Source organism: Haliotis rufescens, unplaced genomic scaffold (assembly GCF_023055435.1).
Source record: "Haliotis rufescens isolate VD_foot unplaced genomic scaffold, xgHalRufe1.0.p SCAF_88, whole genome shotgun sequence".
Lineage (NCBI taxonomy): Eukaryota > Metazoa > Mollusca > Gastropoda > Lepetellida > Haliotidae > Haliotis > Haliotis rufescens.
The window spans coordinates 467,105-611,283 of NW_025964381.1; the positions used below are offsets into that span (position 1 = coordinate 467,105).

The following is a 144,179-nucleotide window of genomic DNA, read 5'->3' on the forward strand; positions in this document are numbered from 1 at the left end:
TCGCCCTTGCGTGATGCACGAGGAATACGTTCTCTGTCGCCGTTGCACGTGCACCAAGCTCCGTCGCGAGCTGATACTTACATTGCATGGTACACGGCTCTTCATGTCATGGGGCCCTCGACGAGTATTTTATCAAACCCTTGCACATTGTAAATATACATGCTGACGGGGATAATAGGAATTATCGAGCCCAGAGCAAGGATATATATATGTTTACCTGAAGGTTGATCTAATTACTGTGAATATGAACATTGCTATAGGCAACCTGTTCTAACACAACATTATATACATATGCATATTATTTTAGGGCTGTTAAGCACCATACATATATTTTATAGTTATTTCACACCATTCTTTCATATGTCGCGGTAGCTGAGATCGACAAGCACATGTCCACAAATCAAACGATGGGGGGTTCGAACCCCGCTGGCGACACATGTTTTCTTACAAAATCTGAAATCATTCACTTGTCGAAATATTTAAAAAATAGTTCCGTCAATTCCAAGTGCAAATTAATTGTAATGTTGATTCAAGATAATGTATACTTGACATTAATTGTAATAAAAAAGTTGTTCATCCATATATCTTAACCTACTTCTCAAACAAGTCGGGGGCACGGGTGGCCCAGTTGTCTAAGGCGCCGCGATTCGCTGTGCAGTGTTGCGTCCCTTTGGCACGCCAGAAACCTATGATTTTGGGTCCGAATCCCGGTTCGCCCCAATTATGTTTCTAGGTTTGTCAGCACCATACCCGTGCTCGTGGGTTTTACTGAAGTGGTAAACGTCTGAAACCTCCATGTTTGTTGTTTTTTGTCACTGTATATTTATGCATAAATCTAAACATAAAAGAGTTGAGGTGGTTCCGTTGAGATGGGGAAATAACATGGGCGCCCCGACGTCAAAGAAAACGTTAGCGAGTAACGTCTGTTCTTGTACCCCCCCCCAAAAAAAAAAAACAACAACCCAAAACAACCCCAACCTGCTACTACCAGCCCAACCCCTCACCCCCCCCCCCCCCCCCACACACACACCTAAAAAAAACCCAAACAACAAAACAAAAACAACCTGCTTCTCCAGTTCCAACCCTCACCCTACTCCAGCACCAACCTGCTTCTCCAGCCCCCAAACCTCACGCCACCCCAAACCCCAACCTGCTTCTCCAGCCCCCAACCCTCACGCCACCCCTAACCCCAACCTGCTTCTTCAGCCCCCACCCCTCGCCCCACGCTACCCCAAAACCCAACCTGCTTCTCTATCCCCCACCCCTCGCCACACGCTACCCCAAAACCTAACCTGCTTCTCTATCCCTCACCCCTCGCCCCACGCTACCCCAAAACCCAACCTGCTTTTCTTTCCCCCACCCCTCGCCCCACGCCACCCCAAAACCAAACCTGCTTCTCTACCCCCCACCCCTCGCCACACGCTACCCCCAAAACCCAACCTGCTTCTCTATCCCCCACCCCTGGCCCCACGCTACCCCCAAACCCAACCTGCTTCTCTATCCCCCACCCCTCGAACCACGCCAGCCCAAAACCCAACCTGCTTCTCTATCCCCCACCCCTCGCCACACGCTACCCCAAAACCCAACCTGCTTCTCTATCTCCAACCCCTCGCCACACGCTACCCCAAAACCCAACCTGCTTCTCTATCCCCCACCCCTCGCCCCACGCTACCCCAAAACCCAACCTGCTTCTCTATCCCCCAGCCCTCGCCCCACGCTACCCCAAAACCCAACCTGCTTCTCTATCCCCCACCCCTCGCCCCACGCTACCCCAAAACCCAACCTGCTTCTCTATCCCCAACCCCTCGCCCCACGCTACCCCAAAACCCAACCTGCTTCTCTATCCCCCCACCCCTCGCCCTACGCTACCCAAAAAACCAACCTGCTTCTCAAACCCCCACCCCTCGCCCTACGCTACCCAAAAAACCAACCTGCTTCTCAAACCCCCACCCCTCGCCCCACGCTACCCCAAAACCCAACCTGCTTCTCCAACCCCCAGCCCTCGCCCCATGCTACCCCAAAACCCAACCTGCTTCTCTAGCCCCCACCCCTCGCCCTACGCTACCCCAAAACCCAACCTGCTTCTCTATCCCCAACCCCTCGCCCCACGCTACCCCAAAACCCAACCTGCTTCTCTATCCCCCAACCCTCGCCACACGCTACACCCAAAACCCAACCTGCTTCCCTATCCCCCACCCCTCGCCACACGCTACCCCAAAACCCAACCTGCTTCTCTATCACCCTTCCCTCGCCCCACGCTTCCCCAAAACCCAACCTGCTTCTCTATCCCCCACCCCTCGCCACACGCTACCCCAAAACCCAACCTGCTTCTCTATCCCCCAACCCTCGCCACACGCTACACCCAAAACCCAACCTGCTTCCCTATCCCCCACCCCTCGCCACACGCTACCCCAAAACCCAACCTGCTTCTCTATCACCCTTCCCTCGCCCCACGCTTCCCCAAAACCCAACCTGCTTCTCTATCCCCCACCCCTCGCCACACGCTACACCCAAAACCCAACCTGCTTCTCTATCCCCCACCCCTCGCCCCACGCTACCCAAAACCAAACCTGCTTCTCTACCCCCCACCCCTCGCCCCACGCTACCCCAAAACCCAACCTGCTTCTCTATCCCCCACCCCTCGCCCCACGCTAACCCAAAAACCAACCTGCTTCTCAAACCCCCACCCCTCGCCCCACGCTACCCCAAAACCCAACCTGCTTCTCCAACCCCCACCCCTCGCCCCACGCTACCCCAAAACCCAACCTGCTTCTCTAGCCCCCACCCCACGCCCCACGCTACCCCAAAACCCAACCTGCTTCTCCAGCCCCCACCCCTCGCCACACGCTACCCCAAAACCCAACCTGCTTCTCTAGCCCCCACCCCTCGCCCCACGCTACCCCAAAACCCAACCTGCTTCTCTAGCCCCCACCCCTCGCCCCACGCTACCCCAAAAACCAACCTGCTTCTCCAACCCCCACCCCTCGCCCCACGCTACCCCAAAACCCAACCTGCTTCTCTATCCCCCACCCCTCGCCACACGCTACCCCAAAACCCAACCTGCTTCTCTATCCCTCACCCCTCGCCCCACGCTACCCCAAAACCCAACCTGCTTTTCTTTCCCCCACCCCTCGCCCCACGCCACCCCAAAACCCAACCTGCTTCTCTACCCCCCACCCCTCGCCACACGCTACCCCAAAACCCAACCTGCTTCTCTATCCCCTACCCCTGGCCCCACGCTACCCCAAAACCCAACCTGCTTCTCTATCCCCCACCCCTCGAACCACGCCACCCCAAAACCCAACCTGCTTCTCTATCCCCCACCCCTCGCCACACGCTACCCCAAAACCCAACCTGCTTCTCTATCCCCAACCCCTCGCCACACGCTACCCCAAAACCCAACCTGCTTCTCTATCCCCCACCCCTCGCCCCACGCTACCCCAAAACCCAACCTGCTTCTCTATCCCCAACCCCTCGCCACACGCTACCCCAAAACCCAACCTGCTTCTCTATCCCCAACCCCTCGCCCCACGCTACCCCAAAACCCAACCTGCTTCTCTATCCCCCACCCCTCGCCCTACGCTACCCAAAAAACCAACCTGCTTCTCAAACCCCCACCCCTCGCCCCACGCTACCCCAAAACCCAACCTGCTTCTCCAACCCCCAGCCCTCGCCCCACGCTACCCCAAAACCCAACCTGCTTCTCTAGCCCCCACCCCTCGCCCTACGCTACCCCAAAACCCAACCTGCTTCTCTATCCCCCACCCCTCGTCACACGCTACCCCAAAACCCAACCTGCTTCTCTATCCCCCACCCCTCGCCACACGCTACACCCAAAACCCAACCTGCTTCCCTATCCCCCACCCCTCGCCACACGCTACCCCAAAACCCAACCTGCTTCTCTATCACCCTTCCCTCTCCCCACGCTTCCCCAAAACCCAACCTGCTTCTCTATCCCCCACCCCTCGCCCCACGCTACCCCAAAACCCAACCTGCTTCTCTATCCCCCACCCCTCGCCCCACGCTACCCAAAAACAAACCTGCTTCTCTACCCCCCACCCCTCGCCCCACGCTACCCCAAAACCCAACCTGCTTCTCTATCCCCCACCCCTCGCCCCACGCTAACCCAAAAACCAACCTGCTTCTCAAACCCCCACCCCTCGCCCCACGCTACCCCAAAACCCAACCTGCTTCTCCAACCCCCACCCCTCGCCCCACGCTACCCCAAAACCCAACCTGCTTCTCTAGCCCCCACCCCACGCCCCACGCTACCCCAAAACCCAACCTGCTTCTCTACCCCCCACCCCTCGCCACACGCTACCCCAAAACCCAACCTGCTTCTCTATCCCCAACCCCTCGCCCCACGCTACCCCAAAACCCAACCTGCTTCTCTAGCCCCCACCCCTCGCCCCACGCTACCCCAAAAACCAACCTGCTTCTCCAACCCCCACCCCTCGCCCCACGCTACCCCAAAACCCAACCTGCTTCTCTAGCCCCCACCCCTCGCCCCACGCTACCCCAAAACCGAACCTGCTTCTCCAACCCCCACCCCTCGCCCCACGCTACCCCAAAAACCAACCTGCTTCTCCAACCCCCACCCCTCGCCCCATGCTACCCCAAAACCCAACCTGCTTCTCTAGCCCCCACCCCTCGCCCCACGCTACCCCAAAACCCAACCTGCTTCTCTATCCCCCACCCCTCGCCCTACGCTACCCAAAAAACCAACCTGCTTCTCAAACCCCCACCCCACGCCCCACGCTACCCCAAAACCCAACCTGCTTCTCTAGCCCCCACCCCTCGCCCTACGCTACCCCAAAACCCAACCTGCTTCTCTATCCCCCACCCCTCGCCACACGCTACCCCAAAACCCAACCTGCTTCTCTATCCCCCACCCCTCGCCACACGCTACACCCAAAACCCAACCTGCTTCCCTATCCCCCACCCCTCGCCACACGCTACCCCAAAACCCAACCTGCTTCTCTATCACCCTTCCCTCGCCCCACGCTTCCCCAAAACCCAACCTGCTTCTCTATCCCCCACCCCTCGCCCCACGCTACCCCAAAACCCAACCTGCTTCTCTATCCCCCACCCCTCGCCCCACGCTACCCAAAAACAAACCTGCTTCTCTACCCCCCACCCCTCGCCCCACGCTACCCCAAAACCCAACCTGCTTCTCTATCCCCCACCCCTCGCCCCACGCTAACCCAAAAACCAACCTGCTTCTCAAACCCCCACCCCTCGCCCCACGCTACCCCAAAACCCAACCTGCTTCTCCAACCCCCACCCCTCGCCCCACGCTACCCCAAAACCCAACCTGCTTCTCTAGCCCCCACCCCACGCCCCACGCTACCCCAAAACCCAACCTGCTTCTCTACCCCCACCCCTCGCCACACGCTACCCCAAAACCCAACCTGCTTCTCTATCCCCAACCCCTCGCCCCACGCTACCCCAAAACCCAACCTGCTTCTCTAGCCCCCACCCCTCGCCCCACGCTACCCCAAAAACCAACCTGCTTCTCCAACCCCCACCCCTCGCCCCACGCTACCCCAAAACCCAACCTGCTTCTCTAGCCCCCACCCCTCGCCCCACGCTACCCCAAAACCGAACCTGCTTCTCCAACCCCCACCCTACCCCACCCGTCACCCCACGACACCCCAACACCAACCTGCTCTTCCCAGCCCCCACCCGTCACTACCACCCCACCCCAACACGAACCAGCTTTCCAGCCTCCACCCCCCACCCCACCCTCACACCAACCAGCTTTCCACCCCCCTGGCAGTTGTCCTCCTGTCCTCTGAGTCAGAGGGGCCATTGAAGAGATGCTACGAGGCCGGATGACAATATTCAACTTTAACACTGAAACAATGACCCGAGTCTCCGTTCAGAATAAAACAATCGTTTGGACTCCGGGCACTTGAAGCAATTGAGGCGGATGCAGGTGTCCCCCTAAGCACGTGGACAGGAAAGTGGTGGCAGGACCTTGGAAGGGGGACATGCAGTCAACAGCTGACTTGCTCGGGAGGGTTGAAGGGAGAGGGGGAAGGGGATGGGGATGAGCGGGGAGGGGGAAGGCAAATCAGATATCAGATATTATTAGCCGGGCGTGTTTAAAGAATAATATATGTTATTTACTATTTGGAAACAGACGACTATACTTGTCCTAAAAGGCGACTAACGGGATCGGGTGGTCTGGCTCGAAGACTTGGTTAAAGCATGCCATGATGTCAATCACTGGATTGTCTGGTCCAGACTGGATTATTTACAGACCGCCGTCATGTACATGTAGCTGGAATATTGCTGAGTGCGGCGTTAAACAACAAACAAACAAGCAAACAAACAATATTACAAAACACGCGAGGGTAATAATCTATTTGTCATAAAATGTCAATCTTAGAATAAACTAAGTTTCATATGTATTGCTATTCACTATACAGGAAATTTAGAAACTGTGTAGGAATACAAAGCCTGCGTGAATCGCCCTATATATAAAATAGTGCCAAATGATCTGCAACCATGTTTGTTTATGTAAATCAGGAAACCTCGCATCATGAAGACAACGTGAAGCAGCAGCATTTGAGCAAGTTGTTCATTCGTGACCAACTCGTGTTATTCCGGGACAAGCCGAATAGCGACTCGTGCCCCTCTCCATTCGTGACCAACTCGTGTTATTCCGGGACAAGCCGAATAGCGACTCGTGCCCCTCTCGTGGCCATTTTTGCGACCGGGTTCCTTCCTAGCGCAAACGGGCATACCTAAAACAATTGTCAACTCGTTGTGTAATGGTTCACACATATTTCCCCGTATATTATAAATATTTTAGATACAATTTAAAGCAGATCTGGACATGCGGACTTATACAGTATGTTTGAACACATTTAACTGTGGCTTGGGTATATTTTAAGATGCAAGACATATGTAAAATCAAATATTATTTCTGAGGGATTCTTTGACAAAGAACTTGAAATCATACGCGCATTCTGATTGGTTTGTCGTATTTTCGCAAATAACATTCATCGATAGGGGGACGAGTCTTCTTGCAGGTTACGGAAAGGGGCGAGTGGTGACGAATGCAAGTTGTTATCACGTCGATGTGTGGAGCTTACTAAAAGTAGTTCCTGCTAACTGACCTCATTTGCATATTTATTGGATCGTGATAGCAAGTTGATCGGATTAAGTCCGAGATCATATACCGGTATATGGTCTCTGGCTTAATGTATCACATCGCTAACACAATGCATTATATGCATTATCAACTTATAAAAAATCCCAAAGTGAGTTTTCTATCATTGAAGTGAAGCATTGGCGAGCACAGGGCAAAAGACAATTCGAGATGCAACGAGGGGAAGGTCAAGGTCATTTTGGGAGGGTCGTTTGTACGTGCAGCACATTCGGAGGAGCTCTCAGTACTTCGTTCTTTGTCCAGCATGTGTTCCGGGCGTTCAATGCCGCGCAGGAAGTAGGCCCTCGTTTCGCAGAACGTCTTGGGGACTATTGTCCTATACCTCCCATTGTTTAACATTGACAGTATACACGGCGTCACGGTGGTGGTGTTTGTTTGTTGTTTAACGCCGCACTCAGCAATATTTCAGCTACATGAAGGTGGTCTGTAAAAAATCAAGTCTGGACCAAACAATCCCGTGATTAATATCGTGAGCATCGATTCACGCAATTGGGATACGATGACATGCATCAACCAAGTCAGCGAGCCTGACCACCCGACCCGATTCCGAATGTTGCTGAGTGCGGCGTTAAAGAACAAAATAACCAAACACACAACCAAACACTGTCTGGTATGGACTACTTTTTTTTAGAATGACCCATATATATATCGTATATATATATATAATAATAAGCTCTAATAAGCGCCCACGGCGATATTTGATAATATATATTATAATATATATAAGTGAACAATCCCAATTAGCACCCCTTCCGATTGATCAATGTATACGTACACAAGACTTATATATTCGTGTATAATACGCACGCGTGTGTTATATGCACCCTTAATTATGGTCAATAAAATTCTGGAAAAATATATCTGTCGTATTTATATATGTCGAAATTTATCTTTCAACTCTGTTTTTTCCATCAAAATAATATTCTAATAAGCGCCCCCTGTTTCTAATTTTGAGAGCGCTATGGCTCAGCTCAGTTTGGACAAGTGGTTGATGTACAAGAGCTAATATTTGGTAGTTAACAACAGTATTCCTCCTCGATTTTGACTTGTCTTTGACAAACAAACTCGTGGCCATGTGTATACCTGATTTGTAGCACAATTGAAGTATTGTGAACTGGTTCGTAATAATAGCCCTCAGATGCTACTATGAGTGAGTTGGGTTTAACACCGCTTTTAACAGTATTCCAGTTATATCAGGTCTTAGACATTTACCACTTTGGTGAAAACCAACGAGCACGGGTATGGTGCTGACAAACCTAGAAACATAATCGGGGCAAACCTGGATTCACGCACGCGTGTGTTATATGCACCCTTAATTATGGTCAATAAAATTCTGGAAAAATATATCTGTCGTATTTATATATGTCGAAATTTATCTTTCTACATATGTTTTTTCCATCAAAATAATATTCTAATAAGCGCCCCCTGTTTCTAATTTTGAGAGCGCCATGGGCGCTTATTACGTCGAATACGGTATATATATACGATATATATATGGGTCATTCTAAAAAAAAGTGAGATTTTTAGTCCGAGTTGAATAATAATTAAAATATTTATTTTAGATATGTTTAAGCACTAGTGTTTTTCGTAGAACATACCATGGTGTCTGAAAGTTAAGTTTCAGTAATTCTTATTATGTATTTTATTTTAATTAAATCTGCTTAATTGCGGTTAAATTGAGCTGAAGGGTGTGCCCGTAACCCTAAGTTTGCACATCAACATTGTTTAATATTGCTAAAACTTAAAAATATTATGTAAAAAATGTTTATATATTGTACATTACCTTTCTAACTCATGGAATAAAATTACCTTTTAAAGATACACACTTTTATTTATATTGGTTTTTGGTAAGAAACACTTGTACATAAAAAAGTGTCTGTCCTGTAACCAGGATGTATCAAAACAGAAAAATAAATAATCCTTCAAGATTCTCATAATTCAAAATAACAGAAATACAGCCTACTTCCTGTGCTATCATGGCAGCAGTGTCCTTCAAGTGAGAGAAGACCTTGGATAATTCTGCTTGACAGGGAAGTTTATTCCTATCATGAATACCCTTTTCTTATGTCTGTGCTGTTACTGCTTATTTTTGCCAAAACAAATATTTTTTTCTAAAACCATTTTTTCAGAATATTAGAAAATATGAACTGTTCACAATGTCATGTGGTCTCAACATTTCAAGGGAGGTCTCATTAAAAAAACCTGTAATTAATGTCAATTTGTCTATGCTGTTACTGTCTGTGCTGTTACCTTCAAACATGTAACAGGACAGACACTGGTGGTAACAGCACAGACTTATCATCATCTTAAACTGTCTTTCCTTGTTTAACCAATCAATAATATAATTACCATAATAACTCAAATAATTCCTTTTGAAATAACACAGACATTCAAGAGGCTATAGTTGTACAAATCTTCCAAGCTGAATAAAAAAAAGTTGCTCAAGACTTAAAAGTAACAGCAGAGACAAATATTGGTAACAGCACAGACATTTGGTCAGCTTTATCTAACTATTCTTGTCCAATCACTCAATATTCAAATTGAGACATATGTTTCCAAATTTATCACAGTTTAGAAGAAAACATATACATAAAAAATAGCCTACTTTGTTGAAGATGAAAAAGTAACAGCACAGACATTCCGTGGTAACAGCACAGGCACATCATCACCTTAAACTGTCTGTCCTAGTATAACCAATCAATAATATAATTACCATATTAACACAAATAATTCCTTTGAAATAACACAGGCATTCAAGAGGCTATGGTTGTACAAATCTTCCAAGCTAAATAAAAAAAAGTTGGTTAAGATTTGAAAGTAACAGCACAGACATTTGGTCATCTTTCTCTAACTTTTCTTATCCAATCACTAACTATTCTAATTTTATGAAATATTAAGAGATATGTTTTCAAATTTATCACAGTTTAGAAGAAAACATATATACATAAAAAATAGACTACTTTGTTAAAGGTAGTTATCTGATGAAAAAACAACAGAAGGGTGAGGCTGAGAAAAGTGTGGAGAGGACAGGTGGTGTGGTGGAGAAGGGTGGGGTCGAGAAAAGTGAGAGTGACATTTTACTATCCGTTCCAGATGATACAGAAGAGTGTCTTGGAAAATGTGTGGTTGTGTTATATGATGGTTTTCCATATCCTGGATACATAGATGTTTCTACCTATGATACATATGTGCAATGCATGCACAAGCCTAGCAAAACAATGGGATAAAAAATGATTCTTCTGGCCAAGACTCCTGCTGGACAATTGCTGGTACAAGCACGAGGACATTATTACCACCATTCCTGAACGAAAGAAGATTGAACGCACTGCTTCTCACTTCAGTGTTGAATTTTTTTACTGGGAAGCTATTACAGATAAGATAAAACAAGAAACAATAAACAACCTGTGGTTTCTGGGTGAATGAAAGGCATCATTTAATTCTGGCACTAATCAAATAATCATAGATACAAGTGAATTGTACTTTTAAGGAAATTATAATTCACCCATTCAGACCGTTTATTTCAGTATTTGCGAATAGAATTGCAAAAGAATACAGCTTCAACAGGAAATATTCTGACAAGTTTTTTTCTCCAGATTATGTTGATTTTTGACATGGATAAAGTTGGTTATTATGTTGTTGCTTCATGACAAAAACTGTCATATGACTATTTAGTGTAAGTTTAAATCAATTTAAATTCTTTGTAATTCTAGGGATTAACCCAAAATGCAAAAGTTGTTGTCTTTGGCGTTACTTCCGTCTGTGCTGTTACCTACCAGTATCCTACATTCAGATTACATAGAAGAACATTCAGTTTATAACATCCATATGATCAGATACTGTTAATTAAGCAAAACATTTTCTTATTTGTCAGAGTTCAAAACTTTGAACTTCTGAACAGGATAGTTGACTGCAAACATAAGTTTGTCCGTCCTGTTACTTTCAATTGTCCGTCCCGTTACCGACCGGTTTCTATAGTTCAGATTACATACAAGAATATTCAGTTAATTACACCTTATATGTTCAGGTGTAATCAATTGCACATACTTTTTTTGTATTTGTCAGATATTTCAAAATCTTGAACTCCTGAACGTTATAGTTATCTGCAATCAAAGCCGATTGTCCGTCCTGTTACTTTCAATTGTCCATCCTGTTACTACGTTGTCTGTCCTGTTACCAGCACTTAAAATAGAAATATACTGATTATTTATTTTTATTTTTCAGAAGAACATATTTGAATTCAAACATATATCATCTAATGAAGTATATGTGTCAAATAAATGATGCAATAATCAGGGTATGTTTGTCATATTGGATTTGAATGAATTCGAATGTTTTCATTTGACTCAAATGCTGGACAAATCTGTCCATAAAATAATGTATCCAATCTCTTTTTAATTGTACTCATTGAAATATTAAAGAATACATTTAAAAACAAGAACTGACATGATTTGTGTTGAACTTTGAAAAATATTGTTACAGAAAATATAATTGTTAATATGGTAACAGGATAGACATATTTTTCCTATTCAGTGTTAATTAATTATCATAATTAGGACATCATTGATTATTAAGGTGTCATTTTGCTTAACATTGTTATTCACACTTTGTGTACTAAGTCAATGAAAAAGGTATTTTACAAAAGACAATTTTGATGTTTTTGCTAAGTTGAAATTCTGGCCCAGTCGTCTAGGGCGCCGCGATTCGCTGTGCAGAGTTGCGTCCCTCGGGCACTCCAGAAACCTATGATTGTGGGTTCGAATCCCAATTCGCCCCGATTATGTTTCTAGGTTTGTCAGCACCATACCCGTCCTCGAGGGAAGTGGTAAAGGTCTAAGACCTGCATCACTTGGGGCTTTCCTCCCACATTAAGCTGACACGCCGTGATATAACTGGAATACTGTTGAAAGCGGCGTTAAACCCAACCCACTCACTCACATATAGTATTATTATCATTATCATTATAACAACTACCGTAAATGCCAATCAGTCCAGTCTGCAGAATGACTGCTGTAAGTCAGGCTCAGTGTTCTGCTCTGGAATGAGGTCGGAAATGTGTGCGGAAGAAAATGTGTGCGCAGTCACCAATGTGCGGGTGCGGCATGTCGGCATCCTGACCGCTGCGTCAACTCTGTGTGATGTAGTCGTTGTCACATCCGGGCTTGTGAGTTTGATCAGTGTATGCGTGCACGTAGATGTAAGTCTACCAACAGTAACAACCACGGACCAGGTGGTCAGCTGACTTGTTGATAACGCGTCATCGTATGCGTGCTCACAATATCCATCACTGGATTGTCTGGTTCTGAGTCGAGTATGCACAGGCCGCCGTCAACGTGAGTTGTGTATCACAAAATATCCTTAAACATGTTAAGGAGCTAAACGTGAAATTCATGGCAGGTAGTTTAAATAAGGGGCGCATTCTATGGGTCTTTTTAGCGTTTAATGGCGATATAGAAGGGGTAACTGAAAAAGGTATATAGTAGTTGTCAGATATACTTTCATCATCCGTTTCCTGGATGATGGAGATGACGTGAGGTACACAACAACACAACATGGACACAACAACACAACATCACAACATGGACACAACAACACAACATCACAACATGGACACAACACGTGTAAAACCTCAGCGGGATACGAACCTGCAACCTCTTGGTGTGTAGTACTTCCACCTGTGCTCATTCGGCAACACTCGCCCCTTTCCGTACCTGCGAGTTGGTCACAAGTTCCCCTGTGCTACGGAGACTGCTGTTGTCGCAAATGTAAACTTTAAACATGTTTAAACTTATAAAAGAATTAAACAACATTTTTTTCAACTTCATATGGAATGGAAAGAACGATAAAAAAAAAGTGAGTGAGTGAGTGAGTTGGGTTTAACGCCGCTTTTAACACTATTCCAGTTATATCAAGGCGTGTCAGCTTAATGTGGGAGGAAAGCCCGAAGTGACGCAGGTCTCAGACGTTTACCACTTCGGTGAAACCCAAGAGCACGGGTATGGTGCTGACAAACCTAGAAACATAATCGGGGCGAACCGGGATTCGAACCCACAATCATAGGTTTCTGGCGTGCCCAAGGGACGCAACTCTGCACAGCGAATCGCGGCGCCTTAGACGACTGGGCCACCAGTGCCCCCGATAAAAAAAAGAAGGGTATACCTAGTTCGAAAATATGAAGATGGTGGCCTTAGGATGGTTGATATTACAATGTTTATTTAGTCACTTAAGGTATCGTGTATCAAACGATATATTTCCAAACCAAAAAGCTGGCCTCATTCAGGCTTTCCCTCACAAGACATTTTCCGTTTTGGCGCTAATATTCAAAAACACTTCGATATCACAAACCCATTTTTGAAAGACACATTAGACGCTTGGAACAAATATATAAAAACGCACCAAATACATGAAAACCATATATATGTTAATGAAATTTTAATGCAACCATTGTGGTACAATCATAAGTGTAAATTTCCGGATTTGATTCTTAGAAATTGGTATACAAGGGGTATTTTCCATGTAAAGGATTTATGTGACTCGAACGGCTTTATTCCATCCCCTGAGCTGAAAATAATGTATGGTATAAAAGGTACCTTATTAGGCTATAACCGTTTGCTCTTAAACATCCCTAAGCCATGGAAAGATCTCATGCTTGATGCAAAGAAATCTAAACACAATGCAACTAAACATGCCTTCTCCATGGCTTGATTTACTGAAGACAAGCAAAGGTTCTAGGATATTTTATGATAACTTTCATCATCTAACTTTCCCGAAATTTGTGAGATGTGGCAACAAAGATTTCACAATCAAATTAATTGGAAATGTGTATTTTTACAATATAGAAAATCGACAATAGATACAGACCTATTAGAATTCCAATTCAAATTCCTACCCAAAATATATACACCAAAAAGGAATTGTTAACGATGAACTTGGTGTGGAATGTGTCGATTCGTCAACGGTAGTACAACACGTAGTCACCAAGCATGCAGATTAGCTGCATGAAGACGATTTCTAATCGTCCGAGTGCCGTACGTTGTACAAACAACTTTAGAGCTACGACTGTCGTAAGTCTATGTTAAGGAGTTACGATCACCTTAGGGCTAAGATCGCTTTCTACAACGGCACTTGGTCAGTAAGCTGAGATCCGTTGACTTAGCACAAGTGAATCCCGGTTCACCCCGATTATGTTTCTAGGTTTGTCAGCACCATACCCGTGCTCTTGGGTTTCACCGAAGTGGTAAACGTCTGAGACCTGTATCACTTCGGGATTTCCTCCCACATTTAGCTAACACGCCTTGATATAACTGGAATACTGTTAAAAGCGGCGCTAAATCCAACTCACTCACTCATGATTCCCTCCTGTATTTGGAGAGTATTAATGGAAGGTTTAGAAATAGCTCTTTGGGAAAATGTGGACAGCTCTTAGAATTTATAAGTTTTTATTTTATATTTTTGCAGATGATAAGGCATTATTGTCGGAGCTATACAAATTAGTTATACTCATTGGCTCTATATTGTTCTCATTTGGGTTTAAATGTAAATAAATATAAAATTATGTTTTGGTATTATGGTGAGAATAATTTGGAAATTGTACACCAGTGTAATTATTAGATATAATGGTTCTTTTATTCTGACGGGGGAAAAAACCATTTGCAGGTAAAGGGTTGAAGTGTATGTTCGTCTTAAAACACATTTGTAGCGTTATTCTATTGTTGTTGTTTGTCAACTATGCATAATCTTGAACTGAAATTTGAATTAATTTCCACTTGCAATGGACGGAATTATTTTTTACATTTATTGACAAGTGAATAATTTCATTTTTTTTCTCGAAAACATCTGTCAAACCCGCACCGTTTGATTGAAGAACGTGTACTTGTCAACCTCAGCTACGGCGGCACATGTAGGTCTGGTATTAAATTAACCATTTTCATAATTTTACATAATGCTAAAAAGCTCAAAATAATATATGTATATATATTTTGTGTTAGAGCAGGTTATAATACCTACAGCAATATTCATATCTATAGCAATTGGATAAACCTTTGGCGAGAAAAAACAAATCAGGTAATAACTATATATCCTTGTTCGGGGCTCTATATTTCCTATTATTCCCGTCAGCATGTATTAACAATGTGCATGCCATTGCTAGATACTAGTTTAGGACCCAACGGAATTATGAGGAGCCGCGTACCATGCATTGTTAATGTCAGCTCGCGACGGAGCTTGGCGCACGTGCATCAGCGGCAGAGAACGCATTCCTCGTGCATCACGCAAGGGCGACTCACGCAGTATAAATACAGTCTACAAAGAGTTCTGGTTTATTTTTCAAATATTTTCCACAACAGAATATTTTGTCAAAGTAGAAGCTATGTACGGGGAACTTGGTAGATATCCATTACATATATGCTCGAGTCATGTTCGAGCCATAGAATACTGGTTTAAAGTTTTAAGAAGAATTAATTGTATTTTACAAACTATTTTTTAGTTGTAAGTACGGAATTCAAATGTAAATAATGTAACTTGGACAAATAAGGTTAAAAATAGTTTGTACAAATATTGATTTGTCTACTTGTGGGATCAGCCTGATAGCATTGATACAGCATTATGTATATTATATTATTCAAACAAAGGCATATAGAAAACTACATTCAAAGATGACATTTATAGTTACAAAATAATGGTAAACTATTTCTGTATAAAAATATAATGGAACATTTTCATTTTGAATTATTCATAACAAATATGTACGTAATGTAATTACAAAATATAGAATCTGTCCACAAATTAAATGTTGGAAGAGTGAGTGAGTGAGTATGGTTTTACGCCGCTTTTAGCAATATTCCAGCAATATCACGGCGGGGGACACCAGAAATTGGCTTCACACATTGTACCCATGTCGGGAATCGAACCCGGGTCTTCGGCGTGACGAGCGAACGCTTTAACCACTAGGCTACCCGACCGCCCCAAATGTTGGAAGAGGACGATGCAGCAATACACTTAGAGAATTAAAAAATGTGACTATGGCCTATAAAAAATTGTTTATCCACGGCGCAGTTCCACATGGGTGCCGCACTCAGTAATGATTGTATTATTTATACAACATGACGCCGAGCTGACCATTTCCTCCCCTGAAAGTCGGCGTCATGCAGGTAAACAACAAGTTCCATACTTTTGGTTTGATGCGACCGGGGATCGAACCACCGACCTTCCTTTCTTGACTCTATCCACTACACCACGGGGCTGTCGGATAGCCCAGTGGTTAAAGCGTTCGCTCGTCACACCGAAGACCCGGGTTCGATTCCCGACATGGGTACAATGTGTGAAGCCCATTTCTGGTGTCCCCCGCCGTGATATTGCTGGAATATTGCTAAATGCGGCGTAAAGCCATACTCACTCACTCACTCACTCACTCACTACACCACGGAGTCAGTTTGAAATGAAGGAACCTGTTCCTAAATAGTTTAGGAAAGATAAACGAATCATGCGAAGTTTAAAAGCAGTATGAGGATTTTAAATATCAAGTTTAAACGTGTCCTGTGCGTGGTATTAAAGAAAAGCGAGGTCACCATGGATTGGGAAGGATTCTAGCCAGTGTGACGAGTCTTGAGTACAAATAGTTGGTACTTTTCCCCTCGGGCTGAACCCACTCGGTGTGGCCCCTGCCCTGGTTTCAGGCCAATAGAGGCTCACTACCCTTCAACTGTTGTAAACATTACATTACACTTGAGAGGATCTTTCCTTTCATTGTGGTAGATTAACAACTCTTCATGATCCCTCCTCTCCGCCATTGATAGAGTCGTGTAAACATAGATATCCGAGGAGTTAAAGTGTCACTCCACACATCGCCACATGGCTCTCAGCAACAGGAATATAACACTTGTGTCAAATATAACACTTATCTCCAAGACCTACAAACTACGTCCCTACTCCAAAGAAGTTAAAGAAGTTAAAGAAGATGGCATATATCTATCATCCCAAACTGGCTCCCACAGGAAATATCGCTTCGGTAAGATCAAGCGATATCTAGGGCGCGTTGCAAGCCACGAATCGGTCAGAGAAAGCAAATTAATCGCTCATCCTGGTGTCTGCAACAGTTCGAAGCGCTTGCCCACTCTTCCAAAATGGCGGCGCAAATAACGCTTGGTTGCCTTGACGTAATGAAGAACGTAATAGAAGAGGCTCGATGACGAGCTGATGGAATTTATGACTACTTTGAAGATGTAGAGCAGGCTGAGGATGATGGGTCTTCGCTGCCTTTGCTGATTTCCTTGTTGATCCACTCAAGAATTTCTTGTTCCGCTGTCAAAGTAAGACGCCATTTTGGTTTGAGAACGAAGCGACCTCAGCCAGCGATTGTTTCGCTTGCAAGCGGCTGAAAGTTTGCGCACTGTTGTAAGGCGAATCGCTGTACATCGCTTGCAAGCGATTGGCGCTTTGCAACGCACCCCGATACTGTAGATATCGCTGCAATGAAATTGCATCACAATGCTTTGCAGACCATTGTGACGTCATTGTTACAATGACGTCACAATTAAATGACATCACTAATGGCTCTGCTACTGGAGATGTTAGCAGTACGTTTTACACTTAAGACACTGCTTATTACTTTCTACAAACTGAAAAAGTTGAAAGAATGATGTTGGATGATAAATAAAATCTCACCCTCGTGTCTTTTGATATCAAATATATCAACACTCGGTGATAAAAGTGGAAAAAAATCCTCGGCATGCCTCGGAGTTTTCCCACTTTTATCAACTCGTGTTGATATATTTGATATCAAAAGACAATCGATGAGATTCTCTATATATCATCCAAAACTGGCCCCCGCCGGAGATATCGCTTGAGTGTGATCAAGCGATATCTACATATAGAATACGAAACTCGCTCCCGTGTAATACCAACTTTATGAAACGAGTGAATACCACAACTTTTCACGAGTTTCATAAAATTGGTTTTACACGGGAGCGAGTTAAGTATTTTATTTATTACTTGCCATTTATAACGTTTTTTTAATTATACTGTTGAGTATGAATAGGCTGACACCTACATGATCCACGACATAGTCCAATGAGTTTAACAGAATAATACTTGAAACACGTCAAAAGTTGAAACGTATGAATTTAATACCATACAACAGTCCACCTTTAGAATTCACAAAATTATCATAGGGCTAAGACTATCGCAACTCACATATTTTAACAGACTAACGACTGTCATTGCGCTGTATATGTACAATACGATCGCCTTGTGGAACGGGCCTTGCACCTCAAAGTTTACAATCACGTCACAATACCCGATGACGTAAATTGTGGAATTTTGTTGCAAGATCCATCGGCGAAACAATGCCATGTGACGTCAGCCTAGCAACAAGGTTGCTGGGGTCATCGAGTGTGCATAAGCTCCTCTCAGTGATCTATCAACTCCACACGCAATGTCGTTGAATAAGCCAAGGGATGTTGAGAGTTTTCAATATTTGTTCGTGAAACGTGTTCCGAGAGTACGCGCTTTGGTATTACAGTCCGTTTGATTCCATCTGAGACCAATGAATTGCTCACTATTTCAATATCTAATAATTGCAACAAAACCAAAATGTGCACAGCGACATGAATTGGACAGACCAACTCTGATGGTTTGTCTCATAATTTTGGACACCCGGATAAAAAAAATGTTTAACAAACGATCATCATATTGTTGACATTTTTCGCCATCCCATACCAGGGAGGACCAGTCGCTCATAGAACAGCCAGGTGGGTGAGTTTCATGTGCGAAAGTGACGTAAGGCTTGCTGAGCAAACCATAGATGCGTGATTGCTATAATGAAACAATAACATCACTCGACGCGAAGTCAATTATTTACAACGTCTTCAATTTCTTTTTAAAAGAAAGTGAAAGAGGTAGACCACAATATGCTTTGAAAAAGTGTCGTTTACGAACTGCACGTGCAGTTGGGATAACAGAAGGGAAGTTAAAAACTATGTTAAAAGACGCTCACCCCTATCTATTTTCACGTCATGTCTTCCAGTTTTGAATGAATATTGATTTTATATAGATGATATATATCCTTTACAGAATACAATTATACATTACATACGTGTGTGTGGGGGGGGGGGGTAGCCTAGTGGCCTTCGCTCGTCACGGCAAAGACCTGTGTTCGATTCACGACATGGATACAATGTGTGAAGCCCATTTCTGGTGTCCCCCACCGTGATATTGCTGGAATAGTGCGGCGTAAAACCATACTCACTCACTCACTCACTCACTGTGCTCATTTAATCAGTCTGTATGTCCTGCAAATTGACCCCATTTTTATGCCATTTCTGAGTAATTCAAATCTGCCGTTCAGCGATTCCATACTGTGAGAACGGCGGTCCGTGAAATCGCTGAGTCTGGACCAGACAATCTAGTGATTAACATTACGTTTACAAAGTAGACACAATTTATGGATAACAACTTCTTATACCTCTTAATACTGTAATTTAGAGAATTAAAGAAGTTGTTTTCCATAAATTGTGTCTGCTTTGTCATCCGTCAACTTCTAAGTCATGCCTATCAAACAAAACATTATGTTTGTTGTTTATCGCGGCACTCAGCAATATTCCAGCTAAATGCCTTTGGCCTGTCAATAATCGAGTCCTTGACAGAATGAGTCACGATGCCCGTCATTGGGGCATAACGACCCAGAACACGAACTTGAGGAGACGTATAAAAGAACAAAGTCATTTGAATGAGACAGATGTGGTGATAATGATCAAGACTATCCACTTCATTGGCATCCGACGTACTGAATTACAGGCACCAAGCACCCCTGACTAAAGTTTGTCAGCTCCCCTCATAGCTTTATATTCACTTCACAGAGATTGGGGGTCAGAATAGGTCCTGCGAAAATCCATGGTATGGTTCAAGTTACCATTCAAATTGTGCAAAACAGACACCAAAATTCGACATCATCATCTTTACTTAAGAAAATGAGAATATTTTGCTCATAATAACTTATATAATCTAAATGAAATATATCCTCTTTCAAAACTAAAAGATATGTTGAAGTAAAACTCAATTCATTCACAGGACTGAGTATGGTTTTACGCCACTTTTAGCAATATTCCAGCAATATCAGGGCGGGGGACACTAGAAATGGGCTTCACACATTGAACCCATGTCGGGAATCGAAACCCGGGTCTTCGGCGTGACGAGCGAACACTTTAACCACTAGGCTACCCGACCACCCTCGTTCACAGGAACTAGTTATGGGGACAAAAAGAGGCACCAGTATATACCCTTAAATATGTATTCAACGAATGATATCATTTACTTTTAAACATTGAATTGGCATTATGATGTGCTCAAAGCCCTTTAGAGCATTATCTGTTTGACAGGATCACTATGGTTACTGCCTTTCAGCGTCCCTTCTTTCAACGTGCAGGATAATCAAGATCACAAAATAGTAAAATCAGCACAGAGAACATGATAGAAACTATCTAAATGAAGCATACTTGTCAAAAATGTAATTTGACTGTGATACTATCAAAACAAGATTGTTGAGTAAGGATGAGAATTTATGGATGAACGACTTCTTTATTACAAATAAGAGTTCCGTTCTAACATCGTTATCAAGCAAGTGATGTTATGCATTTAACAACATGGTAAATTATCGGTATAACCAGTCGTATGTACGGAGTTTGGAGTGGTGTAGTTTACGCATATATGCATCTAATGTTGGTAGTTGGTATATTCTGACATTTTCCTACTAAAACTATTAAATGTTCTCATGCCCATGCCGCGTGCATGTGTTTGCTTCTTTTCTGGAGTAATCCTTTCAAAACAGTGGGTGTTATTCAAATCTGCTGTTCACTCTTTAGTGAGTCAATGAAATGGGGACCTGATGCTCATGCTGTCAGTCACTAGTTCTACAGAAGCGTGTAGTTTGATAGTAAGGTGTGTCACTAACAGAAAGCACTGGGAAACAGAAACCAAATGAAATTTAAAAATTGTTTTTCATTTTTTGTGCATGCATCAAAGTATATCAGTCACAAACTGTACAAAAATAAACCAAAGCCTGACGATATGTGCATCAACATACATTTATTAGACACATGCATCACTTAGTAAACATAACATCTTCTAAAACATAACAGCTGAGAAAGCACTACATGTCTGTAACCATAGGTCCGGCAAACTAAAAAGTCTCATAAAAAAAACCCCAATCAAACCTGAGAAGATATGATATTCCATCGTGCAATGCGTGGAGGTGACATTTCTGTTACCATGGTTACAAGTGCCAGCAACCAGATGCTAGATAGGGTGCAGGGCCAGTATAAATGTGCCCGCTTCAGTTGGAGTAGCTTGACCTGCTCAGAGGCTGATATTCAGCCATAAGTCTGCAGAAAATGTCATTAAATAGTCCAAAATTGGAATAAATGATTTCCCAATTCATGTTTAAATATATAACTAATAACTAATTGTAGAGCTTGTAGAGGTGACTTGTATTTCACTGATACCAGGGCCAACAAAGAGGAAGAGGTCGTAATGCTTAGTTTTGTATTATTGCATTGAATGTGATCTCAATATTCAATGTTAAAAAAACTCTGAATTTAACAAAATAAGAACTCTAAAATAATCCCTATTAAGAACAATATAACAACTTTTTTCCAAATTTGCCAGTCAGGGGGCACTTAGTTTAGAATCCTGGACAAATCCCTGAACGTATCCCACTTCAAGATGGACCACGGGTTTGAATCCCGGACAAATTCCTGAACGTATCTCACTTCGAAACTGCCACCCACAGGCCATATCAGAACTGCCACCCACAGACCATATCAGAATCACCACCCACAGGCCATATCATGTAGATCTTGAAACAATATCCTAACTTCTACTATGATCCATTGTTTGTGTTGAATGTGATACAAGACATGCTCAAAGCAGCAGACCAAATCTGTAAACAAGCATTGTTAGTTGGAAAAAGTATGAAACTGTCTTTGTATTTATTTACCAGCAGAGTACAAGTCACCCTCGTCACACGTCTGCCTCATTACAAGTCTCCCTCGTTACATGTCCCCCTTGTCACACGTCTTCTTCGTTATAACACTGGTCATAATCAAACTAACCTGAATTGGGAAATATTTAATTCCTATTTGGGAAATTTAACTTATACTGGACTAAAAAATGTTAGGGATCATGAAATATTCTGTACACAAACTATCCCCATTCCAAATTGCATAACTGCCCAAATGCAATTCTTTTCATAAATTCATATAAAAAGGACCCCACAGAGGAAGTTCTATTTCTAGTTGAGACCATCATCGATTGTCCAGCTCCATCATAGCTTTTTCACTCTAAAAAAAAGCTGTCTAATTAAATTGAGCAGGATAAATTCTGTGTTAAGTAGAGAAAGGAGTGATAGAAATGGCTATATTTGTTAAGGAAGCGGATGGCTAATGGGTGTGGGATATATGTCATAATATAACCGAGATATAACACACTGTATGGTGGAGGAGGACTGGAGACAAGAGTCAGTGCTGTATCCGGTCTTGTCCCTCACTGTACTGAGATTGTTTGTCGAGATCAAGAACTTAATATGTTTCTGTAGCATAAATATCACATACAAAAAGAAGACATATGTATGCATGTGTAATACACTTTTCATAAATGATACGGAAAAGGGTAAATCTGTATCAAATAGTCATTCTTAAAATAATCGAGGGCCAGTGTATGAACACAGCGGCAGAGTCAGTAACCCTCTCCGTTTATCTCATAGCGCCACCGGACAAGCACAGGACCATACACACCTTGATGTCCCATCTTTACCAATCTCATTAAAATCTGATCTTAGTTCTCGCTATCGCTAAACAAAGCTTTGTTTAGTGGCAGCGAGAACTTCGGGAGTGAGTGAGTATTGTTTTACGCCGCTTTTAGCAATATTCCAGCAATATCACGGCGGTGACACCAGTAATGGGCTTCACACTGACGAGCGAACGCTTTAACCACTAGGTGACCCGACCGCCCCAGCGAGAACTTAGATCTGATTTTAATGAGATTGCATCTTAACTGGGATGCTAGATGCTAGTTTGAGCAGGTAGGCATAGCACTCATATATGAAGCTAAATAAAAGATTTTTCTGCTGGTGACCTTATTTGCATTTTTATCAGATCGTGATACAAGATTATCTATTGCGTAGTGTGGCATAAATCAACAAACAAACAAACAAATAAACAAAACTTGTAAAGAATCAAAATAAGCGCCACCCCCCATGATATTCCGTCCCTCTGACGGTCTCCCCATGACTGTCAATGCTGGTCACTGGATTGTCAGATCTAAAAGTCTGGACTGAAACGATTCATCCACGCACCATGATACAAAACGTGGGGATACGGTACACCAAAGCCTCTATCATAAATCGTATCAGCCCAAACCACATAAAACACTGCTCCATCGAAGTCTATACAAAAAAGTAATATTATCTCATATTATATTACCTTATGTTTGTCGGAACCAAGCTGTCACACGGCTTCTAGCAAGTGTGTAGGACACACTGGTATTACATATTATTGCTTACATGCATATTACTTTGTGTGAGGTACCTAATTTACCATAGTAAGTGCCCCTTTGCCACCTCCAGACCAACATGTGAGTGAGTGAGTGAGTTGGGTTTAACGCCGCTTTTAACAGTATTCCAGTCATATCGCGGCGTGTCAGCTTAATGTGGGAGGAAAGCCCCAAGTGATGCAGGTTTTAGACGTTTACCACTTCGGTGAAACCCACGAGCACGGGTATGGTGCTGACAAGCCTAGAAACATAATCGGGGTGAACCGGGATTCGAACCCACAATCATAGTTTCTGGCGTGCCCAAGGGACGCAACTCTGCACAGCGAATAGCGGCGCCTCAGACGACTGGGCCACCCGTGCCCCCCAGACCAACGTGTACCGTAAGTACTCTTTATAAGCACCCCACACTAAGTTAGAAACATTACAAGTACTGTTAAATCTGCATCTTATTGTGTAAATTACTGATCTGATCACAGACAACACAGCTGTGTAGAATGGCTCATAATGTCAGACTTATTTACATCAAACAACACAGAAGGAGTACCGGGTATATATTAGTATCTATATAAATGTTTTTGTTTTAGTTTCATCAGCGTTTGAACTACGTCTGATCTCTACCGCCTGATCTCTACCGCCTGTTCTCTACCGCCTGATCTCTGACAAGAAACTTAACTTGTGTATGGTTTTAATAAGCCCCTTCTTTACCAAGTTTCTAAGCCTCCAAAGCGCTTATTACGGCGAGTATGGTATGTGTAATAATCGAGATGTAGTTATACGCGGAGTACCCAATACATCTGGATTTCTTTTTCTGTGTCTACATGAGACAACGATATCACTCATGATTATCAGCAGAACAAACAAAATTATTCAACAAACATCTTTTGAAGACTGTCAGACATTTAATTTGATATTCACATTCGTAACTGTCTTTACAAGATCTGAAACCTACTATATCATACAAGAACCTTTGTATCATGATATAACACCAGCGTAGTTTGATAACATACTTTGTATCATGATATAACACCAGCGTAGGTTGATAACATACTTTGTATCATGATATAACACCAGCGTAGTTTGATAACATACTTTGTATCATGACGGGGAGTAAAATAAATCTTTGAGTGGGAGAATAAATCCCTTATACCCCATCACGAAGGCTGCACATGGATTTCTGAGTGGGAGACTATGTCACTTAAACCTCGCTATGAAGCAAAAAGCCACACGTTCTTCACGAGTCATGGAAGACGTGACACAGCACATGTTGACCTCTACTTGCAGCTGTGTTCTATCAATTTTAAATTTGTTTTAAATCTTTTCAATGGCAGATTGAAACATGTCGGTAAGATGAATTGGTTAGCAGAATCACTGGGAGTGCATGTGATGGTGTGGTCCCACGTTCGGTGCAAGGTTTAAGAAGGTCCAGATCTTGGCATAAAACCTAACATGGGATTCATAAAACCACATACACCCCGAGTGGTAATGCTACCACTATATTGTATCATGATATATCAGCAGTGTCATGACTCTAATGCTATAAGTCAAGATGTAAGGGTCCCTAGATGCCAATTCCACAGAAGGCCCCCAAGCCTCCTTAATTGGACCACTGTCATTCATAATTAGTAACCAATATCATATCCAACTTATGGAGCATTGTAACAATTATTTCTTTGGATAAAAATATATGAAAAATTCTTCTTCTGACAGAAATATTGTGAGGTATGACAGCACATAATGAGCATCTTTGTTAAAACCCTAGTTGTTCTGTAGTGACTTCTGTCAAACAATGCTAATAATCAAAATAAATACTGGGACTTTGTTCTACAATTGTTGGTGTCTCGCTCTACAATCTGTTCGTGTCTGTGTTTCACGTGGATCAAACTCCTGCGTATGCTCGAAACAATAGCATGCCATCTGAGGTAACATTGACAATGACTTCTTCCTCTGCGGAGAAGAAGAATACTGATCCCCGCTGGAGGGGTACGGGAGAAGACAGTGTTGCGTTGGTTGCCTCCCCTGATCCTTCAATCACAATGCATATACTGGCACTCTTGAGTGGGGCCAGCCGCACCTTCCTTACACCAGCCGGTACCTACACAGAAACAAGGACAGGGGTGAGTGAGTGAGTGAGTGAGTGAGTGATCCTTCAATCACAATGCATATACTGGCACTCTTGAGTGGGGCTGGCTGTACCTTCCTTACACCAGCTGGTACCTACACAGAAACAAGGACAGGGGTGAGTGAGTGATCCTTCAATCACAATGCATATACTGGCACTCTTGAGTGGGGCCAGCCGCACCTTCCTTACACCAGCCGGTACCTACACAGAAACAAGGACAGGGGTGAGTGAGTGAGTGAGTGAGTGAGTGATCCTTCAATCACAATGCATATACTGGCACTCTTGAGTGGGGCTGGCTGTACCTTCCTTACACCAGCTGGTACCTACACAGAAACAAGGACAGGGGTGAGTGAGTGATCCTTCAATCACAATGCATATACTGGCACTCTTGAGTGGGGCCAGCCGCACCTTCCTTACACCAGCTGGTACCTACACAGAAACAAGGACAGGGGTGAGTGAGTGATCCTTCAATCACTATGCATATACTGGCACTCTTGAGTGGGGCCAGCCACACCTTCCTTACACCAGCTGGTACCTACACAGAAACAAGGACAGGGGTGAGTGGGTGAGTGAGTGAGTGATCCTTCAATCACAATGCATATACTGGCACTCTTGAGTGGGGCCAGCCGCACCTTCCTTACATCAGCTGGTACCTACACAGAAACAAGGACAGGGGTGTGTGAGTGAGTGAGTGAGTGAGTGAGTGAGTGAGTGATCCTTCAATCACAATGGATATACTGGCACTCTTGAGTGGGGCCAGCCGCACCTTCCTTACACCAGCTGGTACCTACACAGAAACAAGGACAGGGGTGTGTGAGTGAGTGAGTGAGTGAGTGAGTGAGTGAGTGAGTGAGTGAGTGATCCTTCAATCACAATGGATATACTGGCACTCTTGAGTGGGGCCAGCCGCACCTTCCTTACACCAGCTGGTACCTACACAGAAACAAGGACAGGGGTGAGTGAGTGAGTGAGTGAGTGAGTGAGTGGGTGGGTTGGGGAGTGAGTGAGTGAGTGAGTGAGTGAGTGAGTGAGTGAGTGAGTGAGTGAGTGGGTGGGTGGGTGGGTGAGTGAGTGAGTGAGTGAGTGAGTGAGTGATCCTTCAATCACAATGGATATACTGGCACTCTTGAGTGGGGCCAGCCGCACCTTCCTTACACCAGCTGGTACCTACACAGAAACAAGGACAGGGGTGTGTGAGTGAGTGAGTGAGTGGGTGAGTGAGTGAGTGATCCTTCAATCACAATGGATATACTGGCACTCTTGAGTGGGGCCAGCCGCACCTTCCTTAAACCAGCTGGTACCTACACAGAAACAAGGACAGGGGTGAGTGAGTGAGTGAGTGAGTGATTCTTCAATCACTATGCATGTACTGGCACTCTTGAATGGGGCCAGCTGCACCTTCCTTACACTAGCTGGTACCTACACAGAAACAGGGACAGGGGTGAGTCAGTGAGTGAGTGAGTGAGTTGGTGTGTGAGTGGGTGGGTGAGTGGTGAGTGGGTTAGTGAGTGGTGAGTGGGTGGGTGAGTTGGTGAGTGAGTGATGGGTGAGTGAGTGAGTGAGTGAGTTGGAGGGTGGGTGAGTCAGTGAGTGAGTGAGTTGGTGTGTGAGTGGTGAGTGGGTGAGTGAGTGGTGAGTGGGTGGGTGAGTTGGTGAGTGAGTGGTGGGTGAGTGAGTGAGTGAGTGAGTGAGTTGGAGGGTGGGTGGGTGAGTGAGTGAGTGAGTGGATGGGTGAGTGAGTGAGTGAGTGGGTGGGTGGGTGAGTGAGTTGGTGGGTGGGTTGGTGAGTGAGTGAGTGGGTGAGTGGGTGAGTGAATGAGTGAGTGAGTGAGTGAGTGAGTGAGTGAGTGGGTTGGGGAGTGAGTGAGTGAGTGAGTGAGTGAGTGAGTGGGTTAGGGAGTGAGTGAGTGAGTGAGTGAGTGAGTGAGTGAGTGAGATAGAGAGACGGAAAGTATAGGTAGGTGAGAGAGCGACTGAGTGAGGGTGGGCTTATATTCTATTTTGACATCCAATATATTCTGACCCTCCCCAAATATGTGTAGTATGTCTTATGGTTTTAAAAAGTCCCCACGGCAAATACAGTAGCTCTTACAACTAGGAAAGGGGCTGTATTCTGCCCAAGCATCCCCGGGGAGAAAATGGTGATATTTCTTTGATGTATCAGTGCTCCACAATGTTACCTTTACAACACACACTCAAGTTCACAAGTGATAAAACATTTTAAGGGTTGTCAACAAATAGTTATTTATCACATATATATTTTACCATTACGTTCCCAAATATTGAGCAAATGAATAGTTTTCTTCAAAATTACTCACCTCAAATCTTGTAACAGCAAAGTCTGTGACAAACGGCCTGAAGACAGTAACAGCTACGTCTCCCCCTCGGTCCTCAATGCCCTTGAACTTGGTCTTAGATGCCGCCTGCCCAGTGTAGTTTAACATCTCACAAAGTGTGTGCACGTCCACGAACTTGACTGTCAGGCCGGCTCGCACAACGTTGTCGGAGCATGCCATGCACTCCATGCAATCTGGAACAGAGACAATGTCAAATCTGATTATTCTTATTCCTTTCATTTATCTAGACCTTGGAGAGGCCAGTGTTCAGTCTCAAATTTCAGTAAAATTCTCAAATTTAAAGGTAAATGTCGCCATTTATGTTTTTTTGGGGTTGTCATACAGACGGACTCGTTGTTGTCATAGTGACGGACTCAGTATTGTCATAGTGACTGATTTGGTGTTGTCATAGTGATGGACTCGGTGTTGTCATAGGGACAAACTTGGTGTTGTCATAGTGATGAACTCAGTGTTGTCATAGGGACAGACTTAGTGTTGTCATAGTGATGGACTCAGCGTTGTCATAGTGAGGCATTGTAGGGGTGACTTGTATTGGTCACTGATCAGGGACCAATATAGGGGAAGGGGCTTTAATGCTTAGATATACACTTTGCATTGAGTCCCATATTAAAATAGGAACCCCAAAGTAGAACAACCGTGTGCGAAATATGCATCAGTCGGAAAGCGCACGTTAAATCTCCAAAGTAAGTAAGTAAGTAGTAGAACAAAGTAACTGTTGTCCCCCAAGTTGACTGTCACACATTTACTTTGGAATCCTATATCAATCTGTGTGTTATAAACTGGCCTCACCTTTCTACTAGGTGGGGTCCTCCATGAACAGTTATCCCTGTATGTCATGATCAACCCTGTCATGATCAACCCTGTCATGCCAAAGTACTATATACTATACAAAGTAGTAAACTGTACAAAGTACTAAACAATACAAAGTAGTAAACTGTACAAATTACTAAACTATACAAAGTAGTAAACTGTACAAATTACTAAACTATATAAAGTAGTAAACTGTACAAATTACTAAACTATACAAAGTAGTAAACTGTACAAATTACTAAACTATACAAAGTAGTAAACTGTACAAAGTACTATATACTATACAAAGTAGTAAACTGTACAAAGTACTAAACTATACAAAGTAGTAAACTGTACAAATTACTAAACTATACAAAGTAGTAAACTGTACAAATTACTAAACTATACAAAGTAGTAAACTGTACAAATTACTAAACTATACAAAGTAGTAAACTGTACAAATTACTAAACTATACAAAGTAGTAAACTGTACAAATTACTAAACTATACAAAGTAGTAAACTGTACAAAGTACTATATACTATACAAAGTAGTAAACTGTACAAAGTACTAAACTATACAAAGTAGTAAACTGTACAAATTACTAAACAATACCAATTATTAAAATGTACAAATTACTAAACTGTACAAGTTACTATTCTGATAATGAAAATCACCAACATAATCCACCCTTAACGAGTGAAACACCTGTTCACTTTACCTGCCATGGGAGGGACCATACCAGCAGTGGTTAAACACAGTTGTTGTAAGGCTGAACGTGAAGGACGTATCACTATCGCTACGGAAACAGTGAACAAACTATGGCACTTTACATAAACTTGCGTGTCACCCCAGGCTGTTGAGCTGGACTCGTAAGTCTACAGTGAAGCAGAGAAGGTACATCTTCCCTAGGCAAGGCAGTTAACTGACTATAAAAGTCCAGTTTCCACCCTTATCGAACTAGGCTGGAATTATGGAGTTATATTTTAGCTGGACTAACGAATCTTTACATAGTCCAACCAAAATCGCTTAACCAAATCAACATCTGGTTTGTAAACTGCCATACAGATTTCGGTTGATTGGAGGATTTGCAAAGCATGTATACCGCAAACTCGGCGTCAACAGATATTTTCCAAATTGTTTCATGTTTTTAATCAAGGTGCTCACATGATTTGATGCAATTTGTGAAGTAAGACCGGTATTATCACAATATAGATTTTGATTATCGATCAGATCGTCTTGACTGGGTGCCACCATTTTGTTTGAAGCAAATGCAAGTAATATGTGAGGTGGAATCTGATTGGTCAAGGAGGGACATAAAAGGACATAACTTGTCATAGCCACTGGTGGCACTACGTTTAGGTCCACAAATTCCAGCCTAGTTTGGCAAGGGTGGAAACTGGACTTTTACGGTCAGTTAACTTCCTTGCCTCAGGAAGATGGGAAGGTATGACAATCACTGTGATTACTTTGTGACATGGGGGCTGGCACTTAATGATTGAATGAATCACTGACAGACATATTATTGTTGGCACAATCTGTAAGAGAATATGAAATGGGCTAGCAATTGAGGCAATCTAGGCACATCTAAGCATTCTCAGAGGGCTATATTCAATACAAGCGCTATGTCAAATGTGCCCCAATGGGATTTTTTGTTATCCCAAAGCTGGCTTAGACATACGCTTTAATGAAAAAAGTCATAACTAACCAACAACGGTAATACCTAGTGTTACATTACTGAATGAGAAGCATAGATTATCTAAGAATTTCGAAAAATTCCAAAATTACGACTGACTTACTATTTCCCAGATGAATTGAAGTATGTTTGTTAAATCAGACTGGTTCGAGATTGCAGACTAACGGCAAAGAAACCAACTTCCCCGTTATCTTGTCATTGTTACAATAACCGGACAGTTGAAAAGAATTAAAATTCCAGATGACATGCAAAATAATTCAGCTGAGGTAAGAGTATCCAGCATTTGACAGCCATCACTTGTTTGTCAACATAACGGTCAGTCAGTCGTCCAACTCTCTGCATGGTTGTAGCCATTTGTCACAGTGGGGAGCTGTTAGCCTCCCTACATAAACAAGCATACAAACTCCTATAGCCGCCATGACCACAACACGAGATGTGCAGTAAAGCCGTGTGCATGTAAAGGGAAGAGACTGTGGTCTACATTGGATCGCATTGTTTTTAAGTACATATTAGGATTTATAAAAAAAAAATTAAAAATGGAAATAAAAACGAAACGTGCGGCAGACCTTATGATGATGCGGCGGTGCCTGAGAACCAAGACTATTATTTTCATAGTGTAACGGTCAATTGGTTACCCAACTCCATGCAGGGTTGTGGCCTCCTATCCCTGTAGGGAGCTGTTAGCTGCAGGCTGTCGTATACTAGTTTCCTAATAGATCGCCAGTCCAAATCAACACTTTACTTGCTTCAGCAGAGTACATTGATCTTGATAAATGATCTTCACTTCTCTCTTGCCTTCCAATATATGTACTTATGTTTTAGATTGTGCAACAATATCTGTACTTATGTTTTAGATTGTGCAACAATATCTGTACTTATGTTTTAGATTGTGCAACAATATATGTACTTATGTTTTAGATTGTGCAACAATATCTGTACTTATGTTTTAGATTGTGCAACAATATATGTACTTATGTTTTAGATTGTGCAACAATATATGTACTTATGTTTTAGATTGTGCAACAATATATGTATTTATATTTTAGATTGTGCAACAATATATGTACATATGTTTTAGATTGTGCAACAATATATGTACTTATGTTTTAGATTGTGCAACAATATATGTACTTCCGTTTTAGATTGTGCAACAATATATGTACTTATACAGTTGGAAAACGGACTGGTAAAAATATTTTTATGCCATTGTGCTCTGCGATGGTGACCAAAACTGTTCCCTCTTGATGATTCCAAACCCATATAAGTACATAGAAGGTTGCATGATCGAAAATATAAGTACACATATTTGAAGGGAAGTGTTTTCGGAAGTGAATCGTGTTGCATTTTTTCGTGGGATTACGAGTCATGTACATTATGGCACGGTTGTTAGAGAGGTACGTGCGGGAATCTGTTTGTTCGGGAAAGCACTTTTGAACAGTCCGTAGCTCTGTATATTTAACATCAACATCATTTATAGAGGGCAGCCCAGAGATACTGTTACTGCAGATGGGGAGCCGTGACTGGTGGCAGAGATAGTATAGGTGAGGTGAGGTGAAATGGGGTTTAACGTCGCGTCCAAGATTATTGCACTTATATAGCGACGTGTATGCACGTGTATGTATGTGTGTGGCTGTTGTACTAGTCCGGACTGATGCCGATTTATAGTGCTAGCTCACTGAGATACCATGCCGCAGTTAAACATGAATACCCCACTCAGACACAGTATACTGACTCCGAGCCAACCAGTCCTTGTTTTAGCCCCTTAATGACGAGCGCCAGACAGGGTAACAACAAGTACCATCTTTTAACGTCTTTTGGTATGACGCGGTTGGGGATCAAACCCCCGACCTTCCGCTCTCCGGTCGACGCTCTACCACTAGACCACGGAGGCGGTCGAGATAGTATAGAGAGCTATCACTGTGAGAAGCTTGGAAGCAGCCAGGGGAAGGGAGACAACTCACCCCCAGATAGGTATGCGTGTGGGAGGTTGGCCTCCAGAAACATGGCCTCCCCCGGCTGTAGGGTTATCACGTTCAAGAAGTAGATTGCGAAGCCGCCACGGTCCCCGGGAAACTCTCTGTGTAACTTCAACAAGACATCTCCAACCAAATGTGACGTGTCTTTTCCATTGGCTTCTGTAATACAGATGACATAAACATGAAAAAGGTCAAGCAATCGTTTGGATAATTAGGTTGAGAAAGGAAACATTCTTGGCATTCGTGACCAACTCGTGTTATTCCGGGACAAGCCGAATAGCGACTCGTGCCTCGCTCATGGCAATGCGTAAAATTCGTTGCGTAATGGTTCACATATATTTCCCCATATATCATATATATTTCAGATGTATTTTAAAGCACATAGGGACGTGCGTTATTATACAGTATGATTGAACACATTTAACTGTGTCTTTGGTATATTTTTAGATGCAAGACATATGTAAAATCAAAAAATATTTCTGAGGGATTCTTTGACGAAGAACTTGAAATCATGCGCGCATTCTGATTGGTTTGTCGTATTTTCCCACATAACATTCATCGATAGGGGGATGAGTCTTCTTGCAGGTTACGGAAAGGGGCGAGTGGTGACGAATGCATTCTTGGTTGGATAAAGGCTCCATTACATACTAGCTTCACACAATTCAACATACAATGTAGGTAAATAAAAGAAAACTGGCAAATAAATACGCTTTTTCAAAATTGACGCCATGGAAACATAACAAAAATTTGGATGGAGACCATTGGAACAAACACAAAAACATCACTACAATTGTAAAACAGAAGTTGATCATCCACATTATCTTGTCAATAGATATGTCCTAGTGATGGATAGTGTTGTAATAGCGATTATTGCCAGACTCAGTGTTGCCATAGTAACAGACTAATCTTGCCATAGTGACACTCAGTTTTGTATTATTGCCAGACTCAGTGTTGCCATAGTAACAGACTAGTGTTGCTATTGTGACGGACTTACTCATGTCTTCTACTTTGGCCACGAGGCGCTCCAGCTGACACTTGATGACCTCCGGCTCCCTGTTCATCAGCCCGGTGAAGCACATCTTCATGGTCTCCCTGTGCAGGGGCATGTCCATAGAGTTGCAGGCGGTCAGCAGCCTCACCGCGCAGTGGCTGCCCACAGCCTCGCGGAACTCGTCAATCTCTGCAACACACAACACAAACACGTGACTACGGTCCAACGCTGCTGCCTCACCGCGCAGTGGCTGCCCACAGCCTCGCAGAACTCGTCAATCTCTGCAACACACAACACAAACAAGTGACTACGGTCCAACGCTGCTGCCTCACCGCGCAGTGGCTGCCCACAGCCTCGCGGAACTCGTCAATCTCTGCAACACACAACACAAACACGTGACTACGGTCCAACGCTGCAGCCTCACCGCGCAGTGGCTGCCCACAGCCTCGCGGAACTCGTCAATCTCTGCAACACACAACACAAACACGTGACTACGGTCCAACGCTGCAGCCTCACCGCGCAGTGGCTGCCCACAGTGAGTGAGTGAGTGAGTGAGTATGGTTTTACGCCGCTTTTAGCAATATTCCAGCAATATCACGGCGGGGGACACCAGAAATGGGCTTCACACATTGTACCCATGTCGGGAATCGAACCTGGGTCTTCGGCGTGACGAGCGAAAGCTTTTTTAACCACTAGGCTACCCGACCGCCCCGGCTGCCCACAGCCTCGCGGAACTCGTCAATCTCTGCAACACACAACACAAACACGTGACAACGGTCCAACGCTGCAGCCTCACCGCGCAGTGGCTGCCCACAGCCTCGCGGAACTCGTCAATCTCTGCAACACACAACACAAACACGTGACAACCGTCCAACGCTGCTGCAAATATTCCAGCAATACGACGTTGATACTCCCGAGGCTTCACACATTCTACCCGCGTGGAGTCCGAGGCTTCACACATTCTACCCGCGTGGAGTCTGAGGCTTCACACATTCTACCCACATGGAGTCTGAGGCTTCACACATTCTACCCACGTGGAGTCCGCGCCTTCACACATTCTGCCCACATGGAGTCTGAGGCTTCACACATTCTACCCACGTGGAGTCCGAGGCTTCACACATTCTACCCGTGTGGAGTCCGAGGCTACACACATTCTGCCCGCATGGAGTCTGAGGCTTCACACATTCTACCCACGTGGAGTCCGCGCCTTCACACATTCTGCCCGCATGGAGTCTGAGGCTTCACACATTCTACCCGCGTGGAGTCTGAGGCTTCACACATTCTACCCGCGTGGAGTCTGAGGCTTCACACATTCTGCCCGCATGGAGTCTGAGGCTTCACACATTCTACCCGCGTGGAGTCCGAGGCTTCACACATTCTACCCGCGTGGAGTCCGAGGCTTCACACATTCTACCCACGTGGAGTCCGCGGCTTCACACATTCTACCCGCGTGGAATCTGGGCCTTCAGCGGGACGAGCAAAACACCAAGAAGAAATACAGTAAACTATGTTTATAAGAAACATGTGCATAATGAACTGATGGATATAATGAACTGTCTTTTTGTCCTGGCCATTTGCTGAATATATGCTGTTTATATGCTTGTAACGAATTATGGTTATAACAAACTACAATTAGTGTTGGTCTGTTTTTGTTGTTTAACGCCACACTCAGCAATATTCCAGCTATATGACGGCGGTCTGTAAATGATCGAGTCTGGACCAGACAATCCAGTGATTAATATCATGAGCATCGATCCACGCAATTGGGATTGATGACATGCACTAATCTAAGTCAGCGAGCCTGACCACCCGATCCCGTTAGTTGCCTCTTACGACAAGCATAGTCACCTTTTATGGCAAGTATGGGTTGCTGAAGGCCTATTCTACCCCGGATCTTCACGTGTCTCTAAAATTAGTGGTCTCTTTGAGTTTGTTATAACCGTAGTTTACTGTAATTTTACATTAAATTGTATATTTATATACTTATCCTATCTCACACTATGCATTTCTTCCTTTTTCTTTCGATCCTTAAGTGGAAACATGCTTGAACAAAGTTTCCAGCTTCTAAACAGAATTCACCCAAACACATCCCAAATCACCATGGTCACCATCCAAGCAAATGCGTCATGTACTGTAATCTCATGTGTGACCAGATCACCTGACTCCCCCTTTCTTAGAGCTGACAGGCTAGAGGAGCTGTGATGCGGGGATGGTCGGGAGGGCATATAGCGTGTGAGATAGGAAAAGTATAAAAATATACAAGTTAAAGTAAAATTTACAAATTTATAAACTTATCTTATCTCACACTCTGCATTTATCCCACATTTAGACGTGAGACATACAGGAGAAAGCTGGCGCCAAACAGTGATGCAAATAAAAAGAATCTACAGCAATGCCTAGCGTCTTAAAAACAAGAACAACATGAAATCAAGTATAACATGTGATACATGGTTTCCCATAGGATAGCATTACATGACTGACCGTGGAGCTTTGAACAGAGATCTATTCAGTGTACGACTTATAACCAATCCCAAAGCGGTCATACAGCAATCAGTTCTAGAAGACAGACCACACCACTCTCTCCGACGGACAATAGGGTGAGCCAGCTCAGCATCTCTTGTACCGCTTCATCAAGCTATCAATCACACCTGAAGGATTGAAGTATGTAGAGACGAGGAATGATCAACAACTACAAGAGGATCATCCAACCAATACCAAGACATCTAGTGCCTAAAGAAGTGGTGAGCAGGTAAGGGTTCCGGACACCGCTGAAATGGCCGCGCCGTGCATCGACTTCAATGTTGAAAACTGGAGTCTCTACAGGCGAGGATACTCAGTCTGGGAACCCAAATAATGAAGACAATAAATACAGGAGTGCCTGTTCCAATATTTAATGAGCCTCAGTGATGGCAACTCACTTTGAAAAACCGTTGGTGACAAACGACTTCTGGAGATGAACCAGACTCAAAGATGGAGGCGACTTGGTGCATTTGGTGGTAGTGAGGCTGGAGTAGAAGATCGTCCCTCAGTGGATGATGGTGGAACTTTCTTTCTGCGATCTGTACCATCGTTGTGAACACAACTTCCAGTTGGCCAATAGGACGTGACCAAAAGCAGTCGAAGTTGCTTGGTGGACGCCGCCCTCTGAATGACCCTAGGTAGAAGGCTGGTCAGGGGAAAAGGTGAAGTGTTGAGGTTCTCCCAGGAGATGGCCAGCGCATCGTGGTCCTTGTCAGGAGATGGCCAGCGCATCGTGGTCCTTGTCAGGAGATGGCCAGAGCATCGTGGTCCTTGTCAGGAGATGGCCAGAGCATCGTGGTCCTTGTCAGGAGATGGCCAGAGCATCGTGGTCCTTGTCAGGAGATGGCCAGAGCATCGTGGTCCTTGTCAGGAGATGGCCAGAGCATCGAGGTCCCATGCCAGGAGATGGCCAGAGTATCATGGTCCCATGCCAGGAGATGGCCAGAGCATCATGGTCCCATGCCAGGAGATGGCCAGAGCATCGTGGTCCTTGCCAGGAGATGGCCAGAGCATCGTGGTCCTTGCCAGGAGATGGCCAGAGCATCGTGGTCCCATGCCAGGAGATGGCCAGAGCATCGTGGTCCCATGCCAGGAGATGGCCAGCGCATCGTGGTCCTTGCCAGGAGATGGCCAGAGCATCGTGGTCCTTGCCAGGAGATGGCCAGAGCATCGTGGTCCTTGCCAGGAGATGGCCAGCGCATCGTGGTCCTTGCCAGGAGATGGCCAGAGCATCGTGGTCCTTGTCAGGAGATGGCCAGAGCATCGTGGTCCTTGCCAGGAGATGGCCAGAGCATCGTGGTCCTTGCCAGGAGATGGCCAGAGCATCGTGGTCCCATGCCAGGAGATGGCCAGAGCATCGTGGTCCCATGCCAGGAGATGGCCAGAGCATCGTGGTCCCGTGCCAGGAGATGGCCAGAGCATCGTGGTCCTTGCCAGGAGATGGCCAGAGCATCATGGTCCCATGCCAGGAGATGGCCAGAGCATCGTGGTCCTTGCCAGGAGATGACCAGAGCATCGTGGTCCTTGCCAGGAGATGACCAGAGCATCATGGTCCTTGCCAGGAGATGGCCAGAGCATCGTGGTCCTTGCCAGAAGATGGCCAGAGCATCATGGTCCCATGCCAGGAGATGACCAGAGCATCATGGTCCCATGCCAGGAGATGACCAGAGCATCGAGGTCCTTGCCAGGAGATGGCCAGAGCATCGTGGTCCCATGCCAGGAGATGGCCAGAGCATCGTGGTCCTTGCCAGGAGATGGCCAGAGCATAGTGGTCCCATGCCAGGAGATGGCCAGAGCATCGTGGTCCCATGCCAGGAGATGGCCAGAGCATCGTGGTCCCATGCCAGGAGATGGCCAGAGTATTGTGGTCCCATGCCAGGAGATGGCCAGAGCATCGTGGTCCCATGCCAGGAGATGGCCAGAGCATCGTGGTCCTTGCCAGGAGATGGCCAGAGCATTGTGGTCCCATGCAAGGAGATGGCCAGAGCATCATGGTCCCATGCCAGGAGATGGCCAGAGCATCATGGTCCCATGCCAGGACATAGCCAGAGCATCGTGGTCCCGTGCCTGAGGGTCCAGGATGGGAGAGACGACCCATGGAAGCTGAGCACTGAACCTGGTTGTGAAGAGGTCGACGTCTCGGGCGTCAGTAAAGCTGGCAGATCCACCGGGTAGAGATACCATTCTGTCAGTGACGGTTGGTCGGATCAGTGACAGTTGGTCGGGTCAGTGACGGTTGGTCGGGTCAGGACAGGGCGTCGGCTTGGACATTGTTGATCCAAGGAATGTGCCTTGCTTGGATCTAAACGTTCAGGGAGTAAATCAACCAGAAGAATTTGATCGTCAATGACAGGAGCGACATCAAATTGGTGGAGCCCATCTTGTTGATGTACCAAGTGACTGACAGATTGTCCGACTGGATCATGAGGTGTGACACACAAAGGAGCTCTGCCCAGTGGGACACCGCTCGAATGACCGCCTTGAATTTGAGGTTGTTGATATGAAGTCGCTTTTCTTTGATGGACAAGCACCCTGCCACCTGTAGATCATGGAAGCGTGCTCCCAAGCCCCAAGGTCAATGCGTCAATGAAGAGGTGGTGGGTCAGGGAAAATGTCTGCAAAGAGTCTCCGGCACAACATTCGACATCACCCACCACTGATGAAGATGCAGACGCTGTGAGATCAGGACCCGGCAATTGGAGGTAGGACTTCAGAAAGCACTGGATCTGTCAAAGCTGAAGTTGACCTCTCTAAGTGAGTGCTGCTGATGTCAGAAGACCTAGCAACTGTTGCCATTGGAGTAGAGGTAGGGGCTGTCTGAGTGCCAACGGCACGAATCGTTGTATCTTTAACCACCTGTCCAGGGGAACGAACATCATGCCCAGTCGATCCGTGGCGAAGTTGGATTCATCACTGTTGACTTGGGAGTGACTGTATCCTTAGATGAAGTGGTCAGTTCGGAGATGACTAAACATCAGCGGGAGTGGGGGATGACAAGCAGCTTGCAGCTGATGACCGGGGAGGAAAGGCCCACGTTCCACGGCCTTGGATTTCGACCACCGGTCAACCTCATGCTTGTGGCATTTGCATCGGTTAGACTCCTCCATGAGGTGGGAACACTGGGAACATCTTTTGTCTGCATAGCAACGGTCGCCTTGATCACAACAGTGATTAGGGGGATCAGCAGCTGAGGAAGTACGTCTGTAGACAGGCTGGGCATTGATCATGTTGTGTGCCCATCTTCTCTGGGTAGTATCGTAAAGGTTGATACAAATAAGGAGGTACACATAAAAATAACAATCGTGTATTCTCTAAACTTCAATACACGTCTCCACATGGTGGCAATGAGAAAGAGAATGATGTGGCAGGGGTAGTCAGGTGATCAAGTGATCGTGTAAGCTCACAAAGCCACAAGATTACAGTGTGAGACCCATTTGATGGGATGTGTTCAAGTGAATTGTTTTTAGAAGCTGGAAACTTTGTTCAAGCATGTTTTCACATTAGGATGGAAAGAAGAACGAAGGAATACTTAGAGTGAGCTAGGATAAATTTATAAATTGAAATGTCTCAAGACTGCTTAAAAGCATTTGGGATCGCAGACTGAAGTAAGATTCCAATAGTCTTACCTTCATTAGTTAGCCATCACAATGGCAACAGTTTACCTTTATTGCAACACATATAGTGTTTTCAACTTATGCAATACTATTAACAATCTCACTAAAATCAGATCTTCTAGACACTCCCTAGGATACCTCTCTGCATGAAAATCTGACATGCCCCAACCATTAGAGATTGTGTAAGGATGACCCTGGGTTAACATTGACGGCTGAATCTGAATGAAGGATGCCTGTCTTCCTGAGCCAATCAGATGACTGCTTCCTAAAACTATTTGGATCTAATTCTCTGCCATCTTGATTCAGAAATTTGATCTTAACAAAAGAAAACCAACATATAACCATGACAACACAAATATATTTTCCATTGTAAACTACAGTGTGTATGAAATATCCAAACAATATCATTGTGTAGCTTTTATAATTTCCATTTGGAATTGCCTGTTTAATTAGAAACTTCACCTGTGACCTGAGAAGGGGATGTCAGATCTTCACACATTGAGGTATTTTAGTTAGATAGTACAGTTGCGAAAGTGAAAATGTCCTCGACAGACACCCTGAATAAGACGTTCGGAACTGACCTTCCAGATACTTGGCGACCTCCTTGATGGGTCTGAAGCCACACAGGCCCTGGAAGGGGGTCAGGGCGATGGCCATCTCGGGCTTGTGGTTGCTGTCTTTGTACGCACCAGGATTCTTCTTGTGCAGCACCTCGGCTAGAACCTCAAACATTCAACCAGGTTTTACTAAACCTACTAAAGGACTTTTTAGAAAAATTCATGCATATTCATCGTCCAAACCATCCATTGAGGCCTTCAGCATGAATATGCATGAATTTGGCTAAAATGTCTGTGTTCCTACACACATATGACTTACGAAGGGGCACAAATAATATCCACTGCGAGACCCATGCGATTCATAAAATTATGCAGAGCTCCAGACACACTACGAACAATAAATCACCAGAAGCCAACTAAGTTTGAGTTGATTGTGTACCAATACCCATGAAACATTAATAAACAACAATAGCATAATGAGTGATTACCCAGTGTAGTCTTTTCAGCTTGTGTATGTGTATGTCTTCACAGATGTTTAAATACTGATGGAATGTCGGCCAGTGTTCCCATTTACCGGTAATTACCAGTTTTTTACCGGTGAAATTATGCTTGGACCGGTAATTCATGTGACTGCCAGTCCCTGTCGACGGCAAATAAAGTACCTTATAAATCTTTGTTGTTGAACAAAACATTGGTGATATTCAGTATATTTTTTGAACAAAGTCCGCTTGTATGTTACCATCAGAGTTTCCTGTTGTCTATTTTTTGTGCAAGGAAATAAAATTTCACTTTGCTTTGAGGTTAAATATATATTTGAAGTGCCTCTCGAATACCCTAACAAAAACGAGAAAATTGTGACTGAACTTTGTGTGAATGATGTGTAATTTTATTTGTTGAAAGTTGGGACTTACAAAAATTAGAGGGGACTGGTAATTTTTTGAGTTGCCAGTCCACCAGGACCGGCAGTTTCAAAACCCAACGGGAACACTGGTCGGCATCATGTATACATGAACTCTATTGCATTGAATAGTGCAAAGTAGTGCTCTTCTAACCTTGACATGTATTGCTTTAAAAACATCCACAAGATTCACTCACACAACCACTTTCTCTTTGTGAGTGTGTGAGTGCGTGCGTGCGGGTACGTGTGTTTGCGAGGTGGACGTACATGTGTATCTGTTTACCAAGCACCAGCCAGGGTAACAACAAGTACCATCCTTGGTATGATGTGCAAGGAGATTGAACCACCAACCCTCTCATAGCATATACTCACCAGACTAATAACTCTCATAGCATATACTCACCAGACTAATAACTCTCATAGCATATACTCACCAGACTAATAACTCTCATAGCATATACTCACCAGACTAATAACTCTCATAGCATATACTCACCAGACTAATAACTCTCATAGTATATACTCACCAGACTAATAACTCTCATAGCATATTCTCACCAGATTAATAACTCTCATAGCATATACTCACCAGACTAATAACTCTCATAGCATATACTCACCAGACTAATAACTCTCATAGCATAAACTCACCAGACTAATAACTCTCATAGTATATACTCACCAGACTAATAACTCTCATAGCATATTCTCACCAGATTAATAACTCTCATAGCATATACTCACCAGACTAATAACTCTCATAGCATATACTCACCAGACTAATAACTCTCATAGCATATACTCACCAGACTAATAACTCTCATAGCATATACTCACCAGACTAATAACTCTCATAGCATATACTCACCAGACTAATAACTCTCATAGCATATACTCACCAGACTAATAACTCTCATAGCATATACTCACCAGATTTGGATGGGCCTGTATGGACAAAGAGGTCCTGACAGACAGAACTTTGAACAAGAAGGGTAGTTTCCCCTTGAAGTACGACTCGACCTTTGACCCCAGCTTGTCTGGGTTCCTCTTTATCCAGTCTGACAGTTCCTCCTCTGTCTTCCCTGGAATGGAAACTCGGGAGGGGCCATTCGGGTGTGTCCCCATCCACAGCTGAAACATAGTCAAATCCATCTCATTATCTTTGTCTATCTGTAGGGATATATACCTGTGACGATCCGGGGTAGAATAGGTCTTCAGCAACCTATGCTTGTTGTAAAAGGCGACAATGCTTGTTGTGAGAGGCGACTAACGGGATCGGGTGGTCAGGCTCGCTGACTTGGTTGATGCATGTTATCGTATCCCAATTGCGTGGATTGATGCTCATGATATCAATCACTGGATTGCCTGCTGACTCGATTATTTTATCATGGTGTAACATTTATACTAAGTCATCCTATAATAATTAGATCCACATCAAGTGCTTTTATGAGTTACCATGGTGTAATATTTATACATCATTTCATATAATAGTTTAGCAAGTAATACTTATCATCAGGAAAAATGCATATATAAAATATCAGTAGTTTCAGTTATAGCTTTTTAGACAGATGCTAGCCTAAGGTAATGGGAGCGCATCTCCTAGACATACTATTCAATAAAACAAGAGTTATGTCTACATAGTTTAATTGATTTGAAGCTTTTAGATAAATGCTAGCCAGAGGTATCTTTTGTCTGGGAGATGGGATCTTGATACCTTAGGCTAGCATCTGTCTAAAAAGCTATAACTGAAACTACTGATATTTTATATATACATTTTTCCTGATGATAAGTATTACTTGCTAAACTATTATATGAAATGATGTATAAATATTACACCATGGTAACTCGTAAAAGCACTTGATGTGGATCTAATTATTATAGGATGACTTAGTATAAATGTTACACCATGATAATTTACAGACCGCCGTCATACAGCAGGAATATTGCTGAGTGCGGCGTTAAACAACAAACAAATAAAACTGTAGTGATGAAAAGGAGTTCCACAGCAGTCACATATCACCACTTAGGGAGATAGTTTGTTTGTTCGCTGTTTAACGCTGCACTCTGCAATATTCCAGCTGCATGACAGCAGTCTGGCCAAGACAATCCAGTGATTGATATCATGAACAACAATCTACACAACTGGGATACTTTGCATTAACAAAGTCAGCGATCCGGTTTGTCACCTCTTACAACAAGCATGGGCTGCTGAGACCTATTCTTACGCAAAACTTCCCAGGGGCATTTTGGAAGAACTTCATAGAGATTTAGTACTGGGTACTATTGTGCTGTGAAACTAGATAGATAACACAGTCAATACATGTCTTCTCATCAGATTTCAGAAGAATGACATATAGTTTTTATTCAGATCGTGGGACAAAGCCCACTTACCATCAGGTCTAAACATGCTGAACATGCTTGCTTCAGGAAATGAGGCTGTTCAGATTTTAGAGAGGACAAGAAATAAAGGCATTGTTAAGTGCATGATATAATGAAGTTTCATTATCTATAGGAAAATAGTGACAAAAAATCAAATGTTAAAATCTTTCAAATTTCACTGTTTTTCCAAATATTTTTCAATTTCTGTGAGAAAATTGTGAACACAAGGTGTCATCACTGATTTTCAGTGATCCATTCATATAAGTTTTACTGCTATTTTACATTTAACACCCTATGGAATCTTTTTAGCCGTATAGTTATGGTTATTCTCTGGCGTTGACATTTAATCACAATAAACAAAGGTGTAAGAGTGAGTGAGTGAGTGTGGTTCTACGCCGCTTAGGAATATTCCAGCAATATCAAAGCGGGGGACACCAGAAATGGGCTTCACACATTGTACGCATGTGGGGAATCGAACCTGGGTCTTTAACGCTTTATTAAGCAGTAGGCTACCCTACGATATGTATCAAGATACCGTGCTCACGATCCAATATGTATCACAATACTTGCATGTGCTTTTATCTCTGGTGCGTAAGCCATCTTTTTCATTGATAAGATGGCCAATACCTGGTACACTAACGATTTACAGTTAGCAGTGTCGTATAAAGCAATGGATGAAAATATTTACGTTTTCAATACTCAGTTCCACGAGTAATTAGTGTTTGGTGTAAGATTTATTAAAGAATACACTTAAGGTAAGAATCTATACTTTTTACTTGGTGTGCGATTGTGATCGTAAACAAATCGCGATCCACCATTGGTGTTTTGTCCCACTACCATGTTTTACCTCAGCATAAGGTGTGTTGTCCTCGATGACAAACTCAGGGTCCACAGCTTGAGACAGCTGGGCCACCTCACTCTCTGCCCCAACTTTGCCCCAGGCATATTTCTGTACTGCACACTTCAGCAAAAAAACTGTGGAATATATCATTATAAACATATAAATAAGTTTCAAGAAAACTGTGGAATATATCATTATTAACATATAAATAGGTTTCAAGAAAACTGTGGAATATATCATTATAAACATATAAATAGGTTTCAAGAAAACTGTGGAATATATCATTATAAACATATATATAGGTTTCAAGAAAACTGTGGAATATATCATTATAAACATATAAATAGGTTTCAAGAAAACTGTGGAATATATCATTATAAACATATAAATAAATTTCAAGTGATTCCGTGTCATTTGACTGGCTAACCAACAATAAGTCTTGTGTTTATGTCATCATACAGCCCGTCACCAAGCACCCAGTATATATGTCAACAAGATAAGTGCCGGGCCAACAAAATTAAGTATTCCCCTCTGTCTTGCCATTCATTAACCGTAGGGCACACCCCATTGTGTATCAACAACCAATAATATTCCTTTTATTGTTCTAAATGTTAGTTAAATACATAGAGAAGCAAGATGTTAGGCAGAAGGTTTGACCCTCAAACCAAGGAAACCTCTGAACCAAAGCCCAGAGGGTTGTACCGACTCTCTGAGGCATCCACAGCTATATTTTAAGAAATTGTTCATTGTTTTTGTAAATAAAATCGCAGTTAGTCTCCTGTGACTCTGTCTCTTTGCTGACTAATTCCCCCACGAAAACCAGCACACCATTTGGAAGGGTTTGAACATCAGAACAGAACCATAATACAATACGACTTATAACACTGATATATACATGAAAAACCTGTAGGAGGTGAACGTTGGGAGGCAGTTTGCCTCCCTCTTGAAGTTTGTGTCTGAAAAGAGTGTGTCAGTCATTGCATACACACACAGCAAGGATTTTCGCTAGATCTATTGGTTTTGTTGTCAGCACAGGTACCACAGAAACGTACCCTAGTGTGACAATATTAACAGCATTGTAGTCAGGAATGAAGGGTTTTATGGTAAACAGCACACTTGTGGCATACTGCTTATTTGAACGAGTTTAGCCCAAAGCGGTTTCGTCCATTGTGCAAATTCACAGTGCCGTACACCTATGTTTTGGCCCACAGGGAAACATTTTCAGGGTGCTTCAGTCAATATTTGCCAAATGTATTATCAATAATGACAACCACGAGGGACCGTTCGCTCTGTATCGTGCCATCACGGGCAACCACACCCGCACCAAGGGGTCATTCGGTCAGTTCGGACACATGACGACCGCGACAGATCGTTTCACACCCCGGTGCCCAACTTCAAGGACATTTTAACACAAAAAAGTAACACGTCCAAGTTGATGACAGTTACAAACTCAACATCGACACAATACGTGACAGAACTTGTCAGGTAATGCAATCAGATTGAAACTGCTCAGGTGATTTAGATTATAATTATGAAATTATATGGTTCGTTGCTGAAGAAAAAATATTGCAAAAAAGACATTAATAAGCACCTTGCGGATTGTCTGCCATGTTGGCTGTTTATACAGAGTTCACAATTTATTTACGAATATATTTATGTCATATAAATATATGTACTTTTTGAACGATGTGTCATGCAACAATCGTAGCCGCTAATTTTATATTTAAAATATTTGTTGGGAAATAATAAGATTGATAGTAGATTCATAAGGATCTGAAAAGTCCTTAGCTCTGTATAATATGTATACACTGGTTCCCGGATATTTTTGCGCTGCGTAACGATATGCAAATATGTAGACACGGAGCCCAGCTTTGTAACACTCAACCGGAAGTTTATTGTCGGACATTATTTTTCGGAGAGAAGACGCTTCACCTTTTCTGTAGAATGACCAAGCGTAGCGTTTGATTTGTTATCGTGATTTGCGACAGAAATCTTGTATGATCGCAAAATTAAAGGAAAGGCACGAACAATAAACATAGCAGAGTATTAACGATGTCACAACCATCGCAATTCATCCAAGGTAGGCGAATTTTGCAAAGCTCACTTTGCTCATCTGTAACCAGCTGGAATGTCCCGTAATATTAGAGCTGCATCCCTTACTCAGTTTCAATAAATGCAGTTAATGTTTCTACCCTGAAAGAACTGACTCTAACGTTGTATTTGTGAAATAATAAACAAGAAAGCTGTATTTTTGGAAAACTGCATGCTACATGGCTACTTGGAAAAAAACCTCAAAAGAAGTTGAGAAAATGACTAGCATGCATTTGTTTTGTTTAATGTGATTGAACAGATGTCTTAAAATTGGACATCAACATCGTAAAAGTACAGGAAGATAGAATGGCATGCGGAAGGCTCACCAGGCTGTGTTTCCCTCTGTTACATGCCTCCAAACATGTAGTATTTTTCATTAACTTTGGTCCTTGAAAATGACTTTTACTACGGATGCTTTTATCATGTTTATAACAAGAATTTTTTGGGTCACTGTTATTGTTTTGGTTTATCAACCTAGTTAGCCAATCAAATGCCCCGGAATCACTTACAATATATTTATTGTGCAATTATACAATAAATGTAGTTTTATCCTGTTTACAATGAAGATTTTCTGAACTAATACATTGGGATAATGTCTCCTCCCAGGGATGATGGGACCAGTGAATATGGCCAACATGAATTCCTATGGGAATATGACCTCAGTGGGAGGAGGAAATAGACTTGACCCAGCAAACAACAACATGCCATTGAGCTTCAACACAGGGAAGAATAAACCACCAATGGCCAGAAGCAGTAATGAGTATGGGGAATCAAGTCGGCAAGGTAACCGCAACCTGTGTGAAGTTTCAGCACATTATCATGAAGACCATGTTTACGTGTCAAAGGATAACATTTTTTGAAGAATGTCAGGAATGTATGAATTGATTTTTAAATGATGGTATTAATGTTAAGCCTGTTGCATTGTTTGAGAGGCAGAAAGCAATGTAAAGTGTACTGTAATGTTTGTATTCAATTACACAACCATGCCTGTTAAATGTGAACCATAATAATTTTATTGATATGCTTAAAAAACTCAGATACATGATAATAGGGACACTTTGGAATCACTCTTGAGCAATAGAGCCTGGGTTTTGTAACTCCATATATACTCGGACCCCATGGTACCACGGCATTCATCGTATCGCGGCATTTGTGATTTACGATAGTTCACGCGGGACACACCCCTTAGCGGCTGTCTATTAATGCAAATCAGTAACCTCGAAGTGCTCACTTCGTAAACAATTTCAATTTCGTCGGAATGTTCCGTCTGCTGTAAGTAAGGAGTTATTAATCTGTTGATACATATTTCTGGCATCTGTTGTAATATTGCCTTACCCCCATCTATCAATGGCCAACGATATAACCCGCAGTTCCCCAAGTAAACTTTCTCTATCGACCTGAACTAGATCATCTGCATATTCATGGCGACTAATGAGGTAGCGGAAGTTACGTAGTCCGCACATTTTTCCCCGCTCTGTGCCCAGAAACTATTGGGATATCATAAAGGCCATAATGCCAAACTTAGAAATACGTTCTTCACTAGTAACCAAAAGATAAATACATACTTTGGGCATACTAGGAGTGCTTTTTATATATTTATTGTTGACTTTTAACATTTTTCAATTTTGTGACAAATTATTGCGATCTAATTTTTTTAAAACAATCTTAAAATATCATTTCTGATATTTTGATGTTGACTTATAAAAATATTTTTCTCTTACTTTTCGGGAAATATGCATTGAATACCTATTGCTGATAACACATTTAGAATTTTACTTGTGCTGTCTTTGCACTTGTCTGGACAAATCACTGATGTCTGGCAGTATCGTACCAAGTGATTGGTAGAATTATGTCCTCTTTTTGTCCAATTCGGACCTCCATACACAACTTTTCTCTGTACCGCGATACAATGGAGTTCTCTCCCTTGTCAAACAGAGCGAGAGGCCTGGCTTTTACTCGGAGCTACTAATGTAAATAATGAACTTTTATCAGTAAAATATGCATTTTTAGATCAAATAAATGACATCTGATATAGAGAACACGAATAATCATAACGGTTAGTGAGTTCATTTTGTTCCGTTTAGCGTACATGACAAGTATAGCGATACCCCGAGGTTGCAGGCTACATGATATAATCAATAACATTCAGGCTATTTTTAATATGTTAATCATGTTCTTACTGGCTGAAAAAAATGTGAAATACTTGATACTTTAGAAGTTTTTGAAGCTTTAAAAAAAGAAGTCTCTTTAGCTCCATTAAACGTTGCTATGTGTTGCTAAGCTCTACACATTTGTCTACAGTTATCCCTGACGAATCCCCCTCCAGCACAACAGAGGGCATGATGCAACAGCAGCAGCAGCAGCAGCAGCAGGGGAACATGTTGCAAGGCGGCAGTGACATGTACAACATGGGATACGGAGGACACATGGGATACGGTGGAGATCCCTCTATGATGATGATCGGCTCTATGATGAACCAGGTAGGGATCTGCTATGGGTGTTGAAGTTACTTGAACAAATGTGGTGCCATGAAATGTATCCCTGTGTGATGGGTTTTCGGACGCTTAAGAAACATCCGTAGATTTCTCGCTTATCACACAAACAACAGTAAAAACTTGTCACTCACTTAAAAAGACGTTTTTATTTTAAAATCAAGCAATCTTCTGAATAGTTTCTTGATAGGCATTGAGGAGTTGGAGTTCTAAGTAAGGATAAGATTTATGGATGAACAAGTTCTTTATTTACACTCGGGCATCGTTTCGGTGTAGGTTCTAAGACCATTATCAAGCTAGTGATTAGAGATTTTCCATAGCCCGTGTGAAGTACTGCTATGCAACCTTGGCCATTTATTCGACATTCTAGAATATTATTCTTTGTCAGTTTCAAATTCAATTCGAGAAATATATTTTCAATGAGTAGTATGGAATGGTACACCATTTTGAATATAGGTTGTTTGATGCATGTCATTGTATCCTATTTGCGTAGATCCATGCTTATAATGTCAATCCCTGGATTGTCTTTTCCAGACTCGATTATTTACAGACCATCATATCAGGGTTAGAAATTGGCACTAGTCCTATAGTCCTTGCCAACTGCCCAATGGTAAAGGTATCATAAGGACTAGTAGAAATTTGCCATTTTTAAGGGTTTTGCTATATGTTATCATTATAAGGACTAGTGGACGAAAACTATTACTTTCTAACGCTGCATATAGCTGGAATATTGCTGAGTGTGGCACTAAACAACAAACAAACAAACAAACAAAACATGATGTAGCCTGGTATTCCAGGAATCATACTTCCCGTTTCTTGTTGCAGTACGGCATGAACATGATGGGCCAAATGGGCCCCATGCCAAGTTACGCAGAGAGAGAAGTGATCACACTCAAGAGCTGTGTGCTGTACCCCCCTCCCCCAGGTAATCTCCAGCACCCAGTGTTGCTATGATACTCTGCCATTGAGACATGCCAATAGTCCAAAGCCTGAGTCTGCTCAAGTTACCTTTGGTCTACTAGTCTTAACTAAGACCCATATGTAACGATTGCGATTCACTGAAACAGACGAGGACAGTCAGGTTTGGTCTACTAGCCTTAACTAAGACCCATATGTAACGATTGCGATTCACTGAAACAGACGAGGACAGTCAGTTTTGGTCTACTAGCCTTAACTAAGACCCATATGTAACGATTGCGATTCACTGAAACAGACGAGGACAGTCAGGTTTGGTCTACTAGTCTTAACTAAGACCCATATGTAAAGATTGCGATTCAATGAAACAGACGAGGACAGTCAGATTTGGTCTACTAGTCTTAACTAAGACCCATATGTAACGATTGCTATTCACTGAAACAGACGAGGACAGTCAGGTATGGTCTACTAGTCTTAACTAAGACCTATATGTAAAGATTGCGATTCAATGAAACAGACGAGGACAGTCAGATTTGGTCTACTAGTCTTAACTAAGACCCATATGTAAAGATTGCGATTCAATGAAACAGACGAGGACAGTCAGGTATGGTCTACTAGCCTTACACTAAGACCCATATGTAAAGATTGCGATTCAATGAAACAGACGAGGACAGTCAGGTTTGGTCTACTAGTCTTAACTAAGACCCATATGTAACAATTGCGATTCACTGAAACAGACGAGGACAGTCAGGTTTGGTCTACTAGTCTTAACTAAGACCCATATGTAAAGATTGCGATTCAATGAAACAGACGAGGACAGTCAGGTATGGTCTACTAGTCTTAACTAAGACCCATATGTAAAGATTGCGATTCAATGAAACAGACGAGGACAGTCAGGTATGGTCTACTAGCCTTAACTAAGACCCATATGTAAAGATTGCGATTCAATGAAACAGACGAGGACAGTCAGATTTGGTCTACTAGTCTTAACTAAGACCCATATGTAAAGATTGCGATTCAATGAAACAGACGAGGACAGTCAGGTATGGTCTACTAGCCTTACACTAAGACCCATATGTAAAGATTGCGATTCAATGAAACAGACGAGGACAGTCAGATTTGGTCTACTAGTCTTAACTAAGACCCATATGTAAAGATTGCGATTCAATGAAACAGACGAGGACAGTCAGGTTTGGTCTACTAGTCTTAACTAAGACCCATATGTAAAGATTGCGATTCAATGAAACAGACGAGGACAGTCAGATTTGGTCTACTAGTCTTAACTAAGACCCATATGTAAAGATTGCGATTCAATGAAACAGACGACGGCAGTCAGATTTGGTCTACTAGTCTTAACTAAGACCCATATGTAAAGATTGCGATTCAATGAAACAGACGAGGACAGTCAGATTTGGTCTACTAGCCTTAACTAAGACCCATATGTAAAGATTGCGATTCACTGAAACATACGAGGACAGTCAGGTTTGCTCTACTAGCCTTAACTAAGACCCGTATGTAACGATTGCGATTCACTGAAACAGACGAGGACAGTCACTTGGGCCCAGTAGACCAAATCCATGCAGTGTGCTGTACAGAGTTCTAATCCTTGGTTTGCAAGCACCAGCCCACGCTAATCCTTTCACATAGACTGTTTGTGGCCAAATGTTTTGAGTTCACAAGCCCATACTTGGCTCTTTGCATAATTTTCAGTTGATTTCCATTCAGTGCCATCATATGGACTATTGATATTAGCTGCACTGTCTAGACTGAACAGAATTTATTAGACTGGCGCTTTGGACTAGTGGCTGAAGACACAGACTGTATTAAACTTGCATTCCTTGATAAAAGAGAAATACTGTTCAAGGCAGCATTAAGCCCAGTTCCTGGAATGAATCAATCTCATTTGACAATCTCTTTGACAAAATTTATATATATTATACAAAAACAACATTTAATAATAATATGAATATTTTGCATATCAATAATGTGCCAAATCCACACATGAAAGAGCTACATTAATACCCTGTTCAGTGTGCCCTTGATTTTCATTCTCAGCTCCCTGGGGAGTATACAACCCAACTTGCCTGAGAGGCGTCATTTACTGGTGGGCGATCAGGTATATGTTGAACATAGGTTGTAGAGGTCTAGTATATGTGATGATATTAAGCTATGGATTATTTATTGTTTGGGTCATATTTAATCTTTCACAGGTGCCCCTCCTCGGAGTGTGCGAGAGCGTCCACCCGGTTGCCGCACAGCTTTCATTGGCGGACTCCCTGAGAACACAACTGAAGAAATCCTGCAGGAAGTGTTTGAGAAGTGTGGCAACATCGTCAGCGTGCGACTCAGCAAGAAGAACTTCTCCCATATCAGATTCGAGTTTCATGACAGTGTTGAGAGGGCTCTCTTCATCTCAGGTAGACACCCCAGCCCTCACACGCACTAGTGTAGTGGAATAGGGGCTTAGTGGTTAAAGGGTTCGCTTGTCACGCCGAAGACCCTTGTTTAATTCCCGATATGGGTAAAATGTGTGAAGCCCATTTCTGGTGTCCCCCGCCGCGATATTGCTGGAATATTGCTAAAAGCGACGTAAAACCCTACTCACTCACTCACAGTAGTTGAATAGACCAACCTTGTGTCATTGGGCACTGCTGGGATGTCATGATAGTTAATATGATGTTGCATCGTTTGTTTGCTAATTAGGGAGGGTGAGGTGGCCTAGTGGTTCAAGTGTTCACTCGTCATGCTGAAGGCCTGGGTTTGATTTCCTTGTATGGGTATAATGTGTGACACCCATTTCGGGTGTCATTTGCCGTTAATGCTGGAATGATGCTAAAAGCGGTGTAAGTCCTCTCTCACGACCTCACAAAATCAGATATGTAAGGGCAGCATCATCATATAACATAGTAGAGCGTCCGCCTGGAGAGAGGAAGGTTTGGGGTTTGATCCCCGGCCGCGTCCTACCAATAGGTGTTAAAAGAGGGTACTTGTTGTTACCCTGCCCGGTTGTCGGCAATAGGGGAATAAAACAAGGACTTGTCGGCTCAGAAAAGGTATACTGTGTACCCTTCCGTGGTCTAGTGGTAGAGCGTCCGCCTGGAGAGAGGAAGGTTTGGGGTTTGAAATGCCGTGTCCTACCAATAGGTGTTAAAAGATGGTACTTGTTGTTACCCTGCCTGGTTGTTGGCAATAAGGGAATAAAACAAGGACTTGTTGGCTCAGAATCAGTATACTGTGTCCCCTTCCGTGGTCTAGTGGTAGAGCGTCCGCCTGGAGAGAGGAAGGTTTGGGGTTTGATCCCCAGCCGCGTCCTACCAATAGGTGTTAAAAGATGGTACTTGTTGTTACCCTGCCTGGTTGTTGGCAATAAGGGAATAAAACATGGACTTGTCAGCTCAGAATCAGTATACTGTGTCCCCTTCCGTGGTTTAGTGGTAGAGCGTCCGCCTGGAGAGAGGAAGGTTTGGGGTTTGATCCCCGGCCGCGTCCTACCAATAGGTGTTAAAAGAAGGTACTTGTTGTTACCCTGCCCGGTTGTCGGCAATAGGGGAATAAAACATGGACTTGTTGGCTCAGAAAAGGTATACTGTGTACCCTTCCGTGGTCTAGTGGTAGAGCGTCCGCCTGGAGAGAGGAAGGTTTGGGGTTTGAAATGCCGTGTCCTACCAATAGGTGTTAAAAGATGGTACTTGTTGTTACCCTGCCTGGTTGTTGGCAATAAGGGAATAAAACAAGGACTTGTTGGCTCAGAATCAGTATACTGTGTCCCCTTCCGTGGTCTAGTGGTAGAGCGTCCGCCTGGAGAGAGGAAGGTTTGGGGTTTGATCCCCAGCCGCGTCCTACCATAGGTGTTAAAAGATGGTACTTGTTGTTACCCTGCCTGGTTGTCGGCAATAAGGGAATAAAACAAGGACTTGTCGGCTCAGAAACGGTATACTGTGTCCCCTTCCGTGGTCTAGTGGTAGAGCGTCCGTCTGGAGAGAGGAAGGTTTGGGGTTTGATCCCCAGCCGCGTCCTACCATAGGTGTTAAAAGATGGTACTTGTTATTACCCTGCCTGACATTCTGCATAAAGGCTGAAACAAGGACTGAGTCAGTGTACTGTGTCTGAGTGGGGTATTCATGTTAAACAATCAGTACAGGCACCCACACACACACATACACACAGGCAGGCACGTTGCTACATAAGTCAAAAAGTCTTGGACGCGACGTTAAACCCCATTTCACCTCACCTGTAGGAAAAGAGGAAATGCTGCTATCAAATATTGGTTAACTATATGAATAAGAATCTGTTTTTGGTATTTATGTTGAAATTTTTGTTTGTGTGGAATAAACATCCATTGATTGACGTAATGAGCATCGATCCACGCAATTGGGATACGGTGACATGCATCAACCAAGTCAGCTAGCCTGTCCACCTGCTCTTGTTGGTTTCCCTTATGACGAACATGGGTTGCTGAAGACCAATTCTAACCCAGATTTGCATGGAAATATTGTAATCTTGAAAATTGTTCTTGTTCAGGTTATCGAATGAAGATCGACAACGAGGACGACAAGGCCAACACCGGCCGGATCCACGTGGACTACGCACTGGCCCGAGACGACCAGTACGAGTGGGAGTGTCAGCAGCGTGCTCTGGCCAGGGAGATGCGGCACCAGCAGCGCATCGAGGAGGATCTCATGAGGCCACCCAGTCCTCCCCCTCCCATCGTCTTCTCCGAACACGAGGCTATGTCCCTCACTGAAAAACTGAAAAGTAAGTTTGTTGTAGCTGTCTGTTCTCTGTTGCTGAGCTCCATTATTGATCCCAGGGGTGTCTTGGGGCCACTCGGGGGGCAGGGAAAGTGAGGGGCAGCTAGGGGACAGTGGTAGCTAGGGGGGCTGGGGAAGGAGCAGCTAGAGGGCTGGGGAAGGAGCAGCAAGGGGGCAGGGGAAGAAGCAGCTAGGGGGGCAGGGAAAGAAGCAGCTAGGGGGCAGGGGAAGGAGCAGCTAGGGGGGCAGGGAAAGAAGCAGCTAGGGGGGCAGGGAAAGAAGCAGCTAGGGGGCAGGGGAAGGAGCAGCTAGGGGGCAGGTGAAGGAGCAGCTAGGGGTGTCGGGGAAGGAGCAGTTAGGGGGCTGGGGAAGGAGCAGTTAGGGGGCTGGGGAAGGAGCAGCAAGGGGGGCAGGGGAAGGAGCAGCTAGGGGGCTGGGGAAGGAGCAGCAAGGGGGGCAGGGGAAGGAGCAGCTAGGGGGCTGGGGAAGGAGCAACTAGAGGGGCAGGGGAAGGAGCAGCTAGGGGGGCAGGGGAAGGAGCAGCTAGAGGGCTGGGGAAGGAGCAGCTAGGGGGCTGGGGAAGGAGCAGCAAGGGGGCAGGGGAAGGAGCAGTTAGGGGGGCAGGGGAAGGAGCAACTAGAGGGGCAGGGGAAGGAGCAGCTAGGGGGGCAGGGGAAGGAGCAGCTAGAGGGCTGGGGAAGGAGCAGCTAGGGGGCTGGGGAAGGAGCAGCAAGGGGGGCAGGGGAAGGAGCAGCTAGGGGTTCAGGGGAAGGAGCAGCTAGGGGTTCAGGGGAAAAAGCAGCTAGGGGGCAGGGGAAGGAGCAGCTAGAGGGCAGGGGAAGAAGCAGCTAGAGGGCAGGGGAAAAAACAGCTAGGGGGCAGGGGAAGGAGCAGCTAGAGGGCAGGGGAAGAAGCAGCTAGGGGGCAGGGGAAGGAGCAGCTAGGGGGGCAGGGGAAGGAGCAGTTAGGGGGGCAGGGGAAGGAACAGCTAGGGGGCAGGGGAAGGAGCAGCTAGGGGGGCAGGGGAAGGAGCAGCTAGAGGGCTGGGGAAGGAGCAGCTAGAGGGGCTGGGGAAGGAGCAGCTAGGGGGCAGGGGAAGAAGCAGCTAGGGGGCTGGGGAAGGAGCAGTTAGGGGGGCAGGGGAAGGAGCAGCTAGAGGGCTGGGGAAGGAGCAGCTAGGGGGGCAGGGGAAGGAGCAGTTAGGGGGGCAGGGGAAGGAGCAGCTAGAGGGCTGGGGAAGGAGCAGCTAGGGGGGCAGGGGAAGGAGCAGCTAGGGGGCAGGGGAAGGAGCAGCTAGGGGGCTGGGGAAGGAGCAGCTAGGGGTGTCGGGGAAGGAGCAGTTAGGGGGCTGGGGAAGGAGCAGCTAGGGGTGTCGGGGAAGGAGCAGTTAGGGGGCTGGGGAAGGAGCAGCAAGGGGGGCAGGGGAAGGAGCAGCTAGGGGGCCTGGGGAAGGAGCAGTTAGGGGGGCAGGGGAAGGAGCAGCTAGGGGGCTGGGAAAGGAGCAGCTAGGGGTGTCGGGGAAGGAGCAGCTAGGGGGCAGGGGAAGGAGCAGCTAGGGGGCAGGTGAAGGAGCAGCTAGGGGTGTCGGGGAAGGAGCAGTTAGGGGGCTGGGGTAGGAGCAGTTAGGGGGCTGGGGAAGGAGCAGCAAGGGGGGCAGGGGAAGGAGCAGCTAGGGGGCTGGGGAAGGAGCAGCAAGGGGGGCAGGGGAAGGAGCAGCTAGGGGGCTGGGGAAGGAGCAACTAGAGGGGCAGGGGAAGGAGCAGCTAGGGGGGCAGGGGAAGGAGCAGCTAGAGGGCTGGGGAAGGAGCAGCTAGGGGGCTGGGGAAGGAGCAGCAAGGGGGCAGGGGAAGGAGCAGTTAGGGGGGCAGGGGAAGGAGCAACTAGAGGGGCAGGGGAAGGAGCAGCTAGGGGGGCAGGGGAAGGAGCAGCTAGAGGGCTGGGGAAGGAGCAGCTAGGGGGCTGGGGAAGGAGCAGCAAGGGGGGCAGGGGAAGGAGCAGCTAGGGGTTCAGGGGAAGGAGCAGCTAGGGGTTCAGGGGAAAAAGCAGCTAGGGGGCAGGGGAAGGAGCAGCTAGAGGGCAGGGGAAGAAGCAGCTAGAGGGCAGGGGAAAAAACAGCTAGGGGGCAGGGGAAGGAGCAGCTAGAGGGCAGGGGAAGAAGCAGCTAGGGGGCAGGGGAAGGAGCAGCTAGGGGGGCAGGGGAAGGAGCAGTTAGGGGGGCAGGGGAAGGAACAGCTAGGGGGCAGGGGAAGGAGCAGCTAGGGGGGCAGGGGAAGGAGCAGCTAGAGGGCTGGGGAAGGAGCAGCTAGAGGGGCTGGGGAAGGAGCAGCTAGGGGGCAGGGGAAGAAGCAGCTAGGGGGCTAGGGAAGGAGCAGTTAGGGGGGCAGGGGAAGGAGCAGCTAGAGGGCTGGGGAAGGAGCAGCTAGGGGGGCAGGGGAAGGAGCAGTTAGGGGGGCAGGGGAAGGAGCAGCTAGAGGGCTGGGGAAGGAGCAGCTAGGGGGGCAGGGGAAGGAGCAGCTAGGGGGCAGGGGAAGGAGCAGCTAGGGGGCTGGGGAAGGAGCAGCTAGGGGTGTCGGGGAAGGAGCAGTTAGGGGGCTGGGGAAGGAGCAGCTAGGGGTGTCGGGGAAGGAGCAGTTAGGGGGCTGGGGAAGGAGCAGTTAGGGGGCTGGGGAAGGAGCAGCAAGGGGGGCAGGGGAAGGAGCAGCTAGGGGGGCTGGGGAAGGAGCAGTTAGGGGGGCAGGGGAAGGAGCAGCTAGGGGGCTGGGGAAGGAGCAGCTAGGGGTGTCGGGGAAGGAGCAGTTAGGGGGCAGGGGAAGGAGCAGCAAGGGGGGCAGGGGAAGGGGCAGCTAGGGGGCTGGGGAAGGAGCAACTAGAGGGGCAGGGGAAGGAGCAGCTAGGGGGGCAGGGGAAGGAGCAGCTAGAGGGCTGGGGAAGGAGCAGCTAGGGGGCTGGGGAAGGAGCAGCAAGGGGGCAGGGGAAGGAGCAGCAAGGGGGCAGGGGAAGGAGCTGTTAGGGGGGCAGGGGAAGGAGCAACTAGAGGGGCAGGGGAAGGAGCAGCTAGGGGGGCAGGGGAAGGAGCAGCTAGAGGGCTGGGGAAGGAGCAGCTAGGGGGCTGGGGAAGGAGCAGCAAGGGGGGCAGGGGAAGGAGCAGCTAGGGGTTCAGGGGAAGGAGCAGCTAGGGGTTCAGGGGAAAAAGCAGCTAGGGGGCAGGGGAAGGAGCAGCTAGAGGGCAGGGGAAGAAGCAGCTAGAGGGCAGGGGAAAAAACAGCTAGGGGGCAGGGGAAGGAGCAGCTAGAGGGCAGGGGAAGAAGCAGCTAGGGGGGCAGGGGAAGGAGCAGCTAGGGGTTCAGGGGAAGAAGCAGCAAGGGGGCAGGGGAAGGAGCAGCTAGGGGGGCAGGGGAAGGAGCAGCTAGGGGTTCAGGGGAAGGAGGAGCTAGGGGGGCAGGCGAAAAAGCAGCTAGGGGTTTAGGGGAAGGAGCAGTTAGGGGGCTGGGGAAGGAGCAGCTAGGGGGGCAGGGGAAGGAGCAGCTAGAGGGCAGGGGAAAAAGCAGCTAGGGGGGCAGGGGAAAAAGCAGCTAGGGGTCTGGGGAAGGAGCAGCAAGGGGGCAGGGGAAGGAGCAACTAGGGGGCAGGGGAAGGAGGAGCTAGGGGGCAGGGGAAGGAGGAGCTAGGGGGGCAGGCGAAGGAGGAGCTAGGGGGGCATGGAAAGAAGCTGCTAGGGGGCAGGGGAAGGAGCAGCTAGGGGGCAGGGGAAGGAGGAGCTAGGGGGGCAGGGGAAGGAGGAGCTAGGGGGGCAGGGAAAGAAGCAGCTAGGGGGCAGGGGAAGGAGGAGCTAGGGGGGCAGGGAAGGAGGAGCTAGGGGGGCAGGGGAAGGAGGAGCTAGGGGTGCAGGGGAAGGAGGAGCTAGGGGGCAGGGGAAGGAGGAGCTAGGGGGCAGGGGAAGAAGCAGCTAGGGGGCAGGGGAAGGAGCAGCTAGGGGGCAGGGGAAGGAGCAGCTAGGCGGGCAGGGGAAGGAGGAGCTAGGGGGGCAGGGGAAGAAGCAGCTAGGGGGCAGGGGAAGGAGCAGCTAGGCGGGCAGGGGAAGGAGGAGCTAGGGGGCAGGGGAAGGAGGAGCTGGCGGGCAGGGGAAGGAGGAGCTAGGGGGCAGGGGAAGGAGCAGCTAGGGGGCAGGGGAAGGAGGAGCTAGGGGGCAGGGGAAGGAGCAGCTAGGCGGGCAGGGGAAGGAGGAGCTAGGGGGCAGGGGAAGGAGGAGCTGGCGGGCAGGGGAAGGAGGAGCTAGGGGGCAGGGGAAGGAGCAGCTAGGGGGCAGGGGAAGGAGGAGCTAGGGGGCAGGGGAAGGAGCAGCTAGGCGGGCAGGGGAAGGAGGAGCTAGGGGGCTGGGGAAGGAGCAGCTAGGGGGCAGGGGAAGGAGGGGCAGGGGAAGGAGCAGCTAGGGAGGCAGGGGAAGGTGCAGCTACATCTTCCCGAGGAAAGGGAGATAACTGACTATAAGAGTCCAGTTTCCACCCTTGCCGAACTTGGCTGGAATTTCTGGGCTCGATTGTAGTTCCACTGGTCTCTATTACGAGTTATGGCCCTTCTATGTCCCTCCTCTTTACCAATCAGATTCCATCTCTGATATGACTTGTATTTGCTTTAAACGGAATGGCGATGCCCAGTGAAGACGATCTGATCGATGATCAATATTGTTATTGTAATAAAATGGGTCTTCCTTCTCAAAGTGAATCCGTTCAAGTGAGCACCTTGATTAAAAACTTAAACATAAAAGTTTTTAATTATCTGTTGATGATATGTTGATGGTACACATGCTTTGAAAATCCTGCAATCGTCCGAAATCTGCACAGCAGTTTACGAACCGGATATTGAATTCGTACGCAATTTGGATTGGACTATGCATAGATTTGTTAGTTTGTTAACTCCCTTGCCTTGGAAAGATGAGGCAGCTGGGTGTAGTAAGAGCAGCTGGGGGTAGTAAGAGCAGCTGGGTGTAGTAAGAGCAGCTGGGTGTAGTAAGAGCAGCTAGGTGTAGTAAGAGCAGCTGGGTGTAGTAAGAGCAGCTGGGGGTTGTAAGAGCAGTTGGGGGTAGTAAGAGCAGCTGGGTGTAGTAAGAGCAGCTGGGTGTAGTAAGAGCAGCTGGGTGTAGTAAGAGCAGCTGGGTGTAGTAAGAGCAGCTGGGGGTTGTAAGAGCAGCTGGGTGTAGTAAGAGCAGCTGGGTGTAGTAAGAGCAGCTGGGGGTAGTAAGAGCAGCTGGGTGTAGTAAGAGCAGCTGGGGGTTGTAAGAGCAGCTGGGTGTAGTAAGAGCAGCTGGGTGTAGTAAGAGCGGCTGGGGATAGTAAGAGCAGCTGGGTGTAGTAAGAGCAGCTGGGTGTAGTAAGAGCAGCTGGGGGTAGTAAGAGCAGCTGGGTGTAGTAAGAGCAGCTGGGGGTAGTAAGAGCAGCTGGGTGTAGTAAGAGAGGCTGGGTGTAGTAAGAGCAGCTGGGTGTAGTAAGAGCAGCTGGGTGTAGTAAGAGCAGCTGGGGTAGTAAGAGCAGCTGGGTGTAGTAAGAGCAGCTGGGTGTAGTAAGAGCAGCTGGGTGTAGTAAGAGCGGCTGGGTGTAGTAAGAGCGGCTGGGTGTAGTAAGAGCGGCTGGGGATAGTAAGAGAGGCTGGGTGTAGTAAGAGCGGCTGGGGATAGTAAGAGCAGCTGGGTGTAGTAAGAGCAGCTAGGGGTTGTAAGAGCAGCTGGGTGTAGTAAGAGCAGCTGGGTGTAGTAAGAGCAGCTGGGTGTAGTAAGAGCAGCTGGGTGTAGTAAGAGCAGCTGGGTGTAGTAAGAGCGGCTGGGGATAGTAAGAGAGGCTGGGTGTAGTAAGAGCAGCTAGGGGTTGTAAGAGCAGCTGGGGGTAGTAAGAGCAGCTGGGTGTAGTAAGAGCAGCTGGGTGTAGTAAGAGCAGCTAGGGGTTGTAAGAGCAGCTGGGTGTAGTAAGAGCAGCTGGGTGTAGTAAGAGCAGCTGGGTGTAGTAAGAGCAGCTGGGTGTAGTAAGAGCAGCTGGGTGTAGTAAGAGAGGCTGGGTGTAGTAAGAGCAGCTAGGGGTTGTAAGAGCAGCTGGGGGTAGTAAGAGCAGCTGGGTGTAGTAAGAGCAGCTGGGGGTAGTAAGAGCGGCTGGGGGTTGTAAGAGCAGCTGGGTGTAGTAAGAGCAGCTGGGTGTAGTAAGAGCAGCTGGGTGTAGTAAGAGCAGCTGGGGGTTGTAAGAGCAGCTTGGTGTAGTAAGAGCAGCTGGGGGTAGTAAGAGAGGCTGGGGGTAGTAAGAGCAGCTGGGTGTAGTAAGAGCAGCTGGGTGTAGTAAGAGCAGCTGGGGGTAGTAAGAGCAGCTTGGGGTAGTAAGAGAGGCTGGGGGTAGTAAGAGCAGCTGGGTGTAGTAAGAGCAGCTGGGTGTAGTAAGAGAGGCTGGGGGTAGTAAGAGCAGCTAGGGGTTGTAAGAGCAGCTGGGTGTAGTAAGAGCAGCTGGGTGTAGTAAGAGCAGCTGGGTGTAGTAAGAGCAGCTAGGGGTTGTAAGAGCAGCTTGGTGTAGTAAGAGAGGCTGGGAGTAGTAAGAGCAGCTGGGGGTAGTAAGAGCAGCTGGGGGTAGTAAGAGAGGCTGGGGGTAGTAAGAGCAGCTGGGGATAGTAAGAGCAGCTGGGTGTAGTAAGAGCAGCTGGGGATAGTAAGAGCAGCTGGGGATAGTAAGAGCAGCTGGGGGTAGTAAGAGAGGCTGGGGGTAGTAAGAGCAGCTGGGGGTAGTAAGAGAGGCTGGGGGTAGTAAGAGCAGCTGGGGATAGTAAGAGCAGCTGGGTGTAGTAAGAGCAGCTGGGAGTAGTAAGAGGAGCTGGGGGTAGTAAGAGCAGCTGGGTGTAGTAAGAGCAGCTGGGGGTAGTAAGAGCAGCTGGGTGTAGTAAGAGCAGCTGGGGGTAGTAAGAGCAGCTGGGTGTAGTAAGAGCAGCTGGGGGTAGTAAGAGCAGCTGGGGATAGTAAGAGCAGCTGGGTGTAGTAAGAGCAGCTGGGAGTAGTAAAAGCAGCTGGGGGTAGTAAGAGCAGCTGGGTGTAGTAAGAGCAGCTGGGGGTAGTAAGAGCAGCTGGGGATAGTAAGAGCAGCTGGGGGTAGTAAGAGAGGCTGGGGGTAGTAAGAGCAGCTGGGGTTAGCGGGTTGGTTACAGAGGCCTCTCTCTTTGTAATTTAGAGTGTGGTTCTGGAATTGTAATTTCCAGAAAAATCCGACCAGGATGACATTGTACGGCATGAAATTTGAGAATAGGCCAATCTAATCTACTGTTTGCTGTCTTTGGAAATAAATGTTTTGTTTTGAATATTTAGCAATGGCATATATTACTCCTAACATTGCCTAAGGGTAGAATGTGTGTAATAACTTCCCAATATTTGCAGACATACATTTTAGCGATTCTCAATGCTGATTGGGGTCATAATACGTCACAGTTCTTCATTGTTGAGAAAAATATGATATGATGTCATCCATTGTTTGTGACGTGACAAATTTATTATAATACGTCATCTGAACAATAGGCTGCCTTCAGATAAGTTTCTTCTGTAGGGTGGACATGTCATACGGTTTCCTTCGTTTTTTCTATTAAAATGTCGATGAGTAATATATAGGGTTACCTACTCTAGAATGACAGAGTTTCTGTGCTCAAGAGAATGAATACTGGAAGTCCCTTGCCAAAGACTCAGGATAAACACCATTCATTCAATCAGGACCCATGAAGGTCCGGGTAGAATAGGTCTTCAGCAACCCATGCTTGTCATAAAGGGCGACTATGCTTGCCGTAAGAGGTGACTAATATGATTGGGTGGTCAGACTCGTTGACTTGGTTGATGCATTTCATCAATCCCAATTGCGTGGATCGATGTTCATGATGTCAATCACTGGATTTTCTGGTCCAGGCTGGATCATTTACTTTGCTGAGTGCAGCGTTTAACAACAAACAAACAAACAAACGAACAATACAAACATTCAATCGGAACAGATAATCCGCACTTCCTCATAGCTCTTTGGTTATTCACTAAATCTTCCAGAAAGTTTTGAATGCTGTGATTTGATTTAGAATCAAATTTTGTCAATCCACTTGCTGTTTAGAAACAATTAAATTATATATCAATCATGGTTTTAAATTACACCCAACTTTTTCATTGGTATTTTTGTCTCGCTTGTGTAAAGGTGATGACGATTTCATGAATGCGGCTGAGATTCTGATTTCGTGGATGGAGAAGGGAGACTGCAATCGCCGCACCAACGCATCCTTCTACAGCATGATCCAGTGCATCAACTCCCACGTGCGTCGACTGCTGATGGAGAAGCAGCAGAACGAGGAGGAGGTGCAGCGTGTCAAGCAGCAGTCAATGTTCCGCTTCCAGGACATCATCAGACAATGTGAGTACTCTGTCTGCAGACTCTCTCCGCTCACAGACAATGTGAGTACTCTCTCCGCTCACAGACAAGTATTCCTTGTCCTCATTAACACACCTGCATTGGGGCCCCACCTGTGTCAGTGGTCACCCGGTTTGACCGTCATGCAGATGCCGGAGTCCAGGTCTCCACAATTCTCCACTGGCTACATTTTGTGACAGGTGCTCTATTAGGCACAGCAGTTTGTATTGTACTTTGTGTTCATTGGACCTCTGTATTTTGATCTCAGTGTTTGCAGGTGGGGGTGCAAAACATGGCCATGCTTTGTTCTATACAAGATTAAACAATTCATGTTTTAATTATAAAGCACAATGCATATCTCTTGGATTTCTCGGAAGAATTTTCCATGTAAGTTCAGCATCACAGCTCAAGTTTATAATTTTTGAGTGGATGCATCCAATGAAACAAGTAACAAGTTGTTGTGGCCTTGGTGTCCCTGGCTGGCTGGGGCTGTCACATCAGGCCTTGGTGTCCCTGGCTGCCTGGGGTGTCCCATCAGTCCTTGGTGTCCCTGGCTGCCTGGGGTGTCACATCAGTCCTTGGTGTCCCTGGCTGCCTGGGGTGTCCCATCAGTCGTATGTGTCCCTGGCTGGCTGGGGCTGTCACATCAGTCCTTGGTGTCCCTGGCTGCCTGGGGTGTCACATCAGTCGTATGTGTCCCTGGCTGGCTGGGGCTGTCACATCAGTCCTTGGTGTCCCTGGCTGGCTGGGGCTGTCACATCAGTCCTTGGTGTCCCTGGCTGCCTGGGGCTGTCACATCAGTCGTATGTGTCCCTGGCTGGCTAGGGCTGTCACATCTGTCGTATGTGTCCCTGGCTGGCTGGGGCTGTCACATCTGTCGTATGTGTCCCTGGCTGCCTGGGGCTGTCACATCAGTCCTTGGTGTCCCTGGCTGCCTGGGGCTGTCACATCTGTCGTATGTGTCCCTGGCTGCCTGGGGTGTCCCATCAGTCGTATGTGTCCCTGGCTGCCTGGGGTTGTCACATCAGTCCTTGGTGTCCCTGGCTGGCTGGGGCTGTCACATCAGTCCTTGGTGTCCTTGGCTGGCTGGGGCTGTCACATCAGTCCTTGGTGTCCCTGGCTGGCTGGGGCTGTCACATCAGTCCTTGGTGTCCCTGGCTGGCTGGGGCTGTCACATCAGTCCTTGGTGTCCCTGGCTGGCTGGGGCTGTCACATCAGTCCTTGGTGTCCCTGGCTGGCTGGGGCTGTCACATCAGTCCTTGGTGTCCCTGGCTGGCTGGGGCTGTCACATCAGTCCTTGGTGTCCCTGGCTGGCTGGGGCTGTCACATCTGTCGTATGTGTCCCTGGCTGCCTGGGGCTGTCACATCAGTCGTATGTGTCCCTGGCTGGCTGGGGCTGTCACATCAGTCCTTGGTGTCCCTGGCTGGCTGGGGCTGTCACATCAGTCCTTGGTGTCCCTGGCTGGCTGGGGCTGTCACATCTGTCGTATGTGTCCCTGGCTGGCTGGGGCTGTCACATCTGTCGTATGTGTCCCTGGCTGGCTGGGGCTGTCACATCTGTCGTATGTGTACAGTAGGTAAATGTGCATGAAACATATAGGCAAACATGGAGGGACTACAACATGAGGATAGCACACTAGCCACAATGATAATGGGAGATGTGACGTGAGAATGTTTCTTGCAGGCAGTGAGTATGTTCAGTCCTTGTGCTGTTATCCCACCGAAATTTTGAAAATCTTAGCTTTCACAACAATTATTTGATAATCATTTCTTCATTTCTAATGTTGAAAATTGTGTGTAATTGTTTTTACAAGTCTGTTATTCATGCTAATTTAATACTGTTTCATGTGGAGACATGAAGCCATAGTTTAACATGATTAATAAACTTTAAAAAAAATTACAAATAAATTTTAGTGTTAGATTTCTATTAAATGATTACTGTTAATGTTGGTGAGAAAAATATTGACAAAGGGAGATAATTATGTTTGTGACATTGAGACCTCCCTGTCAATGTTCCTTGTAAAATGGCTGCAGGTAGCATGACTCAGTCCAGACCTGTAGGGAGAGGTAGGTGGCAGATGGCAGGCTTCATTGTACACGTCTAGTACGAGTAATGGCTGTATTGTTAAACATACATGTGTACATTCATCCAACGCATATTGTAATTTGGCAGATGTAAATGTTACATAGGTTCTTCCGATGTTCCCTGAGAAACAGGTGCAGCAATTCATGACAAGAGTTGCAGCCCTTAGCTGGGTCAGGATCTGGCGGTTGATGGTTCAAATCCCTGATTTTCCCAGATTATGATCCTTGGCAGCCCAATACAGTGCTGACAGCCCAGTACAGTGCTGACAGCCCAATACAGTGCTGACAGCCAAATACAGTGCTGACAGCCCAATACAGTGCTGACAGCCCAATACAGTGCTGACAGCCCAATACAGTGCTGACAGCCCAATACAGTGCTGACAGCCCAATACAGTGCTGACAGCTTGCCTATAACGGGTCTGCAGCATGTGCTGAGTTGAGCTGACATGGTGAGAACTGAAATACTGTTGCACCCAGCATAGACCCACTCTCTCACTCACTCTGATGTTGTGTAACAGGTAAATGGTTACAGTACTAAGGCAGACAGCTGTTTGAAATATTCTGGTACCCTTGTGTTTCTTGTGTCTAATGAGTTTCTGAAATTTTTTTATAAAGAAAAATAATTGATAAAAATAATTGATAAAAATAATTGATACGTAAACATAAATTTACGTAGAAATGACAGGTAATAATTAACATAAGGCTAATACGTCATGTTATGGCTGGTTGTGCAGTTTGTAAATATTGTCTAAAACATTCTCTGAAAACCAGAAGAGATATGTGAGAAATACAAGGCACCAGATGTTCAACAGTGATGCAAGTAAGTCCAGTTCTGGCAAGTGGAGGATGGAAGTCATGGGTGTGGATGCAAGGAGGTCAGAGAAATGGCTGACTGTTAGATTAACTTGTCATTTTGAACCCCTGATCTTATGGATATGGTGATCAAGGCTTCTGTTGGTATTGTTCTGGAAGCATAGCCACTAGGTTTATCTTAGAAATAGAATCCCACAGTCAGGGGTGTGGAAAATGAATGCTCGACTTGTCCAACTAGTTTTGTGAGATCGCTTGAGAAAGGAGAAATCAACTCAGTGAGCTGCAGACAACCTTTAGATTTAGAAGACGTTTAGTCAGTTTTGATAAGATATTCATAACAATTTTGAAATATAGCTTTGAAAAAGTTTAAACATCACTATGGCTAGTTGCGCAACATTTTGTTAGAAGTCATGGCAGATCGCACCGGTTGCTCAAACATATAGATTTCGTCCATCTCATTAAAATCAGATCTAAGTTCTCACTATCGCTAAACAAAGATCTGAAGACATCCCATTACGGGTCACGTCAGAACGACCTTTCATCCAACCAATGAGAGCGTCACTTATCAGATCATGAAAGTGACAGTCGGAATGTGTTTTCTAATCATGCAACCACAAAATATTTAACACGGGGTATTCCGAACGACAGTTATGGGTTTTATGATTATATCCATACAATCTAGGCCATCTATATGCCATTCCAAAATGTTCTTCTTATCAATTTTTTTTTTTTTTTAAATATACGTCAAAATATTTTTAGAAGCGTAGTTGCCAGTTTGAAACTAGTGTCGTAAAACTCGAAAAAGCTGCCTTCTTATTGGCTTATGTCGATTTCTTGTCACTCATTGCATTGGTCGGTCAAAATTCGCGAAAGGTCGTTCTGACGTGACCCGTAATGGGATGTCCTCAGATCTTTATTTAGCGGTAGCGAAAACTAAGATATGATTTTAATGAGATTGTGATTTCGTTTGATGACATGCAATGAATAATTGTATTATTTGTATTGGGAAAAGCCATGGAGATACAAATACTGATCAACGTCAAATCAAAGATTGCAGGTTGTAATAATTGTTATCAAATTTGGAAATTTGGACAAGAAAATCCTGTTCACTTGTCAAGGGACAAGATGACAAGTTTGATATTTCCACACCCCTGCCAGTACTCAATGCATTGGATCTGTGAACATGCATCACCTACTCGTCTTCCTGCCAGACCGATGTGTTCAGGCAGGAATATTGCTAACTGTGGCATAAAACAGTATTCACTCATTTCCTGTGGAACACTAGGAGCAGGACGTCAAAGGTAAGTAGCCTAATATGAGACCTGTGAAGATCCGGGGTAGAATAGGTCTTCAGCAACAACACCTGCTGGCTGTAAGAGGTGACCATGCTTGTCGTAAGAGTCGACTAACGGGATCGGGTGGTCAGGCTTGCTGACTTGGTTGATGCATGTCATCGTATCCCAATTGCGTAGATCGATGTTCATGATGTCAATCACTGGATTGTCTGGTCCAGCCTCGATTATTTACAGACCGCTGTCATATAACTGGAATATTGCCGAGTGCGGCGTTAAACAACAAACAAACAAACACTAACATGAGTTGATGCCGGGTTAGAATGTTCCTGAGCTGCCTGAGCCAGTCGTATGAGGCGACTATGGATCGGGTGGTCAGACACGGTGACTTCGTCAATTGTGTACACCAACATTGCTGATAAAATCAGTCACTGAATTACCTCAGACTTGATTATTTACAGTCCACTGTCATATAGCTGCAATATTGCTGCGTGCGGCATTAAAGAACAAACGAAACAAGCAGTGCATGAAAAAAACAGAAGTACTCCTAGATAGCGTCACTATTATTCTACAATCCGTTTACCTGAAGCTTAGCTTAGAACAATGCTAACAGCACAGCCTTGTCCATCACCCTACAAATGGTACATCAGTATAATGCTCCGAGCCATGTCCACGGCCATGACTTCCACCATCCTCTGCCTGCGTGTGCTGCCGTGGTGAGTAATCGAGTAAGCTGGGACGTTGGTATGTATCTAACCCCGGACACCCTGTTTCTTCAAGTTGATCAGATAGTGCGGGTATTTAGCACTGCCACCAAACAGCGAGCATGGGATCACTTCACCAAGGCTCAACGCAAGAACATTGACGTCTGGTGCAAGCAAGCAGAGGTTAGTAACACAGACAGCAGCAAGGGTTGTGTCAAAACGTCCTAGAAGCTGCAGATTTGGGGTAATTTACCTGACCATTTCCTGAAGCAAGTTTGGTTATTGGTTTTTGAAGTGTGTATCTATAAGAATTGACTTCGAAAAGTTTTTGCGATTAGGGTGTTACAAACTTAAAAACCTGTGCAACTTTGTGTAATTTATACAGTATGAACCATTCCTCCATAGTGGCATCACTGGATTAAACATCTCAGTGAAGGTCAGATTAGCACTTTCCTATAGCCCATGGTCATTGATGGGGCTTTTGACAAATTTGATCATGCAATTTGATATTGATAGGAACTAGTTATTTAAATTGTTGTTCTTACATATAGGAAACTGACCCGTGTGCGCTCTCATCTACCATTGTAAACTAGAGTTACCATGGTTACACTTACTGCTGTAGCATACAAAGATAATAGCGGACATATTATGTCTTATACTAGAGGCTAAATGTTCTATCGCAGGATTTGAAATTATTACCAGTAGAAGTCAGAAGAAAAAGTGACATTTCCATATGGACTACCACTTTTACCATTAGGGTAGCAGATCATTATTGCTGAGTAGTGAAAAAAATAAAATTTCTAGCATGTGAAAAAGGTCAGTTTTGCAGCTTCTCGGGTGGTTTGATATAGATCCTTACTGATGTTGCTCCTGATGTGACTCTATGCCATGAATAGCTAAACAGTGCTGGGGTGGTATTGTACAGCCCCCACTCTCTCACTCACTCCAGATGTGATGGTCAGATAGGCCTCGCAGCAGTCCAACTGTTGACAGGCTTCTTGAAAAAAAATAAATGTTTACTCTAGATTTATGGAAACGGTGAGACTTTAGTTCAAGATGTGGTAAGCACCATGTGAAGCTGAGAAAGACAAAGCATGGAGACACTCCCTTTCACAGCTAGCCAGGCCTGCTTCTCCAGGCTTGGCCACGGTGGAAAGTTGCACCTGGATGGTCAAAACGGCCATGAAAAGTCCCATGGCCACAGCCCAAAAAGTCAAAATGGCCACACACAAAAATAAAGATGACAAACTCAATTATTGTATCACAATAAAAACAGTGAGAGGTTTCCTTATTAGGATGAAAGTTTGTCCATGTTTTCACAACAGAATGGTACATTGGTCTGTACAGAGTTTAAATAAGTTGTTGAGAGGGACTCCACTTGAAGAGGTTACATTTTATAACCAGCCTCCAAGGTACTCTGTACACAGCCTAGCAAACACTGATATCAGTTTGGGCCTATGTTGGTTGAATGTTGCCATGCCGATATTGGACCAACATAGAGCTAACATGGTATATTAACTTCTATAATATTATATTTATGTTTCATTTGATAATACTTTTATAATTACAAACCACCAACCATTTTCAAGACTTATTTTGTTATTGTCAAACTTATCAGTTACAAATTTAGTGATTCAATTTCATCTCGAACATAATCGCAAACTGACTTCAGGTAGGCTTGTCATATCTGTCTTACTGTTGGAGATAACCTTCATCTCTGTTCTTTATTAAGTGGGGGGCACGGGTGGCCCAGTCGTCTAAGGCGCCGCGATTCGCTGTGCAGAATTGCGTCCATTTCGGCACGCCAGAAACCTATGATTGTGGGTTCGAATCCCGGTTCACCCCGATTATGTTTCTAGGTTTGTCAGCACCATACCCGTGCTCGTGGGTTTCACCGAAGTGGTAAACGTCTGAGACCTGCATCACTTCGGGCTTTCCTCCCACATTAAGCTGACACGCCGTGATATAACTGGAATACTGTTAAAAGCGGCGTTAAACCCAACTCACTCACTCACTCACTCTTTATTAAGTGGATTAAAATATGATTGAAAACACACATTTCATGGATTTAATCATGCCTTTGTAGATACATAGTATCACCCTAATGTGCAATTATGTCGACATTATTATCATTATGGCCATTCTGACTTTTTGTTGCGGCTGTTTGGGCTTTCCTTTGTGGCTGTCTTGACTCAGAGCTACAGATAAGCTGCATATTTGCATAAAATACCCTCCAAAAACTTTTCAGAACCTAATGACTTTCAATTAACTTGCATACAAAAACGCATGCATTAAATGAAAAACCCAAATGTATAAAAAGAGCATGTGTAAAAACCCAACGAAGCTTTTTCAGCATGAGTACAACAGAGCTCATTTCAGAAACACAATTACGAGCTAATTGACTTTCCGAGTCAAGCCTACTGGTATATCAGAACCGTTATATACCTCTTAAACATTATTTCATTTGTTTTCAAATTTCAAAATGTTTATTCATTTTAGGAAAAAACCCATTAGAGTGATGAATGGATGAGTGAAAAAATATTGGTTCCCCAATAAAAAATGTAATAACCCAATAAAAATAGAAACCTTCAGGTAAAAACGCAATTGCTCAAAAAGTTATCTGGAGCTCTGTGACTTTTGTGTTTTGAGGCTGTTCTGACATGAGGCCATTTTCACTACAACAAGTCGGTTGTACCTGGTCGTTAGGGACACAGGTAAGCACATGTGTTTCTCCGTGGACGATGAGAAATCAGCTGATTGCTGTTTCTGAGTATTACAAATGAGATGAAATATGGGATTAGCTGAAAATACAAGCAGTGAATTAACATATGAATAATGGAGAGTAGGGACTGTTTTCCCATCAGTGTGAACTTCTGTATGTCTAGTGTTCAGCTTTACCACACTGATTGTGTGCGTGTCATGTGTAGTAGTATCTGGGAGGTGGTAGACAGATTTGTGTCCCTTGGTTGAGTTAGGATCCGCCGATCACAGGTCCTGTGCGTGTCGGCACCATACCCTCTCGCGGGATATTTTGTTTCTCCCACATCAGGCTGACATGCAGTGATATGACTTAAATACTGTTGAAAGCAGCCATCATGGCATTTATCACAACCTGCTCAATAACTCACTATGTTTTTAAAGCCGTGATATAACTGGAATACTGTTAAAAAGTGTGTTAAACCGAACTCACTCACTATTTACCATGTGAAGATAGTGTGTTAGAATTGGTCTTCGGCAATCCATGCTTGTCATAAGAGGCGACTAACGGGATCGGTGGTCAGGCTTGCTCACTTGGTCTCTTAATTGTGTAGTTTGATGCTCATGATGTCGGTCACTGGATTGTATGGTCTAGACACAATTATTTACTTACTCCTCTCATACAGCTAGAATATTGCTGGGAGTGGTTGGGGTTAAAGGTCAAACAAACAAACAAACAAACAAACAAACAAACCAACACTATGCTCTTTGCCTGTTAGTGTCCTCCATTTATCAAGCATTGTACAGAAAATTCTAGCCTCATCGTTTTGTTTACAAAATTTCCAACACAAGTGTAAACTTTCATGATCCTCCCAAAAGGCATTAAAATCACCCTTTAATTCATGAATCGCTCATTCAAGAATAGTTCACTTCAAACATGTATTATGACACGATACTTAGATTACCACCCCCTCCATGTTCTGGAACAATATATTTGAATCAGATGCACCTAAAACCTGAACCTGCCTACCTCCTGGAACTAGAGCCTTGTGTTGGGGAGCGTTCTCTGAGGGATCAACCCTTACAAGCTGCCCCGTGTGCAGCACAACGAGTGCTGGGAGTTGAAAGTCTGCGCTTCCACACTGGACCAGTGCAATTTGCCTAATGCTGACAGTGTCCACACACGTTGGGAACATTGTCATCGCACCATTCTGTTCTCATCATTAGGATCGTGGTCTTGTTAACCCATAGACTGCTAAAGTGTCATTTGTAGAATAGAAACAATATGGTAATAGTTGTGTTACTTTTAATTTTCCATGAAAGTTGGATTAAATTTTTAAAAAATTTCTTTCATGCTCAGACCCATACTTGCCGTAAAAGGTGACTATGCTTGTCGTAAAAGGCGACTAACGGGATCGGGTGGTCAGGCTCGCTGACTTGGTTGATACAGGTCATCGTATCCCAATTTCGTGGATCGATGCTCATGATGTCAATCACTGGATTGTCTGGTCCAGACTCGATTATTTTACAGACCGCCGTCATATAGCTGGAATATTGCTGAGTGCGGCGTTAAACAAAAAAACAAACCAAACCAAACCTTCATGCTCAGTAACTTGAACCGATGCTTCCAAATTCTACCTTAAAAAAAGAAAGAAAATGTCAATGACCTGTTCAAGTCAACAATCGTTCATCCGTACAGTGTAGGAAAACATTGATGCATCAGTGATAACTCGGAGATATTCATGAGGTATTTTTCAAGTTAAAAAGTATTTTGTTGCGAGCTCCTCACATGTCAATAATTAATTTTGATAATCAATAATCAGTAGTTGATTTGTTGTTGATCACAGTGAAATAATTAGTAATTTAACAAGTGTCACAACTAAGGGTAATTCAGGATATTGAGCATTCAGTAACTAATAAGGTTACAGTTATCAGAGGAGATGACAAAGTGTCGGACTTCTATTCTTGTGGAAGCCTTGGTGGCTGAGTGGGTTAGGTCACTGACTTTGTATGCTGGCAATTAGGTGCCTCATTCTGAAAGGAGGGGTTCAAATCGCAAATGGGACTCCGTCCCAAAACGTTCTAGAATTTGTACTTTACTAAGAAAGTGTAATCCCAAATATAATGTTATATTAGATTATGCCTGTTGTTTGTAAGACTTCTCAACCTAGAAACATACTGGATCATGAAAGAGAATTTTCAATATGTTCCAAACACTGACTAACAACTGGAACTGTTTGTATTCATGTGTCACTTGTGGTTTAAATCTCAAATATCAATGCTCTCTGTGGCAGGACGATTGTCATTGTAGCTATCAATAATTAATGTGTGATCAATACCAGCCGTGTATGATGGCATTACCAGTGGCTTCTGTTGCTGAATAGATGGCTGTGTTTGTAAAGTAACAAATTGTGGAATATTGCTGGGCCTGGTGTGGAATGACACCCACTACCGGTATAAGGTTAACCAGGTTTTTTCCAGCAAGGTAACATAATGTATAGTAGCCACCTCCCACCTACTACCCCCTCCCTCCCTCCCCCCCCACCTCCGCCGCCCTACACACCTTATAATAAATGAATGAATGAATCGATCGATCGATCAATCAATCAATCAATCAATCAATCAATCAATCAATCAATCAATCAATCAATCAATCAATCAACCAATCAATCAATCAATCAATCAATCAATCAATCAATCTAGATTTATATCTTAACTTAATAAAATACAATTGTAACTGATACAAATGGATATGCTGATAATTTGTTTTAGTAAATTTTGAAAGTTCAACTTGAAGTAATCAATTTGTGGTCTGACTTAAGTACAATATATACTACTCATCACTGGCTAGAGGGCCACGGTGGCCTAGTCGTCATAGGTGCAGCAGTTTGCTGTGCAGAGTTGCGTCCTTGAGCATAGGAAATCTATGATCGTGGGTTCGAATCCCAGTTCGCTCCGATTATGTTTCTAGGTTTGTCAGCACCATACCCGTGTTTCACCAAAGTGGTAAACGTCACTTCAGGCTTTCCTCCCACATATGGGCGATCGGTAGCCTAGTGGTTAAAGCGTTCGCTCGTCACGCCGAAGACCCGGGTTCGATTCCCGACATGGGTACAATGTGTGAAGCCCATTTCTGGTGTCCCCCGCCGTGATATTGCTGGAATATTGCTAAAAGCGGCGTCAAACCATACTCACTCACTCACTCCTCCCACATACAGCTGACACACCGTGATATAACTGGAATACTGTTAAAAGCCACACAAAACCAAATCCCCTCCTCACTCAACACTTGCTGAGTTCCACCTTTGACTTAAGATGACTGATTTGGGCCTTACCAAATGTTAAGTAGTATCTTTTTTTCTTGATAAATTTAAGCGGTAAGAATGTTCACAAAGATTTGTGTAATGTAGAAACTGTTTTGGTTTAACTGACACTCATTGTGTAAGCTTTACACGAGCGATGAGCAGTAACTGTGAAGGCCACGGCTAACTGATGACAGGTAATCTCATCAAGCCATTCAATAACACATCAATAATTTAACCTGCACATTCATATGTAAGCTGGCATCAGTGTCCCCAGCAGGCTCATCAAATGTGCCTTTGCTTGTCATTGAAACTTTTTCAGGCTGATCGTATATTTTATCCCGGAAAGTCTAAATTGACCCAGCCAGGCTGCTATATTCTGATCTATGCTTTATTTATGGGATGGTATTGTGGCAATTCTCGGAGGACGCTGCTAACTTGCTATTTCTCATTAAGTGCTCATCATTGTGTCATGTGACACAGTGAGTCGGACAGTCGAGCAGGTCGTGGCGCCGTCGCCGCAGGAAGGACTCGGTATGTATGTTAAGTCACCTCTAGATCGGACGCCTGAATATGGAGGGGTTTGGTTTGTATCCCTAAACATGTCTGTGACTTGTGGAAAATGTGTGTATCAACCTCTTTTCAGCTTTGCTCTTGTGTGTTTATACTTTGTGAAGAAGAACTTAGTTTTTTGTGAACAGATATAGCCTTCTTGAGTCCTTTACTTCAGATATTTATACTTACTACATTTATGTGCCAAACTTGTTATTGTATTCATATACTTTGGACTGCAACCGATGTGTAAGTCTTGGAAAGGAAGTGGATAAGGAAGTTAACAGATGAAGTGGGGTATTTATGGACCGTAAATGAGGTCCAGATTACTGAGAGTCCTGTGTAGAAAGATGCGTTGATTCTGTTTCTTTGCATCTTTGTTTGGCTGGTTTGATCCTGTTAACCGAACCAGATTATGTTAGTTCAGTAGAGGAAGCTGTCTCAGGACTTCTACCCGTCAATATAGAACATATTAGTCAGTTTATGTTAGTTCAAACAGTTTTGCTATTGGTACCAACAGCAAGTAATGTCGATAACGAAGTATTGGATAGATTGCGTTTGACACTTTAATGAATAGATCACTATAGTCAGCGCATGGAGGGATGTCCTAGTGTGAGACAGTTCTATCTCAGGTGCTGTTATAGATGCAGGTTGTGTAGGGACGTCCTAGTGTGAGACAGTTCTATCTCAGGTGCTGTTATAGATGCAGGTTGTGTAGGGACGTCCTAGTGTGAGACAGTTCTATCTCAGGTGCTGTTATAGATGCAGGTTGTGTAGGGACGTCCTAGTGTGAGACAGTTCTATCTCAGGTGCTGTTATAGATGCAGGTTGCGTAGGGACGTCCTAGTGTGAGACAGTTCTATCTCAGGTGCTGTTATAGATGCAGGTTCTGTAGGGACGTCCTAGTGTGAGACAGTTCTATCTCAGGTGCTGTTATAGATGCAGGTTGTGTAGGGACGTCCTAGTGTGAGACAGTTCTATCTCAGGTGCTGTTATAGATGCAGGTTGTGTAGGGACGTCCTAGTGTGAGACAGTTCTATCTCAGGTGCTGTTATAGATGCAGGTTGTGTAGGGACGTCCTAGTGTGAGACAGTTCTACCCCAGGTGCTGTTATAGATGCAGGTTGTGTAGGGACGTCCTAGTGTGAGACAGTTCTATCTCAGGTGCTGTTATAGATGCAGGTTGTGTAGGGACGTCCTAGTGTGAGACAGTTCTACCCCAGGTGCTGTTATAGATGCAGGTTGTGTAGGGACGTCCTAGTGAGAGACAGTTCTACCCCAGGTGCTGTTATAGATGCAGGTTGTGTAGGGACGTCCTAGTGTGAGACAGTTCTATCTCAGGTGCTGTTATAGATGCAGGTTGTGTAGGGACGTCCTAGTGTGAGACAGTTCTATCTCAGGTGCTGTTATAGATGCAGGTTGTGTAGGGACGTCCTAGTGTGAGACAGTTCTACCCCTAGTGCTGTTATAGATGCAGGTTGTGTAGGGGCGTCCTAGTGTGAGACAGTTCTACCCCAGGTGCTGTTATAGATGCAGGTTCTGTAGGGACGTCCTAGTGTGAGACAGTTCTATCTCAGGTGCTGTTATAGATGCAGGTTCTGTAGGGACGTCCTAGTGTGAGACAGTTCTATCTCAGGTGCTGTTACAGATGCAGGTTGTGTAGGGACGTCCTAGTGTGAGACAGTTCTACCCCTAGTGCTGTTATAGAGGCAGGTTGTGTAGGGACGTCCTAGTGTGAGACAGTTCTACCCCAGGTGCTGTTATAGATGCAGGTTGTGTAGGGACGTCCTAGTGTGAGACAGTTCTACCCCAGGTGCTGTTATAGATGCAGGTTCTGTAGGGACGTCCTAGTGTGAGACAGTTCTACCCCAGGTGCTGTTATAGATACAGGTTGTTTAGGGACGTCCTAGTGTGAGACAGTTCTACCCCAGGTGCTGTTATAGATGCAGGTTGTGTAGGGACGTCCTAGTGTGAGACAGTTCTACCCCAGGTGCTGTTATAGATGCAGGTTGTGTAGGGGTGTCCTAGTGTGAGACAGTTCTACCCCAGGTGCTGTTATAGATGCAGGTTCTGTAGGGACGTCCTAGTGTGAGACAATTCTACCCCAGGTGCTGTTATAGATGCAGGTTGTGTAGGGACGTCCTAGTGTGAGACAGTTCTACCCCAGGTGCTGTTATAGATGCAGGTTGTGTAGGGACGTCCTAGTGTGAGACAGTTCTACCCCAGGTGCTGTTACAGATACAGGTTGTGTAGGGGTGTCCTAGTGTGAGACAGGTCTTCATCCTATGCTGTTGTGTTCCAGGAGATCCGATCTGTCCAACAGGAAGAGTTTCTCAGTGACAGACAGGAGGACGAGATGGAGATGTCAGACGAGGATGGTGATGGACCGTCCAAGAAGAGGAAGACCGACACATCCCTGCAGGTTGTGGGTGCAGGTAGGCTCTAATGTACACTGAGTTGACATTGAGGGTTTCATAGACAAGATCAGTCTTCAGCCACTAATTAAGGCCATCCTTGTGAGAGGAATGTCCGGGGTTCAATTCCCAGCTGCCTCATACCAAAAGGCTTTAAAAGGTGGTACTTGTTGTTACCCTGTCTGGCGCTCGGCATTAAGGGGCTAAAACAAGGACTGGTTGGCTCGGAGTCAGTATACTGTGTCTGAGTAGGGTATTCATGTTAAACTGCGGCATGGTATCTCAGTGTGCTAGCACTAAAAATTGATATCAGTCCAGACTAGTACAAGCAGCCACACACACACACTATGTATATATATAAAGTGCAATAATTTTGGACACAACGTTAAACCCCATTTCCCCTCCCCTCACCTCACCTCACCTCACCCCACCCCACCTCACCCCTTGATATCTACACTGTCATGCCTTTAAGATCCTCTCAGTTGATGGTCATGATCACCTGTGCAGTGTTAGGTCGCGAAGTCGTGGCAAGATCCAAGATCTTTGGTTCCAGTCTCCCACTTGCTCCGATTATGAACCTTGGTGTGTCAGCAGGCTCATTTGTTTCATCAAAGTGCTATGCATCTATAACCAGCATCGCTTTGGGCTGTCACATTAAGCTGGCATCTGGTGTTATTGCTGAAATACTGTTCTAAGCAGCCTTTGGCCCAACCGACCCACTCAGTTCATAGTCCTCCTTTTGGGGCTACAGCGTCACAAACTGGCACCAGTCCCATAGTCCTTGCCAAGCTGCCAAATAGTTGAGTGAGTGAGTGAGTATGGTTTTACTCAGCTTTTAGCAATATTCCAGCAGTATCACGGCGGGGGACACCAGAAATGGGCTTCACACATTGTACCCATGTCGGGAATCGAACCCGGGTCTTCGGCGTGATGAGCGTACACTTTAACCACTAGGCTACCCGACCGCCCCCCAATAGTTAAGGTATCATAAGGACTGGTAGAGATTTTTACCTTTTCATTGGTTTTGCAAAATGTTACCAGATGAGGCTCTGGAGGGTGTTGGTTGATATCTGTACAATGTATGTGTATGGACTAGATGAGGCTCTGGAGGGTGTTGGTTGATATCTGTACAATATGTACAATGTATGTGTGTGTACTAGATGAGGCTCTGGAGGGTGTTGGTTGATATCTGTACAATGTATGTGTGTGTACTAGATGAGGCTCTGGAGGGTGTTGGTTGATATCTGTACAATGTATGTGTATGGACTAGATGAGGCTCTTGAGGGTGTTGGTTGATATCTGTACAATGTATGTGTATGGACTAGATGAGGCTTTTGAGGGTGTTGGTTGATATCTGTACAATGTATGTGTATGGACTAGATGAGGCTCTGGAGGGTGTTGGTTGATATCTGTACAATATGTACAATGTATGTGTAAGGACTAGATGAGGCTCTGGAGGGTGTTGGTTGATATCTGTATGTGTACAGATCCGATGAGGCTCCTGAGGGTGATGGTTGATATCTGTACAATGTATGTGTAAGGACTAGATGAGGCTCTGGAGGGTGTGGGTTGATATCTGCACAATGTATGTGTATGGACTAGATGAGGCTCCTAAGGGTGCTGTTTGTTATCTGTATGTGTATGGACCAGATGAGGCTCTGGAGGGTGTTGATTGATATCTGTACAATGTATGTGTAAAGATCCGATGAGGCTCCTGAGGGTGATGGTTGATATCTGTACAATGTATGTGTATGGACTAGATGAGGCTCTGGAGGGTGTTGGTTGATATCTGTATGTGTAAAGATCCGATGAGCCTCTTGATATCTGTATGTGTAAGGACTAGATGAGGCTCTGGAGGGTGTTGGTTGATATCTGTATGTGTGAGGACTAGATGAGGCTCCTGAGGGTGTTCGTTGATATCTGTATGTGTAAGGACAAGATGAGGCCTCTGGAGGGTGCTGGTTGATATCTGTATGTGTAAAGATCCGATGAGCCTCTTGATATCTGTATGTGTAAGGACTAGATGAGGCTCTTGAGGGTGCTGTTTGATATCTGTATGTGTAAGGACTAGATGAGGCTCTGGAGGGTGTTGGTTGATATCTGTATGTGTAATGACTAGATGAGGCTCTGGAGGGTGTTGGTTGATATCTGTATGTGTAACGACTAGATGAGGCTCTGGAGGGTGTTGGTTGATATCTGTATGTGTGAGGACTAGATGAGGCTCTGGAGGGTGTTCGTTGATGTCTGTATGTGTAACGACTAGATGAGGCTCTGGAGGGTGTTGGTTGATATCTGTATGTGTGAGGACTAGATGAGGCTCCTGAGGGTGTTCGTTGATATCTGTATGTGTAAGGACTAGATGAGGCTCCTGAGGGTGTTGGTTGATATCTGTATGTGTAAAGATCCGATGAGGCTCTGGAGGGTGCTGGTTGATATCTGTATGTGTAAAGATCCCATGAGGCTGTGGAGGGTGCTGTTTGATATCTGTATGTGTAAAGATCCGATGAGGCTCCTGAGTGTGCTGGTTGATATCTGTATGTATAGAGATCCTATGAGGCTCCTGAGTGAGCTGGTTGATATCTGTATGTGTAAAGATCCGATGAGGCTCCTGAGTGTGCTGGTTGATTTCTGTATGTATAGAGATCCGATGAGGCTCCTGAGTGAGCTGGTTGATATCTGTATGTGTAGAGATCCGATGAGGCTCTGGAGGGTTCTGGTTGATATCTGTATGTGTAAAGATCCGATGAGGCTCTGGAGGGTGCTGGTTGATATCTGTATGTGTAAAGATCCGATGAGACCCTCGGGTCCAGGATGTTCAAGTTGTCAGTTGAAACACAGATGTGGTTTTATATGATTGATTTTCATCACTGGTGTGTGACCATGGTGAAGTTTATCTCTCTAGTGATTTACATAATGCATTAAAAATGGATGCTGCTTCTGCCCACCAAACACATCAATACAATCAGCCAGGCGGGACTAATGACTATTAATGGCAAGCACTGAAAATGATCAGCCCCATCTGAACCTGAAGCAAACACTGAACATGGAATTATTCTGTAACAACCTGAAAAGGTGTTCCGGTTTCATTGGTTCATGGGTAGTCCTGTAGTTGGCAATGTAGTTGTCCTGAAAACTATTGTTCCACTGCTCTTGGTTTGGCTGAACCAATCTTGTCGTTTGGACATGTTTCTCATGTTGGCCCATCATCATCCACTTGTGTCTGTTGATTGTACCAGCAACAGTCTCTAGAATTGTGAACAGTCACCTTATTGAAGTTTCTATGTGGCCCTAATATTATTATTCCTAAAAGGGCGGAGGGTGTATAGTTGTACCAAGGACTTCTGTCTGTCAGCCTTCCAAGGGGGTGGTCGGGTAGCCTAGTGGTTAAAGCGTTCGCTCGTCACGCCGAAGACCAGGGTTCGATTCCCGACATGGGTACAATGTGTGAAGCCCATTTCTGGTGTGCCCCCCCGGATATTGCTGAAATATTGCTAAAAACGGCGTAAAACCATACTCACTCACTCACTCCAAGGATTTTTGGGTGTGCGACCTGTAACTTGAAAACTACTGCGTAGATTCTTTTCAGACTTGGTGAACACTTTTCTATCAATAGGAGAGGTGCAGTGCAAAGTTTGATTTCAATATTTTGATTTTCACAAAGAATATCGCAATTTCTTTTTTGTAATTTGAATTTTTTTACTTAAACATTTGTACAACCTATAACTTAAAACTGCTCCATGGGTTCTTTTCAAATTATGATACATGGGTACAATGTGTGAAGCCCATTTCTGGTGTCCCCTGCCGTGATATTGCTGGAATATTGCTAAAAGCGGCGTGAAACCATACACTCTCATTCTTCTCTCAGGTGTCGCCAATCTTATTGCTGGAACTTTACTGAAAGCGATGTAAAACCAAACATACTCACTCAAGACTTGCTCTACTGATCCCCCATCCATACTTGTAGCCCCACCCTAACAAACATGCATTACTGCACTGAAGGTTTTGTGTACAAGCATTTCATCCATAAGAGCTTCGCCCTCCAGGGATTCTGGACCAGACAATCCAGTGATTGATATCATTAGCATCAATCAACGCAATTGGGATCGATGACATGCTTCAACTAAGTAAGTGAGCCTGACTACCCAATCCCGTTAGTCGCCTCTTACGACAAGCATAGTCGCCTCTTACGGCAAGCATAGTCGCCTTTTTAAGGCAAGCATGGGTTGCTGGAGACCTATTCTATCCCGGATCTTCACGGGTCGCTTAGAATAGGTCTCAAATACCAATGCTGGTCTTAAGTGATGAAGTGGTCAGTAACAGTAGCTGTTGCATGTAATTGAGTCCCTTGTCATAGATCGTTGCTCATTGTATCAATCACTGGTTTGTCTGGTCCTGACTTGAGTATCTACAGCGCTGTACACATCACTAATTGTAGGAGTACATGTCAGGAGGTATGTGTTGTGAGAATGACCAAGCGTAGGTTGTATTCCAGGAGACAGCAGCAACATTGTGAACACTCTGAAGGATGAGAACGACACGCTGAAGTGTCAGATGGAGGCCTACAAGAACGAGGTGGACCTCATCAAGCAGGAGTCCCTCAACTCACTCGACGAGAAGGACAAACAGATCCGAGCTCTGCAGAACGCTCTGCAGGGGATGCAACAGGTCAGCATTTCATTGCAGCGTTTCAGAATTGTAGTCATATCTGGTCCCCACATGATATGGTTGGAATATTGCTCAAAGTGGCATAAAATCACACTCACTCACGCCTACACAATCATGACAGTTGGGTAGTGGAGTAGCCATCGTGGCAGGAGGGTAGCAATCAGGGCAGTGGCGAAGTGGAGTTGCCATCAGGGCTGTGGGGTAGTCATCAAGGCAGTGTGGTAGCCATCGGGGCAGTGGGGTAGCCATCAGGGCAGTGGAGTAGCCATCAGGGCAGTGGGATAGCCATCAAGGCAATGGGGTAGCCATCAGGGCAGTGGGATAGCCATCAAGGCAGTGGGGTAGCCATCAAGGCAGTGGGGTAGCCATCATGGCAGTGGAGTAGCCATCTTGGCAGTAGGGTTGTCATCAGGGCAGTGGAGTAGCCATCTTGGCAGTAGGGTTGTCATCAGGGCAGTGGAGTAGCCATCAGGGCAGCAGGGTAACCATCAGGGCAGTGGAGTAGCCATATGGACAGTGGAGTAGCCATCTGGGCAGTAGGGTTGTCATCAGGGCAGTGGAGTAGCCATCAGGGCAGCAGGGTAACCATCAGGGCAGTGGAGTAGCCATATGGACAGTGGAGTAGCCATCTGGGCAGTGGGGTAGCCATTCAAGCCTTCTCCATCAGTGGTGTTGGGTAGTTGAGTGGTTAAAGCTTTTGCCCATCACGCCAAAGGCCCAGGTTCGATTCAGCACATTTCTACTTGTGTGAAGCCCATTCATTTTAGGTGCCCCTCACTCACTCACTCACTCACTCATTTGATCACCCTCACTCACTCACTCACCCACTTGATCATCCTCACTCACTCACTCACTCGCCCTCACTCACTCACTCGCCCTCACTCAGTCACTCACTCTCTCACTCACTGTCTCCTCTCCTCCAGCAACTGATCAGCTCCCAGCAACAAATGAAGAAGTCGGAGCAGCTGTACAAGGAGAAGGAGAGGCAGCTGGAGGTGGAGCGAGCCCGCAACAAGTCTGCCCCCGTCGCGGACAAGACGGGGGACAAGTCGGGGGACAAGTCGGAGGACACGTCAGGGGACCAGTCAGAGGACAAGGAGGGCACAGAGAAGGCAGCAGAGGACAAGGAGTCACAGGTAATGCCTGGCAGCTTGTAGACAGGGAAGGAGAGTACTCGTAGCCGTTGTTATGTGAATAAGTACTGCCTGTCAATTAAACTTCTAACATTCCTGTAGGGATTGTGGGTTCCTCCCCAGCAATGTATGCTGGTCGTAAGAGGCGACCAAATTGATCGGTGTCTTGGTTCCTAGCATGTCCCCCATTCGTGTGGATTGTTGTTCACATCAGTCACTGGATTGTCAGGTCAAGACTCAATAATTTAACAGGCCGTCATCATATAGCTGGAATATTGCTGAGTACGGCATTCAGCAACAACATGCACAAATATTTTAAAGTACAACTTCCTTGGAGAGTCACATGGATATCTGTAGAGAAAATGCTGAATAAGATATGATGCTATTTCCTGAGTAGTTCCTTCACTGCAACAGTATGTCAGCTGGAACTCTGCCCTCAGTTTCACTCCTAAATATGATGGACCCGTGAAGATCTGGGGTAGAATAGGTCTTCGGCAACCCATGCTTGCCATAAAAGGCGACTATGCTTGTCGTAAAAGGCGACCAACGGGATCGGGTGGTCAGACTTGCTGACTTGGTTGATGCATGTCATCGGTCCCAATTGCGTGGATCGATGCTCATGATATTAATCACTGGATTGTCTGGTCCAGACTCGATTATTTACAGACCGCCGTCATATAGCTGGAATATTGCTGAGTGCGGCGTAAAACATCAAACCAACCAAACCAACCTAAATATGACGAATCTCTTTTCCAGCCTGCTGAGGAGAACAGCAAGGACAAAGCTCCCACCTTTGATGTGATCGAGATCCCCGAGATCCCATCTATTCCAGGCCTCAGCAGCAGCATCGAGTCCACCGTCAGCAGCTCCGCCATCAACCTCTCCGGCAAGGAGGCTAAGATACTAGGTATAGTACTTGCTACTATCCCATTGGGAGGCCAGTTAGAACTGATCCCCAGCAACCTATGCTGGTCGTATGAGGTGTCCAAGCTTGGTGAATTTGTTGATGGCCTTTCCTCATACCCCGATGGCAGGGATCGTTGCTTGCTTACAATATCAATCACTGTTTTGTCTGGTCCAGAGGCAACTAACGGGATCAGGTGGTCAGGCTCGCTGACTTGGTTCATGCATGTCATTGTAGATCGATACTCATGATGTCAGTCACTCCATTATTTACAGTTCAATGTCATATAGCTGGAATATTGCTGAGTGAGGCGTTAAACAACAAACAAACAAAGCATTATTTGTACTCTCAGGTCATTTTGCCCAACTTAATTGCAAAATTCTCATTCTCCAATCTCGTATAAATCAGATCTCAGTGCTCGCTACTGCTACTCAAAGATCTGGGCACATCCCAAAACAGGTCATATCAGAAGAACCTTTTGCTAACTTTGACTGACCATGACCTGAAATGACTGACAGGAAGTCGACATTAGCGTCAGAAAGCAGCTTTCTCAAGGTTTATCATGTTTATGGTACTAGTTTAAAACTAACAAAATCCATTCCAGACTGGGTTTGAAAAATATTTGACAAAGTTTCTCAATTTCAATATTTGTAAACTGAACAAAAGAAAATTCTGGAATGTCTAATAGAGATTGTATTGCAGTACTGCCCACGGGTTGTGGAAAATGTCTTCCATGTCAAATGTTAATCCCATTGAAGTGAGACAGAGGCGATGATGATGACAGCATTAGAAAACACATTCAGACGTTCACAAAGCGAAGTTCTAATCGGTTGGGGTAGCGAGTACCAAGATCAAATTTTAATAAGATTGCTAAAGAAAGCCTGGGTTCAGCTGCAAATCCCTTTGTGTGAAGACCATTTCTTGTGTCCCCCTCTGTGATATTGTAGGAATAATTCTCATTCAGTCTTGTGTGGTTATGTGTGTTCTACAAGAGTGACCTCCCTTGTTTGCAGGTCTCATCACCTGCTTCCTCCATGTCCATCCGTTCGGGGCATCCGTGGACTACTTGTGGTCCTACCTCAACCAGATGATCTCGTGCCGCCCCCGGGAGATCGAGGACCTGGTGGAACGCCTGCCCATGCTGTTCAAACAAGAGCTGCAGGGGGTGGGGGCTCGGCTGGAGCGGAGGTGGGTTTTCACTGGCTACTCCAGCAGCCCAAACACAGACGCCAGCAGTTCCTTCTGGACGGGTCGCAACAAGTAATTGTGTGGAAACATTTCTTCTTTGTCTCATCAGTCGAGGGACAGAATTTAACGCCAACCAAAGAACCTGACAGTTTGTCAGCTGTTTAATGTACCTGTAAATTTTCTAGATAGGTCGGAGCATTATTGTGGCCTGAGGTTCCTCGGGAGTTGTCTCCCTTGTCAGTGTCAGGATTCGCTGGTATGGGTTCAATTACTAGATTTACCGTGCTTATGGTCCATAGTCAGGCTGCAACACAGATGCCGCCTGGATATCTGACCACCCCTAATCAAGAGTTGTCTCCCTTGTCAGTGTCAGGATTCGCTGGTATGGGTTCAATTACTAGATTTACCGTGCTTATGGTCCATGGTCAGGCTACAACACAGATGCCGCCTGGATATCTGACCACCCCTAATCAAGAGTTGTCTCCCTTGTCAGTGTCAGGATTCGCTGGTATGGGTTCAATTACTAGATTTACCGTGCTTATGGTCCATGGTCAGGCTACAACACAGATGCCGCCTGGATATCTGACCACCCCTAATCGAGGAACATGCTCACTGACCCGCCCTACAACCATTCATATTTTGAAAGTAAGAGGAAAATTTACAAAACAGCTTAACTACCCAATTTTCTTTACGACTAAAATAGGTAACCCACATCTTTTTAACAATTGACTTCAATTGCTGCCTGACTGTTATCTTCTATCCCTGATGGGGTTGCAGCAGCAGCTGCCATGTAGGATGACACGGTTACTATGGAGACGGCACTGTTACTATGGAGATGGCACTGTTACTATGGAGATGGCACTGTTACTATGGAGACGGCACTGTTACTATGGAGAAAGAGTTTGAGAAAAAAATAATTAAAATGAGTAACTACTGAAATAAGCCTGATGCGATGGTGATTTCTTGTAGAAAATGTGTGGGATTTTCTCTAATGGATGAGTATGTGTGTGTTGGGAAATAGAATCACTGCTTGCACATGTTCCTTGGTGGGTATCACTAACTATTTGTGACAGGAATTAGGATGTAATGAGAACATTAATAATGTAATGTTGAAGACACGGGCTACCTGTTATTAAATCAGTTACGAGCAGTATAGCAATACATTGGATGGGGATATGTTCTGGGCATTTAACTGATCAGTCTCTGTGTAAGAATTCTATGTAAAATCCATAATTAACATTTAAGCACGAGATGCTATTGTCCATCGTCTCTTTCATATTCCTGTGTGTTATGCCTTCATTTATAGGTATGTATTCACTGTGTAGTCTCAAGGCTATGAGATGGCCCTGGTTGAATGTTGATAGTGCAGAGGTTGGCGAGGGAAATCTGCAGTGGGTTATCTCCCTTTGCCTGCAATCATTGTGAAGCTAAGCTTATGTTGTGTGCACAATGTTCATGTCTTACTTTTACTGCATCATGTGATTCCATTGTGTTGATTATTTTACTTTAAGAAATATGTGTTTGAAGGGTTAGAAACTAACAGTTTTTGTCCACTAGTCCATATAATAACATATAGCAAAACCCTTATAATGGGCCAATTTTTACTAGTCCTTACGATACCTTTACTATTGGGCAGTTAGGTAAGGACTACAGGACTAGTGCCAATTCCTAATCCTGTGTTTGGAATCAACAAGTACACTGACTCACTGGACGAATACAAGCAAACATTGAATCAGGACCAGTAATTTTTTAATTTTAGATTAGTCGAAGAAAAGAAATGTCTGTCTCTCTTCTCGTTCACCTTTAGGACAGACGTTCACCTTTAGGACAGACGTTCACCTTTAGGACAGACATTCTCCTTTAGGACAGACGTTCACCTTTAGGACAGACGTGCACCTTTAGGACAGACGTTCACCTTTAGGACAGACGTTCACCTTTAGGACAGACGTGCAGGATGTTTTGGTAGTGATGATGTGGAAACCTTGAAATTGTTTAAAATGGTATATTGTGTTGGAACAGTGCTTTGTTGAGTAGAGTTTGTCCTGATGATTCACTGCAAGGGTTTTGTTGAACCTTGATGACATGAGGACATATCTACATGGCAAATCCATTCTTCATGGCTTTGTTCACTGTTTACGTTGTGATATGTTTGATGTGAATGTGTGAGTTTACAGTTGATATTTCTTCTTCATGTTGCTGTTGTTCATTGATAAGGTTTATGTCCATTTCTCGTAACAAAACAATCATGTATTATTTAGGTGAAGCAAAGTACCTCTTTCAGTTCCACATGTGTTTACATGATACGTGAAAACCATTTTTGAATGTGGATGTTTTGGACATTTTGCCCATCCTGTTTTATGCTGATGCATCATTTTCAGAACCAACACCATGTCCTGCCCTTTTGGCATGTGCCTGTGTAGGTCTGTATGGTGTAGGTCTGTATAGTGTAGGTCCTGCTGAATGCTTCTAACATGAGGACACAATCAAACAAGTTTCCAGTTTTTCATTGCACATAATTCATGTTGATAAGGACACGTGGTGTGTATTACCTGTTGCACCAAGCCTTTGTGTTTGTTCCATGGGAAAATATCAATAAACCATAAATCTTGACACGTTTCCTGTCATCTTATCATATGAATGGGGGCAGTAAAAGTGCAGTTTGGGATACCTGGAAGGTCTTTCTGCAGGGGAGCATGTTTGTTTTTTTGTTTGTTGTTTAGAGCTGCACTTGGCAATATTCTAGCTGTATGATGGCAGCCTGTAAATAATCAAGTCTGGATCAGATAATCCAGTGATCGATAATGTGAGCAACGATTGAGTATGACCCCATGAAGCATGTTGTCCAGTCTGACTACACTTCCAGGTACCCTCTTTCTACTAGCATAGTTTATTGGGGGCAAATTCTAACTGTAGTAAGACCGTCTCCATGGCCTAATGGTAGAGTGTCCTCACGGAGAGCGAAAGGTCCAGGGTTCGATACCAAAAGACATTTAAAGATGGCACTTGTTGTTACCCTGTCTGGCGCTCGGCATTAAGGGGCTAAAACAAGAACTGGTCGGCTCGGAGTCAGTATACTGTGTCTGAGTGTGGTATTCATGTTAAACTGAGGCATGGTATCTCAGTGGGCTAGCACTATAAATCGGCATCAGTCGGACTAGTACAAGCAGCCACACACACAGGCAGACAGAGATGTGCATGCACGTCAATATATAAGTGCAATAATCTTGGACAACGTTAAACTCCGTTTCACCTCACCTCTAACTGTAGAAAGCACCTGTAGGGATTCCCTGTAAGAACATAGGTCCCCAGCAACCTTCATGGATGCTCCTGATGTTAATCACTGGATTGCCTGGTCCAGACTCTTATTTACAGACCACCGTCATATAGCTGGAATATTGCTGAGTGCTGCTGTAAACAACAAACAATACGTATTTACACACCACTGTCATGTACAAGGGTGAAAATATTCGGCGGATCCGCAAATTTTAGTGACCCCAAATTTGTTTAAAATCTGATGGCTTCCCCCATAAACAGCCCCAATATATGGATCACACTCAATTGTAAATACGTTTCCGCTGAAAATGAAAATATCCATTCTCATCCCTGCATGTAGCTGGAATTTGGCCAAATGGGGTGTTAAACAACAAACCTACAATATCAGGAGATGACAATGAAAAAGTAAGATTGTTAGTGTGTGAGGTGTTGTGGACACATGTAAAACTGTATTGATAAAATGTCACACCAGCCATTGACATACATGACACAATACAATATATTCATTAAGAAATACACAAAATGATTGAACAGCCGAGAGCTAAAATACTGACCCAACGCAGGTTCACAATCAACTGTACTTACACCTTTGAGAGACGGACAATTCCGGGCAAATAGCAGCAACGTCGGCCATGGCAAGGGCACTGTATAGAACCAATATGACCTCCAGCCGATCTGGTCAAGGCTAGGTCCGAGGGACATTAACTATGGAGTAAGTTTGTTTGTTGTTTAACGCTGCATTCAAGCTGTATGAGAGCGGTCTGTAAATAAAGAAATTGTGATTGACATAATGAACAACGATCCACACGTTGGGGGTACGATGACACTCTCATCAACCCAGCCTGACCACATGATCCATTTAAAGGCGACTATGCTTGTCGTTAGAGGCGACTGACGGGATCGGTAGGTCAGGCTCGCTGACTTGGTTGATGCATGTCATCAATCCTCATTGCGTGGATCGATGCTCATGATGTCAATCACTGGATTGTCTGGTCCAGACTCGATTATTTACAGACCGCCATCATATAGCTGGAATATTGCTCAGTGCGGCGTTAAACAACAAAGGAACAAATAAAACATGATCAATTTGGTCGCTACCTGGAGCCAGCATAGCCCAGCAGTGGTAGGCATAAAACATGAAGTGCTCTTGATTGTTCTCCTCGAAGCTGACACGATGTGATATAATTGATACACTTTTCAAAGCGGCATTAAACCGAACTAACTAATAACCGCATTGGCCCTGAAAATAAGAAATATGGTACTACGGTTAACTCAATAAGCCATGATATTACTTGAATATTGCTAAAAGCGCTCATAAAATCTACCTCAATCATTCACACTGGTGTTGACAAAAACATAATTAAAACCCCTCACTAAGAACATGTGGAGCATAAGTGCGCTATTCTATGTAATCTCACTGATTATCTGACAAGCTCCACCCTGTGATCCCATCTCATTGCAACAACGTCAGCATAGAGGTGGCTGGCAAGCGTCACCCTGTGATCCCATCTCATTGCAACAACGTCAGCATAGAGGTGGCTGGCAAGCGTCACCCTGTGATCCCATCTCATTGCAACAACGTCAGCATAGAGGTGGCTGGCAAGCGTCACCCAGAAACACATTCGCCGAGCTCACTCAATCGAACAGCGATATGAGTGCTCCGACATTTGTGTTATTACTCTTGGAAAACAGTCAACCGATGTTTGCTCACATACAAAACTGCAAGTTTAATCTTTATGAAAACACAAGTGACCCTGGACGTGACAGGTGATGGGTGATGTGGGTTTCTGTCCCAATATGTCACTTCTCCGTGGAACCCGTGAAGATCAGGGTTAGAATAACGGGATCGGGTGGTCAGGCTCGTTGACTTGGTTGATGTATGTATCCCAATGTGGATCGATGCTCTTGATGCCAGTCACTCAATTGTCTGGTCCAGACTTGAGTATTTACAGATCGCTTTCATATAGCTGGAATATTGCTAAGTGCGGCGTTAAACAACAAACAGACAAACTTTACTACATCATCCAAGGTACGATCAGAGTGACGAGACGGGACCAATTCGGGTTTCCAGGATCAACAAATACCAGCCCAAATCACCATATCTTACCCCGAAAATGAATAGATGGGTTTGGGTTTACTCTGCTTTTGGCAATATCAGGGCGGGGGACGCCAGACATGGGTTTCACGCATTGTTCCCATGTGGGGAATCGAACCCCGGCCTTCACCCCGACGAGCAAGCACTTTACCCACAAGATTACCCAGTTGTTGATGAGCTGAGGAACGATCCACTAGCTAAAGAAACAGCGTCGTTGTTCGGCTGAAGCAATATTCGTTAACAGCTTTAGGTTTTTATACATCTCAACCTCTTTGATAAACGTAACTGAAACAAGTCATTGTACAGTGCTGTAAATATAACATAGAAAAGGTCTTCAGCAACCCATGTTGCTGTAAAAGGCGACTATGCTTCTCCTAAGAGGCGACTAATGGGATCGGGTGGTCAGGCTCGCTGACTTGGTTGATGCGTGTCATCGATCCAAATTGCGTGGATCGATGCTCATGATTTTAATCACTGGATTGCCTGGACCAGACTCTGAGTGCGGCGTTAAACAACAAACCAACCAACGGCGACGGTCGAGTCTGGACCAGCCAAACCAGTGACTGAACGCATGAGCACAGCTCCACGCACAGATGGGCCGCGTCACACATTCATAGTGACTACGAGAACCTACATAGTCTACACACAGTACATTCATGGTGACTTCCCGAACTGCAGTAGTCAAATCACAATATATGCATTTGGTTTGGAGGAAATATTGTGTCCCAGATTTGATTAAACAAAGTAAACAGTAATTAACAAATAACGTATAAATGCACTCGGTTGAATAACGGGATATAATTTCAGGTTGACTTCAAGTGTTTTCATTTGATGTAATAATCTGTATGATTTTCGAGTGGCGAAAGTGAAGCTTAAATTTGAAAATATCAAATTTTATGATTAATTGTGTGTCAAAGGGATCATTGTACGACGACAAGGGGGATTTGGCTGACTGCTTGTGATCTCAATGGCGACGGGATATCGGACATTTGTGTGGTTGTTGTCTATCGCCGCATTCAGTCGTAGTTCCGTGTACGGGTACCTGTCCGTAATCGAGTCTGGACCCGACAAACCAGTGGTGGATATGAAGAGCAACACAATCTACATGTGACCGAGCCAGGCTTTTCCGATCCACTTAGTCTCTTCCGACATCACTGGTTGCTGGGGACTTATTCTAACCCGGAATCCCCTCAGGGAGACCAGCACAGGTTGCTATGGACCTATTCTAACCCGGAATCCCCTCAGGGAGACCAGCACAGGTTGCTGGGGACTTATTCTAACCCGGAATCCCCTCAGGGAGACCAGCACAGGTTGCTATGGACCTATTCTAACCCGGAATCCCACAGGGAGACCAGCACAGGTTACTGGGGACCTATTCTAACCCGGAATCCCCTCAGGGAGACCAGCACAGGTTGCTGAGGACCTATTCTAACCCGGAATCCCCACAGGGAGACCAGCACAGGTTGCTGGGGACGTATTCTAACCCGGAATCCCCTCAGGGAGACCAGCACAGGTTGCTGGGGACTTATTCTGACCCGGAATCCCCTCAGGGAGACCAGCACAGGTTGCTGGGGACTTATTCTAACCCGGAATCCCCACAGGGAGACCAGCACAGGTTGCTGGGGACGTATTCTAACCCGGAATCCCCACAGGGAGACCAGCACAGGTTGCTGGGGACTTATTCTGACCCGGAATCCCCTCAGGGAGACCAGCACTGGTTGCTGGGGACTTATTCTAACCCGGAATCCCATCAGGGAGACCAGCACAGGTTGCTATGGACCTATTCTAACCCGGAATCCCATCAGGGAGACCAGCACAGGTTGCTGGGGACTTATTCTAACCCGGAATCCCCACAGGGAGACCAGCACAGGTTGCTGGAGACCTATTCTAACCCGGAATCCCACAGGGAGACCAGCACAGGTTGCTGAGGACCTATTCTAACCCGGAATCCCACAGGGAGACCAGCACAGGTTACTGGGGACCTATTCTAACCCGGAATCCCCACAGGGAGACCAGCACAGGTTGCTGGAGACCTATTCTAACCCGGAATCCCACAGGGAGACCAGCACAGGTTGCTGAGGACCTATTCTAACCCGGAATCCCCACAGGGAGACCAGCACAGGTTACTGGGGACCTATTCTAACCCGGAATCCCCACAGGGAGACCAGCACAGGTTGCTGGAGACCTATTCTAACCCGGAATCCCACAGGGAGACCAGCACAGGTTGCTGAGGACCTATTTTAACCCGGAATTCCAACGGGGAGACCAGCATAGGTTGCTGGGGACCTATTCTAACCCGGAATCACACTGGGAGACCAGCACAGGTTGTGGGGACCTATTCTAACCCGGAATCCCCACAGGGAGACCAGCACAGGTTGTTAGGGACCTATTTTAACCCGGAATCCCCACGAAGAGACCAGCACAGGTTAGTGGGGACATATTCTAACCCGGAATCCCCACGAAGAGACCAGCACAGGCTACTGGGGACCTATTCTAACCCGGAATCCCCTCAGGGTGACCAGCACAGGTTGCTGGGGGCCTATTGTAACCAGGAATCCTCACGGGGTTTAAAACAGACATTGACAGACAGAGATATTTTCGAGCGCTGTATATATTTCAAGTACCCTCCCCGAACAATCATGTAGCATGTCACATGTCAGTGTCATGATGTCTCCGACCGCGATATTCAAGCATGCAACAATCAAACCACACCAAGGATTTAATCATCTCTAATCGCTCCAATCTTTATCAAAGGTCGGGCATGTTATTGAATCTCAATGCTATTAAACCGCAGCCAAATGCCACAATATAAACAAAACAAATCCCATGAAATTTAACAGTATAATAAAAAGAATCTCATGAGTCCAAATATAGACAGTAAACTGTACCTTATATACCAGCGCAGCACGCAAAGATGACGTTGGGTTTGTGAGAAACGTTGAAACGTTGGAAGACGCGCGTGGTGGGAGGGGTATGGGAGATGGTCAACGATACAGCCACCTGGTTCCTCTGCACGCGATAATAGACATGGATTTCTATAGAAACCCGTGTTGACGTGACCTCCGACATTTTCTAGCTTCTTTGGACGCGGATTGAAAATTAAGAGTTAGTTTATCAGAGTCCCGATCGGCCGCTCGGTGTATTTGCTTGACTTGGTGGTGTCTTGATACTTTCTTAGATTACATGAATTGGGATACGAATTGACACGATCTAGCACAAGAGGGATATAAACAATTTAAAAATAAATAAATCGACAGGCAATTGTTGGCAGGTTTAGTCAGTAACTTGTGTTTATTAATATTAGTAATAACTTCACATTTTGGAAGTTTGAGAGACCCTACCCTACCCTACCCTACCCTACCCTACCCTACCCTCACCCTACCCTCACCTCACCCTGCCCTCACCCTGCCCTCACCCTACCCTACCCTACCCTCACCCTACCCTCACCATACCCTCACCATACCCTACCCTACCTTTCCCTAACCCAACCCTACCCTACCCTACCCAACCCTACCCTACCCTCACCCTACCCTCACCCTACCCTCACCCTACCCTCACCCTACCCTACCCTACCCTACCCTACCCTCACCCTACCCTCACCTCACCCTGCCCTCACCCTACCCTACCCTACCCTCACCCTACCCTCACCATACCCTACCCTACCTTTCCCTAACCCAACCCTACCCTACCCTACCCAACCCTACCCTACCCTACCCTACCCTACCCTACCCTACCCTCACCATACCCTACCCTACCCTCACCATACCCTACCCTACCTTTCCCTAACCCAACCCTACCCTACCCTACCCTACCCTCCCCCTACCCTTCACTAACCCGACCCTACCCCTACCCTACCCTACCCTCACCCTACCCTCACCATACCTTTCCCTAACCCAACCCTACCCTATCCTACCCCTACCCCTACCCTAACCATCACCCTCACCCTAACCCTAACCCTCACCCTCACCCTAACCCTACCCTCACCCTCACCTTACCCCTACCCCAACCCTAACCCTAACCCTAACCCTCACCCTCACCCTCACCCTCACCCTCACCCTAACCCTCACCCTACCCTACCCTACCCTACCCTACCCTACCCTACCCTACCCTACCCTCACCCTGGCGTTTATGCAAACTGTCTGTCAGAAAGTATACTCCCATGTCTCACAGTGGCTGAACGTTAAACAAAGAGATGCTGATTCTAGGATGAAAGGTATCGTGGTTGTGTTTTGGACCCTAGGTTTCCACGACTGTTTAAGCTCATAGTAACGTTTTGGTTTTTTCAAGTGTATACCTTCTTTTGACCCGCAGTTTATTTAACTCTATTTCTCTACACATACATACGTTCATTTTAATATCCCGTGAGCGGAGTTGTTTCCATTTATTGTTTTAATATCGTCGCAGAGTTTGCAAAATCATATTTATGTCAATAACACATGTCACGCATACATATCACATGACGACATAATCCCTCCCGGATTACGCGCTACTGTATCCCCCCTACTTAATCATGTGCCTTGCATATGTTCACGACACACATGGCGACAGAATCGTTGTAAATCAGTGAAAAGATACGCGCGTTAACCTATCTTTTGCAAACAATCGATGTATATTGGCAATTTCACAAACTTTCAATTACATTCTCTAACTGCCTCAAACTGTCGCTAAGTCCGCATCAGTTTAGGCATCAAAGGATTAGAAAGATGCATTCAATCTGTCGTCACATTGATTGTCGGGACCAACACACTACAAACATGGCGCCCTTATACACGAGAGGTCGGCGAGTACAGCAAGGGGATGCAGTATATTTCAGCAACATCACGGGAAGAGTTTATAGTCGGCTTCTAACGATCAGTATCGGAGGGAGGAGCCGGTCGAAAAATTCGCACCAAAATTAAAAATTAAAAAAATCAAAGGCTGTCTTTCATCAAGAGAGTGCGTGGTCCCAGATAGTGTTTGTTTGTTTGTTTGTTTGTTGTTTAACGCCCTACTCAGCAATAATGACGGTGGTCTGTAAATAATCAAGTCTGGCCCAGACAGTCCAGTGAATGACATGAGCATCAATCTCCGGATACGATGACATGCTTGGACCAAGTCAGCGAGCCTGACCACCCGATCCCTAAATTTACAAACATGTAGAGAAGATGTCAAGTAAAGAATGCTGCGGAGGATATTTCCATTGTGTGACGTTAAGTGACCAGCAGACGTCACTGACCGGATGTCGAGGAGGGGATAGCCAACTGTTGTGGCGTGTGAAAAAATATTTTGAGAAAGATGTCATGCCCATGAAAACAGTTTATCTGTTATCACCACTACCACCGATATGCTTATTAGAAGCCGTGACAACACCACCACCGCGGATACCACGACTATGCCCCCTATACTACTCCCCGTAACCATCACTGCCACCAACACCAACACCACCGCCACTACCACCACTACCAATACGACCACCACCACCACCGCGGATACCACGACAATACCCCCGTAACCATCACCACCACCACCACCAATACGACCACCACCACCACCACCGCCACCAATACGACCACCACCACCACCACCGCCACCAATACGACCACCACCACCACCACCGCGGATACCACGACAATACCCCCGTAACCATCACCGCCACCGCCACCACCACCACCACCACCACCACTACCACCACCACCACCACCGCCACTACCACGACCACCACCACCACCACCGCCACGACCACCACCGCCACGACCACCACCACCATCACCACCACCACCACCACCGCCACGACCACCACCGCCACGACCACCACCACCATCACCACCACCACCACCACCACCGCCACCAATACGACCACCACCACCAATACGACCACCACGACAGATACCACGAACACTTCCACTGTTTCACACAGCCACCTGTTTCACTGGGCAAGTTCCACCCAGATCAGGGGCTATTGTCCCGGCCTTTTCACTTCGCTGTACCTGCTACTAGACATCTGGTGGGTCCACGTGTTGCCACTGAAAGACACATGCTATCTCAGCCCGAACGTGTTACTCTACCACGAGTTGAGTTTTTGAAAGGCATTTCTTCCAATCCTAAGGATGATGATTATTTTAACATAACTTTAAACAGCAGCCTCACCTTAATGACCTTACGGTTGAAAGTGACAAACGCAGTTCTCAATTGTTTACATCGTAAGGATGTTTTTGTTTAATTGATCATGTCATGCCACGTGGTAGGGAGTCACGTGACATAACTCTCACCTGTGTGTGACCTTGTTCAGTTCCCCCGTGGACGACACCAGGTGAGATATTGGCAAGATATATGAAGCTGTCTGTAGGATGGGATGTCTAGGTCTGTCACACCATACATTGTACCTACTTGTCTCAAGCTAAGGGTTATTAAACCATTAGAATAATTTCAAGATAACAACTGAGGAAGGGGCGGGGTAGCCCAGTGGTTGAATCGTTCGCTCGTCAATGTCGGGTTCGATCCCCAAAGTAACTATGTGAAGCCCATTTCTGGTGTCCCCCGCCGTGATATGCTGGAATATTGTTAAAAGCGGCGTAGAACCACCATTCACTCACTACACTAACTACGGTTCCGACTATAGCATGAGCAGGTATTTTTTAATCACTGTCAAAGGATACCAGGTGTTCGCGAAAAGGCAGCGTATCCTGCTCCATCGGTGACACCCGTCATAAAAACACATGCAAAGGAAAGTCAATTGTTCATGTGAAAAAGAACAAGGGAACATATGGTACACGTCCAAATAGGATGGGACCCAATTATTGTCACCGATGCGTCAAATCTTGTCATGTCCTTCTCATGTCTACCATCAAACGTTTTGAAGGATTCAATGATGCCTTGAATCTTGTAACCTTGATCAAACCACTTTTGAGCAAGAGTTATATGACGCTCTTTGAAATCTTGGTGGAAAGAGCATGCTCGATTGTACCTCAAGAGTTGTGATATGCAGACACCAAGGGCTGCGGGAATATTGCTCGACATAAAGGGGAGGTTAAAGTCATTCCTCTTGTCATACAGCCTTGTGGAGACTGATCTTTCTCACTCTGAATCTTTGTGCACAAATCTAACAACGTCATTGTAAGACTCTCTCCACACCGTGTTTTCAAGGTAACATGTGCGCTTGTAACGGTTCGTAACCACACTTGACCTGAGCTTATTAAAGGGGAAGACATCGACCTATACCTAAAGGCAATTGTTTAACTGTTATTGAGAGAAGGAATTACGAAATCCAACATCAAAGACAATGGGACACGTGCAGAGTGATGGTGTCCCGTGTCAAGATGGCGTGACTTCAACAGTTGAATGTTGTCCCGCAAGTAGCATCTACTGTCTCCAGGTCACCCCTGCTCAATTGGGCTCTCAATACTTTGATATCAAGCGGAAACTACCGAGAAGATTCCGAATTAATCCGTTAAGTGTCGGTTCGTTTCTCAAATGACAGGGCATCTCTAATGGGATGGTGTAACATTTAAGCATTTTGTTATCGAATATTGCCTGTTTGACCCCGAGTTGCTGGGGTGGGTGGTTACCGCTAGCACACGTGCAAGAAATTCCAGCAACTTCCGCAGATACATTCGACAGTGTTTCAGCTTCTCTTCGGACGTTTCAACTAGAGTGATACGTCAATACATTGTTAGTATCTGAAACGCCATTCTCTTGTTTTACTGTCTTTTAATTTCTTTATAGATGAAACGTGAATTAGTTCGAATGAAGTGTGAATATGTGGATGAATGAATGAATAGATGAAGATATAGATCCATGATCCATGAAATAATGAATAACTGTATAAGTAGATGGATATACATACGGATTGATAAATGTGCTTGGAGATCAATATATGAATAGACTGCAGGATGAATAGCTGATGAATTAAAGGATAAATAGATTAATGTACATAATGATTGAGATATGTGCTTGAAGTTAGATATATGAATAGACTGAAGGATGATCATGTGGTACATGTAGACGAATATAGACTGATAAATAGATCATAGTTACATGGGTGAATGTGAATAGATGGAAGGATGAATAGATGTAACATGGTGGAATGTGAATAGATGTTACATGGGTTAATGTGAATAGATGGGGGGACGAATAGATGTTACATGGATGAATGTGAATAGATGAATGTTAATAGATGGAATGGTGAATAGATGTTACATGGATGAATGTGAATAGATGGAGGGGTGAATAGATGTTAAACGGATGAATGTGAATAGATGGAGGGATAAATATATATCACACGGATGAATGTGAATAGATGGAGGGATGAATAGATGTTACACGGATGAATGTGAATAGATGGAGGGATGAATATATATTACACGGATGAATGTGAATAGATGGAGGGATGAATAGATGTTACATGGGTTAATGTGAATAGATGGAGGGATGAATAGATATTACACGGATGAATGTGAATAGATGGAGGGATGAATAGATATTACACGGATGAATGTGAATAGATGGAGGGATGAATATATATTACACGGATGAATGTGAATAGATGGAGGGATGAATAGATGTTACACGGATGAATGTGAATAGATGGAGGGATGAATAGATGTTATATGGTGGAATGTGAATAGATGTTACATGGGTTAATGTGAATAGATGGGGGGGGGGGGGGGGACGAATAGATGTTACATGGATGAATGTGAATAGAAGGAGGGATGAATATATATTACACGGATGAATGTGAATAGATGGAGGGATGAATAGATGTTACAAGGGTTAATGTGAATAGATGGAGGGAGGAATTGATATTACACGGATGAATGTGAATAGATGGAGGGATGAATAGATGTTATATGGGTGAATGTTTATAGATGGAATGGTGAATAGATGTTACATGGGTGAATGTGAATAGATGGAGGGGTGAATAGATGTTACACGGATGAATGTGAATAGATGGAGGGGTGAATAGATGTTATATGGGTGAATGTTAATATATGGAGGGATGAATAGATATTACACGGATGAATTTGAATAGATGGAGGGATGAATAGATGTTACATGGATGAATTTGAATAGATGGAGGGATGAATAGATATTACACGGATGAATGTGAATAGAAGGAGGGATGAATAGATGTTATATGGGTGAATGTTAATATATGGAGGGATGAATATATATTACACGGATGAATGTGAATAGAAGGAGGGATGAATAGATGTTATATGGGTGAATGTTAATATATAGAGGGATGAATAGATATTACACGGATGAATGTGAATAGATGGAGGGATGAATAGATGTTACATGGATGAATGTGAATAGATGGAGGGATGAATAGATGTTACACGGATGAATGTGAATAGATGGAGGGATGAATAGATGTTATATGGGTGAATATGAATTGATGGAGGTACAATATATGTTACATGGATGAATGTGAATACATGGAAGGATGAATAGATGTAAGATTGATGAATGTGAATAGATGGAGGTACAATATATGTAACATGGATGAATGTGAACACATGGAAGGGTGAATAGATTGAAGATGGATTAATTTTGAATAGATGAAGATGGACGAATGTGAATAGATGGAAGGATGAATAGTGCTGACAGTCTAGAGCAGAGTTAAGTCACGTCTTCCTTCCCATGGCTACAAGTGAGGTTGGTTACGTTCACTGCACATGTAGGATGCTGGGGTAGCCTGGTGGTGAAGGCATTGACTCGTCACGCCGACAGTCCGGGTTCGCTTCGACACACCGGTACCATGTATACGTGAAGCCCATTTCTGGCGTCCCCCGCCTTGATATTGCAGGAATACTGCTAAATGTCTAAAAGAATAATGTCTAAAAGAAACATCGCAAACTTTATCGTTACAATTAAATAGAATGGATTAATAATGGGAGCTACTCAAATGTATGTTTGTCAAAATGTTTATTTGTATTAATCGCAAATACAAAAGCTATCGATTGATATCAACATTAAAAAATCGTTGTTGGCTTATACTGTCGAAGCAGCTGTTTGACAATGTGTTTTATTGCCTTTGCAAACCTTAATCTCCCACAGGCTGCGAATAAACACCACCATTACAGTATCAGAAACACTTTTTGTGATACCAGCATAAGACGAAAATGATATTAATCTATTTAAATATACAAAGTAAATTCATGCTTCTATTAGAACAAAGACAAGTATTCAACTGCGGCTAGAAATGGCCATTTCAGATGACCCTCCACCATCTGGGCTTTGACGCACTATAACGGGGAGGCTTCTCGTTTTAACCCGAGAAATTTTGATAACTTATTCAGCTTTGGCTGGAAACCAAAGTCTTGACTACCCACGCCATGCCTTTCGTCACTAGCGTCCCTTTCCGTAGCGCCATTCGGCTTGTTCCGGAATAACACGAGTGGTCACGAATGATGGTATGCATCTCGTTTTCGTATTCAGGAAGTATTCCTGCGCGTGGACTGGCGACTAATGCACAAATAAATCCGCTATATAAAATGAACTTCTTTGATAGGCATTTAGAAGTTGGAGTACTAAGTAAGGATATGAATTTATGGATGAACAACTTCTTTATTACAATTAAGAGCGACGTTTCGGTGTAGGTTCTAACACCGTTATCAAGCAAGTAATTTACAGAGTGTTGTTGGCAAGTATATATACAAGTAGGAGGCAATGTTTATACAGTAGAGTAGATATTGTTATACTGGAGTAGAGAAGCCTGTTATGTATACACAAGGGTAGTCGTACCAATTGCGTGGATCGATGCTCATGATATCAATCACTAGATTGTCTGGTCCAGACTCGATTATTTACAGACCGCCGTCATTTAGCTGGAATACTGCTGAATGCGGCGTTAAACAACAAACAAACAAACAAATCACAAGAAGGATACTATGGAAGCGTATTTATGCCACATTCTGAAAAAAAACACCCACGTAGACGTGATTTTTTTGAGAATGTGGCACTAATACGCTTCCGTTGACATTTCTCAGGAAATGACGTCATCAGCTTGACATTGTGCAGGTGCAAGCGTCTGCTAGTGTTTGATTCCACCTTCGCATTATTTTGAACTTTCTTGTCGTATGAGATGCATTAAATAGAAAATTTACACTGGCAGCTTTGTCGAGCAAAACATATTTGTTTATCTCTCCTTGTTGTGTGATATAGCAATACACATGACTATACTTGTGTCCTGGCAGCCATTTTGTATTTTATTTTAGGTTGCATTTGATACGTTGTATACGCTGTCCTAAGTTAGCCTTGATTAACACTGGTTAGCTCGTGGTCAATCTAGACAAACCTGATTGTCACGTGGTACTCGGTTGACTCGGGCCACTAAAATTGTGATAATTGAACGCTTGTTCAGACTCGGGATCGCAATTGAAAGTGTCTGAAGCGTTATAAAATCTCTCTTCCCTCTTCCAACGACCGCTATATATTTTACAAAGTTGTAGTGACAGCCGATATTCCTTCATTTGTTCGATGATAATACATACCCACCACTAGAATACATATAAAGGAGGAATTGAATTCAGCCCTGTAACAACCATTGTAGCTAACGTACTGGTGTATATTTCTAAAAAATATGTGACAAAATAAACAAACTAGTTTCACTGAACCAGACAGTCTCTCTCGTACCTGACCTATAAGAACGCCCAGTGGCGAATGATTGATGACGTCATTTAATGTTTAAGACGTCATGACGATTTCATTCTAACTATGTACTAACTGATAATATGTCCCACCGTTGTCTGAAGTTTCTAAGATAACAGGTTATAGGTGATATTAACTACTATGCACTCGCAACTCGGAATTATGGATTATCTGTCCCTCATGAATTAATGTTGAAAGTTTACAAATTAATTCACAAAAGACAGATAATCCTTAATTCCGAGTTCCAAGTGGATTATTTTCTATATAGATGATGGCGTATGATAGTCGCTTTATGACGACAGCTGTATGTTGTGGGAGTATAGGATTCAGTATAGAGTCAATTAATGGGCCTATTTCACAGTCTGTTGTCTCGAAACCAAACACGCAAGCGTTTCAAAATAAATTCGCCATTGTGGTATTTTGTAAGTGAATAGTCAACAGCGAATAGAAAAGCAATGTTGACAAGAACACCAAATTGACTATCGTGAAACAGTCCGTATGGGCCCACCAGTGAATGTTTCTAATCAGATGTAGAAAAGAAATGTAGATATAGATGTAGAATAAAATCCACGCTCTCACTGGGTGCCCCTCCAGCTCAAGCTCAGTTCTCAACATTACAAACCTTACTGTCGACATTTAAAACTCAACTCTTGTCTGTCAAATATAGCACAACTCTCGACGTTAGAAACTCAACTGTCGACACCTGAAGTCGACCAATTGTCGACCTCTAAAGCACATCTTTTGACATTTCAAAATTAACTTTCGACTTCCCAAACACAACTGTTGATAACTTAAACTCAACTCTTCACAACTGAAACTCAGCTATCGACATCTTAAACTCAACTGCCGATACCCCAAACTCAACTGTCGACATCTTAAATTCAACTGTCGACATCTTAAACTCAACTGTCGACATCTTAAGCTCAACTGTCGACATCTTAAATTCAATTGTCGAAATCTTAAACTCAACTGTCGACATCTTAAATTCAACTGTCGACATCTTAAACTCAACTGTCGACATCTTAAACCCAACTGTCGACATCTTAAGCTCAACTGTCGACATCTTAAACTCAACTGTCGACATCTTAAATTCAACTGTCGACATCTTAAACTCAACTGTCGACATCTTAAACTCAACTGCCGACACCTCAAACTCAACTGTCGACATCTTAAATTCAACTGTCGACATCTTCAACTCAACTGTCGACATCTTAAACCCAACTGTCGACATCTTAAACTCAACTGTCGACATCTTAAGCTCAACTGTCGACATCTTAAACTCAACTGTCGACATCTTAAATTCAACTGTCGACATCTTAAACTCAACTGTCGACATCTTAAACTCAACTCTCGACATCTCTTTGTTTCAATCTGTACTGCCTAGTCACTCTGTCATTTACGAAATTAAATGCGTTCTGAGTGAAATAAAAACAATTGTCGGTACACAATGTATTACAGCGCAACACGTTGTAGAAGTCGAACACGTCGCACCTCCCATGTTGTAGACGTCGAACACGTCGCACCTCCCATGTTGTAGAAGTCGAACACGTCGCACCTCCCATGTTGTAGAAGTCGAACACGTCGCACCTCCCATGTTGTAGACGTCGAACACGTCGCACCTCCCATGTTGTAGACGTCGAACACGTCGCACCTCCCATGTTGTAGAAGTCGAACACGTTGACCTCCCATGTTGTAGACAGTGGAGCTTGACATGTCATAGTTTTCTTTCTATCATTTTCATTAGTTCTCGTGGCAGCTGTAAATAACATACCAGCTGCTGGAACAAAGATGACAGGGTATGGGATAGTCGCCCTGTGGTGGACCAGCGTTTGCTTATCAAGATCCGGGTTCGAATCTTCAAATGCGCACAAAGAGTCTATACAGGCCAACTGTCAGCCTTGTTTCTTGAATGTGAGGTCATGGGTGGCTTAGCGGCGAAAGGCCCTGCCAATCGCTATGTAGAATTCTCTCCCTTAACCAGGACAGGATCTGCTGGTAGTGTGTTCGAATCTCACATTCGGGCCGGCTAGTTCTATCGTTCTCTTCTAGATCCTCAAAATGTGAAGCGGCTGCCACCAGCGATTGTTCTGCGTCAAACCCAGCCCAAAATGTAATACCTGTTTTCTTTAGCTAAACATATTAGAAGCTTAAATTCATTCATATTCACGAAAGAGTACCGTGAGTTGAAATAATAAATTCTTAAATGAATGCAAATGTTCAGTGAGCAAGATTTTATTCTTAATAAATTATACAGCATTATTAAAAATAAATAAAAAGACAACGCTTAAATGCAAGCAGAGAATTGGCCATCGTACTGCTACTATCCTGCAGGCGGGTGTTATTGATTTTGTACTGATCGATATATTTTTTAAAGAATAAACTAAGGAAAATGGGGATGTTTAGATGAGTGCGACTCATCTAACGCCAGGGAGGGACCTAACTGCCAGCAATTATCTCTAACGGAAAGGGAAGAGCAAGAACGCAGCGCTTTTGTCTTTGATGCCAACTCGACGGTGGTACCAGGGAGACCAGATTTCATGAAATCGGTGAAATTATCTCAATTTACATGCTATTAAATCAACATTAATATCATCAATGTTGTCAGGTAGCTGTGATGTATTCGAGATTGGACCAGGTATGGACAACTTATCCCTCAAATTGCTCAGTAATTGTTCCGAGTTCCTTTTTCACCTTTGCAAAGCAGAACGATTTTCTCATTATAGCGCTGATCTATGGAACCTGGATAACGCACGTCCAAACTCATGCGTTTCTGTCCTAAAAGAGATCGATAGCAACATAGGAAGGGAGACAACTGCTGCAGAGTTTTGTTTGATTTTATCCTGATGTATGAAGCGCTCTGCCCGAAGCTCAATCGTGGTTTGTGCGTCTCACTTAGAGAGAGGTGTGCTCCAGGATTGGCCGCCCTCTATTGGCCGAGCATGTCTCGTGCACTTGCCCACGGTTCGCCTGCCGTGAACGATTGAGTGTGATGAAAAGCACGGCTATTATCTCTTGACGGAATCAACATACATCTTTGCCATGTTCAGAAGCAATGCTGCCGTATCGCCAATGTAAGCCGTTAATTGAGCAATTATTTGAATACGTTGATAGTTTCAATTGTTGTTTATTAACGAGAAACCGATTCTATGATTGACAAGCATTGCCACAAAGGTGCCTTCCAGAGCCTGTTTGGTAATTTTGACCACGCTTATTTTCAATATTCAAAGTCGCACGTGAATCAGCGAGAGATACGGTTTAAATCAATGCAAACATCAGCGATGTTTTTTACATCCACGCATAATGTACCGTTCACAGAAATATTGAGAACATTGCAATTACACTTGTTAGGATCGATATGAAAGGTGTTCTACAATCCGAGAAGGTAGCAGGCATTGCCTAACTTAATATCCGAGAACTGCTACAGAGGAAATTGCGTCTCCAGATCAAGGAGTCTTCAAGTATCGGAGAACTTTTCAGCAATTGCGACTCAACAAATGTTGAAATATGAAAGATCGAAAATGAAATCATGGTATTTTCAATTGATAAATATTTCTGTTTCTCCAGTGGTATGCTGCGGTAGTGCATGTTTCATTGTAGCGCTTCCTGCCACGCCGGTTGATTTTAGTTAATTATTCGTTATGGAATCATGCTTGAAAGATAAAGGATCATCACACACAGTAATTCTAAATAGCCAGGAATCACCGGATCCTGTAAATTTGGATAGATTAGGTCACGTTAATGACGTGTTTACAGAAAATGTTTGTCAGTAATTAAATCATATGGATTTTTTTAAAAAGCCCGGAATGTGAACTCGTGTTGCCTTTTTGTTACTCAAATATCAAATTTCAAAGAATTCAAAGAAACGGCAAAGCGCAGATTGGAGCCTTTTTAAAGTTAGATTTGTCATTTGCAATAGCAACCCAGTTTGTATTTTGACGGCTACACATAAGGTGGGTAAAGACGAACGTATTCGTCAAACTCGCCTTTCAGAATAGACGTCTTATTATTTTAATTTCTCCACGACAGTTTTTATGTAAATTCTGTAATATCGACACAGTTGTTTGGTTTGCCTGTTGGATACGTGTCATTAGCGTGGCTGTATTATCTGCCACTTCTAGAGCAATATTGCAATGGAGAGGATCAAACACTTGTTTTTAACCACTGGGACTTCAATTTCTGGTTTTACAATCCCTGAAACCGATTTAACGCATGACCATAATTGATACTCCGCCTGCTGTTGCGAGAACATTGAAAAGAAAATTATTAAAAAGATTCAATTTTATTTGAAGTTATGTCATTTCAATATGAATCATCAAATATTTCGACTTTCCACTTTTACGAATTTTTTCAATTTTTCAAGTAAAACAGGTCCTATATACCTTTAAGAGTTGAATCTTTCTATAACCGTGAGTAAATAACATTTTTATATCTAAATATGTCGGTTAATCTTGTCCTAAAAAGTATTTCTTCTAAAAATCTATAATAGGCTTAGGTATTAAATGGCGCTGAACAACGGGGGCGAGACTTATCTATTGACGGTAACGCTCTCACAGATGTCCAAGTCCATCAAATCGGCCTCCTACCGCGGCGATGCCAATTAGACCTGTTGGCAGATTTTACTTGAAATTGGTTCACCTTTCAAAGCTTTGAAGATTTTGGTCCGAAAATCTTACAAAACATTTTTTATGTTAATCATCGCGTCTTTGATTTACAGAACCATGCATATTTGATAGAGCAAAATCAATCTGTAGAATGTACGAAACATATGTTTAAAAAGTGCTTTACGAAGGATATAATTACGTTGTTCTTGGAATTAGTTATTTGAGAATTTTTGAAGATATTTTTATTGTGGGTGAGCGTGACAGCTTGACCTCTGTTCTACTGACCCCAGTTGACTGGCTGGCATCCCCGTACAGATGGCAAGATGAAATTCAATACTATCACAATCCTGATTGTGTTTTATCATTAATCCATACGCACCTTTAACTTTAAATGTGTCGGTTGACAGATTTCTCGCCAGGGTTTGATTGTCACGTGACACGACCGGCGACTGCGCAGATTGAAACCGGAAGGTGCTTCGCCCATCATATTGATGAATTTCAACCTTTCGTGAGGATTCACTGATTTGTGACCTTAAGTATTATCCATAGTCGGCGTTCATTGTCTCGCGACACCTGTGGGATACAGGCAGGCATTGCGCCAGGTAAAATAACGTGTTCCCCGACACTAACTAATTGAGGTTAACCCACCAGGTGATTACACTAACCCTACGGGTCAGGCGAAATGACCCTGGGTGTCAGGCCTGGGTCCCGCACGTCGGTTGGATGAGCTGGATTGTGTAACGAACGTCGATGGTAGTTAGGTATGTAAGCGGTGACACGACCCCCACGGGTTCAGGCCCGACCCACGGGATTTCATACGACACCCCGGAGAATACGACCCGGATCTCTGTCAGAACGATGGGGAATGTAATTGGACATTAATACAATTGTAGATATCTCCTCGGTGATTTAATAGCGAGAGCAAGAATGTTAGACGGTGGAAAGAATTGACATGGGATTTTCTCTCGGGTCAGGTGCTCGTTCCTTGTTTGTGTTTAGATTGTGTGAGCAGGGCAGGCTACACTCCACTATAGTTAAGGAGCTCAATCTCCAGACATGTGTACGACCCAAACATTTAAATCATGAAGTGTTTGGATGATGTCATGATTTAATAGTACATAAATTAAACCTGCGTCAATGGCCGCGTACATATTGTGGCATGTACAACGAATGAATATTTTCGTTTTTAATATTAACTTTACTTAAAAATACACGCACGCACGCACGCATGTAGCATGTACACACGTCTGAATAAGGTTAAGGATCATTTGGTCTTTGTTTCATTATATAAAACGTCCATGCATTTTTTAGAAATATCTATCTAGGACGTTTATTTCTTGATAAATATGTAAGCTGGTACAAGGACACTGTATGTTCCTCCAGATGGTACAAGGACACTGTATGTTCCTCCAGATGGCACAAGGACACTGTATGTTCCTCCAGATGACACAAGGACACTATGTTCCTCCAGATGGTACAAGGACACTGTATGTTCCTCCAGATGGCACAAGGACACTATGTTCCTCCAGATGACACAAGGACACTATGTTCCTCCAGATGACACAAGGACACTGTATGTTCCTCCAGATGGCACAAGGACACTGTATGTTCCTCCAGATGACACAAGGACACTATGTTCCTCCAGATGACACAAGGACACTGTATGTTCCTCCAGATGGTACAAGGACACTGTATGTTCCTCCAGATGACACAGGACACTATGTTCCTCCAGATGGTACAAGGACACTGTATGTTCCTCCAGATGACACAAGGACACTATGTTCCTCCAGATGGTACAAGGACACTGTATGTCCTCCAGATGGTACAAGGACACTGTGTGTCCTCCAGATGGTACAAGGACACTGTATGTTCCTCCAGATGGTACAAGGACACTGTGTGTCCTCCAGATGGTACAAGGACACTGTATGTCCCCCAGATGGCACAAGGACACTGTGTGTCCTCCAGATGTCACAAGGACACTGTATGTCCTCCAGATGGTACAAGGACACTGTATGTCCTCCAGATGGCACAAGTTCACTGTATGTTCCTCCAGATGGTACAAGGACACTGTATGTCCTCCAGATGGTACAAGGACACTGTATGTTCCTCCAGGTGGTACAAGGACACTGTATGTCCTCCAGATGGTACAATGACACTGTATGTCCTCCAGATGGCACAAGGACACTGTATGTCCTCCAGATGGCACAAGGACACTGTATGTCCTCCAGATGGCACAAGGACACTGTATGTCCTCCAGATGGCACAAGGACACTGTATGTTCCTCCAGATGACACAAGGACACTATATTCCTCCAGATGGTACAAGGACACTGTATGTTCCTCCAGATGGCACAAGGACACTATGTTCCTCCAGATGACACAAGGACACTATGTTCCTCCAGATGGTACAAGGACACTGTATGTTCCTCCAGATGGCACAAGGACACTGTATGTTCCTCCAGATGACACAAGGACACTATGTTCCTCCAGATGACACAAGGACACTATGTTCCTCCAGATGACACAAGGACACTGTATGTTCCTCCAGATGGTACAAGGACACTGTATGTTCCTCCAGATGACACAATGACACTATGTTCCTCCAGATGGTACAAGGACACTGTATGTTCCTCCAGATGACACAAGGACACTATGTTCCTCCAGATGGTACAAGGACACTGTATGTCCTCCAGATGGTACAAGGACACTGTGTGTCCTCCAGATGGTACAAGGACACTGTATGTTCCTCCAGATGGTACAAGGACACTGTGTGTCCTCCAGATGGTACAAGGACACTGTATGTCCTCCAGATGGCACAAGGACACTGTGTGTCCTCCAGATGTCACAAGGACACTGTATGTCCTCCAGATGGTACAAGGACACTGTATGTCCTCCAGATGGCACAAGTTCACTGTATGTTCCTCCAGATGGTACAAGGACACTGTATGTCCTCCAGATGGTACAAGGACACTGTATGTTCCTCCAGATGGTACAAGGACACTGTATGTCCTCCAGATGGTACAAGGACACTGTATGTTCCTCCAGATGGTACAATGACACTGTATGTTCCTCCAGATGGCACAAGGACACTGTATGTCCTCCAGATGGTACAAGGACACCGTATGTTCCTCCAAATCACAAGGACCTTGGCATAATATATGATAAGAAACAGGAATCGACTGAAAACGTCGTGAAGAAACCGTAGCAATGGAAAGTTACAAAACATGTCATTTGACACAGTACTTCAGTATCAGCATGTCACGTGATTTATCTTAACACTACTACAGTGTAGAACTAATGAAAATGGCTGCATGTGCTTTGTGTATATTTAACATGTATCAAACATCTGCAGACATGCATGTTGTAAAACAGATGGTACATTCATGGTACTGGCTGTTTTCAAAGTACTTGTCTTGCTGTATTTATATTTGTGGGTACAGTCCCGATTGCCTACAATCTATATAGGATAAAGACTTACGTCACAAGCGGTGCTTTATCAGGAACTCGGAACAGTTATGTTGAATATGTGCTTGATAGACCCCTCATTCCCTTTTTACATGTCCGTCTGTCTGTCTGTCTGCCTGTCTGCCTGCCTGCCTGCCTGTCTGTCTGTCTGTATTAAACATCTGCAGACATGCATGTTGTGAAACAGCTGGCACTATTGATTAAAGATACTGGTGGCATTCAAATACTCAAAGTACTTCTCTTTCCTTGTTTATATTTGTATGAAATGTCTTTGTGTCATCAGTAATGTGTCAAATTTCCCCAACCTACTTTACGATATTTGCGTCTAATAGTACGGTATATAATATATAAGTGCATTATCTTTTTAGATTATGTACATATATTAAAATTCTCAATTCAATTTCTTTTCATTTTGAAAATATAAAACCAGACATCAAATAACAAATTCTTGTCCAGACAAACCAGTGATTGATATCATGAGCAACGTCCCAGGTCATCGGTGTACGACGACGACTATGACACAACCACCCAGTCACTGGATCTGCCTGACGACCTATCCCAAACCAAAGTCTCCCTGTGGTCCCTCCATTCAAAAGTTGCAATTTAAGAAATTCCGAATTGTAACATTATCCACGTCGTAGATTTGACGCCGAAGTCAGATCATCGTAAACTCTCAAGTGTCCGAGGTCAATTACGTTAAAGTGCCGACTTTCAGGTTACCAGTGCCTATCCTCGAGCTCGGCTTCGTTGCCTCGCTAATTAGACACTGTTGGTTCAACAACACCCTTGCAGGAATGTCCGACGTTTTTATTGAGATTTTGTAGCTTGGTATTTTACTGTGGCTCTTATTTATTTCTCCTTGACACCTGAGACCCCGGCGGCCCTTTCATGTAAGGCCAGGTAATTGTTGCACAGGTGAACACAGGTAGGTAGACTTGCCCCGTGTCGCATCTGTGGATGAGGTTGTTTTTTAACAAAAAGAAGTATGAGTTTCGATGAGCTCTCTTCTCATCTTAAAGAAATATACGTCAACAAAAACAATTCCGGATACTGCTTATCTAATCATAAACACACACAACACTGTAGTCAGCAATATGAATTTGGCGATATTCAATAACGCAAGCCCCGTCCATTCTGTTATTAGCCAATCAGGAAACAGTAGTCAGTTAGCCGTTAGCCTCTCTCTCACCCCCCCCCCCCCCTCTCTCTTACTGTCTCTCACACTCTCTTGCCACTGTCTCTCACACTCTCTTGCCGCTGTCTCACTCTCTCTCTCACACTCTCTTGCCACTGTTTCACTCTCTCTCTCACTCTCTTGCCACTGTCTCTCTCTCTCTCACTCCCCCCACATCTCTCTCTCTCTCACACTCTCTTGCCACTGTCTCACTCTCTCTCTCACACTCTCTTGCCACTGTCTCACTCTCTCTCTCACACTCTCTTTGCCACTGTCTCTCTCTCTCACTCCCCCCACATCTCTCTCTCTCACTCTTTCCACTATCTCTCTCTCTCTCTCTCTCTCTCTCTCTCTCTCTCTCTCTCTCGGCCGTGTTATGGGTGGAATAGTGTTAACCCAACTCACTCACTCACTCACTCACGTTGAAGCTGGGCGCTAGACTTGCTGGGGATACTGCCAGAAATATGTATACGCCGCAGACGTATACAAGCAGACATACACATTGTACACGTGGGGTAAAGACACTCTAGGGGTGACGCATGGCACGTACACAGCACCTCGAGGAAGTGTGGACACTGTACAGCGTATATATGGGGGTGACGCATGGCACGTACACAACACCGCGAGGAAGTGTGGACACTGTACAGCGTATATATGGGGGTGACGCATGGCTCGTACACAACACCACGAGGAAGTGTGGGCACTGTACAGCGTATATATGGGGGTGACGCATGGCACGTACACAACACCACGAGGAAGTATGGACACTGTACAGCGTATATATGGGGGTGACGCATGGCACGTACACAACACCGCGAGGAAGTGTGGACACTGTACAGCGTATATATGGTGGCGGTAGGGTAGGCAAGTGGACACATCATTGGTACACTGAAACCCGTCACGGCCCCCGTTGCGAGTGCCCTGTAACGGCGTTTAGCAATACTCCTGACCTTCCAGGAATGGGATTGGATTACTTAAACTCTCCTCCAGTTGGTGTCACATACTCGCAGCGATTCAAGCATGCAAACAATTTACAGATGATTTAAAGAGTGTCTGGTCAAGAATAGAGTAGTTACAGGTCGCAGTGATGGAGCTTGATTATATTTGTAACTGCGGCATTAAATGTAAAGTGAGGTGTGTTGAATTTGGCTTTGACGTCGTGTTTAAGATTCTTCTTCTTATATGGTGTGTGTGTTTGTGCGTGCGTGCGTGCACGTGTGCGTGCGTGTGTGTGCGTGTGCGTGCGTGCGTGCGTGCGTGCGTGCGTGCGTGCGTGTGTGTGTGTGTGTGTGTGTGTGTGTGTGTGTGTGTGTGTGTGTGTGTGTGTTTGTGTACGTCTGCTTGTACTAATGAGGGTTTTATAGTGCTATCCCACTGAGATACAATGCTGCAGTTTATTACACTCCACTCAGACACAGTATACTGACTCCAGTCCTTGTTTTATGCCCTTAATATGGAGCCAGGGCAGCGTACCCAGGCGCTACCGGCAGACTACGGTGCTCCAGTGTCGGTCCAGACGTTCTAATCCGAGTCCTGTGTGAACGTGAATCATTAACTGATGGGCTGAGATACGTCATATCATAATAACAATAAGTGTTGCTATAACGACTTCATCAATCTCCGACTGCCAGGTTACCAGAGTCTAATCCCCATGTTAACAACACCATTACTGAAACGGCTTCAATTTTAGACGAAATAAAAATTTCTTATTCGACATATTTCTTATTTTGGTTCAGTGTGCAGTTCCAGTCATTGTTGATGAAATGTGTTTCATAACCAACAACATTCTTAAGTGGTCGTCACTATTGGTTTAATCAGAATTGAATACCCCTTGCTGGATAAAAGCGGACTTTTGACTTGGGGAGTCTTGCACCAAGTCTAGTCGCCGAACGCCCCTGTCTGTGTGGGGTCGGGGTGTCAGGTGACCTGGCACCTGGGATCGATCGAGCTTCAGTTTCGAGTAAAGTTTTATGATGTCACAAATCCAGAGTTTGATGTTTGAGGATACCAAGAAAACTGGGCTGCACCCTCTAATCTGGAATCCTGCATTCCACAGACCCTGGCTTGGCCTACATGGAGGCGTCATTAAACAGGTGCGAGATGGGTAGGTCCGGGTGTGGCATCGCTGCTTTGGGGTGGTGCTGGGGAGGGAGGGGTAGGGTAGCAGGTGCGAGATGGGTAGGTCCGGGTGTGGCATCGCTGCTTTGGGGTGGTGCTGGGGGAGGGAGGGGTAGGGTAGCAGGTGCGAAATGGGTAGGTCCGGGTGTGGCATCGCTGCTTTGGGGTGGTGCTGGGGGAGGGAGGGGTAGGGTAGCAGGTGCGAGATGGGTAGGTCCGGGTGTGGCATCACTGCTTTGGGAAGCTGCTGGGAACGGTTTGGGAAGGGAGGGGTGGGGTTACCTTAATTATAAGCGACACGGGGATGTTCCAAGAAAAATATATGTTTCGTTGAAAGCCACAAATAAACAAATTGTGAATATGAGGAGGGATGCAGCGGAGCATGTGACATCCCCCGCCCCCACCCCCTTCCGTATCAAACATTCTGTTGCATCCAAGGCGTAGACATTCCCCCAATTCGATTCCCAATTGCGTAGAACGATGCTCATGGTGTCAATCACTGGATCGTCTGGTCCAGACTCGATTATTTACAGACCGCCGTCATGTAGCTGGGATGTTGCGGCGTTTAACAACAAACCAAGTTGGTTTTTTTACCATTTGTTGATATATCTTCATCTTCATCAAAGAGAGTTGCAGTAGTTGAAATGAGCATATTCTGATTTAGACGAACACATCTCATATTTTTCTAAACGATTTGTATAGGATTTCTTCTTTTCCTGATTTATGCAAATCTCGTGGGCCGAAAGTCCCTTACCATACATTGTCCTTTTCGGAGTTCCACCTTAGTCTCAATTAAAACATCTGTTGTGTCTTTAAAAGATGGATATTTGTAATGCGCTTTGGGCCATCCGTCGCAGCCTGCTCTAACCGTGGATCAGTGTGCACTCCATTTTATTCTCATCTCCCTGGGGAGTATACAACCAAAGACGCCAATGAGGCTAGAAGGTTAATAGTCACATAACTATCTCATCCTTCCGGGTAACTGTTGGGTGAACAGAGGCATATTTCGAACAAAGATAAAAACCCGGGTTCGATTCCCGACATGGGTACAATGTGTGAAGCCCATTTCTGGTGTCCCCCGCCGTGATATTTGTGGTATAATGCTAAAAGCGGCGTAAAACCATACTCACTCACTCACTCAAGTGTGGACTGAACCCATATGACACAGCTACTGGGCAGTACGATCGGTTCAAATGCAGTTATAGTCATCATGTAGAATTATTTTGTCTTGATGCAGTGGTGTTAAAGGCAATGTGGTGATTATTTAAGTAATCGTTAAGGAGCCTGTCACCTGAAAATCAAAAGGACGCTTTTAACCATGCCGTGAGTTAAATATTTCATCCTTTACCACCTGAAGGGTTTCCTTCATCTGAGAACCTGCTGCATGTGAACGGGAACCACTGCGCATTTAACAAATCCCAATGCACTACTTCATCAGACACGGACCAGTAGATCAACGATGTCACTTGAATACCTAACTACATTTTGACAAACTGTCCCTGTCTGTTTAATACGGCAACACCTCGCGGATTTTCCCTCCACTAGAGCGGCGAGAGGTTATTGTTTTGTGGAACGTCAATGGACATCCGGCACACGTGGGAATTCAGGAGTGGAGTGTAAAACAAGATATGTCTGAGCAGAAACAAACGCGCTCAACGTAGTTTGCGACCCGTGAAGATCCGGGTTAGAATTGGTCTTCAAAATCCCATACTTGTCGTAAAAGGTAACTAACGGGATTGGGTGGTCAGGCTCGGTGACTTGGTTGATGTTTATGATGTCAGTCACTGGATTGTTTGGTCCAGACTCGATTATTTACAGACCGCCGTTATATAGCTGGAATACTGCTGAGTGTGGCGTTAAACAACAAACAAACAAACAAACAAACCCAACACAACGTAGCTAGTAGAACATTAATCACGTGTGTCCTGAATCCAAACAAAGATAAGCGGTGTTGACCAGTTTGCGGTGGTCAAAGTCAAAGATATTTACTGCATTTAAGGCATCCGGCACATATACATAAGAGTAACATTTAAGGAGTTTTACATATTCTCAATGTTTAAAAAATCGTTTCTGAGAGAAGTGCATTTTAACAGATATAGCCTGATTTAATATGACAGCATCCTTTGAAGCGAGAAGAGAAATAAAAACAGGTACTGGGTTATTTTACAGACAGCGTTCTGGTATAGACTTGTTTCCTAGATCACACTAATGCGGACATACAAAAGTAATGAATTTCATTTTCTATAGCTGAATGACATAACAGGCATAACCTCTTCGATTTTTCAGTGGATATCTTCCTCCCTTCATTTGTCATGAAATGTAATGGATGGGATCTCATAGACTATCCTGGTGGCTACTGGGCTATGCGTTTACCTCCAAGTAAATTTTGTACTCAGGGCGGGCAACTAAATTAAAAAAGTAGACGCTAGAAAATATGTAAATCGAGTCTGGACAAGATCATCCATTGATTGACATTATGCACATCGATCCACGCAATTGGGATACGATGCCATGCATCAGCCAAATCAAATTATGCACTCTCTAACAACACCCCCCCCCCCCCCCCCCCCCGACATTTTTACAATTTTATTATTTTGTTAAAAAATAATATATCAGCCTGATTTTTTTAGAAAGAAAAACACCTTGCATCAATGTTATTTTTGTGGCAGGCAATACATTCATCTGAATAATTGTCTGAAGCATAATTTCATATATAAAAAACCCCAAACATTTCAGGGACAATTTATTGTTATCAATAGAATACAAGCGTCCTTGAAAGGATTTGATTGGTATTCCAGTTATATCACGGCTTGTCAGCTTAATATGGGAGGAAATCCCGATATGACCTTTGCCACTGTGTTGAAAACCCAGGCGCCGCGACTCGCTGTGCAGAGTTGCATCCCTGGGGCACGCGAGAAACCTATGATTGTGGGTTCGAATCCCGGTTCGCCCCGATTATGTTTCTAGGTTAATCAGCACCATACCCGTGCTCGTGGGTTTCATCGAAGTGGTAAACGTCTGAGACCTGCATCACTTCGGGCTTTCCTCCCACATAAAGCTGACACGCAGCGATATAACTGGAATACTGTTAAAAGCAGCGTTAAACCCAACTCACTCACTCACTTGTTGATACCCATAAGCACAGGTATAATGAAACGTGATCAAGGACAATCTGGGATTTAAACCACGGTCATGGGATTCTGGAAACACTTAGGACGCAACTCTGCAAATCGAATGACGGCGTCTTATATGTTAGTACTAAAGAGAATACAATATACGAAACGAAAGAGGTTTTTTTCCGGCAGGCGATAACATTACACTGCCGAGACTAAATACGAAATGTCTGCCTCCTGTCCGTCATCTATGATACAGGTGATTATGAGACCTACCTGAGCTTGTAGAATGACACGTTTTTTTAATGTTTGATGATAGAGCCTATAGCTTATTGATAAGCTTGAATGCAAACATTTTGAGGTACCGCGTGCTCACATAAATTACTGATTTAATGACACATGGTATATGGGGTGTATAACACAGGGTGTTAACGTCTCTCTGCAGCTGTCTGTTTCGGTTAAACACATTCAATGTTAACAGATGTGGTACACATTATAACGGCATAATGGCCTCTTCCCTCAACTCTTTAAGAAAACACGTTAGAGAAGCAGTTAAACAATCCATTATCTGGCACAAATTCTATTACGACTAAACAAATCTATAAAACAAAAAACAACGACCGGTCTGCACACTGTCGTGCGAGAGTTGCAAGGCTGACGTCACAGGGCATTGTTTCGTCGGTCTATCAGGCAACATTTCACAAATTACGTCACAGGGTATTGTTTCGTCGGTCAACATTCACAAATTACGTCACAGGGCATTGTTTCGTCGGTCAACATTTTACAAATTACGTCACAGGGTATTGTTTCGTCGGTCAACATTTCACAAATTACGTCACAGGGTATTGTGACGAGTTTGAATACTTGTGTCACTGGGCCCTCTTCAACAAAGCGATCCTGGCGCGACGACCATTGTAAAGTAAGTATATGTCAAAGTATGTGTTTGTTTGTTGTTTGATGCCGAACTCAGCAATATTCCAGCTATATGACGACGGTCTGTCAATAATCGAGTCTGAACCAGACAACCTAGTGATTGACATCGTGAGCATCGATCTACGCAATCGGGATACGATGACATGCATCAACCAAGTCAGCGAGCCTGACAACCCGGTCCCGTTAGTCGCCTCTGACGACAAGCATAGTCGCCTTTTACGGCAAGCATGGGTTGCAAAAGACCTTCTCTAAGCAGGATCTTCACGGTCGTTAAGGAACGAGTCTTAGCGCTGAGATCGCCTTGTGGAACGGCCGAGTTTTCTAGACTAAGCGAATGTTTTGTTTAATCGAAAGGGGCGGTGCTTTATGGGGGCCATAATAATATTTTAGATCAAAATCTTTTTTGAACACTTGCAGAATTTCTGCAAACAAAATTGACTTTCTTAATTTTCTCGTAATCAACCATTGTTGAGAACATCAAAACCACTTGCCCCAATGTAAATGTATTAGGATTCAAACTCGGCTCTCCCGCGGCGAGATGAAAGGCTTACGTCATTATCCCGCTCACCGTGAGTTTGTCAGTGATGACATCACTGCGATTTCACAGCTACTGATTTTATTTTATAAACGTTGCAAAATATGACGCTAAGTTTTCTGAAATTGTCAATTGATTTATATTTTGAATTGAAGTACATCATGGAGATTTGGCGGTATGCTATCGTGTACTGTGACGAAATGGCTTCCAGTGACGTCATGTCTCCCTCTGTGACGTCATGTCTCCCTCTGCGTGCACATACCTGCACTCCTGGTTATACAGGAAGTTTTCTGTGCTACTTTTAGGCAGATAAATGTATAGTTGTTTTAGGTTGTTGGATAGGTTTATTTTTAATTTAATAAAATCATCGTCAGTTTACAAAAATGTTATAGAAATTTAAAATTAAAGATGTGCGATCGTCCAATCATATTTAGCACAGGAAAGAGGGTTAATGTTGGGCAAGGGTGGAAACAAGACTTTGATGAAAAGGCCGGTGGACGTTCTTGACTCGGGAAGATGTGTGTCCAGGTGAATGGTTTTATTGTTTTCTATTTGGTTTAACTGTCCACTTGCAAGGGCACTTGATAAATAAAAAAGCGGCGTACGCAAAAACAAATTGAAGTCAGTTCTTAAAAAATATACACGTCAACAATAATAACTTCACAGACTGCTCATCTTATCATTACCACACAAAACACGCCCATACTATTATCAGCCAATCAGGAAAGAGTAGTCAGTAAGTGGGCGTGGCCTTATCATCTTTTAGTTAATGGAAACATATGTAGAAAAGCACAGATAATTGCTGGTTAACCAATGAAATACCACGAATTAACTTTCAGTTTATTTATTTCATTATGTCAGAGTAAATATGAGTTTTGGTGAGTGAGTGAGTGAGTGTGTGTGTGTGTGTGTGTGTGCGTGCGTGCGTGCGTGAGTGTGTGTGTGTGTGTGTGTGTGTGTGTGTGTGTGTGTGTGTGTGTGTGTGTCTCTCTCTCTCTCTCTCTCTCTTTCTCTCCCTCTCTCTGTGGTTACCGGTTCAGAATATATAGAAGATTTTATATGAGTGTCCTTGTCATACTATGTTTACGACACGAGTGTCTAAATTCCGGTATTTAGGCACGAGTGTCGGGGATGTCTACATGTAGAGATGAATTTTAGTGTTTACCTATAAGGACAGCAAGTCGCAAAAGCAGCGGAACCACAATTTGTCGAATAACGTGACGTCGGTTCTAGTATGTCGTCATTCCGACCTCACGTCACAATAAGATTAAAATGACGTCAACAATGCCGTCCGGATGACGGAAACAATACACTAGCCGTTGTCTCGTGATGTGATGAGACCCTAGGGCACGGATGTTTGTATGAACCCCGATATGTTTCCCCTTGAAGGTAATAAAGGTCGTCATCTTGTCGTTAGAGGCGACTAAATGTCAAACTCGGTGACTTGGTCGATTCATGTCATCGTATCCAAATGCCTTATCGATGCCCCTTCTGACCGTCACTGCCTTGTAAGGTCCAGGCTCTATCGATGAGACAGCCGTCATATAAGCTGTGTGGGAGTGCGGCGTCAAACAACAATCACATAAACCATTGGATAAGAGTGACTGAGTATGGTTTTACGCCGCATGAAGCAATATTCCAGCAATATCACGGCGGGGGACACCAGAAATGGGCTTCACACATTGTACCCATGTTGGGAATCGAACCCTTGTCTTTGGCGTGACCAGCGAACGCTTTAACCACAAGGCTACATGACCACCCCATGGGATAAGAATTTAGTATATGTATATATGTGGGATGTTACGTAGTTTGTGGTGGTCTTGCAGGAAGATCACCGAGTTGGCTTCACTAGGTGTTCTACGCTCAAAATCGCTAAATTATCTCCCAATTACATACGAATCTTTATCTCACTGAAAGAATAGTCTCCTAAACTTTCGTTTGGCTTAAAGTCAACTAAACCTATTAACGACAGCAAGTTAAATCCATGTAAATGCTTTTAGAGCCACCCGAAAAAAGCTGTTCAACATGACGTGCGTTTCAATGTACATCGCCAGTCTTCCTCGACGGCCAATCCAATAAAGAGGCTGATTGGTCAAGTGACGGTACTGATTCCCTAACAACTAACATGATCCTCTTAAAGTGCCATTTATAGTCGGGCGTAACTGCAACAGATTGCGAGAAAAGTAGAGACACTTCGCACCAGCAGAATGTAGCAAATCTATTTATTTAATCTTCAGACCATTACCCTTCCGCTGGTGAAAATAGTTCCTGATCCAGGGTGTTCTCCCCGTCGCCGCGGAGGAGTTTGTTTATTATTAATGGCGTCAATGCCGCCCCGGCTTGTTCAGCTCGACACGAGCCTTTCTGAGTGGTGCTGTAAAGCAGGGAGCGATCATCCGCCCTTTTGTTTTATTAACATATCCGATATCACTAGACATTCCGCCTCAACACTCATCAGCAGTTTCGGCATGTAGTAAAAAAAAGAAACAGAAATATAAACTGAACTGGGATAGACATGAACACACAATACCATTTAGAAAGTGGTCAAATGTAACAAAAGTTATATTTGGGTGAGGTGAGGTGAAATGGGGTTTTATCGTCGCGTCCAAGATTATTGCACTTATATAGCGACGTACATGTACGTGTGTGTGTGTGTTTGTGTGGCTGCTTGCACTAGTCCGAACTGATGCCGATTTATAGTGCTAGCTCACTGAGATACCATGCCGCAGTTTAACATGAATATCCCACTCAGACACAGTATACTGACTCCGAGCCGACCAGTCCTTGTTTTAGCCCCTTAATGCCGAGCGCTAGACAGGGTAACAACAAGTACCATCTATTAACATCTTTTGGTATGACGCGGCCGGGGATCGAACCCCGGACCTTCCGCTCTCCGGGCGGACGCTCTACCACTAGACCACGGAGGCGGTCAGTTATATTTGGGATAACACTGTGTTAGTAAAGTACAGATTCTCGTACTTTTTTTTTTTGGAGTGTGTGTGTGTGTGTGTGTGTGTGTGTGTGTGTGTGTGTGTGTGTGTGTGTGTGTGTGTGTGTGTGTGTGTGTGTGTGTGTGTGTGTGTGTGTGTCCCATCCGGGATAGAAATGTAGTGGTTAACTCTGCCTCACCGGAATGAGGATCGGGTGTGCCAATGTGTGACCTCGTTGGCCTTGTGTGTCATTGTTCCCCGACTGCTTCGACGGTTGTTCATGCTATCAACCTCAGCGTCTCCTTGCCCTTATTGAGTTGACATGGCCATCAGTTATATCAGGAGCATGTGTGTATGAATCACTATCAAATAGTGATCATACCAAGTGTTCTCGAAAAGGTGAGAGTCGCTGCCCCCACCAAATACATGCAAAGGCAAGTGAATATCGTCGTTGTGGACCACGCTAATGAGCGGTTACATGAGAATGGGAATAGTGTAGTTGTCAGTCTAGCTTCATCGGACACCGGGAAAAGTTGAACAACATGGGGTTGATTTGTGCCACTCACTCACAAAAGTCGACTGACGACAAACTCCTATTCTCGTCAGGAATCTCACCGTAGGTGAAGATAAACTATTTTGGACCTCAAAAGCATGTTCGTAATATCCGAAGTTCGGTATTCACACATTTCCAGATGTACTGAGCGAAGTAATATCACTGAGGCTCCCCATCCCCACTTTCTCTCACCCCAAAACAACCCCAACAAAATAAATAAATTGAATTAAAATACTGTTCGTGGAACATGCTGGTTGTCATGAAAAAAGAAAATTCACAGAAAAAAAAAATTATATTGTGAAGCAGTGACAGATGACTTTATCTCTTGAACAGAGGGTCTTAATGGGAGTCCCTGTGTGACCCAGTTGAGCACGACCTCGGCCTGAAAATCAACTAACGCTTGTTTTACCATGTGTGGCCGTAATAGGCACAGCTGTTGTGTACTCTATTATGTGATCGATTATCTCAATAGTTCAGCTATTTCACTAAGATATATGTTCACAATACAATGTTGGTGTTCTTAAACAATGCATTTGAATATTCAGTCAACACTAGCGCGCTGTGGTGACATCGGTCTTCGAAGGGTTTTAATGCATGGATGTGAGGGGAGTGGTGTGGTGGTTAAATTGGCCACGGCGCGTTCAGTCGTATGAGTTGCCTCCCTTAGCCGTGTCAGGATCCAAATCAGTCAAAGTTTGGTTCCCGTTTCCTGGTAACAGGTTGTGTGTCGAGTGAGTGAGTGAGTGGTTTTGGTTTGACGCATCTTCTAACAGTATTCCAGGTATCACGGCTTAATGTGGCATGAAAGTCCTAAGTGATGCAGGTCTCGGACGTTTACCACTTTGGTGAAACACATGAGCACGGGTATGGTGCTGACAAACCTAGAAACATAATCGGGGCGAACCGGGATTCGAACCCACAATCATAGGTTTCTTGCATGCCCAAGGGACGCAACTCTGATCAGCAGTAGTAGTAGTTGCCCCAGCAGCGGCGGCGGCGGCGGTGGTGGTAGTGGTGGTGGTAGTAGTTGTAGTTGTTGTGGTGGTGGTAGTAGTGGTGGTTGTCGCGGTAGTGGTCGTAGCTCTGTTGCTGTTTTCCGCTACATTACTCCAGCTGTGAGACAACCACCTGACCATGGAGTCTGGACCGGACACACGTGACTGACCGGAAGTACGATCCACACCATCGGCGAAGCAACAGCAATAGTGACAACTGCTGACAACCGAAGCTTCCGAGGTAGAATTTGATGCTTTTTATAATAATTGTCATAGCGTTTATTAAGAAATACGACGAGGGGGTTGTCTATCGGACATTATATACCTCCGACTGGATAACACTATTTAAATCAAAGGTGGTTTTTTTTATCCCTGGGGAATATCCTGCTCTGATAGAGAAGGGTTTTACAAACTCTTGATAATAACCCGGAAGGAAGGACTTTAAACGTTTTGAGAGGAGCGCGTTGCAGGGTGTTATCCAGAGTGTGTAACCCCTTTCCTATCCCTACCGCTGCTCATATGAAATCTTTATTCAACTTATGTTACAAAATCGATACTCGAACATATTTCTGGCGATTTTAGTTAGATTTGAAATTAATGATGATTGACACAAGGGGATTTTTCAAGCTCACTACATTGGAACCGTCAACCGTTGTCGCTACGTTGGAACCGTCAACCGTTGTCGCTACGTTGGAACCGTCAACCGTTGTCGCTACGTTGGAACCGTCAACCGTTGTCGCTACATTGGAACCGTCAACCGTTGTCGCTAGGTTGGAACCGTCAACCGTTGTCGCTACGTTCGAACCGTCAACTGTTGTCGATACGTTCGAACCGTCAACCGTTGTCGCTACGTTGGAACTGTCAACCGTTGTCAACCGATTAAAGCCGAACAAGACATTGCACCGAACCACGCAGATCTTGGGGACACAAAACTGCGGTAGCGATAAGTCTGCGTAAAAATACAAATACGACAAATTTTATCTTTTGAAATCTTCCCCAGAGAATGTGGTCGGTATATAAGTTGGATAAAGCCTCCTCCCCCGGGGTTTCTATGTATGGAAGACCCTCGTGGTTTATTCTACCTGCAGTGATTTATCATCTCCCACACGTCGTTTATTTCTTAAAAATAAACCACGCTTCGCTCTTCATTGTTCTTTGCGATTTATCTCGTAGCTGTCTTACATAGGGAAATACCAATTTGAAATAAAAAAACGTTTCACTCCAAAATCACTTCGCAAACCACGGGCCAAAGCTGGATCAACAAAGGCCGTTAAAAACAAGGAAACATATTCTGAGTACTGTTACAAGTGACGGCGCGCCCATGGGTCGCAAAGTTTTCCGTCTTTTTTGTGTGTTCGTAATCGTCGTTAAAAGTGATTGATGGCCCGGGCATCGTAATCAACTCATCTTCCACCTTAGTAGCTTCAGACGACCCTCTCACAGCTAGAAATCTACCAACCTTTTGCCACAATATCGTTTTGTGGAGAAATGCCACCTAATACCGTGTTTATCCCATATTATATGAGCGCTAGCGTTGGATCTATATCACAGCTAAACGCTTATAGACACACGGCAATTTGCCCGACACCCCGACAATGTATCGCCATCAACTTCAATGAGAGCCAGACACTTCCCTCGTCGCTGAATACCAAAGTCTGCATTTCAAAGCGAATGATCCAAGTAAACGAATCTTAATTGAAATTATCAGCCCTAGGACAATGCTATTATGTTTTAACGTCGCAGGGCGCATCGTAAATGGACGCGGGGAAAAGCGCGTGCAAGTGGTTTCATATAAAACTTGACGCGGTCCGGCTGCGGATCTGGCGACATGTTGGCGGACGGAGATGTCTGTTGGAATGCCTCGCCCTCGTCGCGGCGTTGTTATGGTGATAAAGGGTTCTGGGATATGTACCCTTGTGGGGCCATTTTCATTCAGATCCTGCGTGCGAGTTGACGGCCTTCTGATTTCCATAAACTCAAGACCACCAATTTCATAAAATGATTGTAGGAACACCACTTTTATGAATGCATAAACGACACTGCCATTAAGAATGTATATTTACTAATAAAGGTATCGAAAACATTAAAAGTTTAATGTACAGAGACGGATTCAGGGTTTTGAAAAACAAAGCATCCCCCGATCGGTTCTCGGTTTGCAGACATTGGGGTATGGTACAACATCCCCCGGTCGGTTCTCGGTTGGCAGACACCGGGGTATGATACAACATTCCCCGGTCCGTTCTCGGTTGGCAGAATAGGGGTATGATACAACATCCCCCGGTCGGTTCTCGGTTGGCAGACATCGGGGTATGATACAACATACCCCGGTCGGTTCTCGGTTGGCAGACATTGGGTTCTGATACAACATCCCCCGGTCAGTTCTCGGTTGGCAGACATTTGGGCATGGTACAACATTCCACGGTCGGTTCTCAGTTGGCAGACATTGGGCTATGCTAAAAAATCCCACGGTCGGTTCTCGGTAGACTGTGGCAATAACCCCCGGTCGGTTCTCGGAGGGCAGACGCTGGTGTCTGTGCCACCATTCCCCGGTCGGTTCTCGTATAGCAGACGCTGGGGTCTGCTCTAAGTACCACTGGATTGAAATTAATAATCCCAGTGTAGTCTTGCTAATTTGATTACACGATTGCCGCGGTGATTAAGAGGCGTTCGATAAGCCATAAGACTAGCGATGAGCCTCGGCGGGACTATGACGTCACAGTGATTCAGGATCGAGTGAGTGAGTGAGTGAGTGAGTGAATGATAGTGGCTGACCTAGAGGCGTGGAGATATTTCAGCTGGTCAGTTCAATGTGAGAGGAAATTCGGTGTGTGTGTCAGGGGGGGGGGGGGGGGGGGGGGGGGGAGCCCAGTGTGGTGGAGGGTTTAGACGGTTACCACTTTGGTGAAAAAATTGGAGCGCGTCAGTTAGATCACAGACAAAATAATTTAGAAGACTGTTACTAGGGCTGAAACGAGTCCAAATTTACACGACGACCCCCTATTACCCGACCCTACCCGGGTACTCTCTGCAAGTCTTAAGAGTAGGGAACAAAATATCTGTTTGGTGCTTGTTTTACCACAGCCCTGGCTGAAACTATTAAGATACCTGTATCAAACAATCAGGTCCTGCGTTCACTGAAGTTTACTGAAGCTTTATCTTTACTTAAATATATACAAGTCAAAAGGAATGTGTGCATCGTCAGAAAGAAATGCGAACATTTGTGACTTGTAGCGTAATCACTGAGCTATAGTGAATTTTTGTCATTAAACAATATATCACGTTACTAACCACGGGTCCGGGTAGTCCTGTGGGTACCCGGGTCCTACTCAGGATCCACCCGACCCGTGGTGGGTCCCGAGTAGGACCCAAACACATTTGACAAAGTTGTGTTTGTAAATAGTTCATATTTCAATGATTAAACAGAGAGAGAAATAGTTTATTTATGTGTTAAACATTACATAAGCTGTGTGTATACAAATATTAAATATATTATTTAAAAGTAACGTCAAGCGTATGAGACACAATAAGACAATAAACACGTATACACATAAAACAATAAAATGACAGACAGAAGACGAACATTGAGCTGATCATAACAGCCAAAAATATATACGGGGAGGACTTCGAATCCTATTTTGAGTTAAGGACAAAAATGAAATTGACCTGATTGATAGCTACTTTCATTATATCGATTAAATAAATTCAGAAATTCTGTATGTACAACTCAACGCCTATCTCCCCCTCCTCTTGCCTCATCCCCCCCCCCCCCCCCCCCCCCCCCACACACACACACGCACCCCCCACCCCCACCCCCACCCCCCCACTCCGCTTCTTCATGTCTATTACCACCTAGGCCCTAGCCAGGTGAGCGTGTAACGGCATAACATGAAATCGTCGCTTTTCTGTTTGAAAAGATTCAAAAGAAGATTGTTACCGAGTAGTTATTATAAACAAACACTGTTAACACAGTTTTGACGCATTTAAGAAAAATAAAAATAGTTCATATTTCAATGATTAAATAAACAGTCGAACACTACGGATATCATAATTAGTTATTTCAGTAGAAACATTCCCACGCTACTAAAAAACTTATTGTCATCGCAAATACTGTTGCTGCCAAGACAAAGGGAGTTAGTTCATAAATGGCCATAATATTTCAAACACCTTGTATTTTATAGATCTCCGGAGCGTTTTCAAACAAGACAATCCATTTCGGTTGATTTCTCTACATAAAGTTGTAAGGAATGAGGTTTTGTGAGGGTCATTAGCAACAACGGGTGACATTTAAAGAGAAAGTTAGACGCTTTATCGTGAACATTTATAACACGGTCAAATTTCACGATTAAAGCTGACCGACTGGGACGCAACGTTGCCGAAAAAATATCGTGTCAATAACCAGACATAACACAGCGCGAGGCCATGGGTTAATGAGGGGGCGAGGAGACACGCCAGCAGCAGCAGGGAGAGGGGGTGTTATGGCCGACTGTAAAACTCAGAGTTATTTGAAAATTGGAGTTCCTGCTCAGAGAGGTTCTCGTATTGAGGCCCTCGATGCCATTACTGAAATAAAAAAGCTCATCTCCGAACTCGGGCGTCATTGCTGGGGATGATCTCAACGTGTTTTTTTATCATTAATGAGAACATGACATAGACGGGTTAATGACGATGAGCACAAATTCACATGTATTTTTGAAAGCGAAAGATCGGAATTTTGTTGTGAGTGAATGTTTTTTTGTTTCAAACCTATCTGCAATATTTAAAGACGTTGTCGTGAATAAACGATATAAACAATAATTAACTTGTGTTTTGAGAGAGTGAACGCAGTTTTACGCTGAAGTTGGCAGTTCATCATCATCACGACGCTATGTAATAAATCGCTTGAATCTGTACTGGAGAAATGATGAGGTATTTGACGAATGATCCACACAATGGAGTAGAGTGACACACAATCAGCTAGCACACATTAGAGCCACTCAATCCTCATACGAGTCGGCTAGTCGACAAAGATAGGATGAGTGAGTATGGTTTTACGCCGCTTTTAGCACTATGCCAGCAAGATCACAGGAATGGGCCTGACACATTGCACCCATGTGGGAAACGAACCCGGGCTTTCGTCGTACCGAGCGAACGCTTTAACCACAAGGCTACCCAACCGCCCAAACGTTAGGGAGTTGGGAGTCTATTCTGTTACGGGATCCCCACACGGAAATGATGACTGAGGGGACCGTCTCGACGACGCATGTTATACCAGAATGTTTCTGATGATTTCCAAACATCGGAACAGAATCCAAGTGTTGTGCTTGCCGCGATTCGCTGTGCACAATTCAGACCTTTAGTGGTGTAAGAATCAGATATACCAGGGCTGGTCAAAGAGTTCTAAGCCTAACAAACAATTGTGAATTTTAGGGAAAGGGCTACCTGAGTTGAATAACTTTTGCCCAATCCCGTTGACCATATATGTCAATAAAATATATTTAAAACCGTGTTTTTAATTTAATTTTTCAACATTAACGTGCTTTTCAGAACAAGTCGAGAGGTATGAGAAGAGGCATTGTCATGAAAATGCAGAACTCCAGCAGCCAGCATTCAGCAGAAGCAAATCAGCATAGTGGGCACCAGTAATCGTCTTTTGACTTTCCAAGTAATCAATAAGGATCACACCCCTTGCATTCCAAACATGCGTTCTTGAATATCTTGGTGAGTGCTTTTCTCTAAAGCAAAAAAATTGATGACTGCTCGTTACTCGTTACTCGTTTCTGTGTCCATTTGGACGCCTATCTCGTTCAACTGGCTGTCACCAATATACAAACGAACTCAACAGACCAAATAGACTTGCAAAGAACTACTCAAACAATGTACTACATTGCCTTTGTTATGGTGATTATACTCGATCACTGTGCAAAACTCACTCACTAAGGCCACTCCATAATGACCATAAATGCAAACATTTTCAAAAAAATTGTTGATGGGAAAAAACCCAGTTGCGCTTCATGTGCGCTGCCCGGTTACACCTCATGGCGGGAATCAATACGTCACTTAAAAGATATGACGTAAACGGTGACGTCATCCACGTTAGCTTTCTGATTAACACGCATCTCCGCCCGCTCCAGACGTGTTTTGCCCTGTCTCATTGTAGCAACTTAAAACCACCTCCTCCCAAGCCTCCTCCTCTCTTTCTCGCTATTTAGGTTCCTTTTTCTTACTCATGTGCGTGTATGCGTTGATTCCCCCACCTTTGTGGCTTATTTTATACAATTTCGGATTGGCAAATTGTACGCTTAGGCGTATATACCTTGTAATAAATTTGTCCGCCTTTTGTGCGGGCCTAAACAACAATTTTCATTGTCTGTAATTTTTGCCACAAATGAACTGGACGTTCTCGGGTCTCAGGGTTTTTGAGTATAAATATATATAATGGCATGTGTACGATTTCATTTAAGAGACCCCTTTTTCAAATCTGAACAGTTTTTGTGACTGAGGAATTTGATTGCTGAAACCCGAAGATCACGTGGAACAATAAGAAGTGATTAATGTCGATGTGTCGTCTGTGATATCTTGTCCTGCTGTCCGTGCTTCCTGCCTGAGTATGGCGCAGGTACAGGTATGTCATCCCAACGTGTCACTCGTCCTCGAGGAGAAACCAAGGTCACTGCTGAAGTCTGAAACACAAGGGAGAGGAAACGGGTGCCAAATCGCTGACAGATTCCCCATAAATCAAACATTTCCAATTTCGCAACGCTCCCCCAAATGTATCGTGGTGAGCAGACGACATGTCCTACCTGGTCAGACGATATAAAGCGTGCAGCAGACGACACTGACAGCGTCACTCGGTAGGTGGCGCTGTGATCAATGGCGGAGCTATTGTACACGGTTGTCAAAAACACACCTCCGGACACTCTGACTATAAGACAGAAGCGGAGGGCAAGCACGGGCAGTTATCGGGGACGAATTAACAATATGACCCCTTACAATCGTCAAGCAGCTTTTGGTCGTAGAGAACTCTCACGACTGATTGAGGCACAAAGTTATTACTCTTCTCGGCTGGGTATTTCAAGATGGCTGCCGCCAGTTTTCCCCGTGGGTGTCGCAACTGTTACTACATTGTGATTTAAAAGATCGTCGCTCAAGGGGTGAAGAGTGATTCAGATACAATAACGCCGAGTATTAATCACTGTGGCAAACACACGTCACATGCCTTTGCTTAGTATATCGTAAAGAGAGGTGGAAATGGCATCGAGGGATTACAGAGCGGCCCTGTTTAACTCCACATGTTGCTGGGCCCCCTATAGGACTCGCACTTCCATCTCCATGGGAACCACTCTTTACATGGCTTTAATCTTGTGTTGATTTTGTAATCATCATAAATATTGTCTAATGCTGCTATTGATTTGAGTTAATGTTCCAAGTATTGTTCTGCTCGACAGCTGACGCATGTTAAATCGAGGTTAAATTGTTTGCACAGTTCCAGAAATCTTTTTGTTTTATTTGTGGGTGTTGTGTTAAACTATATCTGTTCAAAACGGTAGGGAATGTATCCTTCTGAACTGTTCTGTGATCCATCCTTGGTTCATCCTTCCGAAAAGAACCATCCGCCATAGCCTGACCCACCGCCCCTCCTTCCAAGAACTACCCCCTCCCTACAGCCTCACACCCCGACCCCGACTCCACCCCTTCCAAGAACTAACCCCTCCCTATAGCCTCACACCCCGCCCCCGCCCCTTCCAAGTCCTCTCAGCCCGACCTCACCCCTTCTGTGGCCTCAAACCCGGCCCCACCCCTCCCATGACCAAGCCCTTTCAAGGCCTCATACCCCGTCCCCACCCCTTCCAAGTCCTCACAGCCCGACCCCACCCCTCCCATGACCAAGCCCTTTCAAGACCTCACACCCCGCCCACACCCTTCCAAGTCCTCCCAGCCCGACCTCACCCCTTCTGTAGCCTCAAACCCGGCCCCGCCTCTCCCATGACCAAGCCCTTTCAAGGCCTCATACCCCGCCCCCACCCTTCCAAGTCCTCTCAGCCCGACCTCAACCCTTCTGTGGCCTAAAAACCCGGCCCCACCCCTCCCATGACCAAGCCCTTTCAAGGCCTCACACCCCGCCCCCACCCTTCCAAGTCCTCACAGCCCGACCCCACCCCATCAATGACCAAGCCCTTTCAAGACCTCTCCCCAAAGCCCCACCCCTTCGACGACTTCACACCACGGCAAATAGAATCGTAGAATTGGCCTATTTGACGTAGAAATAATAGTGGCTTAGTTATTATTTTGATAAAAATGGGAAGATAAAAATAGGTCACGACACTGTCTAAATCTGCTTATTGTTTTCACAATGTCGCATAAGAGTTTCAAAATTTCACAACTTACGTCGTGGGGTAATGTGACATGTTTGTATACTTTGTGGCTTTGAATTTAAAAGGTAGGCCGTTGTATGGGGGTTTTAAATTCATACTTGTCAACATTTCTTGTGTTTAAATTTGTACTATTCTTTTCAACTCATTTGGTTTATGTCGTGGATCGCGTCGATGTGTGCATTTTTAATAAAATCCTAAACTTGCTTCCATGTAATACCAATTTAATTAACTCGTGAATAGTTCTGGTATATGACTGGCTTTCGCTAGTTTAGTCTATATTTACGAAACTCGTGTAAGAATAAATGCAGTACCCACCATCTCTGACACTCGTTTAATAAAATTCATATGACAAACATGCTCGTATAATAATCTGTTTATATATCATACATTTAGGGGGCGGTTAGCCTAGTGGTTAAAGCGTTCGCTCGTCACGCCGAAGACCCGGGTTCGATTCCCGACATGGGTACAATGTGTGAAGCCCATTTCTGGTGTCCCCCGCCGTGATATTGCTGGAATATTGCTAAAAGCGGCGTAAAACCTCACTCACTCACTCATACATTTAGAAACAATATAGAGTTATATATTTGGTGCTCTAATCTCCGAACCCTGACGTCATATCAGTTGCGCGTCACATTAGACGTTTTGACGTCAGTGGGGTCAGTTTTGCTGCCGTCGAATATACTTTGCAGCATATTATGTTATTTCCTTGAGTTGGTTGGTTGGTTTGTTGTTCAACGCCGCAATCAGCAATATTCCAGCTATATGACGGCGGTCTGTAAATAATCGAGTCTGGACCAGACAATCCAGTGATTGATATCATGAGCATCGATCTACGCAATTGGGATCGATGACATGCATCAACCAAGTCAGTGAGCCTGACCACCCGATCCCGTTAGTCGCCTTTTACGACAAGCATAGTCACCTTTTACGGCAAGCATGGGTTGCTGAAGACCTATTCTACCCCGGAATCTTCACGGGTATATTTCCTTGAGAAATAGGGTAGTACAGCGTTGGGAAATAGGGTAGTACAGCGAGTTACTGTGGAAGGGTTCGATCGATTCTACGCACGTAACCAAAACACACATCGCATGTGTCACGACGTCTAATACTAGTTGGGGCGGTCGGGTAGCCTAGTGGTTAAAGCGTTCGCTCGTCACGCCGAAAACCCGGCTTCATTCCCCACATGGGTACAATGTGTGAAGCCCATTTCTGGTGTCCCTGCCGTGATATTGCTGGAATATTGCTAAAAGCGGCGTAAAACAATACTCACTCACTCAAATTCTTGTTACTCTCCAATACACCCTGGAAATGAACTACTGAAAAATGTTGTCTTTTATAACGTAAAAAATAGACTTTAGCTGCTCGACATCAAATTTCTATATCAACGACACATTGTGATTGAGATATCCATATATCGATATAGCGCATCTCGGAATATCATATTGATAAACATGTTTTATAAGCTAACAAAACTAACATTAATATTGGAAGAAGAATTTGATAAATGATAGGCGATATTTACAATCAGGAATTCATGTGATTAAACTACTATTAATTGATCTAGAATGATATCGCATGTAGATTTGTGATACTCAAAGGTTTGATAATGTGTCAAGACGTCGTTGGTAACTGCGATAAAAAATGCAACAGTGCGAACTCTACTTTCGTGACTTGTATGTTTAATTTGTTATCTCGCCTTTGTGGTAAATCAGGATATGCTAGCTACTATCACATATCTTGTTTAAGTGTGCAGATATGAAAGGCCGTGTAAATAGTTTGGCTTTGGGCGAACACATGTTGATAGCCGGCCTAGTGTATAGCGAGGTCACGTTACCAGGATCATTAGACGTCGCTTGAAACGACAACACAGGGGGTGAAAAGTGGGGGCTATATTTCCGGGGACAGGGAGACAAATTACAAACAACGCCATTAGCCATTTCACCACTGTGCCGGGTGTTTTAGGATGGTGGCATCTCGAGTCGGGGGAGCAGTTGTTGCTCTTGTCTCGCCTGACTTCACAATAGCAACATCGCCCACACAAACAATAGAAATGATTGCTCCCTACGTGTCTCAGCAGGGGAGACAACTGGAGCAATTTAAACGCTATTTGAGGGAGGGTAACTTAGACAAGGACTTTCAACACAGGGGAGATTTCGGTAATCAAAACCTTGCAGCCATTGCTCCCCCATGCAGAGTTACTATTGTCGGACTAGGGGAACATAGTCTTCTTTCCCTTGTGACAATAATCACGGTTGCTAGCTGGTTAAGTGAGTGCTTCCCGTTCTCTATGGCCGCCTTCATTTATCATATTACACCAGGTTGGTAGTGACACCGCGCTCATTTCCTCTGTGACAGACATGGCTGTCAATGTGTTTGTTCCGAGGTAGCTTGTTGTGTATCGTCAATGTCCCTTCGGATGTTCCGAGGTACAGCCGATGTCTCTTGGGTTGTTCCGAAGTAGGGACGATGTCACTTTGGATGTTCCGAGGTAGCTTCTTGTGTATCGTCGATGCCCCTTCGGATGTTCCGAGGTAGAGACGATGTATCTTGGGTTGTTCCGAGGTAGAGACGATGTATCTTTGGTTGTTCCGAGGTAGAGACGAAGTATCTTGGGTTGTTCCGAGGTAGAGACGAAGTATCTGTGGTTGTTCCGAGGTAGAGAAGATGTATCTTGGGTTGTTCCGAGGTACAGACGATGTATCTTGGGTTGTTCCGAGGTAGAGACGAAGTATCTGTGGTTGTTCCGAGGTAGAGAAGATGTATCTTGGGTTGTTCCGGGGTAGAGACGAAGTATCTGTGGTTGTTCCGAGGTAGAGAAGATGTATCTTGGGTTGTTCCGAGGTAGAGACGATGTATCTTGGGTTGTTCCGAGGTAGAGACGATGTATCTTGGGTTGTTCCGGGGTAGAGACGATGTATCTTGGGTTGTTCCGAGGTAGAGACGAAGTATCTGTGGTTGTTCCGAGGTAGAGACGATGTATCTTGGGTTGTTCCGGGGTAGAGACGATGTATCTTGGGTTGTTCCGGGGTAGAGACGAAGTATCTGTGGTTGTTCCGAGGTAGAGACGAAGTATCTTGGGTTGTTCCGAGGTAGAGACGAAGTATCTGTGGTTGTTCCGAGGTAGAGACGATGTATCTTGGGTTGTTCCGAGGTAGAGACGAAGTATCTGTGGTTGTTCCGAGGTAGAGACGAAGTATCTTGGGTTGTTCCGAGGTAGAGACGAAGTATCTTGGGTTGTTCCGGGGTAGAGACGATGTATCTGTGGTTGTTCCGAGGTAGAGACGAAGTATCTTGGGTTGTTCCGGGGTAGAGACGAAGTATCTTGGGTTGTTCCGAGGTAGAGACGAAGTATCTTTGGTTGTTCCGAGGTAGAGACGATGTATCTGTGGTTGTTCCGAGGTAGAGACGAAGTATCTTTGGTTGTTCCGAGGTAGAGACGATGTATCTTTGGTTGTTCCGAGGTAGAGACGATGTATCTGTGGTTGTTCCGAGGTAGAGACGAAGTATCTTGGGTTGTTCCGAGGTAGAGACGATGTATCTTGGGTTGTTCCGGGGTAGAGACGATGTATCTTGGGTTGTTCCGGGGTAGAGACGAAGTATCTGTGGTTGTTCCGAGGTAGAGACGATGTATCTTGGGTTGTTCCGAGGTAGAGACGATGTATCTTGGGTTGTTCCGAGGTAGAGACGAAGTATCTTGGGTTGTTCCGGGGTAGAGACGATGTATCTTGGGTTGTTCCGAGGTAGAGACGATGTATCTTGGGTTGTTCCGAGGTAGAGACGATGTATCTTGGGTTGTTCCGGGGTAGAGAAGAAGTATCTTGGGTTGTTCCGGGGTAGAGACGATGTATCTTGGGTTGTTCCGAGGTAGAGACGAAGTATCTGTGGTTGTTCCGAGGTAGAGACGATGTATCTTGGGTTGTTCCGGGGTAGAGACGAAGTATCTGTGGTTGTTCCGAGGTAGAGACGATGTATCTTGGGTTGTTCCGAGGTAGAGACGAAGTATCTGTGGTTGTTCCGAGGTAGAGACGATGTATCTTGGGTTGTTCCGGGGTAGAGACGAAGTATCTTGGGTTGTTCCGAGGTAGAGACGATGTATCTGTGGTTGTTCCGAGGTAGAGACGATGTATCTGTGGTTGTTCCGAGGTAGAGACGATGTATCTTGGGTTGTTCCGGGGTAGAGACGAAGTATCTTGGGTTGTTCCGGGGTAGAGACGATGTATCTTGGGTTGTTCCGGGGTAGAGACGATGTATCTTGGGTTGTTCCGGGGTAGAGACGAAGTATCTTGGGTTGTTCCGGGGTAGAGACGAAGTATCTGTGGTTGTTCCGAGGTAGAGACGATGTATCTTGGGTTGTTCCGAGGTAGAGACGAAGTATCTTGGGTTGTTCCGGGGTAGAGACGATGTATCTTGGGTTGTTCCGAGGTAGAGACGATGTATCTTGGGTTGTTCCGAGGTAGAGACGAAGTATCTTGGGTTGTTCCGGGGTAGAGACGATGTATCTTGGGTTGTTCCGGGGTAGAGACGATGTATCTTGGGTTGTTCCGGGGTAGAGACGAAGTATCTTGGGTTGTTCCGGGGTAGAGACGATGTATCTTGGGTTGTTCCGGGGTAGAGACGATGTATCTTGGGTTGTTCCGGGGTAGAGACGAAGTATCTTGGGTTGTTCCGAGGTAGAGACGAAGTATCTGTGGTTGTTCCGGGGTAGAGACGAAGTATCTGTGGTTGTTCCGAGGTAGAGACGAAGTATCTTGGGTTGTTCCGAGGTAGAGACGATGTATCTTGGGTTGTTCCGAGGTAGAGACGAAGTATCTGTGGTTGTTCCGGGGTAGAGACGAAGTATCTGTGGTTGTTCCGAGGTAGAGACGAAGTATCTGTGGTTGTTCCGGGGTAGAGACGAAGTATCTGTGGTTGTTCCGAGGTAGAGACGAAGTATCTTGGGTTGTTCCGGGGTAGAGACGATGTATCTTGGGTTGTTCCGAGGTAGAGACGATGTATCTTGGGTTGTTCCGAGGTAGAGACGATGTATCTTGGGTTGTTCCGAGGTAGAGACGATGTATCTTGGGTTGTTCCGAGGTAGAGACGATGTATCTTGGGTTGTTCCGGGGTAGAGACGAAGTATCTTGGGTTGTTCCGGGGTAGAGACGATGTATCTTGGGTTGTTCCGGGGTAGAGACGATGTATCTTGGGTTGTTCCGGGGTAGAGACGATGTATCTGTGGTTGTTCCGGGGTAGAGACGATGTATCTTGGGTTGTTCCGAGGTAGAGACGAAGTATCTTGGGTTGTTCCGGGGTAGAGACGAAGTATCTGTGGTTGTTCCGGGGTAGAGACGATGTATCTTGGGTTGTTCCGGGGTAGAGACGAAGTATCTGTGGTTGTTCCGAGGTAGAGACGATGTATCTTGGGTTGTTCCGAGGTAGAGACGAAGTATCTTGGGTTGTTCCGGGGTAGAGACGATGTATCTTGGGTTGTTCCGAGGTAGAGACGATGTATCTTGGGTTGTTCCGAGGTAGAGACGAAGTATCTTGGGTTGTTCCGGGGTAGAGACGATGTATCTTGGGTTGTTCCGGGGTAGAGACGATGTATCTTGGGTTGTTCCGAGGTAGAGACGATGTATCTTGGGTTGTTCCGAGGTAGAGACGAAGTATCTGTGGTTGTTCCGAGGTAGAGACGAAGTATCTTGGGTTGTTCCGGGGTAGAGACGATGTATCTTGGGTTGTTCCGGGGTAGAGACGATGTATCTTGGGTTGTTCCGAGGTAGAGACGATGTATCTTGGGTTGTTCCGAGGTAGAGACGAAGTATCTTGGGTTGTTCCGGGGTAGAGACGATGTATCTTGGGTTGTTCCGAGGTAGAGACGAAGTATCTTGGGTTGTTCCGAGGTAGAGACGATGTATCTTGGGTTGTTCCGAGGTAGAGACGAAGTATCTTGGGTTGTTCCGGGGTAGAGACGATGTATCTTGGGTTGTTCCGGGGTAGAGACGATGTATCTTGGGTTGTTCCGAGGTAGAGACGATGTATCTTGGGTTGTTCCGAGGTAGAGACGATGTATCTTGGGTTGTTCCGGGGTAGAGACGAAGTATCTTGGGTTGTTCCGAGGTAGAGACGATGTATCTTGGGTTGTTCCGGGGTAGAGACGAAGTATCTGTGGTTGTTCCGAGGTAGAGACGATGTATCTTGGGTTGTTCCGGGGTAGAGACGAAGTATCTGTGGTTGTTCCGAGGTAGAGACGAAGTATCTTGGGTTGTTCCGAGGTAGAGACGATGTATCTTGGGTTGTTCCGGGGTAGAGACGATGTATCTTGGGTTGTTCCGAGGTAGAGACGATGTATCTTGGGTTGTTCCGGGGTAGAGACGAGGTATCTGTGGTTGTTCCGAGGTAGAGACGATGTATCTTGGGTTGTTCCGGGGTAGAGACGAAGTATCTGTGGTTGTTCCGAGGTAGAGACGATGTATCTTGGGTTGTTCCGAGGTAGAGACGATGTATCTTGGGTTGTTCCGAGGTAGAGACGATGTATCTTGGGTTGTTCCGGGGTAGAGACGATGTATCTTGGGTTGTTCCGGGGTAGAGACGAGGTATCTGTGGTTGTTCCGAGGTAGAGACGATGTATCTTGGGTTGTTCCGGGGTAGAGACGAAGTATCTGTGGTTGTTCCGAGGTAGAGACGATGTATCTTGGGTTGTTCCGAGGTAGAGACGATGTATCTTGGGTTGTTCCGAGGTAGAGACGATGTATCTTGGGTTGTTCCGGGGTAGAGACGATGTATCTTGGGTTGTTCCGGGGTAGAGACGAAGTATCTGTGGTTGTTCCGAGGTAGAGACGAAGTATCTTGGGTTGTTCCGGGGTAGAGACGATGTATCTTGGGTTGTTCCGAGGTAGAGACGATGTATCTTGGGTTGTTCCGAGGTAGAGACGAAGTATCTTGGGTTGTTCCGAGGTAGAGACGATGTATCTTGGGTTGTTCCGGGGTAGAGACGATGTATCTTGGGTTGTTCCGAGGTAGAGACGATGTATCTGTGGTTGTTCCGAGGTAGAGACGATGTATCTTGGGTTGTTCCGAGGTAGAGACGATGTATCTGTGGTTGTTCCGAGGTAGAGACGATGTATCTTGGGTTGTTCCGAGGTAGAGACGAAGTATCTGTGGTTGTTCCGAGGTAGAGACGAAGTATCTTGGGTTGTTCCGGGGTAGAGACGATGTATCTTGGGTTGTTCCGAGGTAGAGACGATGTATCTTGGGTTGTTCCGAGGTAGAGACGAAGTATCTTGGGTTGTTCCGGGGTAGAGACGATGTATCTTGGGTTGTTCCGGGGTAGAGACGATGTATCTTGGGTTGTTCCGGGGTAGAGACGATGTATCTTGGGTTGTTCCGGGGTAGAGACGAAGTATCTTGGGTTGTTCCGGGGTAGAGACGATGTATCTTGGGTTGTTCCGAGGTAGAGACGATGTATCTGTGGTTGTTCCGGGGTAGAGACGAAGTATCTTGGGTTGTTCCGGGGTAGAGACGAAGTATCTTGGGTTGTTCCGGGGTAGAGACGATGTATCTTGGGTTGTTCCGAGGTAGAGACGATGTATCTTGGGTTGTTCCGAGGTAGAGACGAAGTATCTTGGGTTGTTCCGGGGTAGAGACGATGTATCTTGGGTTGTTCCGGGGTAGAGACGATGTATCTTGGGTTGTTCCGGGGTAGAGACGATGTATCTTGGGTTGTTCCGGGGTAGAGACGAAGTATCTTGGGTTGTTCCGGGGTAGAGACGATGTATCTTGGGTTGTTCCGAGGTAGAGACGATGTATCTGTGGTTGTTCCGAGGTAGAGACGAAGTATCTTGGGTTGTTCCGAGGTAGAGACGATGTATCTTGGGTTGTTCCGAGGTAGAGACGATGTATCTTGGGTTGTTCCGGGGTAGAGACGATGTATCTTGGGTTGTTCCGGGGTAGAGACGATGTATCTTGGGTTGTTCCGGGGTAGAGACGATGTATCTTGGGTTGTTCCGGGGTAGAGACGATGTATCTTGGGTTGTTCCGGGGTAGAGACGATGTATCTTGGGTTGTTCCGGGGTAGAGACGATGTATCTTGGGTTGTTCCGGGGTAGAGACGATGTATCTTGGGTTGTTCCGGGGTAGAGACGATGTATCTGTGGTTGTTCCGAGGTAGAGACGATGTATCTTGGGTTGTTCCGAGGTAGAGACGAAGTATCTTGGGTTGTTCCGGGGTAGAGACGATGTATCTTGGGTTGTTCCGAGGTAGAGACGATGTCTCTTGGGTTGTTCCGAGGTAGAGACGAAGTATCTGTGGTTGTTCCGAGGTAGAGACGATGTATCTTGGGTTGTTCCGAGGTAGAGACGATGTATCTTGGGTTGTTCCGAGGTAGAGACGATGTATCTTGGGTTGTTCCGGGGTAGAGACGATGTATCTTGGGTTGTTCCGAGGTACAGCCGATGTATCTTGGGTTGTTCCGAGGTAGAGACGATGTATCTGTGGTTGTTCCGAGGTAGAGACGAAGTATCTGTGGTTGTTCCGGGGTAGAGACGATGTATCTTGGGTTGTTCCGGGGTAGAGACGATGTATCTTGGGTTGTTCCGGGGTAGAGACGAAGTATCTGTGGTTGTTCCGGGGTAGAGACGAAGTATCTTGGGTTGTTCCGAGGTAGAGACGAAGTATCTTGGGTTGTTCCGGGGTAGAGACGAAGTATCTTGGGTTGTTCCGAGGTAGAGACGAAGTATCTTGGGTTGTTCCGGGGTAGAGACGAAGTATCTGTGGTTGTTCCGAGGTAGAGACGATGTATCTTGGGTTGTTCCGAGGTAGAGACGATGTATCTTGGGTTGTTCCGGGGTAGAGACGAAGTATCTGTGGTTGTTCCGAGGTAGAGACGAAGTATCTTGGGTTGTTCCGGGGTAGAGACGATGTATCTTGGGTTGTTCCGAGGTACAGCCGATGTATCTTTGGTTGTTCCGAGGTAGAGACGAAGTATCTGTGGTTGTTCCGAGGTAGAGACGAAGTATCTTGGGTTGTTCCGAGGTAGAGACGATGTATCTTGGGTTGTTCCGGGGTAGAGACGATGTATCTTGGGTTGTTCCGAGGTACAGCCGATGTATCTTTGGTTGTTCCGAGGTAGAGACGATGTATCTGTGGTTGTTCCGAGGTAGAGACGATGTATCTTGGGTTGTTCCGAGGTACAGACGATGTATCTTGGGTTGTTCCGAGGTAGAGACGAAGTATCTTGGGTTGTTCCGGGGTAGAGACGATGTATCTTGGGTTGTTCCGAGGTAGAGACGATGTATCTTGGGTTGTTCCGGGGTAGAGACGATGTATCTTGGGTTGTTCCGGGGTAGAGACGAAGTATCTTGGGTTGTTCCGGGGTAGAGACGATGTATCTTGGGTTGTTCCGAGGTAGAGACGATGTATCTTGGGTTGTTCCGGGGTAGAGACGAAGTATCTTGGGTTGTTCCGAGGTAGAGACGATGTATCTTGGGTTGTTCCGAGGTAGAGACGATGTATCTTGGGTTGTTCCGGGGTAGAGACGAAGTATCTTGGGTTGTTCCGAGGTAGAGACGAAGTATCTTGGGTTGTTCCGGGGTAGAGACGATGTATCTTGGGTTGTTCCGAGGTACAGCCGATGTATCTTTGGTTGTTCCGAGGTAGAGACGATGTATCTGTGGTTGTTCCGAGGTAGAGACGATGTATCTTGGGTTGTTCCGAGGTACAGACGATGTATCTTGGGTTGTTCCGAGGTAGAGACGAAGTATCTGTGGTTGTTCCGAGGTAGAGACGATGTATCTTGGGTTGTTCCGAGGTAGAGACGATGTATCTTGGGTTGTTCCGAGGTAGAGACGAAGTATCTTGGGTTGTTCCGAGGTAGAGACGATGTATCTTGGGTTGTTCCGGGGTAGAGACGAAGTATCTGTGGTTGTTCCGAGGTAGAGACGAAGTATCTGTGGTTGTTCCGAGGTAGAGACGATGTATCTTGGGTTGTTCCGAGGTAGAGACGATGTATCTTGGGTTGTTCCGGGGTAGAGACGAAGTATCTGTGGTTGTTCCGAGGTAGAGACGAAGTATCTGTGGTTGTTCCGAGGTAGAGACGATGTATCTTGGGTTGTTCCGAGGTAGAGACGAAGTATCTGTGGTTGTTCCGAGGTAGAGACGAAGTATCTGTGGTTGTTCCGGGGTAGAGACGAAGTATCTTGGGTTGTTCCGAGGTAGAGACGATGTATCTTGGGTTGTTCCGGGGTAGAGACGATGTATCTTGGGTTGTTCCGAGGTAGAGACGATGTATCTTGGGTTGTTCCGAGGTAGAGACGATGTATCTTGGGTTGTTCCGGGGTAGAGACGAAGTATCTTGGGTTGTTCCGAGGTAGAGACGATGTATCTTGGGTTGTTCCGGGGTAGAGACGAAGTATCTGTGGTTGTTCCGAGGTAGAGACGAAGTATCTGTGGTTGTTCCGAGGTAGAGACGATGTATCTTGGGTTGTTCCGAGGTAGAGACGATGTCTCTTTGGTTGTTCCGAGGTAGGGACGATGTCTCTTGGGATTGTATCGAAAAATAATATTTGTCCCTGAAAATTCTTGAAAACTATGCTTTGGACCTTTGACAAAAATAGCCTACCACAGAACTTACATTGAAGATGAAGTTTAATATATAATCTTAATACAAAATATTTTCTTCGAGGGATACCCTTTGGTCCTAGGAGTCACTTCACTCTCATGAAATGTGTATCACGTGACACCACCTGTCATAGTCGCGAACCTTATGTAACTGTTCCAAGCCGTGAAGATTCCTGGGTAGAATGGGTCTTCAGCAACCCATGCTTGTCTCCCCCCGTGAAGATCCGGGGTAGAATAGGTCTTCAGCAACCCATGCTTGCCGTAAAAGGTGACTATGCTTGTCGTTAAAGGCGACTAACGGGATCGGGTGGTCAGGCTCGCTGAATTGCGTGGATCGATGCTCATGATATCAATCACTGGATTGTCTGGTCCAGACTCGATTATTTACAGACCGCCGTCATATAGCTGTAATATTGCTGAGTGCGGCGTTAAACAACAAACCAACCAACCAACCAACCAACTGGTTATGTTTGCTTTCATCGTCTAATCATCTTCCGCCGACCAGAAAAAGTAACTTCAAAAGACCCAACTCATTTTCTGTCGCTATCAACATAAATAATTAATATGTAATGGGTATCCTATAGACTGCAAAGCACAACGAGGTATGACAAACCACTATTCCTGATCATTCTTCCCACTGCCGCTCTTTTCCCTACCTGTTTGAGGAAAACAATATTTGAAATTGGATTTTAAATATTTTTTCGACTAAATGTTTGGACCAAAAATCTAAAACAAAAACATTCTTCATCGGGACACAGTCATCACACCATTACTGCCCGAGGTGTTATATGGATAGCGGAAGACGCCGAGTGGACCCGAGTGGCCCTTCGGTTTGTGCCAAGGTAGGTAGCCTAGTGGTTAAAGAGTTCGCTCATCACGCTGAAGGCCCGGGTTCGATTCTCCGCATGGCTACAATGTGTGAAGCCCATTTCTGGTGTCCCCCGCCGTGATATTGCTGGAATATTGCTAAAAGCGGCGTAAAACCATACTCACTCACTCACATGGGTACAATGTGTGGAGCCCATTTCTGGTGTCACCGTCGTAATATTGCTTAAAGCGGCGTGAAACTCACTAACTCGAAGGTGGAGATGTGTATGGCAAAAGAAGGAGGGGGGGGGGGGGGGGGGGGGGGGGGGTTAGGGTTAGCCGAGGTCTTGTGTGAGTCTCAGCTCTGAGATCGCTTTGTTGAACGGGTTGAGTGTATTCAGTCTACCCTGGTGGCGCGGGACATACATATTGCTCAGACTATCAACCCCTGGTTTGTCTACAGTCAATATGAAGACAAAGAACATCGATTGCCATACAATACCGGTCTTCCTTGAGGTAAGCTGTGTGGGAAAGTTGTCCATTAAGTCATCATTTTCCCGAATAGACGCCCTTCAACAAGCATATGGTATTAGATGCCCTTTCTCTCAAGAAAGTAAAATATGGTTTTGACATTTTTGCAGCAATTTCACGCTGCGAACGCATGTTGAGATTCGAACTCTGATCTTCTGTTCCACAGGCAAACTCATTTGTTCTAACCCGCATTTCAAAGACGGTCGTGACCGCACTTGGTGTAAAGCGTCGCGGTAAACGAAAATAAATGTACTTTTCCTTTAAAACAACAACCCAAAAAATTGAAAGGTCAATGGGCCCCACGCGGTCATTATAATGTACAGCCAATCACTGTCTCTTTCAATCTGCGTGACAATCGACACCTATCCAGATGGCTTATAAAAGTGAGATTGACAACAATGAATTCTCCCCACAGCAAGTCGTGTTGCAGCATCCGCGGGCAAGTGTTCCAGCGAGGGTAGCTGCAACCCCGGCGTGTCGGCCACGTGGCAGAACATTACGTGCTGCAGATTCAATACACTCCTGATTAAAACTCGACGGGAGCAATCGGAGTCTCGACCCCCTCATCCATCATCACACCTCCACCTACGCCGGACAGACCACGCCCATTCTGAGGGCGCGCACTTGACGTGTTTTAATAGGATGGCCTCTCGGCTTACTGGAGCTCACTTCGAGTGAGTGAGTGAGTGAGTGTGGTTTTACGCCGCTTTTAGCAATATTCCAGCAATATCACGGCAGGGGACACCAGAAATGGGCTTCACACATTGTACCCATTTGGGGAATCGAACCCGGGTCTTTGGCGTGACGAGCGAACGCTTTAACCATTTGGCTTCCACACTGTCCAGTTTGTTTCGTGTATTGCAAGGCACCCTGTAGTTGCTACACTACATGTAGACGGCGCAGTTGACTGCGCGCAGCCCTACCCCCCCGGGGCCTGTCTGGTGTGATCCAGTCTGAACCAGACAAACCAGAGATTGATAATGTGAGCAACGATCAACGCTATTGGTCGCGGTGGACCAATTCTAACATAGAAATCCCGCGACATCTTATAACCACAGGATTACCTGGCCAAGACAATACACAGCTTGTCATTATAATATATATAGAATATTTTTGCGGCGTTCACATTCGATCACTCACTGATTGTAGGGGCATAAAATAAGATTTACCTTTTTTTTTCGTTGTGTAACGCCGCACTTAGCAATATTCTAGCTCCATGGCGGTCTGTAAATAACAGTCTGGACCAGCTAAGCCAGTGATTGACATCGTAAGCATCGTACCCGTGAAGAATCCAGGGTAGAATAGGTCTTCAGCAACCCATGCTTGTCTCCCCGTGAAGATCCGGGGTAGAATAGGTCTTCAGCAACCCATGCTTGTCTCCCCGTGAAGATCCGGGGTAGGATAGGTCTTCAGCAACCCATGCTTGCCGTAAAAGGCGACTATGCTTGACGTAAGAGGCGACTCACGGGATCGGGTGGTCAGACTCGCTGACTTTGTTGATGCATGACATTTGCGTGGATCGATGATCACTGGATTGTCTGGTCCAGACTCGATTATTTACGAACCGCTGGAATATTGCTGAGTACGCGACAGTCTTAAAGCTAAGATCGCTTTGTGCAAGTGGTCCCTGTTCTAA

General features: G+C 44.9%; 5 protein-coding genes across 6 annotated transcripts; 4 read left to right on the top strand and 1 right to left on the bottom strand.

Annotated features, from left to right (window-relative positions):
• Nucleotides 1–13: 13 nt before the first annotated feature.
• Nucleotides 14–4,493, top strand: LOC125377290 (extensin-like). Its single transcript, XM_048390235.1, has 3 exons — nucleotides 14–89; nucleotides 1,207–2,846; nucleotides 2,877–4,493. The coding sequence occupies exons 1-3, from the start codon at nucleotides 14–16 to the stop codon at nucleotides 4,491–4,493; spliced, it is 3,333 nt and encodes a 1,110-aa protein (XP_048246192.1).
• A 115-nt stretch (nucleotides 4,494–4,608) lies between these two features.
• LOC125377291 (extensin-like) lies at nucleotides 4,609–5,472 on the top strand. Its single transcript, XM_048390236.1, has one exon. The coding sequence runs from the start codon at nucleotides 4,609–4,611 to the stop codon at nucleotides 5,470–5,472; it is 864 nt and encodes a 287-aa protein (XP_048246193.1).
• An 18,516-nt stretch (nucleotides 5,473–23,988) lies between these two features.
• LOC124114571 (mannose-6-phosphate isomerase-like) lies at nucleotides 23,989–46,084 on the bottom strand. Its single transcript, XM_046475191.2, has 8 exons — nucleotides 46,047–46,084; nucleotides 44,462–44,589; nucleotides 42,166–42,366; nucleotides 40,362–40,503; nucleotides 33,650–33,835; nucleotides 32,641–32,814; nucleotides 28,157–28,368; nucleotides 23,989–25,811 (listed from the first exon to the last, which is right to left on the bottom strand). The coding sequence occupies exons 1-8, from the start codon at nucleotides 46,063–46,065 to the stop codon at nucleotides 25,596–25,598; spliced, it is 1,278 nt and encodes a 425-aa protein (XP_046331147.1). The 5' UTR covers nucleotides 46,066–46,084; the 3' UTR covers nucleotides 23,989–25,595.
• Nucleotides 46,085–46,341: 257 nt separating this feature from the next.
• LOC124114569 (ecto-NOX disulfide-thiol exchanger 2-like) lies at nucleotides 46,342–87,455 on the top strand. 2 transcript variants are annotated; one of them, XM_046475187.2, is made up of 13 exons: nucleotides 46,342–46,535; nucleotides 47,153–47,329; nucleotides 48,848–49,026; nucleotides 49,864–49,963; nucleotides 52,164–52,370; nucleotides 54,475–54,708; nucleotides 62,888–63,100; nucleotides 68,068–68,174; nucleotides 76,844–76,976; nucleotides 81,436–81,620; nucleotides 82,544–82,756; nucleotides 83,510–83,660; nucleotides 84,671–87,455. In XM_046475187.2, exons 1-13 carry the CDS (start codon nucleotides 46,508–46,510, stop codon nucleotides 84,919–84,921), a joined length of 2,178 nt encoding a protein of 725 aa, XP_046331143.2. In that variant the 5' UTR covers nucleotides 46,342–46,507; the 3' UTR covers nucleotides 84,922–87,455. The 2 variants fall into 2 exon arrangements, with proteins under 2 accessions (XP_046331143.2, XP_046331144.2); XM_046475188.2 differs by having other exon boundaries at nucleotides 81,448–81,620.
• Nucleotides 87,456–129,007: 41,552 nt separating this feature from the next.
• Nucleotides 129,008–130,306, top strand: LOC124114555 (extensin-like). The gene is made up of 2 exons (XM_046475169.2): nucleotides 129,008–129,090; nucleotides 129,844–130,306. The coding sequence occupies exons 1-2, from the start codon at nucleotides 129,008–129,010 to the stop codon at nucleotides 130,304–130,306; spliced, it is 546 nt and encodes a 181-aa protein (XP_046331125.2).
• Nucleotides 130,307–144,179: the final 13,873 nt, after the last annotated feature.

What these genes read in the sequence shown, in the direction of transcription:
- LOC125377290 (XM_048390235.1), top strand. Translation starts at nt 14, where the DNA reads ATGCACGAGGAATACGTTCTCTGTCGCCGTTGCACGTGCACCAAGCTC. An exon ending in GCTGATACTTACATTGCATG is followed by an intron (nt 90 to 1,206) that starts GTACACGGCTCT and finishes CTGCTTCTTCAG; the next exon opens with CCCCCACCCCTCGCCCCACG. An exon ending in GCCCCCACCCCTCGCCACAC is followed by an intron (nt 2,847 to 2,876) that starts GCTACCCCAAAA and finishes CTGCTTCTCTAG; the next exon opens with CCCCCACCCCTCGCCCCACG.
- LOC125377291 (XM_048390236.1), top strand. Translation starts at nt 4,609, where the DNA reads ATGCTACCCCAAAACCCAACCTGCTTCTCTAGCCCCCACCCCTCGCCC.
- LOC124114571 (XM_046475191.2), bottom strand. An exon ending in TACAGGCCCATCCAAATCTG is followed by an intron (nt 40,504 to 42,165) that starts GTGAGTATATGC and finishes TGAATGTTTGAG; the next exon opens with GTTCTAGCCGAGGTGCTGCA. An exon ending in ACACGCATACCTATCTGGGG is followed by an intron (nt 28,369 to 32,640) that starts GTGAGTTGTCTC and finishes TCTCTGTTCCAG; the next exon opens with ATTGCATGGAGTGCATGGCA.
- LOC124114569 (XM_046475187.2), top strand. Translation starts at nt 46,508, where the DNA reads ATGTCACAACCATCGCAATTCATCCAAG. An exon ending in CCTCACTGAAAAACTGAAAA is followed by an intron (nt 54,709 to 62,887) that starts GTAAGTTTGTTG and finishes GCTTGTGTAAAG; the next exon opens with GTGATGACGATTTCATGAAT. An exon ending in CAGAGGACAAGGAGTCACAG is followed by an intron (nt 82,757 to 83,509) that starts GTAATGCCTGGC and finishes TCTCTTTTCCAG; the next exon opens with CCTGCTGAGGAGAACAGCAA.
- LOC124114555 (XM_046475169.2), top strand. Translation starts at nt 129,008, where the DNA reads ATGTATCGTGGTGAGCAGACGACATGTCCTACCTGGTCAGACGATATA. An exon ending in GACACTGACAGCGTCACTCG is followed by an intron (nt 129,091 to 129,843) that starts GTAGGTGGCGCT and finishes CCTTCCGAAAAG; the next exon opens with AACCATCCGCCATAGCCTGA.